This window comes from Salminus brasiliensis, chromosome 1 (assembly GCF_030463535.1).
Source record: "Salminus brasiliensis chromosome 1, fSalBra1.hap2, whole genome shotgun sequence".
In the NCBI taxonomy this organism is placed as follows: Eukaryota; Metazoa; Chordata; class Actinopteri; order Characiformes; family Bryconidae; genus Salminus; species Salminus brasiliensis.
Genome location: NC_132878.1, coordinates 90874515 through 91018693, shown reverse-complemented (window position 1 = coordinate 91018693; position 144179 = coordinate 90874515). Strand labels below are relative to the sequence as shown.

The window sequence follows — 144179 nt, the reverse complement described above, 5'->3', positions numbered from 1 at the left end:
GTCTTTATGGACTGAAAGCATCCTATCACTATATCATATGAGCAGCCTCATAATTAAAAGATAATATTTTCGCTAATCAAATGAAACTCTTCTATATCCATCCAGACAATAAACAATCAAGTATTTGGCATAAAGTACAGGAGAGGCCTACGTAATTTACACACTCACTTAACAAAGCACAACAAGCCCATTGCATTACTACTGCATTCATCCCCTCCCTATAAGCCCATATTATTACTGCTGGACATCAAAATGTATTCCATCTAATTATTATTTTTATTATTTAGGTCAGTCTTCTGTATACGACCAAAATCACTGAACACTCGGAATGTAAGCCTGAAATGCTGCAAACCTATATGTCTACATCTCTACCATTTCCTACAAGACTACTATATACAATATGGAAAATACTCTGAATGAAGAAACACTGTGCTTTTTCTCTCAATGATCTTGATTTGCATGAACCTGAATCTGATCACATGAACTATCAAAGGCTCTCAAAGGAATACTCGAGCGCTTTTCAGTCTAATCTCCATCTGCTGTATCTGTAGCGTAGTACAGGCAAAGGACAGTCCACAGTAAATCAAGCCTATAATCAAATCACCTTCGTCAAGTCCAAGACCATGACTAGTCGAGTCTAAAAGATGCCAAGATCCAATCAGGGCAGTCTAAAGAGGGTTGAGATCAAGTCAGGGTTTCAATAAATACTGAGTCTAAAGGGGTCAAGACCAAGACAAGACCGAGTTTAAAGGGGGTTGAGATCAGGAAATACAGGGTCTAAAGGAGGTCGAGGCCAAGTTAAGACGGGGTATAAATGGGGTCATGACCAAGTCAGGACTAAAGTCTAAAGGGGCTGAGACCAAGTCATAACCAAGTCTAAAGGTGGTCAAGACCAAGCTAAGATAGTTTCTAAATGGGGTTAAGACCAAGTCAAGACTGTCTAAAGGGGGCCATAAACAAGTCAAGGCTGGGTCTAAGGCAAGTCGATACCTTAGTCTTCACTCCCTTTAGACTTGGTTTAAAAGGGGTTGAGACCAGGTCATGACCAAGCCTTAATAGGGTCATGAGCACGTCAAGACAGAGTCTAGACTGAGTCTAAATGGGGCCATGGCCGAGTCCAGGCTGCGTCCAGGCTGCGTCCAGGCTGAGTCTAAATGGGGTCATGACCCGTCAAGACGGGTTAAATGGAGTTGAGACCAAATCAACTCATGAGTGTAAAGAGGGTAAAGACCAAGTTTAGGCAGGTGTTAAAGGTGTGGAGACCATGGCCAGAGTGAGATCCAATCTAGTCTCCTTGGAGACCAAGCCTAACTAAGTATAACTACCAGTCCAAGTGTCTAGGTCTAGGTCAGATTTCCAAGTGTCGTTTAAATGTGAACTCTCATTCTTTTGAGGAGTTATTATTTTACAGTCATCATTTTCATTTTGTTAAACTGTAGAACATGAAATCATACAATTACATAATGTAAAGTTTAGTCATCAAAATCTACTCTTTGCATTAATTGCATGTAATTAAGTGTACATTCTGCATTGGGAGGATCAGGTCTGTATTTTACACTTTTTCTGTCTGTTTCAGTTTAAGGAATCGACATAAAAATGGATTGAAAATCTTTGAGATGATTTATCAAAGGCAATTTCCTATATATCATATTTTACTTATGTGGCTGTTGTCCAGTCTGACAGGCTAACAGATGCAGTGGTTTGGTCCTGAACTGCTTGGGTACGAGTCGGTGCATGTTAGTGTAAAGTTAAAGGTATTTGCTTTTTGGTTATTTTGGTTGGGGACCTAAATTTGGCGAGAACAAGACAAGTCCAGGTATTAATATTAGGCTGAAAGCTGAGTATCCCTTTAAGAAACCAACCTGGTAAATCACCTGGTAAAGGCTGGCGAAGATGAAAAGTGCTAGAGTCTCTTACAGTTAGGAAGAATATTGCTAACGGTTGGTCCGGCAGATTTTCTTTCACTTTTTAACTGAGTCACAAGTGCAACGTTTTTATTTGTTTACTGTTTTGTGTTTTTTTTTGTTTTTATTCTCCTACCTACACCTCAGTGTGTCTTGGCCCCTGATGGGCCACTGTTCTTGGGCAGTTTGGCACCTGGGCAGGGAGCATAGCGCTGACCGCCCTGTGGCTCCCCTTGGTGGCCAAACAGAAATGTGTGTTTGCCGCCACCGTCTCTGTACCGGGGGGCTGCTGGGGGACGTCCCGAAACACGGCCGGGGCTCTCCTGCTGGGACGTCCTGGATGAAGAGGAGGACGAAGAGGATGATGATGAAGAGGATGAGGAAGACGAAGAGGAGGAGGAGGAGAAGAGGAAGGTGCCATTGTTGGCATTCTGGTTGAGGTTGGAGTCGAGGCGACGGTGCTCGTGTCTCTTGCGGTTTGGGGGTCGTCCCACAGAGGCCTGGGCTAAACGCTCTCGCAGGTGCTCCACCTCAGAGGCCAGACGCTCCACAGGGTGCCGCGCGTTGGAAGACATGGGATGCGTGAAAGCCTTCGAGTTGAAACAGATGTGTTAAAAATGAAACACTAATTTCAACATTTTACAAGATTAGTGTAGCATTCTTGTGTTGTACAGGGGGTAAAAATATGGAAAGGAGCACTATGCAAAAGATGGGTTTGGCACCCCAATAGATTTGCTCTCCAAAATAACTTCTACCAAAGTCTCAAATCCTAATTAGCCTGACCTTGTCCCAACAATCAGCAACGATGGGCTCCTCTAGGCAGCTGCCCAAAACCCTGGATATTGAAATAGTTGATTCCCACAAAGCTATATAGAGCAAAGTGTTTTCAGGTAGCCATTTCCTCAGTTTGTAATGTAGTTTAGAAATGACAGTTAATAGTAACAGTGGAGGTCAAGCCCCTGTTTGACTGCAAAATACCTTCAGGAATATTTAGCAGACTCTGGAGCGCGGATGGACCTTCACTGAAAAGTCATAACTGAACTTTTTTGGCCACAACGAGTTTCATGAGAAGAACACTTCTCCAACTGTTAAACCCGGGGCGGGTCAATCATGCTTTGGGCTTGTGTTGCATCCAGTGGCACAGGAACCAATACACTGGTAGAGGGATAATGGATAAAGGATAATGACCCTAAACACACTTTAAAATGTTCAGTGAAGAACCTCAAGAAGCACAAATTCAAAGTTTTTCAATGGCTCTATCAGTTCCCAGACATAATTATCACTGACAATCTATGGATAGACCCTAAAAAGAGCAGCGGTGACCCAGGAATCTGAGAGCAAACAGCAAACAAGAACCGAAAGAGCGTTTACCAGCTTACCAGATAACCGGTGGCCAGTTAGTAAGTACTGACACTGAGGAATGCCCAACATTTTAGTTTGGACCCTTTTTTTCATTACTGTCTTGTTTTAAATAGTAAAAGATGGAAATAAATAAGCAATCTTGCATAAACTATTAAATTCTATAATAATAAATATAATAATACAAATCTTCTTATAAAATAATAGAAATAATAAATAATATAGTAATATTTGATCTTAAACTTTATGACTTTATTAAACTTTTGGAAATCAGGTCATCTTTTACTGACTTGACTATTCACATTGACAGACATATCATATATAAAAACATATATAAAAAGAAGGTGGAGGCCTACCTGCGCATGCAGTGCTCCTCTCAGGTAGCAGTTCCTCCAGATGCGGACACAGGGCCCCAGCAAGAGGGGGATGAGAGGTTGGTGGGGGTCGTGAACGTCTTGGAGGGGATCCGGCTGGCCACAGGTTTTAATGAGGCGCTCCAATGCAGGAAGGCTCTCTGAGGACGGAGCTCGGCGGTGGCTCTTTCTGTACGAGCCCGAACCTCCGCCACTTCTCCACGGCAGCAGGTTGGAGGGGCAGGAGAATGAGCTCCGAGAGAGGAGGAACACGGAGCCTGGAACTCCGTCACTGATCTGAGAGGGACAGAGGGAGAGAGAATGAGCTACAGGCTGCAGGGACACAGAGGCAGCTTGATTTGATGCTCTGTGAACAAGGCAATGAGGTGTTATATTCAGGCTGAGAATTTAATTAGAAGAGGGAATTCAATTTGGCACAGTTGTTTTTTTTAAAGCTGGCCTCGTTTTAAAAGAATACCCTTGTCCCTTTGCTCAACTAGGACAGCCTAAAAAGACAGGGTAGCCTAAATTTAATTAGCATTCACTGACTCAACACAAGCAAGCCTCATTAGCAAGTGATTAATTACCCCTTCATTTTCTGTCCCACTGTAGCTCTTGCTCTGAGGGTGAACCCCAAACAAACACGTCTACACCCACTACTGAACATCCACAGTCAGTTCTTCACTTAACTGTTGTTCACACAGTGCTCTGCTCTGCAAACGGTTTAGGAACCTATAAAATGAAAAAGGCTCCATATCTGGGCAGTAAGTGTTTATTTCCTCAGTAAAACACTGATATTAGAGTAAATATTAATAACATTGCTACAGAAAGTCATGGTTGGTGGTTCTCCGTCACTGTGTTCATCTCTAGAACATCTCCAAAGTTCTCCTCATGAAGTCTAGTGTTATTTAGAGTTCTCCTCATATCAACACCTGGTTTGATGGTAAATCAGGGCTTAATGATGGTAAATCAGGTAAGCTGCTGCTGCTGCTGCTGCTGCTGCTGCTGGAGTTCAACACATCCACACTGTGCTGGCTGGACTGGGAGGCGTCTAGGAGAAACCTGGAGGAACCGAGCTCTGTTCTTCGGACTAGCTCACCGACAAGATCTCACTACTTTCTTCAGAATGAGAAATTCATGCTCCTCTTTGCTGTATTTATGTTTACCTGCATCTGCTCTGATGAGATCTGGATCTTCAACAGTAATAACTCTCTTATTGCTGAGAGACATGGCTTTAAATAAAGTGCTCAGAAGCCTAAAACATCTGCACAACACTGTATATTCACTGTATGGACGAACGTATTGGGACACCTGCTCGGAAATTCCTGTCTCTACTGTCCAGGGAAGACTTTCTAGCAACAAGAGAACAAACAGGATGTTGGATGTCAGAATTACCACTCCATGTCATCCCCAACTCATCCCAAAAGTACTGGATGGAGCACCATCATCATTCCAGGGAACCTAGTTCCACTGCTCCACAGCTCAAAGCTGGGGTGCTTTATACCCCTCTAGTGATTTCCCCCACAACTGGCATTAGGCATGGTGACAAATGGTTCATGTTTATCTGCACCAGAGTGTCCTATTCTATTGGCGGTACTTCTCTACAGTGATAAGCTGCGTGTGTGCATTTACACCAGTAACTAAAAGAAAGCAGCTAAACGCATTCATTAGAAGGGGTGTCCACAACTTTTGGACATGTAGTCCACATACATAAATTTTTTTTTGTTTAACACATATCCTCACCCAGTTGGGCTCCAGGTTGGTGTTGAAGTTGCCGTTGAGGACGGGTGCAGGGGTGCTGGGTTGGCAGACAGGCTGGTTGAAGAGGGCCCGTCTCTGGCTGCTGTACTGCAAGGTCCAGTCCCACACGGGTGGGTAAGGCGGGTCCACTGGCTCCTCGGCCGAGCCTCTAGGTAACTCCCTCAAGCCGTTTACAGGTGTGTAGCTCTGGGGCAGGTTCTACAGAGAGGTAAAATCATCGTACATCTCAACCACTTAAAGGATCAGAGCCAGGAGGAAACATCTGTGAAATCCTTTAAGCCAAAGCGTTTTTACATGATAAATTAAATGGCATACATATATATTAATGTGAAGCAGACAATCAACAAAAATCAACAAAATGCTTCATGTAACATTTCATTTCATGAATCTAATGATAATTTTATAATAAATAATTAATTAAGTTCTATTAATATTTTATATATCATATTATGTGTAATAAAGCATAGTTTGACAGAAATTCTGAGATACGAATATTAATCTGGGAAGGTAGTTTAACAGGAATTTCAGATAGGAATATTGATCTGGGGGAACATATTTTACTAGGATGTTTGGGATATGGATACTGATCTAACAGGAAGATAATTTGATGGGAATTTTGGGATATGAGTTTAGGTCTGACAGGAAGGTATTTGGGTCGACGGTTTGGGATATTAATACTGATATAAGATAAGAATATACTTTGTGAGACATTTTGGGACACAAATATTAAGGATATGAATATTAATTTAATGCTAGATTCTGATTGGACATTTACGATAGGAAAATTACTATATTGATTCCCGAAAGAATTCCCCAAACTAATTATTTTATTTATCGCGGAACACAAATGTAGTTTGTTAGGGAAGGCGGTCCAGCACAGTTTGTGTACAACTACCTACTAAGCCTGAACTGTTGAGTCAGATCAGATGTGATTAAGCTGGTAAATCCAGAAATCCAGCTGTAGAATATTCACAAGTGCTCTGAGGAACCACATTTCCTGTGCTAAGGTGCCCTACAATGGACTACATGACCCAGTTTAGCTCCCCTTTCCAGTCACAGATGAAATTAATCCCCAGACAGGTGAGCGAAGTGATCTTGATAGTCCTTGTGGCCCACGTCCACCTTTTAAGGTCAGTCTGTGTATGTGTGTGAGTGTGTGTGTAAGTGAGTGAGTGTATATGTGTGTACCTGAGAGCGCCGACACCGCTCCCTCTGGCAGTTGGCCAAAAAAGTGCTGAAGAGAGGCAGGTGCAGGCTGTCGTGAAGGACCAGCAGGTAGTCCTCAGTCAGCTGGAAGCGTGCAGGGAACTGAGCACACAGCTGCCATACACAGTCCAGGAAGAGCAGGAAGATAGGGGCCTACCACAGGAAACATCACACACACACACACACACACACACCTTTCAGTTTGAAGCAAATGCAGTTAATACAGCTGTTTTTAAGAAACACATTTTCCAGGACATTTTAAATGACTTCCATTCATGACAGCATAAGAAAGTGAGAGCACAGGGCAATCCAAGAGCAGGAAACACAGACAGATAGACAGACAGACAGGCAGACAGATAGGCAGACAGACAGGCAGGCAGGCAGGCAGGCAGGCAGACAGACAGACAGACAGGCAGGCAGGCAGGCAGGCAGGCAGGCAGACAGACAGACAGACAGGAAGACAGACAGGCAGACAGACAGACAGGCAGACAGACAGGCAGGCAGGCAGACAGACAGGCAGACAGACAGACAGACAGACAGGCAGACAGACAGGCAGACAGACAGACAGGCAGACAGACAGACAGGAAGGCAGACAGGAAGGCAGACAAACAGACAGACAGGAAGGCAGACAGACAGGAAGGCAGACAGACAGACAGACAGGAAGGCAGACAGACAGACAGACAGACAGACAAACAGACAGACAGACAGGCAGACAGACAGACAGGCAGGAAGGCAGGCAGACAGACAGACAGGCAGGCAGGCAGACAGACAGGCACACAGACAGACAGGAAGGCAGACAGGAAGGCAGACAGACAGACAGACAGACAGACAGACAGACAGGAAGGCAGACAAACAGACAGACATACAGGCAGACAGGCAGACAGATAGGCAGACAGATAGACACCTCTTCTTTGTCACTGTCTCGGTGGTAGTTGATGCGGCTGAGAAACCGATGTCCTGCCATGACCCACTCCTTCTGCACCAGGCCCTGAAAGCCGGCCACTGTTCGGCAGTGTGGGTCACACATCACCTGCACAAGGCTGGACACCACGCAGTTCATGTCCCGGTCCTCCGGCTCTGCGGGGACAAAAACCTTGGTCATGACACTGTTCAACACACAGGACATAAATTGCTAATAAGAGTATGAGTGTTGGTACTGGCACATCGGAACAGCATAGTATCCACCTAACAACCACATCACAACCACTTAGCAACACCATAGCAACCACTTATTATACATTTATACTACAGTATATATCATTTCATAATTTCACTCTCTAACAATCTTGTAGGTGAAGAGTTGGTAATCCACATGCTTTATGTTGTTACTTATTATGTAGTGTAATAACAACTGCACAGAGTGACCGACTGAGTGGCAGCCTTAGTGTTCAGTGTGAATGCTGCGAACACAAAAATGAGAAAGAGGTTTAGCAGGAATTCAGAGCTTCCTTTTCCTTTTTTCTATTAGTTTGCTCAAAATTTAATATTTTGGAGAAGAGGCGGTCCTTCATATTACAAACATGGTTCTTTACAGCAATCAACTGCCAAATCACTGCACTTTTGTAGTTACAGCATATTATATTATATGAAATTATATTCAACATTATTACTATTGTATATATTTGAATCATTCAATAACTTTATTATTAATATTACACATTAAATATAATTAAATATAATTAAAAGAATTAAATATAATTAAATTCATTACATACTTGGGCCCCTATCTTACACCCTGCGCAAGGCGTGTCGCGATGCTCATTGCTATCTTACACTCCACCAACAGACGATTTTCATGCCTTGCCCATAGCCCTTTATATTACAAACACGCTTCTTTAATGGCATCGCTCAAACAACCTTTTGTAGAACCTTTATTTTTAAGAGTGTAAAATACAGAAACATCATGTACACCGTGCAGCCCTACTGCTCTGTCAAACTTCTGAAAGCAGGCTTCTGCATACACACACACACACACACACACACACACACACACACACACAGTACCTGTAGAGAAGTACTGCCAGTAAAACAAGACACTCTGGAGCAGATAAACATAAACATGTTGGCACCATGCCTAATATTAGTCAGATGTGGGGCATTGGGCTGTGGAGCAGTGGAACTAACTGCGTTCTCCAGAATGATGGTTGGTGCTCCATCCAATATTTTTGAGATGAGTTTGGGATTTGGGGATGAGGTGGGGTGGTCACTGCAATGCTCCAAAAGTAGAAAGCCTTCTTCCCTGGACAGTAGAGACTCTAGTAGTTGCTCCAACAGAAGTAAGATCACCTCTTTTTAGAACCCCTGATTTCAGAAGAAACCATGAACGAACAGGTGTCCCAATACTTTTGTCCATTCCGTGTATGTTTTAACTATCGACTGTGATTATAGTTGTGTTTCTGTAAAGTGACCTTGGGTCTATTATAGTCATTATGTAACAGCAGAATAATTTAATAATTTCTTCCTGAAGCACTGCGCCCTCTTGTGGCAGCTGTGTGGCAGCATTCTGCTCAGAACACATCTGGTGAACAGGTTTCTCAGTGATGGATGGGTGAGCTGGCTCGCAAACATCTGAGAAAGTCATTGACTCATTGCAGCAGTTATTTACTGGTAGTCAAAGCTCTGAGAATACAGGGAGTTTATTGAGGGGTCAGTGTGAGGCGCGCTGAGAGCAGCAGCTAACGGAACGCTCTGGAGAAAACCAGTGAGAACTGAAAGATGAGTAAAGGTCTCGTCACAGGGGAGCGTTTATTACAGTATAGGAAAAATCCAACCTTACTTGTGAATGTCTTGCAAGACCTCTGACTAATATTAGGGATGGGAAAATGCATTTAGATGAATGCATCTGTAGACGCAGGGGTTTTGGAATGCTACAGTGTGGTCGGGTGATGTAAATTATATAATCAGACGGCCAACAAAGTGGTACAAATATGTAAAATATGGTGATGGATGTGAAAACTCCACCATCCATATATCCATAAATGTAAAGAACAACTGACAGATCCAAAAATGGCAAAAATGGAAATACAAGGTTTTTGAGAGACAGCGACAAAATACTAGAAATTCTAAATTCCAGCCACTTCACTAACACCACCTCCTTGTTTCTACACCCACTGTCCATTATCTGAGCTCCACCTCCCATATAGGAACACTGTGCAGTTGGAGGTATAACCTCAATGGTTGGGATTCCACAGGACTGACCACCACAGTGCAGGTAGTACTTGGGTGGTGGGTCATTTTCAGCACTGCACAGCAGTGACACCGACATGGTGGTGGTGTGTTAGTGTGTGCATCACTGCTGGACTAAGAATAGTCCACCAACCACAAATATCCAGCCATCAGCGACCCATGCTCAGCGTCCTGTGATGAAGGACTAGAGGATGACCAGCACAAACTGTGCAGCAACAGATCAGAGCTTCGGTCTCTGACTTTACCTTTATCTACATGGTGGACTAACTAGATAAGAGTGTCTAATATAGTGGACAGTGAGTGGACAGACATCATAAAAATAGCTTCAGAACCATGCCATAAATATTCATATGAAGCACAGTATCATTTCTAGTTACTCTAAGTGTGCATATGCGAGGGAGGCGCTATCCAATGCTATGCAGCCATGCTGTCTAAAAGCAAGTAAATTAATGGTAGTGACGCACAGGAAGGAAAGCTGTCCAAAACCCAAAATCAAATATACTATATGTCCAAATGTTTTTGGACACCCCTTCTAATGAATGCATTCAGCTACCGTAGGTTGCACCCACTGCGGACACAGATGTGCAAATGCAGTAGCTTGTCTAGTCCCTGTGGAGAAGCACTGCCAATAGAGTATTACTCTCTGGAGCAGATAAATATGAACCCATTGGCACCATGCTGTCTAATGCCAGGCGTGGGCTAGAGGGGTATAAAGCCCCCCAGCATTGAGCTGTGGAGCATTGAGCTGTGGAGCAGTGGAACTGTGTTCTGTGAGGTGGGGAGTTGGGATGAGGTGAGGTGGGGTGGTGATCATCCAACATCCTGACCTGACTAACGCTCTTGTTGCTGAACACAATCAAATCCTCACACCCCCACTGGAATAACATGCACTAAACATAAACAATTATGAAGAAATGTACAGATTATAATTATATATATATATATATATATATATATATATATATATATATATATATATATATATATATATATTTAAACCAGGTAAAAGATTTAAAGACCAACAGGACCCACCTTGCAGCACGACGGTCAGGTGACCTCTTTTGAGCAAGCAGGCCACCTCTGCAGCTTTTCTCAGGCAGCATCTAGACAGAAAAACACAAGCAGAAATGAGCTTAAACCAGAAACTATTCAACATATCACAGGTGCAGATCATCTGAACCCTATCAGTGTACACTGCCTGCCATTTCCTGACACCTCATAATAACTACAGTGCATCAAATACTCACTTCCCCTTCATGCTTTTTTTTTTTGTTCTTCCTTGAACAAAACAAATGAATTCCATGTCATTTAAATACTGTTAGATTGACTTAGCTTACATAGTGAACGAGTGGGCTTGTTTATAGCCGCAGTAAGCAGATTCTAAAACATGATTATTGGGTTTATGGAAAATGCTTATGAGTCATCTGGGCCCTCAATTCATTTAGTGACTTGCGTTAATGAACCGAAGCAAACCAATTCAAGGAAATTACATTTTACATTAGTTTCCTGGTACACTAATTAGCTGTACAGTACAGGGAGGCTAATAGAGAAATGACAAACACTGCATTGAATTTACCATTACACTTTATTTAGTCCTTCTGTTTACACTCACTGTACCTCCCAAAGTAACCACACAGCCATCTAATCAGTGGAGCTACTGTAAGACACTCTCAACTACAATAAATTCAACTGCCACAGGTTCTGCGTTCAGCTTTGAATGTGACGCAACAATCAGCTCATTAAATCTACTGTTTAGTCTTCCCACAACATACAGTGCATCCCTAAAATTCAGAAATTTCCCCTTCAAATCTTTATTGGTCCAGAACTTACAGGTGGGGTTGATTAGGGTTGGACCTAAAGACTGCAGTAGGGTAGATCCTTAGAAAGTAGGGGGTAGACCTCTTAAATCAAATACACCATATGGACAAAAGTATTGGGACACCTGCTCATTCATTGTTTCTCCCGAAATCAAGGGTATTAAAAAAAAGGAGTTCATCCAGGTTTTGTTGGAGTAGCTGTCTCTACTGTCCAGGGAAGAAGGCTTTACAGGATTACGAAGCACTGCTGTGAGAACTGAATTGCATCTAACGATAAGAGTGTCAGTAAGATAGGATGCTGGATGATCACCGCCCCACCTCAACCCCAGCTCCTCAACTCATCCGGAATGTATTTGATGATACACTGGATAAGCAGGTGTCTACAACCTTTGGGAGATACTGTAGCTCTGGGAGTGACCGCTGCAGTAATATCATTGAGTAACAATGACAAAAACAATGCACAACTTTCTACAGTGTATCAAGTCAAGGCTTAGAAGGCATGCCGCAGAAGAACCACTTTTATTTCCACAATGGAGAAAAGAACCTTATAATGGTTGATTTAATGGAATTTCTATGGAATCACTTGAAGAACCTTTATTTTTAGGAGTGCACAGTGTATCCCTTTACCTGGTGTAGTCCAGCCAGTGGGTGCCCTCCAGAGTGGAAAGCCACTTGTCATCTGGCACGGACACGGATGACGAAATGTCTGCAAGACAGCAGGGAAAGTTATTAGCCGAACACTGCACGGACAACTAGGAGGGGTTCTCTACTCTCAGCCTTTACTGGACGCCCACAACAAGACGAGCTGGACCAGGAACATCACAAGGCTACGCAGTAGCATGTGAAGAGGGGCTGTGAGACCACAGCTCCTGCTGGAGGCATGTGAGGGTGACGCAAACACAGCACTTTGAGGAATTTTGTGGGTCAGTGTGGGCTAAACCACTAGCAGAATGTGAGGCTGTAAAACAATAACAACAACAAAAACACATTCTGTGGCCCAGTTTCTGCTCTTATGGACCATCTGGCACTGTGTGAAATTAGAGACCCCTTCATTTCCCTTATTTCCAGCCAAAACGCTCAATAACAGTATCAATTTTTTAGCATCAGGAAAATAAAGATGGAAAACATCTATTTAAGTTACAAAGAAGCCTCAACAACCAAATCTTATATCAGCTGTGAGTCTTCAGAGCTTCTCCTTTTTCCTTTAATTCAGCTCCAGGACAAAGTCCTCTCCTACTCCAGCATCAGAGGAACAGCTCAGATTCAACAGCTAACAGATGCTCAGATCACTCTAGGAGTGCTGTGGGCAGGAGGTGCCATCAACCCACCACTGAGAGAGCAAGGCCAATTGTGCTCTGTTGGTTCGAATAAGGAGAAATCTGCAGATATCTGCTGGGAGATGTTTCCACACCTGCAAAGTTCAGTGTTAGACATCTAACAGCATTTCCTGCCTCTCACCATCCAGATCATTCCTTATGCATTCAATGACATGGAGGTCTGGACTCTGGGGTGGGTAGTTCATTGTTCTGGGGGCAGCAGCAGCAGCTTCAACAGTCAACCGTTTCTTTTTTTTCAGTCCGTTTTGAGTTTTTGATCAGCTAGTAATTATAGTAGTCATATTTTGCAGTGGAAGGATGGACGGAAACAGCTGTGGATCTGAAGCAGGAGCAGAGCTTGACATTCTCCTCAGTCTCAAAAAGGAAGCTTTTAAAATTTAATGGTTTAATGTCCAGTTTTAAAAACTTGAGCATGTGAAGGTAACATCTTATATGAAATCTGCTTAGACATGTCTCCTGGAAAGGGAAAACCTTTGTAACTGTTTGATGCTAAAGAGTCAGCATGCGTGCAGCACGCAGTCCTCTCCAACAGTCACGGAAACGACCATAAAAGGCCATTACACCACCTGCCGTATTAGAGTTTCAATGCGACAGCCAGAACGACACCACAGAGAGTATGCAAGCCTGTAAGCTCGAGAAGGAGTGTTGGCCTCGGCATTACCCTTGTAAGCTTCGGTTAGCTGAATGTAGGCTTTAAGGAACGCTGCCTTTACGAACTAAGCTGATCACACTAGTTCCAAGCATGAACGGCTTTACAATGGAGAGCAAAGGTCAACCATAGCTTTTGTTAGGATGACACTTGGCAGCGTTTCTCAACTCCAGCCCTGCAGTGTCTTGTGTTCCCTGCTCTAAAACACACTGGATTAACATCCCTGGCTAATCATTAGCCACTTGTAGTGCTGAATCAGGTCTGTTAGAGTAAGAACATTTACATTTACAATTACGATATTTAGCAGACTTGCTAAAACAGTGCTTCACTGTTTACTCAAGAATAACCTCAGCTAGTTTATATAGACTAGAATTCAAAGAAGCCTCTAAGCTTAGACTCTACTAAACACAAGTCAATAAAGAGACTCTACTCTATAATGTACTCTACTCTTCACCCAAGTACTCTCAGAAGAGGAGGGTCTTCAGTCTGGGTTTGAAGACAGCAAGCGTTAGACTCTGCTGTTTGGACACCCAAGGGAAGTTCATTCCACCAGGACAGAAAAAAGCCTGGACGCTTGTCTTCCGTAGATTTTAAGGGATGGCGGGTCAAGCAGAGCCTTACTTAAAGCTGGAAGGGCTCTTGGTGCGGATCAGCTTTTGACCATTGCCATCAAGTACGAAGGGGCTGGTCTGTTCTTGGCTTTGTAGGCCAGCGTCAAGGGTTTGAATCTGATGACCTGGGCAGCAGCTACAGGAAGCCAGTGAAGAGAGAACGCAGCAGTGGAGATGAACATGGCTGAACTTAGAAACACTGAAGACGACCCGTGCCGCTGCATTCTGTTGTGTAGATTAGAGGAGTTTGATGGGTCTAATGACAGCAGCAGCTAATATCATTATTCCCTGATAAAGTGTATCATTTTAATGGGCCAATCAGCTTTGACACAGTGGGTAGAAATGATCCAAATGTGCGTAAATAATCATTGTTAGCACAACAGCCAGGTAATGCCTGTTTTTTTATTTAAAATAAATGTAGAATACACTGATTTTGGTGGACAACTGAGTGTCAGTCTTCAAAATATATAGCAAGTGGCAATCACTGGGGCCCAAGCACTCTACTACCATTATGGAGCCAGTAGAGAACAAATAATGAGTAATGTTTTTAGACTGGCCTCACAAACAGATGGGTTCCCACCAGTGGGCCTGGAGTACCGCTGCTCTACAAATGTTAATGTTTTTCTGCATCAACACTCCCACTTCACCTCAGGAATGATTTATTAATCCGCCAATAGATTAAGCACTAGTGGAAGCAGGGAAAACACTACAGTCTGCATGGGCAGGGGAGCCACAGGATCAGGGTTGGGAACAACTGGCCTAACACAAGCAGAATAAACTCCTCAGTACTGACCCCCAAGGCACAGGCTGCGCAGGCGCGTATGTGCGAGCTGCACATCTGCAGGTGAAGGCATCTCCTCCCCGAGATCCACCACTATACACTGCGGCTGCCCGCCGAAAAGAATTAGCTCCAGATTCCTGTAGAGCACAGACAGCAAGGTTAGTTACCGTTTGTACATTCTTACAACCAATGAGGGTATATGAAACTTTAGTGGCTTTATTAGTTCAGCCTGTGTTGCTGTGATTTACATCAGCAATTATTTACAGTAGCAATTATGATCAATAACGGATCATTCAACATCAGAACCTGACCTCAGTAATGCTGAATCTCTGTGCTGAATGCAAACAAACCCTCACAGACAGCAACCGGTGATTTATCAATCAAGACCCAATACTAATCATTGTGGTCACATCTTAAAGGTCTACATACCGAATATCGTCCTTCTCGTGGTAGATGTTGTTCTGGAAGCTGGCCATCCGTAGCAGGTCGCTGCCATGGGGATGCCGCCAAGACCAGCGCTGAACAGAGAGAAGCTCATAAATCACGGTGAAAACGTTCCTCACGTTCACAATAAAAATCCTACAAATGACAACTGTGTGGATGCAGAGCCAGATGTGTGGAATGTTGGAAGCTGTGGACGGTAATAAATGGTGAGTTATTCTAACTCACAGGGATGCGCCCCTCGTTGAAATGGGCGAATGTTTTCTTCAGCTCTGTGTCAAGGACCTTCTGAGGAACCACGTTAAACCTGGAGAGGCTGGGAAGAAGAAAACAGGATCAACTACAATGCAGGTCTGTACTTTTGTGCAAACAGGTTTGTTTGTAGGCTCAGTCAAATTTAACATATGTTGTTGCTGTTACGCAAAACAAAATCTGCTAAATGAGAACTTCAGAGGAGAAGAAAAAAACCTTCTGAACGTTCAATGGAAGTCAATGTAAAAGTTTTTTTGGAGCTTTTCTATTGGTCTATTCATCATGAAATAGCTCCATCATGAAATTTGATGGACAGGTGGATGGGAGGGTGATTGGATGAGTGGCTGCGTGGATGGATGGCTGGGTAGGTGCATGGGTGGAAGGATGGGAGGGTGGAAGGATGGGAGGGTGGTTGGAATTGGACTGGTTGGTGAGTGTATGAGTGGGTGCATGGTGAATGGATGGTGGATGGATGGAAGGGCGAGAGGGTAGTAGAGTGAGAGGGTGGCAGATTGATAGAATGAGACAGTGAGAGGGTCTGAGGGTGGGTGGAACTGGACAGGTTTGTGAGTGTATGAGTGGGTGCATGGTGTATGGATGGTGGATGGATGGGTGGATGGTGGATGGATGTGTAGATAGATGTGTGGATAGTGGATAGATGGGAGGGTGTGGGAGGGATGGAGGGTGGTTGGGTGAAATTGGATGGGTGGGAGGACGGACGACGGATGGGTGGGTGGACGGACGGGAGGGTAGGCCTACGGACGGGAGGGTCAGCTGGTAGGTGGGTGAGCGGACGAGTGGGTGGGTGTACGGACAAGTGAATGGATGGGTGAGAATCACTGATCAATGAAGCAACAATTGTTAATCAAGAATGGAGCAATGCACCAAAAAATGGTTGATTGTAGTAATCCAGCTGAACCACAGCACCTCTAATGAGGCTGATCTTTATCTTTGAGCTTGTGGAGATGATCACACATACCTGGTGGACATTTCAAAGCGGTCATTGACGGAGCTGACCCTCCAGCCGGTGGCGCCAGTTCTCTCCAGCTCCTGCTCCCAGTCTGCTGAACTCTCGAACCAATTCATTCCAGGGTCCCGCCGCCGGTTACTCAGGAACTGCTTCATTTCTAAAGAAGAGACTCCACATGAGACATGAGCATCTAACGTTCGACAAGTTCCTCTCTCTCGTTGCCACTGCAGCCATTTCAACTAGCATAGCATAGTTAATGCTGTGTTTACAGGCTTGTGGCACGAGTTAGGGAGTTGAGGATGAGGTGGGTGGTGGGGGGTGGTGATCATAATTTTTTTAATACCCTTGATTTCAGAAACAACAATAAATAAGCTTGTCTGTAGTGATGCTCAGGGGTATCACAGAACAGTTCTGATTTTCCAAGCCAGATACTAGACATCAGAATAGGTGTCCCAATATTTTTGTCCAGATAGTGTATGATGTATTAAGTTTATATTGACCTTATATTGACTATATCAATATATATATATATTATTTTTTTACATAAGACAAGGCCAGATTTAGGTTTACACTAACTATTATTTGAACTAATAATAATAAAACCAGCAGCCCAGACCTAAAGCCCTTGGACCGGCTCCGAGGTTGTGCTTGGCAGAGCCGTCAAATCAATTTGTTTGCTGTAGTGACGATATGGAGGCAGTGTCCCGGTGCAATGAACATGAACTGACCACACACACAGATCTTGACAGGGTTGAGCAGAGGCCAGGAGGTGGCCCAGGTCAAATTTCTTTCCATTATTCATCTGGCTGACGAGCACTTTTTCCCTCCGAGCCGCTCCGCCTGGTTCGCGTTTCTTCATATGATTTCATTTGAATGTCAAATGCAGCTGACCAGACGATATGGAGGACACCCGGCAGTCAGTGCACACTCACATGCTGTACCTGCTCCTATCACATCCTGTTCTGATTGTTCTTTTATGGGAATACAAGTGTTTTACAACTGAGGAATTCCCCCCCCCCCCCCAAGACACATACATACCCCACCTCTTCAATTAAGAATGATTGTTTAAACTGCAGGCTGCTAACGTGACTAATGCCTTTAGATGACTGTGAGGGTGGACTACGGTAAGCGTGTGTTGAATTTACTTACCAATGCTACCCAAAGCAGCGTTCTGGAAGGACAGGACAGTTCCAGGCTTCAGAGGCTGGTATGTCTTGGCAATGGTGTATGTAATCTGCAGAGGAATCACAGTGAGTAACAGTCACTGTTAAAGAAACAGCTCACTAAAAATGTAAACGATTACCCCCTTCACCCCAAATATAGTTGAACGCTCAGGATTTTAACACTGAGGCTACGATTTGAAAGCTTACACCCCACCAAGTAGCAATGTGCTACCTGCACACCTAAAGCCGGGCTTACACTACATCATTTTTCGCCAGATTTGACAGAGTTGGTGGTGGTTAGCTCCAGCCTACAGATTCTGAGTCAATGACAGGGAGATAAAATTGGGTCTTTAAATGTTTAATGTTAAGTTCCTTTTAAATTAACCCAACTCCCTTCTGTTAAAAGCAGCAACTGACCTCTGAGCATTTTGTGCTCACACTGTGAAGAGCTCTAATGAGATTTTCTACTACTTAACGAGATTTTCTCCCGCCTGAAGAACAATGATCTGGCCATCTCCTTCGAGAACTCACTGGTCAATCTATCTGCAGAAGCACAAAGCCTTGGTGTAATCATGGATGATCAGTTATCGTTCTCAACTCATTGCAAATCTGACCCGACTCCTGCAGCTCCCTATCATATAGCAGATCTGATTTTGTGAACCAGGTTGAAATCCTTGATAAATTAGCTATTAAACACAGTTAAATGGCTAAACTGAAAAACTTTGCACAATCCAAATAATACTGTAATTTTCCGCTGCTGCAGGAGGGGTGGGTCTGTCATAGGACAGTCAGCCTAAGACAGCCCTTGGTTTATCTTATGACGGGTCGGTCAGATATACTGATTGTGGTGTTGTGTGGTGACCCTTGTGGTTGCATTTAATGCAGTAAGAGCTAAATGCTGAGTGGGAGAAGTGTTACTAGTACACAGTGGGTTAGAGACAACTTTAGACCGTTGAAAGCGAGTTCATGAGGACCCTATTTATTGGGACATAAGCTCTCATTATTTGACTAAGAGCTACACTGTTTCTACACACACACACACACACACACACACACACACACACACACACACACACCTCTACAGCCTGGGTGTCAGGAGTGAGCCGATCGAACAGGAAGCAGAGCACCCGCAGGTCTCTGCAGTACAGGATCAGCTCCTCTGGGGTGAACTTCAGAGAGGAGTTGGGGGTCACTAATTTGGTCCGGGATGGTCCCACTGAAACAGAGATTAAACAGGGAATCAAATGTGGTGAAATTGTGGTGAGCCTTTAGACTTAATAATGCACTGAATCCATGTTTATAAAAAAAAATCATGATTTGAATCAAATGAAACTTTCTAATTTTTATTTTTTTTATTTTGCATTAAATCACTTTATTAAGAATCTTAATTACACTAAATAAAACTGGTGAAATAATAAATATAAATAATAAAAATACTAGCAATACTCCACAAAAACACATTTATCACACCTAATTGTGAATTTCCCCACTGCGGGACTAATAAAGGACTATCTTATCTTATCTTATCTTATTATGTGTATACTGGACCCTTAAAGTCCATCCACCTTACCAGCCACGACCTTCTCAATGGATGCCAGCGCCACATCGTGGTCTCCAAGGAGCACCGGATCAGCATTGTCCTAAACCAGGAGGAAAGAGGAAGGAGCTCAGGCCCTGGAACCCACAACTATGCAAAGCAGACGTCAGTGGACAATTCATCTGCAGAGATACTGTCTGAGCCGGATACGAAACCAGACACATGAAACTGGCCTGGCAGCAGAAATATGGATATTGGGAAGCTTGAGCACTATTAGAGAGATAGATGAAGCTTCTCCACCTGGTTAATCTATGGCTGAGCGCCAGCCTCGACCTACTTTGCACGGCGACTTACTGCAGCACCTGCTGGATGTGGACGCAGAAGAAACTTTCTTAAAGTGGTAGTGCAGCAAATCTACACAGGCTCCCCCCGTACTCTAAATATGGTCCACCAGCCAAACAAGGACAATTTTTTTATAAAAAATAAAAAAATATAATAAAATGACTCAATAATGTTGCATTATATAGTCTCACATAGCCACAGTCTCTCATAGACTAGGGTTCCACCGAAATGTGTTTTCTGGGAAGGCCAACAAGGAGACTGATAAACAATACATTAGGCCAAACTATACACAGCTGCTGTTAACTAACTGCTGAGCAACCGTGTGAGAGCGAAGTCCAGCAACTGGTGCTGGAAGTAACAGAAAGGCGCAATGAGAGACTGGTTCTGCTGTCTTTGGACTTGTAGCCGAGGCTATGAAGGACTAGATAAGTTAGGTAACTGGTTAAACACCACAGCACAGACCGTGTTTCAGCTAACTGAGGCTCAAATCCACCCGTTTAGAGGATAATGCCTCATATCTGAGAGCATATCTGAGTCATGTGAATGGTCTTTCAGGCACATCAAGTAGACTTGCCTTTCAGTCGAACTGAGCGCCACTAACATTACAACTACGGTAGGCTTGTTTTTTCTGCCCACCTGTTTTTAAAGCTTGACATCATTAATCATTAATCCCCACAGCACCCCCACCTTGTGGCTCTTTTAAATACACATAGGAAATGAGCTTAATGGACACAGAACAGATTTGACAAATCAGACACGTAATTTGAAATACAGTCAACATTTTTAAATACCGTTAAATTAGTTATACTGCCCGAGCCTATTAGGAAGTAGAAATCGCACCTTGAGCGCCCCCTTGTGGACTCATGTGCACATGCATTTCTTCAATCTGAAGTGATAGAAGCATGTGGACTGACATAGTACACAAATATGACTTAGGTTACCCACAATTATGGAGAGAGGTCTTGCACTGTAGCAGGCACTGTAGCAGGGCTCCAGTCCGAAGTGGGAATGACAGAGACGCAATTCTCCCAATTACGGTCATCAGAGCATCAAAATGGTTGTAAAGCTACTATATAAAGGTAAAACTGCATCAAAATTTGACTCTATAGGGGCTCGCAAAATAAAGGTGTTTGAAGTAACATGTAAAACATGTTTTGGCTACATTTAAGGGTAAAGTAAAAAAAAAAAAAAAATTATATATATATATATATATATATATATATATATATATATATATATATATATATATATATATATATATATATCATGACTTAATATATCTAATAGGACCCCTCACCTACAAGTGCTCAACACTGCTACTAAAAGGGCCAAACTGCCTAGATAGATGGATAGATCGTTAGACAGGCAGATAGACAGAGAGATAGATAAATAGATTTATTGATCCTGAAGGAAATTTACATTTACGGCATTTAGCTGACGCTCTACTCCAGAGCGACTTACAAGGTTACTCATATTACAGATGTGGGCCAATGTAGTGATGGGAGTCTTGCCCAAGGACTCTTATTGGTGTAGCACAGCACAGTCACCCAGACCAGGAATCGAACCCTGGTCTCCCACATGGTGTGGAAGCTTATTGACAGGTAGTGGTGTTACCTGTTACGCCACACCAACCAAATTTAGCAGCCAGTATACTGGACCCTTACGTTTGCAGTTGGGTGCAGCAGAATTCTAAACCTCCAGCTGGGTGTATGTGTGTGTTGTACTTACATCTGGTCGTGGACTGTCCTGCGGTACAAAGGCGACTCTAAAGTGAGTGCAGAACAAAGTTCCGGACAGCCAGCCTCCTCCTTCTTTAGGAGACAGCTTCTTCCTCACCAGGACTGCTCTCTGTAGCACACACTCCCCTGAGAACACACACAGAAAAGCACAGTCGCGTCAAACCAACTGACTTATGAAGAAAACTAAAAAAAGGGCATTTCCTGAAAGAAAACCCATAACTGTGGCACAGCTTAAGTGGTTCCCATTTCTAGGCTGTTGCTAGATGGTTGCTGTGGTATCCGAGGTGGTTTCTATGCTATGGTGTTGCTAGGTGGAACGACAAGGACGACAACGTTAGCCGAGTGTTAGCTTTTAGCCTTGTTAGCCTCGAAAGGCTGAAAGACTGAAAGGCCTTTGCTGGTGGGCGGGGTTAATGTAAAGTTTTGGAGGGGAACTGGCCTGTTTTTCAGCTCTGTTTTTGTTGTGCTGGATGACCAAAATAATCAGAAGATGTAAATGACCATTTGCCCTGGATATACACTCCTTCTACACAAGTTTACAGCTTTACTTTACGTCTAAGTGTTTAAGCAAGCCCAGCATTGGGGTTTACTTACAGCCAGTGCACTAAACGCATAAACAGGGTGTTTACTCTGAGCGTTCCTGTACTGCCTTGAGCTTCCTGTGGGAGTTCGGCACGGGCCCCCCCACCTTTTCATCTCAGAGCCTTTCATCTGCAGCTCATGTGGAGAAGCAGCTGAGGAGACCTGCCCTGCTCTTCACAGCTGTGCGGGATTACAGTAAAGCATGTAAACAGCCTCATGCAGCTCTTACATAGAAGACGATGGGTTTCATTCCCTCTGACTCAGTATTTCTGTGGAAATCAGGGGCTGTTCCTGCCTGGGTGGTGACCCTAATGGAATAGTGCAGTTAAAACAAGCTAAAGTTTCCAATGTTACCAAATTACATCAGGCTAATCGGTGGCTAATAACTCCCAAGCACTGCCAGCCTCCTTGGCATGTCTGGTCAAGCCATTCCTTTTTGAGCAAAGTAACATTTTCCACAAAAAGCTGGAGGAGAAGTTGGAATAATTACTACATAATTATGCATGATTGTGCACACTGCTGCTACTTTCATGTAGTGTAGTATTTCTGTCATTAAAACACTTAAAACTATCTCTTCAGCTGAACCTGAACCTATTAGTTAATCAGCAGAGCTGAGAATGACCCACCTCCCCAATACTACCTGCTCTGTGGTGGTCAGTTTTATGGGGTCCCGAGCATTGAAGATCAGGGTGAAAGGAAGCTAACAGAGTATGCAGAGAAACAGATGGATACAGTCTGGAATTATAGAACTACAGAGTGCTCCCATATGCTAAGTGAAAACCAGATTTGGGCCACTGCAGTGTGAACGTAGCCTAAATGACAGATTACTTGGCAAAAGCTACTTGGAAGCAAGTCTGTCTGTACGTTTCTACCAGCTTTGCTCACTGTTTGGGAATGATTTTTCCATTTTGCCTTACAGATTTTCTCCAGGTCATTCATGTTAGTTGGATTATGCGTGTGGATTTTTTTAAACACTGCCATTGGATTAAGATCTGGACTTTGACTTGGTCTTAGTAGAGGATTCACCTTTTTGTTGTTCAACTGCTCCTGTGTTGCTTTGATCCAGTGCTTTAGATCCTTATCCTGTTAAAAGGTGAAGCTTCTTCCAACCTTCAGTGTTTAGCAGACTGAAGCAGGTTGTCTTGCAGTTTGCTACCACCCTTATTACAGTGATGGAACGGGATTTGCTAAATATGTGGTTCCAAAGAGCTTAATGAACTCCAGTGTGGTACTGGAATCAGAGCCACTGTTCAACAACAAGTCAGCTGGTGAAATTTCCTCCCTCCTAGATCTTCCTCCATCAGCTGTGAGTGGTGTTATTATTAATCACTGGAGGTGTTTAGGAGGAACAGCTCACAGAGAGCAGCTCAGCCACCGAGTGTCTGTCAGACCACGTAAAGTTACAGAGCGGGGTCAGGGCTGAGTGCTGAGCTCAGAGAAGAGTGCAGAAAAGTCTCCAACGCTCTGCTGCCAGTTTGAGTTTGAGTTCCAAACCTCCTCTGCCATCAACATCAACACAAAAATTTTCCAACCTCATGTCACCAAGCACAATGCCAAGCGACGGATGGAGTCACTGGACTCTGGAGCAGTGAAAACGTGTTCTGTGGAGTGACGAATCACGCTTCTCTCTCTGGTAGTCTCACGAACGAGTCTGGGTTTGGCGAATGCCCGGAGAACGTTACCTGCCTGACTGCACTGTGCCACCTGTAGTGTTTGGTGGAAGAGGGATAATGCTATGGGGTTGTTTTTCAGGGCCTGTCCGAGCCCCCTTACTTACAACAGACATTTTGGACAATTGTATGCTTACAACTTTGTGGAATCAGTCTGAGGAAGGCCTTTCTCTGTTCCAGCATGACTGACTGTGCCCCAGTGCACAAAGAAAAGTCCATTAAGACATGGCTGGGTGAGTCTGTGGAAGACTTGACCTGACCTGACTGGTCTGCACAGAGCCCTGACCTCAACCCCATCGAACATCTCTGGAATGAACTACAACAGAGACAGCAAGACAGTCACTCTCATTCAATATCACATAAAAGGGTCTGGTCTGACAAATGCTCTTCTGGATGAATGGGCAAAAATTCTGGCCCAATGGTGGCCCAATACCTACCGTCTTCACACAATTAGGGTCCATGTATAAATCTGCTCCATCAGAGCAATCGCAAGAGTCACAGTGCCTGTAGGCCACTCCTCATATACCCAATAAAGCTGGAGACAAGCTGATTAAACAATTCCCATCCACTAGCTACATCTCCCCAATCACACAATGACCAGTGCTGTGAGGGTGAAGGCCAGCATGTGCTTCCTCTGAGTCACATGAAGCCAGCCAATCACTTCTTTGTAAACTGCCACTAATGCAACATTACTGGACAGATCAACACGCTTGTAGGACACTAAGCACTAACTGCCAGTTCTGTTACAGCAGCTAGCAGACACCGGCATTTAATATCACATTGAGTGTTGAGGAAAGGGGAAGTCTGTCCCCTCCCCTCCCATCTCCGATTTCTAAAAACAGTGTACAGATAAACAACAAGTAAAAGTATGCTGCTGCTTCTACAAGCAGGGAAAGCCCAAACATCATAAAGTTTACTATTCTGTATTGCACAACTAAAAGCTGGAAATCTGAGTGTAATCAAGGACATCGCGGCCAAACAAGAAAATACACAGTTTGTGGATGGAAAGATTCATGTGCCAAATCTGGCCCAAAGTTCAAACGACAGCTTCAAAGGCTTTGTGGGTTATATAGCGATCACATGGTGGTAAGATGTGGCCGTAAGTAAGGCTGTAGTGCTGTTTGTGTGAGACCTCATGACGCTGAATAAAAACAGTAATGAGAGCAAGTCGGGCACAACAATATAATCTATACAGACACAGCTGTAATCACCATTCCATCTCCCAGTAAAGCTGGTCATCAACATCCAGTCAGATGTCCACACTGAATGGGTTTGGTTAGCTTAATTGCACATGTGGTCAGTCCTCAAATATAGGTTCCTTAAAGGGAAATTGCGAAATAAAAAATTGCACAATGCTTTGAAAACTTTAACACTAATTTGGCTAACAGTTCAGGGCTCTAATTATGAATGCTTTCACTTGATTCATTAAGTCAACAAGTGCAAAAAAATTTGAATAGTGAACTCTTTGGACTTGCCTGAATATTTGCATTAATAGCTTATAAAATGTGGTCTGGTTGTTTTCTAACTTTTCATAATAGACAAATTATAGACAAAACAATCTAACTAACTAAGTAATAAGCTAACATACAAACAGTTAAACTGTTCATGTATTATACTGAGCACATGAAGTCAACATTCAGAGTGCAGGCTAGAAAATGCAAGTGAACCCTTTGGAATAATCTGTATTTCTGCACTGATTACTGAGAAATTCTTGTGTGATCATTATCACATTATCATAAGTCAGAGTTATAGAAACATGTCTTTCTTAATGCTTCTGTAGCCTGTTCCAGCTTCATAAATCTCTACAAATCATCTACTGAGGTCTTCTGAAAGACTTTTGCATCCAGTCTTGGTTCACATTAACCATCTGCAGTCTTTCTAGAGAAGAACAGATTTGTCAGGGACCAGGTTTTGTGTGTTTTTATTTAACCGGTAAAGCCATCTTTTGCTAGTTGATGAACCAGAGATTCACTTACTTTTTCTAGCCTGCACTTTGGATGTTCTCAATGTGCTCAATTAAAGACATGAACAGTAAATCTGACTTTGTTTTATTAGTCCAGTCAGATAGTGTTTTACTATAGTTGTAACTTGGACAACAATCAGACATTTTATTAGTAATCAAGGGTTCACTTGGATATGTGAATATTGACATAGCATGCATTTGTTTAATCAGGTGTATATCAATCCACCCTTTTTTTTTCTTCACAATTTGCTGCAGGAAGTGAATCGGACATGGAGGAAAAACACTGTACAGACTATCCACTGTTTGTTATTTATAAACAGTATATAACATAATTACACTATATGTCCAAATGTTTATGGTCACTCCTTCTAATGAATGCATTCAGGCTCACAGCTTGTCTAGTCCCTGTGGAGAAGTCTTGCCAGGTCTACATCCAATACTTGGGATGAGTTGGGGAGTTGGGAATGATGAGGTGGGGTGGTGATCGTCCAACAGCCAACATGATCTCATTAACGCTCTTGTCGCTGAATGCAATTAAATCCCCTTAGCAGTGCTCCTCTAAAACCTAGTAGAAAGCCTTCTTCCCTAGACAGTAGAGACAGTAACTCCAACAAAAGCAGCATGGCCTCTTTTTTTAGTATCTTTGATTTCAGAAGAAACAACAAATGAGCAGGTGTCCCAATACCCTCAAACCATCCAAACAACTGTAATCACCACCCCACCCCCAAATGAAACTGTAATGTTAGTAACTGTTCCTTTAAAACAGATATATGTAAAAGCTCTGATTCTGCTTGGCAGTTCTGGATTGTGCTTCATTTAAAAGGCAGGCTAGGCTAAACTACACTCCTTGTAACTTTAGCCTGAATGGGCGGGGCTAAACTGCAGCAGGCTGAATAGGCAGATACACCACATAAATGTGGTCGCGTTCTGTGACATTATTAAACAATGAATTCCAAACAAGCTCTTTGTAGCACAATTTCCAGATATGGACGTTACGGGCTGGGAAGTGAACATTTCAAAACCAATGTTTTCACACTACATCAAAAGAAGAGTTTTTTGAACCCTTCTAGTTTCATTTTTAAGAATGTACAGATGCCTGAAAAAGTAGCTAACCACCTTCCTTAACCCACAGTGTTCTCTCCAGGTTGATTTCAGGCCTGGGTTTAAGACTAAATTAGCTAACTGCATGGCTAAATGTTTCCCATAATTATACACAACAGTACGTCATGCTGAGTCAGAAACCACACAAGCACGTCAATTATAGATCAGACACAGTTTGATTTGCAGTTTGCTTGATGCTAATAAGTGTGCAACAGTTTTCATAACTTGCTTGCAGCATTATAGCCTCGTAGCCTCACTGCAGAACTAAAGGAACAGACTATACATTACAGTACAGCACAGTTTTAGTTTTAGGCAGCTGATGAAGCTGCTTATCTGGGCAGCAAGGGTTTAATTACTCGGTAAAATATAATTTAATATAATTTCATCAATACTAATAACATTCCTACAGAAATTGTGGTTGATGGTTCTCCATCACTGTGTTCATCATTAGAACATCTCCAAAGTTCTCCTCATGGAGTCTAGTATTATTTAGAGTTCTCCTCATATCAACACCTGGTTTGATGGTAAATCAGGTGAGCTGCTGCTGCTGGAGTTGAACACATCCTTCCTGCTGTGCTGGCTAGACTGGGGGGTGTCCAGGAGAAACCTGGAGCCAAGCTTTGTTCCTCAGACTAGCTCACAAGATCTTACTACTTTCTTCAGCATGAAAAATTCATCAAGTTCTGGGCTGAAAACCTCTACAGAGTGCTGTATTTGACTGACAAGCTTTGGAGGACAATTGCAAAAGTCTTAACATGCTATGTAACTCCCCCACCAAGTCCTGAGTTAAACATTTACACTGACCTTAACCTCATCACCAGATTACGGTTGTAATGCTAACTCCAGCACAAACCTGATCAAACCTGCTCGTTCTATATGAGTATCAGTGGAGGATCTTCAGGGGCCCATCTAAATAAAGCGCCACCCACCTGCAGATAAACCTGATAGTGCTTCCTGTTTTCGAATCATCAAAAGTGTCTTAAAAAAACGTGCATCATCTAGCAAGCCTAGAAGCAGCTTGGGCTTGCATTCTAATTTGCAGTGCTTCCAGAAGCTGTTCAGATATTATCAGAATATTGCCGCCGTGAGCAGAAGCAGAAACAGGACTACGATCTCTCTGGTGGAGGCTCTCTGCCTCTCAAGAGTGCAGGGGCTCAGACATTCCTCAGGCATCCCAGGACGCAGATGCGAGAGCATGCAGAGGAAATGAGGAAGGCCAAGGAGAAACTGACCGCTAAAGCCCTTACTGGGCTCAGATTCTCTCTGAAGGAATGTTCGTGAACACGGCTGTGCTTCGCTGTCTCACAGTTTCCAACCCTGCAGTGACAGTTCAGCACTTCATCAAATCACATGAGCTTTATTTGTATTTCTCTTCTCTTATGTCCTCATTGGGTTCATGTGCACACCCTCAACTTCGGGAAAATATAGGTTCTTAACCAAGGGTTTGGACACCCCTGGTAAAATGACCAAGTTCCTACATAAAAAAAAAAAATCCTCTAGAGCAGGGGTCACTAAAATAGGTGTACCAAGATGCTATCCCATCAGGATGCTATCCCATCAGGATATTAACAGTGCTGCGATTGGCTGCTGAGTGTTTCCTGGGCCGCTAAACCTGTACCGCAAAGCCTAGAAAGATTGGGCCTGTAAAAATAAACACTCGGTCAAAAAAAGTCAGACCGAGTTTTGACCGAGTGTTTATTTTTACAGGCCCAATCTTTCTAGCCTTTGCGGCCCAGGAAACACTCAGCAGCCAATCGCAGCACTGTTAATATCACATGTGACTCTACTCAGATCAAGTACAAGTTAAGAGATAGAATATACAGTAGAATATATAAAATAAGGTGGGCAAAAAACAGGAGGTTTGTCAAATAAGAGAATCTAAAAGCCAATCATGATGATGAGTGATGCACCTCGAGTGAGCGGCACCCATACCATACAGGGAAGAGACAGGAGACAGTGGTTGGAGAGGAAAGCTAGTCAGAGGGAAGTTAACCCTCATGGCGGCTCTAAAAAGATAAAGGTGGGGCGAAAACAGAGCTTTTAATGAAGAATAGACAGACTTGTACATGGGTTTTCTTCACACTGCCAGATCTGAACCAGCATGGCTCATATGTTCTGGGGCCATGGCGACTTTTAGGACCAGTAATGTGAGACGAGGTATTAAGCTCCTAACATAATCTAAATAAAGAGCATTCTGTTTAGATTTACATTTTACTTCAAAATGAGAAACATTTATTTACAGTATTATTTATTTATAATTCATCCAGTTCAGTGAACTAATAATAATACTTTAACTAATAATAGTTAAATTTACTGCACTGTAACTGAATTTGATTTGACATTCAATTGCTGACTAGATAAAATGTCAATAGAACTACTAGGCTACTTCAATATACAGAATTTGACACTGAATCCTAGTTGGACATTATAATATCAAGTAAAATTTTCCTGTATAGCTTTTTACAACTGTTGTTTTCACAAAGCAGCTTTACATAATTAGTAATTAATAAAAGACAGAAAAGAAAGAAATAATGTAAGAAGACATGAAGGATCAAAGACCCCCAGTCAGCAATCCAACGGCGACAGTGATAAGGAGAAACTCCCTCAGAGCTGGAGAAAGAAACCTTGGGAGTAACCAAGACTCACAAGGGGGACCCGACCCGTCCTCCTCTGATCAGAACTATTTAGAAATTATTGATTGAAGTTACCAAACCATCAATGCTGTTAAACTGCTCTGATCATAATCATAATATAATAATCATGGTGTAGTAGAACCTAATATAGTCATGGCAGTGATGGTCAGAGTAAAGATAGTTAATAGTGGTGATATTAATAGTGGCAGATAGTTAAGAGTCCCTTTAGGTCCATTTACCTAATGGGCAGATACACCATGTAAATGCGGGGGTTTTGTAACATCACAAAACAATGAATTCAAAACAGGCACAGTTTCCAAATATGGACTTTACAGGCTGGGAAGTGAGCAACGTTTCAAAACCAATGTTTTCACACTACATCAAAAACAGAGTTTTTTAATCCTTTCTAGCATCATTTTTAAGAATGATCCACAGTGTTCTCTTCAGGTTTATTTCAGGCCTGGGTTTAAGACTAAATTAGCTAACTGCATGGCTAAATGTTTCCCATAATTATACACAACAGTACGTCATGCTGAGTCAGAAACCACACAAGCACGTCAATTATAGATCAGACACAGTTTGATTTGCAGTTTGCTTGATGCTAATAAGTGTGCAACAGCTTTCAAGACTGGCTTGCAGCATTATAGCCTTGTAGCCTCACTACAAAACTAAAGGAACAGACTATACATTACAGAACAGCACAAAAGTTTTAGGCAGCTGATGAAGCTGCTTATCTGGGCAGTAAGGATTTAATTACTCAGTAAAACACTGATATTACACATTGTTGATATGGATATGGTGTTCCGGACCTTGGCTTGAGGAAACTTTGTCTAACTGGACCTTACTGAATTTTATAAAATAAAATACAAATTACAAAAATGTAAAAATACAAAAAATACAGTTACAACTGGCATTTTCATCAATTTAAGAAGTGTATCTAATTATTTGCTGAATTTAACATATTTGAAAGAACTGTAACAAACAGATGACAAATGTGTCAATCTTTTACATATACCATATGTCGTGTTTTCTTGACCACAAATATTTTAAATTAAGCAAACTAATAAGCTAACTAATTTAACTGTGCAATAAAAAGTCCATAAGTCTCTCTCTGTAGTAAATGTGAATTTACAGTATTGAAAAAATATGCCATTTGACCAGGGGGTGCCAATAAGTTGGCACACAACTGTATAGTTATACAACTATATAGTTATATCTTCAACTGTCAACTTTAAAAAGGTTGTTTGTGAAAGTCTGTTTACACCAACTTTGATTGAATGTCTGCACCACATTTTGTGTTTCTGATAAAAGGCTAAAAGCCAAAGCAAGGCCAACCAGAGCGTTTGGGACCATGTGCTATTGTGAAACTAAAGCTAACCCAGCTGATTGGCTAAAAAAATACAAGTACGGTAAACCAAAAGTACATTAACACTATACAAAAAGTCTCAGGAATAATTACGATAATACATAATTAGTTCTTGTTACAGTGCTAGGCTAGGCTAGGCTATGCTATGAGGCTCCTGTGAGCCATCGCAGTGTCATAAACCAGCCACTAAAAAGCATTCTTTTCACAAGCCCATCATAACCGAGAAATCTCTGGGTTTCATTCGGAGGTAAAATAACAGGGTGTTAAACATACTTGTAAAAACTCCGTCTATGTGATTTTACCCACTGTGATTTTATTTACACCTCAACCACTGGATCACACACCCATTAGACACATGCCTGGCGGATCAGCTACGTTAAACAGAAGGCCGCGTTAGCACCTGCCAATAATACAAATATTAGAACTGTGCAAAAACAACAGTGAGGGAGCAAAGATGCTCAGTTCTTCATCACTTTTAGCCCAAAGTCAGGTTCACCATGTAGTAACATGCCTTATCTCCTCTTCTACTAATCAGGTTTGACTTTGGACTTTATCAGCATTATCAAGCTAACTGTGCAACAGCTCCCTGGTCAGTTTCTCTGGTAGTACTCTGTTATGGTTTTATGGGGCAGCCGGAGAGCAATTCTAGCTTTGCTGATGTAAACCACATGTTGTGCATTTCTTTTTTTGCCCACATTTGTTCTCCGCTTGGCCCTAAAAAAAAAAACGGGTAGTGTGCTCTCGCTCTGCGCCGCAGCTGAGGAAGCCAGAGCCAGCTCTTCTGCGGCTGGCCTGTTTACTCAGCTTTTACAGGAGAGCTTCGGATATACTGAATGCATTGCGCTTGACTGTTTTTGAGCAGAGCTCTCAACAGCTATGGCTAGCAAGCTGCAAGCGAGTCCATCAACAACTCCACTGGTTTCAACACAGCAAGGAAGTTAAATCAGAGGGTAGAAACCACAAAAAGGCTAAAAATGGGCCAAGGCAGCAAAACACAGACATCTGCTCAAGCTTTTGGTTGCAAAATGAAAGGTATTATATAATATATATGCTTGTGTTGTCTGTCCAGGTAAGAAGGCCTTCTGCTTGACTTTGGAGGAGCACTGCTGTGAGAATTTGATTGCATTATGGGAATAGAGCGTTTATGAGGTTAGGATATTGGATGATCACCACTCCATCTCATCACAGGATTGGATGGAGCACCAACCAACAGTTCCACTGCTCCACAGCTCAATTCTGGGGGTCTTTATACCCCTCAAACCAATACCTGCTCCAGAGAGGCATATGGGCACTTGCCCTATGGGCAATGCTTCTCTACAGACAAGCTGTGTACATCTTTGCACATCTGTGTCAGAAACGGGTGCAACTAAATGTAGCTGAATGCATTTAGAATTAAAAAGGGGGGGGGGGGGTTCCCTGGTTTGGTCTCTGAAAAAAAAACGTATTGAGTATCATTAAATCCACCTGTCCACTTCTGTCCGAGTCAGTACAATCTGTTAACCTCCAGCAGCCGATTCGGTTTCCAATGTTCTGTGTTACTTGAGATAGGGCCACAGGCTGGTGGAGTTTTACCTGCCGTAGTACCCGACTATAGAGCTGCTTCAGAATGACCACAGGCTGCTGCAACACGAGCCCCATCACTCAGTACTTTCACTGTATGTAGCTACAGTGTGTGCGTCTGAATGGATCAGCACTATGGCACATGATATGTTCATGCTAGGATTTCTAGAGTTCAGGCCAGCATGCCAGGCCTATTACATGCACCTCTGCCTCAGTCTCAGATGTCACATCAAGGCCTTATCTTGCTTGAGATTGCATCGCTCCCCGCAGGTCGCCGTGAGAAATTCAAGGGCAGGACATCCTGAAGATCATCTGGGTAATGTGACAAGTTTGTAGACATCTGCTTGAGGGTATTAACAAGGTGTTTGTTCCCCATTGCTGCAACAACAGCCTCTACTCTAGATGTTGGAACATTGTTGTGAGGATTTGATTGCGTTCAGCCACTAGAACATTGCCAGGAGTTCAGGATTACATATGCCACTCCATCTATTCCACTGGTACTGGATGGAGTTCCATCAATGAACGCAGTTCGACTGCTTCACAGCCCAATGCTAGGGGGACATTACACCCCTCTAGCCTATAGCTAGACTATTCTTCAGCAGCTATATTCGATTGGCCAGTGCTTTCAATAGAGACTTTACAAGCTATGTGCTCCCATTCGAGGAGAACACTAACTGCCAGTCCTGTTATACCAACTAAGAGACGTCCATAAGATGGGATGATGGGACGGAGAGAGAGCGAGGACAATTGCTTTCTGGGATGCTTCATTAGATAAACCTTGATACAGAACCATTGCTTTTACAAAGGAACCCTTAAAGAGACATTAGTGTGTTTAGGACAAAACATTAGACATTAGGATCTTTCAATCATTTCTGTTAGTAAAGCACCATTTAACTACAGGTACAAAAATAAAAACTGAAATGTTTATTATTGGTTGTCATAATTTTTAGCGCCTTATAATCTTTATCAGCCACTAGGTTTTCATATCTGTTGGGCCTTTATTCAGTCTGGAGGACCACCCTAAAGAGACTGTGTAGGACATCCTGAAGATCATCTGGGTAATGTGCTGGAACACATTTGTAGACATCTGCTCAGGGGTATTGACAAGGTTTGTATATCATCAGTGTCAACATATCTCCATCTCCTCTTATCACTATCTTTGGGACTCCGGATTCCAGTTTGCAGCTAACCTCTAAGCAATCTCAGATCACCGCTTTTGCTTCCCTTATAGCCCGGCGTAGAATATTATTACAATGGAAATCTCACAAGCCCTGGCTCACAGACATGATGTTCTTTCTGTTGGAAGTTGGAAAAAAGTAAGTATAATTTGTGTGGATCAACAGACAAATTTACTTTTTTACCTTTATTGAATATTCTGAATCTCAGTCAGACATTCCCACTTACTAATTATTATATGAATCACAAATGACTGCTACATACTAGGGTTCATAAATCTAAGGTAGCTTCGGGATAACAAAAATAACAAAAGTAAATACCATTTCATTTACAAATTGTTGTATAAGTTGGATTTTGGTATTTTCTGCTCTGTATATATAGAAAACAAAGGTTTAAATACTTTTTGTGACTGTATACTCTGTCATCTCTTAAAATGTCACTTCCAGTTGGTGTAACAGGTACAGGAAGAGTGGTGGTGGGAGGGGGGGTGTTCATTGTATACTGTTAAATGTGAAAAGTCAATGTGAAAAAGTTAAAAAAAGAAACCGAGGTGTTTGTCCCCTTTGCTGCAATAAAAGCCTCTACTCTAGAAGTTGGAACATTGTTGTGAGGATTTGATTGTGTTTAGCCACTAAAAGCAACAGAAGGAGTTTAGGACTACAAATGACACTCCATTCATTCCACAGGTACTGGGTGGAGTTCACACCCCTTTTACTATTATTTTATATGTCAAAGCCATGAAAGTCTAAAACTACTGAAAGGCAAATTAACCTTTATGACGCTTGTCAGTGTTTTTCACAATGGGCCTCTAAACTGGCCTCTAAACTGGCCTCTAAACTGGCCTCTAAACTGAGGCTCTAAACTGAGGCTCTAAACTGAGGCTCTAAACTGACGCTCTTGAAAGCACTGACATAATTTCTCTAAATACGAATAGAAAATGATGAACTGTGGGATATTGAGGTTCTTGTGGAGTCTGATTTATTAAAATGTTGCTAGAACAGGATACAGGACTCAGCTATTAATGAGAAATAGGAGTGCAAGGATACACTCTCCCCACGATTCAATACAATACAATACTGTTCACTCTCTAGACGTGAACATTTTCGAAATAATGGCTTAAAATTTCAATAATTCTGAACTTCCCATCTCTAAATTCTCCACAAACACCCCAAAATGCACTGTCCCACTCAGTGGTAAACCCATGGAAACTGAGAGTCACTGTGTGGACTGTATGAGTTTATTTTTGTGTGCGCGAGTGGAGGCGGGGCCTGGGGAGAGAGCGAGGTATTCGCACCTGAAAGCGAAAGCCGGCAGGGAACACACAGAGCCTCCTGCAGAGGTGCTGAGAATAACTGCTGATATGAAACGTTAAAGATTAGCTTGGCAGGGTCGCGGCTCTGACCTGCCAACATTCCACAGTAAAGCTCCTGCTCTGGCGAGGTGCTGACACCGAGATTATGGGCAGCAGGAGGAGGGGTGGGATCTGGGGGTGGGGGAGGGTCTGGACCATGCTAAAGCACACACTGACTGATTGTTCTCAAGCTATTCATTCAAAACTGTCCAGAGCGGGATGTGCTGACAGGGCTTTGCTTTGACTACCTGCATGGCCTAGTTCACCAGAGGAGCAAAATTTAATGCTACACCAGCAGCCTTATCACGTCTATCCAATCAGCAGCTTTGCATACTCTATAGTGGTATATTGTGGTTTTATTATGGGAAAATGATTTTGTTAAAACAGCATTTATAGGACTATATGACACCTACATAAGCCTTACATTTAAAAAGGCTCATTCCAACAAGCACAAGTTGTCATAAAGGCTGCTTTTGTGAAAAAAGCTGATGTTATTAAAACTGATGCTTGTAGGAATAACCCTGTATAAGTGTCTAAGTTGGTTCATGTCAGATTTTATGAAGCATTATGAAAACTCAAATAATTCCTCAATCAGAAACTTGAACTTTTTCAAAAGCATTGCTAACAGCTGGACTGTACAACTGCTGACCAAAATTACAACCCTGTAGGAAATGCTAACCATCCACATTTGCATGCTGTACTGTAGTACACATTTCACTCCTCATATAATGAGCCATCATTCCTGCATGAGGAAAACGTGATGACCAATTTCTTTGGCTTGGTTGTTAGGATCTAATACTACAGTGCACCGGCTGAAGCCTTAACTCAGAGAGGATTGGTTAATTAGCAGTTAGCACAATAGATTGTACTTAGTGCATTAGCTTGTAGTTGCCACATTAGTTTGCAGTTAACTGGTGGTTAGGATATTAGTCTGTGGTTAGTGTATTAATCTGCACTTAGCATGTTGCCTCACATTTATTTGGTGCGGTTTACTGGCCTAGATAAAAACAGTTAATTTCCTGCCATACTGCAGAAGTTGCTTAAAGTTTCTGTGCTGCTGATCAGTCTGAATGAATCAGGCTCAACTCCACAGTGGCAGGTTTTTAACATTATACCTTTAAAAAGTTGAACGCTCTTGTCAGGTCTGTGTCGCCGCACCCACCCCGAGGGCGCACCCGAGCCACGGCCCGCAGGCTCTCCTGAGGACTTTTGTTTTGAAGTTTGCGTTCAGGTCTAGCTTTACGGACTCTGTTCAAGTGTTTCATGTCATGTGTGTTCGGTTCAGTGTCATGATTCTTGTTCACGTGTGTTTGATTCATGTTTTGTTAATGCGTTTCACCTGAGGCTGGGGTATTTAAGGGGACAGCACTAGCCACTCGATGCCGAGAATTAAAGTAAACTGAACTAAACTAAACCAAGTGCTTTGGAGTTCACGTTCACGGTCCAAGAAACCTCGAGGTCAACAGAGAGGCTTCCTCTCTATTCAGGATCACGGTTGTATTACCAGGTCTGTTCTACTATTGCCGTTTGGTTCTGCAACTGGTCCCCCATCTCCTAGCTCAGCTTCCGGAGTTCCACCAGCCTCAGGTGTGTTTTGATTTGTCCCTATGTGTTTGGTTTTGCGTTTGCCCTGTACTGCACCAGCCTTTTGCTACGTTCTCCCCTGTTTTGTTTTCTTATATTCTGTTAATAAATCTGCTTGCATTGGTCCATCTCTGCGAGTGTTCACCCCTCCCTGTCAGACCTAGCCAGTCATGACAGCTCTAATAAACTGATGAAGGAAGAATCAACACATTCAGACAATTCCCTGTACATTATACACCCAGTAAAATATTCTATATTATAGACAAATAAACATATAGTAGGGGTGGACAATGGGTGTTATAGTGATAGTGATTATAGTGATTGCAATAACATGTGTATCCTGAAAATGTCTTTACATATCATAATAAAATGTTTACCATACGGTCCAGACCTGTCTTATAGTATATATAATGTCACTACAGTTATTCTTATAAGAGTATCAACATCTACACAGGCACTACAGAGATAATAAAAACTTTACTTACTATAAGATTTAATTTATTTTGAAATATACATCTGAAAAGAGAAAGAGTTTTGTTGGTATGTCTCAATGTTTGACTCTCATGTTCCCCATGCTTCCTTCATGTAACAGCTGATGTAATCTAACTACCCTGCCTTGTCATTAGAAATGGCTAAAATTTGGTGTGAAAATTGGGCTAAAGGTAGTCCAAGGCTGTCCCACAGAAAATGACCTACAGCAGCTGTACTGTATCTCTCAGTGAAGAATGTTGTCCATTAGGGTCTTACCTGGTAAACAGCACAAGCCAAACATGTCCCTCCCCCGGGCATGAAGACCACTCTGGTTCATTATCCTTTCCTGTACAGGTGAAAACAAAGCAAAAACATAGATGAGCCTAGAATTCATACAGCATTCAATACACACCTGCCAGATTACTGCTTACCAAATGCATGTCAAGCATACTACATACTTGTCTACAGAATAAGTAGCTTAACCTTCACAATACTCAGAAGCTCACAGGGTCTCGCACTCACTGCAGACAGAAGCTCAATATGATAGCCCAGTGCCTAGAGAAGGGCAAAACAACACGCCTCCATTACTTCATGTTTCCATAGCCTTTCAGTTCTGTTTCTGTCTGGGGAGCTCCAGCCAGACTCAAGCTGCTTTTTTCTTTGGCTGACGACCCAAAGTGACGGATTTGCAGAAGCCGAGCTGATGGTGCATGTGGCTCCACTTAGCAGTATATTGCCCCCTTCCTCAATGGCCTCTGAAGGAGTAAAACCACCACAAAGATAAAGCTCTGCAAAAATAGAACAGTTCTTTTTCTCCCCCTTTTTCATACAATCTGCTTTTTAACTTGTCAGGGTCTGTAAACACAGAGACTCAGACAAGGCCTCATCGTCTCATTTACATTTACATTTAAGGCATTTAGCAGACGCTCTTCTCCAGAGTGTTTTGCTATTTGCCCAAGAAAAACCTCAGCTAGTTAGAATAGACTAATAGTTCAAAGATACCTCTAAGCTTTAGACATTACTAAACACAAGTCAATAAGGTGACCATAGTACTCTGCTATTCGCCTAAGTGTTCTCGAAAGAGGTGGGTCTTCAGTCTGCGTTCCTGCGCACCACTTCGGTGCCAGGACAGAAAAAAGCCTGGACGCTTGTCTTCCGCGGGTTTTGAGGGATGGCAGGTCGAGCCGAGCCGTACTTGAAGGTTGCGAGGTGTCCAAACCTCGCAACCTCCAATCCCAACACCTTTAATGAGAGCAGGTTTTCCTCTCGAGCAGCTTTATCTTCACCACATCGATCCGTACTAAGAACCACAGCAAATCTGAGCCTCACAGAGAATGAGGCCGACAGACTGAACTCGTTCCAAGGCACTGCTCCATTCTGCCACTTCCAGAGAACTGGGCAGTTTTAATGGATTTCAAACATTACATGGTGGAGAAGCTAAGCAGGAGACTCCACATAAAAAGGTGTTTCAGAAATAAGTGTTTGTGCTGGGAATTTCAATCAGCCTGGTTAGTAAGAGTACATGGTGATGCCATTTGGGATAAGAAGTGCAACCAATTTTGGAATTGAAGATCAAGCCAAAGATTAGATCTATACCAAGATGCACCATCAGTGGTGGTTCTCTCTTAACACTTAGGATGTTCTCCTAAAGACCTAAAAAACTAAATAAAGATGGATGCTTTAGCCAAGCAGCTTGGCAGGTGTTGAATTTATGCTTAGTGGAGCTCCAAGAATAGCTGTAGTCCAGTGGATCAAGATTGGAACTGATCTGTTCAAATTGTGATGGGTCTGGAAACAGCTATATTAGGCCTTATCCACTTCCGACCCTTTGTTTCTTTTCTGTGCTCTATTTCTGACGCTGTTGAGGCTCAATACACAACAGTGACACAACAGGTCTCAGAACACAATGCAATCTGAATAGCTGCAGTTTGGAGCTGTTTAACAGGAGAATATTAAAACCCAACGTCTGCAGGACCAGTGTTTTCATGGTGTTTGAACAAGTCTGCAAACCTCGAAACAGGGTGATTTCCACCAACCTGGTTAAAAGATCCTATTACATGGATATTTTACATTATTTTAAGTTATACCCTATATGGACAAAATAGGGTATTTATCCTGCTTTCGTTAGCGTCACTGTCTCTACCGTCCAGGAAAAGCTTTCTGTGGATTTGATTCTATTCAGTGACAAGAGCATTAGTAAGGTCAGGATGTTGGATGATCTCACTTAAATCTCTATCTAATCACTGTTCCTGCAGAGCATAAGGAGAAAAAGCAGCCCTCGACGCTTCCACTACTGGTCTGATTCCACTGAAAACACAAAATAATGCTCAAGTGAAGTCAAACTGAGGTGGAATTTGAACAGTCTGTGGGCTGAGTGAGCTTAAATAGTGGAGGAAACATTTAAACTGGTCTTAGGCTGTGTGAGCCCCCCCACTCCACCACCCCAGCTGGCTATAGAAGATGTCTGTCTAGTCTAGGTTGTTGTATTTGCTCAATAAGTGAGGAGCAAGCATGGGAATATAGACAAAACAGCAATCGGTTCTCAGCCAGGAGCTGCCTAGAATCTAAGTTTTGGTTTCATCCAGGAAGTTTCATTGTGGTGCATCACTAGGGTACATCTTAGCACAACAAAAAAATGACTGTAATGCAGAGTAGCATTAAAGTCAAGTAGTCAAATGGTCAGGGAGAGGAAGGTCAGTCAAACTGGACCATAATCAGCATTGAACATCATCAAAGAGTCTGAATAGTGTGTCTGAATGAACTACCAGTCAACTAGTATTTCACAGCAATCAGTAAAATGTCTTAAAATGAAAGAAACATTAGAAAAAATTATCTACTGGACCATCAAACCATCTGTTAGATTAACTGATATGAAGATTCCTTAATTAAAGAACTCACCTACTAACAGATACTAGCTGGACAGCTATAGGTAACACTGCAGGTTATTTGCAGTAATAAAGAATGAAGCTTGATCTGACTTAATAAGTGAGCATTTGAAGTTAAGCAAGCCTGTTAGGTGCCGTTTCTTTCAGGGACTTTACAAAAAAAGTAGTAAAGCAGAAATGAAACCACAACCTGCCTAGGATTAGGTTCCCTTCACACCGCCACACCAGAGTTGACCATTCAAGGCATGAACTCCACAAGACCTCTGAAGGTGCCCTGTGATATCTGGCAACACAACGTTAGCAGCAGATCCTTTAAGTCCTGCAAGTGGTGAGGTGGGCCTCCCTGGATCACATGAAGGAGCTCATGAGTCGGTCACTCAAGTTCACTGGTTGTTCTTTCTTGAAACATTTTTGGGAGGAACTGACCACTGCAAACCAGGAACACCACAAAAAGACCTGATGTTTTGCCCAGTCGTCAAGCCATCACAATTTGGCCCTCGTCAAAGTGGCTCAATTTTTAACTTCACCTCTCAGTGGTGCTAATGTTAGTGTTGATTGACATGAATGGTGTTATACTCAAGGCGCTAAGATCAGGCCCTACCAGGCATCAATGGGTTAAAAAAGGTCTAGGACTAGTTTTAATCCATGTCCAGGAAATAATGGATTGATTTCAGGCCTGAAAATAGTCCAAAAAAGCTCCACAAGCTCATTAGCACAGTTCCCCCACCAGGTTTTACGGTGTGGATGTGACTCAGGGACGTCTCAGACTGTGCTGTGAGCTTCCCTTGCTGTGTATGAAGCTCATGAAGGTGTACTGCAGTTTAGTGAAAAGACCAGCCACAAACCACCCTGAACAAGCAGAACCCAACAATGTGAAATTCTGAACGGAAACATGTTTGAGCAGTTCTTCTCTCCACCAGTTTTGTTGGCATAACTTCAGACAAAAGGAATCTGTGCAGAACAGAGAACAGGCACATCATTCACTGAAAAGCTGTAGAAATCTTTTACAACATATGAAAGCCAGTAGCGGCCTGGGTGAGCGCTGACGCGGACTGTTCTCGGCTGTCAGAAGGGATTTGACGCCACCCTAGCACGGCATCCAGCAAATACACACACGCCGTCGGCATGTAAGCTCATGGTTTTGTACTTCACAGGACTTCTTTATTGCTTTATTTGGAAACACTGATAAGCAAACTTCCAGCTTTTCCCAAAAGAAACCGTTCCCAAAAGAAGGGGCAGGCTGAAAGCGTCGCTGTCTTTGAAGCTCATTCAGTAGTACTGGGGTTTTAGTTAGAGCTGCACAAAAAGGACACAATCACACATTGTGTTACAGTGATGACATACGGTCAATCACAGTTATTTTAATTATAAAAATGAATCAAATGTATGTGCAACCTGACAGATTCTTTGATGTATCTCGATTCTGAATTGCCCACATGCTAAACCAGGCCTCTCAGGGAGTGCTCAATTTGCCCACTGTGTCAGGGACACTAGCCTTCCATCAACATGCATAGATAATTATTCCATCACCACATCACAGCCCTCTGAAACCTTCTTCATTTTTTCATTTAACCATCTTGTTTGGTTGTTTTATATTTTTTCCAACTTCTGTTTTTATTTTATTATTATTTCTATTTGTTTTTATTTATTTATTTTAATATTTCTGTTTTATTTATTAATATCTGTTTCATTTTTTTTCTATTTATTTTTTTAACTGTCTCATTTTTATTTGATCTTTTATTGTCTCTCTTACTAATTAAATTTAAATGTAAAATTACAATGAAATTAGTCATTTATAATTAATTTGTTCATATTTTACTCTCTTAATCTTCCACAATCTTGTTTTTTAATTTGTTCATTTACTGCTGTTGATTAAATATTTCTTCCAATCCCTGTTTATTGTAAATATTTGGATTCACTGAAATGACTCATCATCAATGTATTTCTGAGTGAAACACAGGTTAATTTGACTTTCTAGCTTTTGTGATAGAAGTCTGAGCTTTTCCCAACTCAGGGAAATGATGCTGAGACACCTACTTCCAACAAAGACTGAATCTAGGCTGGGACATCCTTCACTTCTAATGTTAAACTGCTGCACTGTAAGTGGCCTGAATATGAACATTTGTTAAATTATGTAAAACATTTATACTACCAGTGCAGACTCTCACAAAACCTGCCTGATTCTTCTATCCCCAAGTGATTCTAAGTTAAAGGAAAGTCTGACTTGAATATTAGGGGGTAAAACAACATTAAGTACCCTCCACATACCATATGTTAGCACCAGTAATGTGTACAGGCATGTGGTAGATGCTATGGCAGATGGCCATCGTTAGCAGGCTGATATTAGCAGGAAAGAGTGGATTAGATAACTGAAGGTAAAAAATATCTGAGCCTACTTTTAGATTCTTATCTTAACTGAAGAGCTTCAATAAAAACAGCTCATTTGAAAGATTCTTTGAAATATCGTAGTGTTTACATATTTTAATATTGGTACAGAAGGTAAAGTTGTATTGTGCCATCTTTGAGGACATTTTATGCCACATACAGCGCTGTGAAAAAGTATTTGTAGAAATGAGACCTCAGCAAAAACTGTGACCTTGAAGTGTTTGTTGGTTTCTAAGGAAGTGAAGTCTTTTCCTTTACTATTAGCCTGACTCAGCACTTCGTCTGCATAGTACTGGTGGTTGGTGTGGCGCAACAGATAAAACCACTAGCTGCCAGTGAGCTATTACACCATGTTGGAGACCAGGGTTCGATTCCCAGTCTGGGTGCGCTACACCAATGGGCAGGACTCCTAACACTGCATTGGCCCTCCTCTGTAATATGAGTACCCATGTAAGTCGCTCTGGATAAGAACGTCAGCTAAACGCCGTAAATGTAAATGTACTGTCAGCTGTTATCGCTAGAAATGCACTAGTGCTTACAGTGCTGGGAAGAAAGTATTTTCTTAGTTTGCTTTTTTTTTTTTTTTTTTTTTTTTTTTGCATATTTGTCACATTTAATTATTCATCCAGCTAATTTTAATGCAAGATAAAGAAAACTAGTTAACGCAACAGAGCTGTAAGAAAACAGGTATTCTGATATGTTCTGCAATACTGCATCGATTTAGAAAATAACTAAAAAAAACAGTATTGATTATTAATGATTATTTTTTGTTATACTGCTGTCTGGACAAAGCATTCTGGGACGCTTGCACTTCAAGTGCATTGTACTGCTGTGATGAGCCATCTACACTTAGCAAAGCTTACAGAGCACCACACTGCTGGGTCTCTGTCCAGCATACTCCCATACTCCCATGTTAAGTGGAGTAAATACTCAAGACTGATGTGGGTTTTAAGAGGGGTAAATACTGAAGGATGATGTAGGGTTTAAGTGGGGTAAATACTCAAGGCTGATGTAGGGTTTAAGTGGGGTAAATACTCAAGGCTGATGTGGGTTTTAAGAGGGGTAAATACTCAAGGCTGATGTAGGGTTTAGGGGGGTTAACTGGAACCTTTACTGTGCAGACTAAGCGCTCGGTGAGACTAAATAGTGAAGAAGGAGAAGATGGCTACACTTTCCTGGGAGCCAACAAACACTTCGAGGTCACAGTTTCTGCTGAGGTTTCATTTCTACACAAGCTCGATCACATGACCACCAGGGGTATCATTCCATCTCCTTTTCCCCTCCCCCTTTCTTTTCTGTGACACACAGAAGCCTCCTTCCCTCCCTCTCTCTCTCTACCCCTCCCTCGCACACTTTCTCCCTCTCTCTTAGATTCTGGAGTGAGAGGTAGCCAACAATCATTGCTGTTTCCATTGCTCATGGCTTCCCCATTTCTGTGGCCAGAGAATGCAGTCAGTCCACCTCAAGGCACATACCAACAACCACCCCCCACCCACCACCACCACCACAGACACATACACAGACACACACACACACACACACACACACACACACACACACACACACACACACAAACACAAACACACAAACAGGAGAGGCTCAGGGCAGCAGAAGGAGCGGTGGGAACACAGCAGGCCAGCGGCACATAAAGCTCATGTCGTTAACTTTATTGGCTGCTGCCAAAAGGCACAATGCACCTCTGTGTTGTGCATCAATCTGCAGCTAAGTGAGGTAATAAAGGCCCAGCAGAGCACTTCAAGTCTACTGCTTTAAGGAGCCGAGTCGGACTGAAAGGTGCTTTGTCACACGCTCATACCACTGCCTCTGTGCAGCACAGTGATCTGTGAAAACCAGGGTTGGCCACAAACTGTCTGAAGGGCTTCCTCTCAAAAAAACACCACCTTTTTATATGCTTGTGGGACCCAATGATCGGCACATGCTAGGGGTGTAAGAAAATGTCGATTGACAAAAGTATTGGGACACCTGCTCATTCGTTGTTTCTTCCAAAATCAAGTTCATCCAGCTGGAGTGACTGTCTCTATTGCCCAGGGATGGCTTTCTACCAGATTGTGAAGTACTGCTGTAAGAATGTGACCCCCCAACTCGTCCTCATCTCACCTCACCTCATTCATTAGCAGAGGTGTCCACAAACATTTGGACATAATGTATGATGAAGTATCATGAAATTATGTATTGCAATAATGTACAGATTTTTAAAAACACAGTATTGAAAGAGGATGACTGAGCCAAATTATGCTCTCTGGAACTCCAGGCCACGGATGGCTATCATGGCATCAACAGGAATAGAGCTTGCCATCTTCCTGTGATGGTCAACGCTTAGATGGTTACGCCCCAAACACAGCTTTATGAACTTTAATTAAAAAGCCCTCTAGCTTCTGATAATGGCTTTATCTTTCTGACCCATGGCCCACCCTGAACACTGCACTTTGGTCCCCCAAGACAAAACACTTGGGGACCCCTGACTTATATAACAGCATTACAGTTTTACTTAAGATATGATGCTGATGCTGGCGGACTCCGTTTGAAGGGGGAAATTGTGTGCATTCAACCCATTCGTGGCAGGGAACACCCACCCCCGGAGCAGTGGGCAGCCAATTCAGCACCCAGCAGGGAGCATTTGTGGGCCTTGCTCATCTGTAGATCCATGTTGAGGGAGGGGAAAGCACTGTTACACTTCCTGACGGTCCAGAGGATCAAACCAGCAATTTTCTCAATCCCCAAATCCACTTCTCTGACCTACTGGCCACAGCTGCCCTCTTTTCCGAACTCTCCCTTTAAGAGAAGCAACGCAATGAACAATGAGCTTGCTACAGCCTGGTTCCGGGGCGAGAACCCAAGGGAGCCTTGAACATTCACACAACAAAGAATACATGAGGCTTTGATCACTGCACAGAGCTCTATTGTATCTGATCCCCAGAAACCTGGAGGGAAAAGCCTGCGCCATGACTCCCCTGATTAGCTCCTTCCTTTGTCTCCAACACAGCCCTTACGGCATGTTCTGTGATTTTACAACAGCAGAAGGGGGAACCCTCCCGAATTAATTCACCATTAATTAAAAGAAAGCAAGTCGGAGTCGTGCAAGGTCAGAAAATCATGTTATGGATTTTCCCTTCATCATAGCATGGAAATAACACGCTAGAACCAGGCAAGAGTGAATACACAGACAGCTCGTGCTTATTTTGTCGTTTCTCTTGCCCACTCGGCTCACCTAGACACGAGAGGGAAGTCCAGGCTCATAAAAGCCATAAACAGACAATTAGAGGGTGTGTCACCTTAACCTGCGTCACACTCCTAGTGGTTTCTTCAGTGTTACTCCCTTACAGACCACACCACAGCATCTATTGTCCAATGAAGAAGATACCCCATATGGACATAAGTACTGGGACACATCTCTTAATCAGTGAATTTAGGTGTTTCCTTCAATCCCCTTGCCACAGGTGTATACAATCAAGCCCCTAGCCATGCAGTCTGCATTTCTTACACACATTAGTGAAAGAATGTGAGGTTCTGAAGAGCTCACTGAACTCCAGCGTGGTTCTGCATGTATAGGAGACACCGCTGCACCAACAACAACAACAAGTCCAACTGTAAGGTTGTAGGAGGGATAATGATATGAGGTGGTTTGTCAGGGGTTGGCTGAGTCCCCTTACTTCCAGTGATGGGAAATCTTACTGCTTCAACAGACAAAGACATTTTGGACAACTGCATTCCCACTTTGTGGAGACAGTCTGAGGAAGGCCCTTTTCTGTTGCAGCATGACTGACTGTGCCCCAGTGCACAAAGCAAGGTCCATGAAGGCATGGCTGGGTGAGTCTGGTGTGGACAAACTTGACTGGCCAAGCACAGAGCCCTGACCTCAACCCCATCAAACACTTTTGGGATGAACAAGAATATGGATTGCATGCCAGGCCCTCTCATCCACTGTCCGTGTCTGACCTCACAGACACTCTTCTGGATGAATGGGCAAGACTTCATACAGACACACTCAAAAGTCTCGTAGAAAGCCTTCTCAGAAAATTGGAAGGTGCTACAGCTGCAAAGTGGGGATCAACACCATGTTAATACCTATGAATTTAAAACAGGGTGTCAGAAAAGCTCCTGTGGAGGTGTCCAAATACTTTTGTCCATATAGTGTATATCCTTACACTTGAGGTTCTGCTCTCACAGGATCTGATAATTTCCTAAAACCTGAAAGTTTAGGTTTAAACCCAAGCCAGTAGAGAAAGCAGACTGTCTGACCAGACTCCAGCTTGTATGTCCTTAAAGGAAGTTTCTCAGTGACTGGTATTTGAGGTTTGGTCCCAGAGGGAGCTGGTGGATGCCTGTATCATATGTATACCAGCCTGGCCTTTTTTTTTATCAGCCTTGATCTCCAGCCACATGGAAACAAGCTGGGCCACAGTCTGACATTTCCGCCTCAACAGAAGGCATTATTCTTTGGAGGGGTTGACTGGGACAGAGACACAGCCAGGAACATTTTGGACATTTAAAGGACAGAGAAAAAAAGTGTAAATGGGAAATCACAAACAGCGACATAGCCGCCAAGCACTAAACAGAACACCAATTCTGGTGGAGCTTCCCTAAGGAGTGCACTGTCTGGCTGATAAAATCAGCCCATGTTAAGATTCCATTAATCCTTCAGTGTTGAAAATAATCCTGCCAGTAAATCACTGAATGTGCCCTGTCTAAATCGAGGATGAGCTCATTTTTGACTGGTTTAATGTAGGGAAATTAGGACAGCACTCACTCACACAGCGATTCAGGAGTCAGTGTTTCAGTAGTATGAGCATGTTAGGCTACTTGTAGATGCTGTATCTGATAGTGATTTAATGAAAAAACTAATTTTAAAGATTAGAAGTTTTAAAATAAACTAGATTCAATATTAATATTTGAATCAGAACAAGGAAAGATGTAAAGCTGGGCCATGTTTGAAATACTTGTAAAATACTTAATATATGGAAGACGACTGAGGATGTAGAGTTTGTCATATGCACAGTAGAAACAAGCAGTAACACGGTACAAGGAAATTCTTACTGAAAAAAGCTTAGAAATATCAATATATATAATATAATATATATATATACACACACACACACACACACTAAAGAACACTATAGTAAAGCTAAGTAAAAGTAAAACACTAAGTAAAAAAGTTAAGTACAGTACAGTATGGACACATATGGCTGTTGTGCGGGTAGGGTTGTGCGAGTAGAGTTGTGTGAGTAGAGTTGTGCGAGTAGAGTTGTGCGAGTAGAGTTGTGCGAGTAGAGTTGTGCGAGTAGGGTTGCTAGTTGTAAAATACTTGATATATGGAAGATGACTAAGGTTATATGAGGGTCTAAGAATATATATACCATAGTTGTAAAATACTTGATATATGGAAGATGACTGAGCTTGGAATATACGGAAGTCGTAAAATATTGGATGCTGGGTGATCACTACTCCCCCCCCATGGTGCACCAACCATCAATCCAAATAACACAGGCCCTCTACTGCTCCACAGCTCAATGCTGAGGGTGGCTTTATACCCTTCTAGCCCACGCCTGGCATTAGGCAGCATGGTGCCAATAGGTTTATGTTTATCTGCTCCAGAGAGTCCTTTTCTTTTGGCAGTACTTCTCTACAGAGACTAGACAAGCTGAGTGTGTGTGTACATTTGCACATCTCAGTGTCAGCAATGGGTGCAACTCCAAGCAGCTGAATGCATTCATTAGAATGGGTGTCCACAAACATTTGGACATAGTGTATATGTAACACAGTCACTTTAGAAATACTAGCATATTTATTCAGTGATCTGTGATCCACAACTGGAGCTCTAAAAAGAGGTTTGCTTTCTTGTAGGGGTGGAATAAGGATTTTCTTAATTAATATTTAGGTAAGTATTATACAATCTACTAATTGGAGCTAAAAGAACAGCTCTTATAGATCTGACTTTTTATATTAACTTTACATTTTATTCCTCCTAAAATGACACCAAAAGGAACCCCACAGTTCTATAACCAGACAGAAAGACGATCCCTGTTTAAAGGTATACAATCGTACACTGCTATAGATGATATATCACCCAGCCCTGTGTTACATGTTTAACATTTCCTGTTTCAAAAATGTTTAAAAGTCCACTGGATCAGCGCCGCAATTACAATTTAGAACAAATTCAAGGCAAAAAAACAAAATAAATAAATAAAATAACCATCCAGCCTTTTCTTAGTGCAAGTATGTGCTCAGCAGAGGCCCACCCCCCATCCAAAGACTGAGGAAAATACAGGTTACTGGTCTATGCTTCAGATCAGTCCGCTACTCTAATCACATCTTTCTAACTTTACCGTCTTTGCTTTGCTTTCTTTGGAGGAAGTAACCTGAATGAAGTTTCTCTGAAGGCCTCTCAATACCACCCATCCAGCTTCAGGGCTTCCTGTTCTGTTTAACTCCTGCACTGCGCTGCGTGTGCTAACTGATGCTTGTTCTAAAAATGGGCGAGTGGTTGAAGTTCCAGCCTCTGTGTAGAAAAAGAGAGTGTGGTAATGCAGTATTTTCATTTCCCTTCACTGTTAACCCTGAGGCAAATGAAGAAACTCTTAACCCCAACATGCGCCTGGGTGGCCCGGTTCACAGACTCTCCTAATCAAGGCCGAACTGACACACGGATTGCGTTCCTGTGAATTCCTTTCTGTCTTTATATATATATATATATATATATATATATATATATATATATATATATAACTAAACATAAAAACAAGATATTCATGGCTGTGGTGAAATAATGTGAGCCCAGCCTTGCCTGCAGTTGCCATAGCAACAGCCAGATGTTGAGGCCATCATGACTGCTGTGCACGTGAGCAGGGTAGAAGGGTGCACTTTCCCCCTGCGGCAGCTTTAAATAACTGGAGACAGAGGAAAGTGAAGAAGGCGGAAAACAGGCCTTCAGCAGCAGGGGAGACGAACATACACGGCAATATCACGGATATGAACCGATTGGGCAGATACAGATTCAATTCTGGTCCAATATCAATAATTACACTTCGGTACTGACAGCGCAATACTGGGGCAATATCTACCTAATTAATTATTTCATTATTTACCAGGGACAATACACACTAATCAACATTTCAGTTCACACATCAATGTAAATGTGCTAGAGTTAGCTAATAAGCCAATTATCTGTAGTCCCTGTAGTTTTATATATATATAAAGCAGTACCACGAAGAAAAATCCTACGATTATACGATCATAATATATTATAAGTTTATATTAAAAGTTTGGTAATTACTGCTCTCTCTCACTAGTTGGCAAATTACTGCTTGCCCAAATATACATCACAATCCCCTCTGGTAGTTGCTCTTGTTGACCTACTACTACTATCCTTCTGTAGTATGAATATCAATAAAATACTTGGGCTTAATAACAGCATAAACAACAAAATAAATACATTTATAAAATAACAATAATAAGTAATAAGTAATAATATCACTAAAAAGAAAAAAATGATACAATTCTGTCCTGATAACAATGACAAAGCTTTGTCTGATATAATTAAAACAAACTAAACATTTAGGGATGATAAACATCTAGCCCAGGAAAGCTCAGGAAAGACTCTATTGGTCTAACAGCAATCAAATAAAATACTCGACCAATACAATGATAAAATTACCTGCCAATACAACTGATCCGATATTAATAAAGCAAGGCTGGGGCGATACCGATACTACAACACTGGGCCGATACTGACATTAAATGACCTTTCAATACACAATACACCAATACTGAGCAATATAGTACTGGGTCGATACCAGCAACGACTTTCAGGGCTGATACAAATGATAAAATTCATAAATCATAAAACACCGGATCGATACAGACAACAAAAGCTTCAGCCATTGCCAACAATAAAATTCTGGGTGGCGCAACAGTCTAAGCGTTTGATCAATCACTGGGAGAAAGTTTAATCCCCAGTGATGCCACAGCCATCTGTGGGTGGGAGTCCATGGAAGCATACATACAAGGCTTCAGTCCTGCTGGATGTGTGTGGTCTAAGACAGGACAGAATTGGCAGTTAGTATTCTGCTGCAAGTGCACCAAGCTGTCAAACGACGCTGCATTACAGACAGCTCAAAAGGATGTGGCTGACTGGCTTGGCGCATCTCAGAGGAAGCACATGCTACCCTTGAAGTGCTGGAGATGATGGAAGAGTCCTAGCTGGTGGGCTTGAATTGTCTGCAGGTAAAAATAAAATTCTGGGACAGTAATAATGATGCCAAATAGACAAATAACCCCAAAGCAGCATTTCTCACCCTAAACCAAACCAATCACACAATCCCATATTAAAACGTGCCCAGCAGCTCACAGGAACTCTGCTTCTGAGGGCTCCACCTCAGTCCTCTTTTAGCAGCACAGAGCTAAACATGGGGTAGAGGCATAATTATATCTGTATGAAATGGAACCAGGCTGCACTAAAATAAATCTCCTGAAGTAAAGAGGGAAGGAAGTGAAAGAGGCAGAAATCTGAGCTAGGCGTGGTCAATAAGCTCTCGGAGTATGACTGCTAGAGGAAGGCATGTCTAGTTAGAGGAGTGTGAGGAGCAGATGCCACGCTGTTGGTAATGAAGAGAGCTGTATTACATTAATCTACTGTAACGCAGCGCTGAAATCAGGGAGACATACTCAGCTCAGGATCATCAGTAAATACACTGTTTGAATCAGACAAGCTTTCCAACCTAAATACATACAAAATATATCTGACTAAATCTGATCAGTGGAACGAGGACACATGTCCAACATGGCAAACTTAACAGTTCGAGAGGAAAGATTTGCACAATAAACCTGAAATATAGTTTATTTACGTGACATTCAGAGCAAAAAATGAGCTTATACAGAGGTGTATGGACTTCTCTCACTTTCTATTGGGAGGTTTCGCTGCCCCCACCTGCATGTGGAGGCTGTACTTTAGCCTGGCCTGCTCTCACTGAGTCGTTTACATGCTTAGAAACAGTGCAAATATTACTGAGGCCAAGTTACGTTCGTTTGTGCCACACTCTCCTGTGTTTATTCATACATGTACAGTTTCAGCATCGTCAGCACAATGCCACATATCAAAGGTTATATTACCATATAATATAATATAATAAAAAGTATATTATTCATTCAGTTATGTTGACATTGGCTAAATGTCTTTTCACTTGTCAAGGCCTCACAACCAGATGTTCAGTCAAATGATTAAAGTCGTGGCATGGCTGTGGGATAGATAAACGCGGGATAGATAAAGCAGGGTAGCACTGAGCCTTTGAAATGTTTACTAATACATTTACCTTAACTCTATTTCTACTATTTCTGCCAAGAAGAGCCAGACTTCGATCAGAAGCTTGTTGACGGCTACTAAAAGTGTCTGGTCAAGGTGCAACCAAATACTAGGTGTACTATTATATATACAAATACATATATGTTTAATTTTTATTCTGGATGGACAATATGTATTGCTGATTTCAGAAAACCCCCAGAAATTAACCAAACTCAGTGAACCAAATTCATGTTTTTCATGTATTATTAGATGTATGTTGCCCAGTGAAAAAAAACAGTTCAAAACAATAACTAAAAGCTCAGTATTGCCATTCATGTCCACGTAATCCATTTCATGATCTAAATGTACATTTTACACTTGTGTTCTGACATGATTTTACATATATATATGTTCTCTTTTTTTTTTAATGGACAATAGATAGAGCAATTTTGTCATTTTTCATTTTTCTACTTAATGTAAATCAGGTTCTTTACATTGTGTTATTATTTTATGATGAATGGACCAACAGAAAGGCTCCAAAAGTTTTTTAGTAAAATCTTTATACACTGACTTCCATTGAAAGATAAGGTTTTTTCCTTCTCCTGTAAAGTTGACACATTGGAGATACAGGGTTTTTGTGTGAAAGCGGTGATATATTTATATACACATACAAATACGTCAGAACACAAGTCTACAATGTACATATAGATTATATATAAAATATGGATTACAAGCACAACAGTGTTTACAACTGAAATATAAAGCTTAATGATATATATATATATATATATATATATATATATATATAAAATATACATATATATAGAGAGAGAGAGAGATAGGTGTATATTTTATATATATATATATATATAATTAAGCTGTTTATTTCAGTTGTAAACACACTGTTGTGCTTGTAATCCATATTTTATATATAATATATATGTACATTGTAGACTTGTGTTCTGGTGTGTTTGTACATATATATATATATATATTTCACCGCTGTCACACAAAAACCCTGTATCTCCAAAATGTGTCAACAAATGTGTCCAGATAGACAGACAGACAGACAGACAGACAGACAGACAGACAGACAGACAGACAGACAGATAGATATTCTTCGTAGCATCTTCTCCAAAAAAATTAAAAGTGTGTGTGTGTGTGTGTGTGTGTGTGTAAATATATATGTCATTTGACTGTTTCCCAGACTGGACTGTCTGATTACACGTTGGGCCACTAAGAGCTGGTCAGTGCAGTCTGAGCTCTGGTCATTAAAAACTCAGACTAGACAAGACTCCCTCAGCCCAGTCTAGAGGAGCTCTGGCCTCTGGGTCATGGTGCTGTGCTGAACATCTCTCCCACTGGACTCTACTGGGTGAGTAGAGTACCACAAGTACCTTAAACACTGTCAGACAGAGTCCACTGCCAACATCCCACCAGCTCTTCACCTCACACCACCATATGACCCACACTGCTCCCTCACACTAGCTCCAGCTCCAGCTCCAGCTCCAGTGAGCACAGTGAGCAGACAGAGGGGCTTCAGAAACCAGCCTGGACACTGTTCTGTCCACCGTAATTTGACTCAGATCTGAAAATGTTCATATTTCTGTCTTACCTTTATGTCTGGCATCTGCCTCACTTTAAAGGTGGTCTTAGATCCAGTCAGCATCTTGAGCAACAAAGTGTTTCTTATTCAGCCGCAGAAAAACCCCAAAAAACTCACAAACAAATGAAACACAAAGGGTCAGAAAAGCGAGAGAGGGAGCTCTGCCAGCCCCATATCTCCCTCAACCAGCCCCTCAACCAGCCCCTCAAACAGCCCCACCACCAGCTGCAGTCTAAGGCAGAGCCCAGCACAGCCCCAGACTCCCTCTCCGCCTCAGCCGACTGTGGAGCCCCTCAGCGCCGCCACCGCACACGCTCATGTCGCCCTGTGGAAAAACACTCCTCACTCCACCGCTGATTCGCCTGTCGGAGAAAAACGCTGGGCTGGACTCGCCTGAGCCGCACTGAAGGAGCCTGTGGCTCTGAGATGATGGAGGGGGAGGGAAAAAGGAGCCTGCTCGGCTTGTTTATGGTCTCGCCATAGTGGAAACGACACTGGAGCGTTTCACAGCAACACAGAGAGACACAGAGAGAGAGAGAGAGAGAGAGAGAGAGAGAGAGAGGGTAAGAGAGAGAGAGAGAGAGAGAGAGAGAGAGAGAGAGAGAGAGAGGGTAAGAGAGAGAGAGAGAGAGAGAGAGAGAGAGAGAGAGAGAGGGTAAGAGAGAGAGAGAGAGAGAGAGAGAGGGGTAAGAGAGAGAGGGTAAGAGAGAGAGAGAGAGAGAGAGAGGGTAAGAGAGAGAGAGAGAGAGAGAGAGAGAGAGAGAGGGTAAGAGAGAGAGAGAGAGAGAGAGAGAGAGAGAGAGAGAGAGAGAGAGAGAGAGAGGTAAGAGAGAGAGAGAGAGAGAGAGAGAGAGAGACTGTGGTGGCCGTTTCTTAAAGGGCCAGCTCCCCCTGCATATGTGTGTGTATGCATGTGTGTGTGTGGGTGTGTGTGGGGGGATAAAAGGGCATGGCCATGCTTTCCCATAAAAACGTAGGCCTGGTAGCTGTGGAGCAAAGTCCGTCTGAGAGTATGAGACCTTTACTACAGGTGGGCTGGACCCACTGTGGGACTTAACCCATTAATGTCCGCATTATCATGCAGGTTCAGTCCTGCTCCTGGACAGAAAACAAATGGCTATATCTGTGTGCTGTAGTCATTTAGTGGTTGGTGTGGCTCAACAGATAACACCACTACCTGCCAGTGAGCTACCACACCATGTGGGAGACTGGGGTTCGCTTCCCAGTCTGGGTGACTGTGCTGCGCTACACCAATAAGGACTCCTAACACTATATTGGCCTATTACTGTAATATGAGTAACCTTGTAAGACACTCTGGATAAGATGCCATAAATGTAAATGTAGTAAATGAACGATGTCTGAGCACCAGAGGGTTGTGGGGTCGATACCCAGGCTCAGCAAGCTACTAGCGTTAGGCCTTGAGCAAGGCCCTTCACTCACTCCGCTCCCCGGGGAGTCGCAGCAATGGCTGCCCACTGTCTTTGTGTCTTTGTGTGTGTGTGTGTGGTCACTGCTTAATCATATGTGATTGCCATAAATGTGAAATTCTCTTTTAAACCAGGAGATTCATCTTTTTTTATACATTTCTGAGATTGTCGCTGTATTAGACCTGATTTTTCACCAAGAAAATCAATGATCTACTTTTACTGTGAATGAAAGCATGAAATTGGCAAGTAGACGGTTTCCACAGATGATGGTTTATATAAGCAGAGGTGTGTAGAGCAGCTTTCAGCTACAGCAAGTAATGTTAATTCAGTGCAGTGATGACTGCTCAGATCCCTCTAACACTGTAGTGGAACAGCCGAGTCAGGACGGGGGGTCAGTCTTTTTACTAAAGACTTTCATTATTTCTGCTGGTTTTTATTTCTTCAGTTCCCTTTCAGATTACACTGGTAGGTTTATATTTGTTCATATTTTCAGGAAAATATGAGTTTTAGCTTAATTTTATTTCGTTCCAGTATTAATTTGATATTTATGTTCTAATTTTGGGATCATTTAGACAGAAATAGAGATGTGGTCAAAGCAATTCATTCATTAAAAGAGGGGATAAATCCACATTTAAAGGAGTTTAGATTTAAAAGCAGATTATTCTCTCAGATATATATATATATATATACGCTAATCAATGAGTATCATCATCTGAAAATAGTCAGACTGAGTTACCTGAATCTGCAGATTATGACTGGCATAAAGTCCCAACAGCAAAGTGAAAGACTGTGAGAGAGCTGTGATTGACAGTCAAGCTTATTTCACCATAGGGATTTCTGAATGCTCTCAAAGTTCAGATATTAGTGCTGAGCTGTTTAAATTTGCATAATTTTATAATTATTATATTAATTTATTTCTTGGCATTATTTGAGCAGCTGTTTTTAAGCAGTTGTCATGTCTGCAAATAAATGCTCTAAATCTATTTTTATTTGGAATTTAGGGTAAAAGGTAAAGGACATCTTGAACAATATGCACTATATGGACAAAAGTATTGGGACACCTGTCCATTCCCTGTTTCTCCTGAAATCAAGGGTATTAAAAAGAGCTGATCCTGCTTTTGTTGGAGTAACTGTCTCTACTGTCCAGGGAAGAAGGCTTTCTACTTGATTGGGGAGGAGCACTGCTGTGAGGATTTGGTTGCAATCAGCAACAAGAGCGTTAGTGAGGTCAGGATGTTGACTGATCATCAACACCACCTCATCACCAACTACCCATCTTATCATAAAAGTACTGGATGGAGCACCAACCATCATTCCAGAGAACACATATAGTTCCACTGCTCCACAGCTCAATGCTGGGGCAGTGGTGTCTCAGCGGTTAGAGCGCCGGGTTATCGATAACAGGGTTGTGGGTTCGATTGTGGGTTCGATTCCCGGGCAACCTAGTGTGTGAGTGTGTGTTCACTACCACAGATGGGTTAAATGCGGAGGACCCATTTCGCTGTACAGTGCACACTGTACAGTGACAAATACGTGCACCTTTACCTTTACCTTTATACCCCCCTCTAGCCTACGCCTGGCATTAGGCAGCATGGTGCCAATAGGTTCATGTTTATCTGCTCCAGAGAGTCCTATTCTATTACTGCCACTTCTTCTCTACGGGGACGAGACAGGTTGAGTGTGTGTGTGAGTGCATTTCGCACACCTGTGGCAGCAATGGGTGCAACTTAAAGTAGGTGAATGCATTCATTAGAAGGGGTGTCCACAAACATTTGGACATGTAGAGTATCTAGATTTTTTTGCCCTTTATCCTTTATTGTCATTGTGTTTTCTACTATTAATGTAAGAAAATAAATAAATACATATAAAAAAGGTGTTTTTGTAATGTAAAAGTATTCAATTTCAATAACGTTCCGGTACAAGCACAAATCTTCCAGCATAATCTAGTACAGTAACAACGTACTATCAAGCACTTCCCACAGCTGTTCTTAGAGTGTCTGTAAGAGGCAGTGAAGGGTTTTAGGCTTCGATCTTCTTGGATAATTTTTTTATCCATTTTTTTATCCATATTTATGAAAATTAGATAAAATCCTGAGCTAAACTGAGAGGTGTGAACAAGAGTGACGCAGTCCGGCCTTTGTAGTACATCAAACAGAGCGGGATCAAACCCACAAAAGAAATTAGGCACTAAAATGTTAAGGACTAAAAAGGAACTAAGCAAAATATAAATTTTACTTCCTTCCTAATTGAATTATTACTCATTACTTATATAGTAAGAAGATAATTATTACAATATAACCACTAATATAATGATTAAAAAGTAACATTTGAAAACACTAAAAAAGAAAAGAGCTCAATTCCTGCTTAAAGACAGGCAGCAGAGTTAACAGAGCAGTACTGCTGCTGCTGCTGCTACATGAAGGGTCACCAGAACCAAGAGCACACAAGAGACGACTTGAGTATCCACTAGCGTAATTACCTTATCAGTGCTGTATCAATGAAACATATCCCAGCAATCCAGCCAGGCAATATCCACACGGCGAGGAGACCTGGAGTGCTGGAGGGAATTCACAATTCAGACCTGAGCTGATGGGAGCAGTCGGCGTCCACCCTGTGCCCGCTGAACGTCCACTGAAACAGATACCTGCAAAGCCAAAAAAGAAATGAAAACCGATCCCAAACACAACCGAGCTCGTATGACTAATTAATCAGACTCTCGGTCTGAATTTATTATGTCCAGCAGGGCTGACCTGAGGAGGACTGAGCTTCGTACAGAATCTGCAGGACGAATTCACACAGCATGAGTAAAACACTGACGGCAGGGAAGCCGAAAGCTTATCCATAATTGATCAAGCAGGTGAATAAAACTTGTCACAGCAGTTTGAGAAAGGCAGAAAGGCTCAGAGGCACCTGTTTGGGGGCACTGTGGGGGAGGGCCGTGAGCCCCCTGATCCAGAAAGCAGAGGGGGCTGAAAAACATGGTCACACAACAGTAAAGGTGTGGTACAGACAACAGCGGTGCGCTATTCACTATCCCACAAATGCTGAAAATCACTAGAACACACTGGATCACTAGAACTGTTTGTTTGAGGGTGTAAGAAAATATTGATATCAAAGTATCACAATATTGATTTTTAATAATTTATCGATTCTCGATTATTAATTCTCTTGATTATTATCTCTTGATTATTAATCAATGGTACCCATGTAAAGAATGATGGCAGACAGAGATTCATTTTTTGTAGTGTTAAAACCTCACCACTAGCCTTCAGCTCCCTCTGTTCTGATTGGATAAACAGTCAACTTTACTCAGATTTCATGCAAATGTGTTTTTATACTAAGGACAGTTTTCCTACAATTTTTAAAAATGAAAAAGAAATGCAATATATGATCATTCTTACAGTATCGCAATAAATCGCCATACAATGAATTGTAACCCCTGTGTCATGATGGGGCAGTGGTGGCTCAGCGGTTAGAGCACCGGGCTACTGGTGACAGGGTTGTGGGCCCAATACCTGGGCTCGGCAAACTGCCACTATAAGGCCCTTAAGCAAGGCCCTTTACTCCCTGGCTGCCCACCACTCCGGGCACGTATGCTCACCGTCACTGTGTGTATTCACTGCATGGATGAGTTAAAGGTGGAGGCCAAATTCCCTCTGTGTCCAACACTAATGGTGAATATAAGCGTTTTGTCTCGTCAATACACAGCCCTACTGTTATAGGGCTATAACGGCATGAACTCCCACTTCCACCCCAGCAGAATCCAATATCTGTTAGGCTTGAGGATCCAACATCCCAGAGATCGCACCAGAAATCCCCTAGATAGGCAAGAGGATAGCAGCTTTGTCATACTGATGGAAATGTAAACTGTTTAAATGAAAATGTTTAAGTGAAGAGCTAGATTGTGGGGAGAGAAGGGGTAAAAAAGAGTGACACAGAGACAGTGTGTCCTTATTTATTCATATTAATAAACAGTATTTTGATCAATTATTAAGTGAATTGATATTATATACTGGTACAATGCATTGGAAGCTATTGTTTATTAGATAATAGATATTGGTTATTTTTTTAAATGAGAGCAGTTTTAGTTGTAATTAAACAGTAAATGAATAATTTAAGCAATTATTACTAATAAAAATGTGAACATTAATATTTACTAATAAGTAAATACTCAAGAATGAACAGTTTACTTAGTTAAGTTAAAAATACAATACAATAACTTTTACATTTATTTGCAATAGTTTGAACATGTGATAATTTTTCTTTTTGACTTTGTGTAATACTTTTAATAATTTAATTTATTGCTTGTGTCATTATTATTTATCTTTATTATCTTGAATATCATCATCTTTAGTCTTTAGTTATTTTAACCTGCACCAAGAGCCCTTCGAGCTTCAAGTACGGCTCGTCTCGACCCGCCATCCCTTAAAACCCACGGAAGACAAGCGTCCAGGCTTTTTTCTGTCCTGCACCGAAGTGGTGGAACGAACTTCCCCTGGGTGTCCGAACTGCAGAGTCCAACACTCGCTGTCTTCAAACCCAGACTGAAGACCCTCCTCTTCTGAGAGGACTTGGGTGAATATCAGAGTACTATGGTCTCCTTACTGACTTGTGTTTAGTCGAGTCTAAGATTAGGGGTATCTTTGAATTATTAGTCTATTCTAACTAGCTGGGGTTTTTCTTGGGTAAATAGTGAAGCACTTTTGTGAGTCGCTCTGGATAAGAGCGTCTGCTAAATGCCTTAAATGTAGATGTAATGTCATTCCTATAGTGTAACTGTGCATAAACAAATATGCTCCACTGATTGCAATCTTAGAACGCACCAACTGCTGACACAGATGTGCACACACACATCGCTTGTCTAGTCCCTGTAGAGAAGTACTGCCGATAGAAATGGACTCTCAGATGAACATGAACCTATTGGCACCATGCTGCCTAATGCCAGGTGTGGACTCGAGGGGTATAAAGCCCCCCAGCACTGAGCTGTGGAGCAGTGGAGGAACTGTGTTCTCTGGAATGATGGCTGGTGCTCCATCCAATACTTTTGGGATGAGTTGGGAATCAGGTGGGGTGGTGATCATCCAACATCCTGACCCTGGTAACGCTCTTGTCGCTAAATGCAATCAAGTCTTCACAGCAAAGCTCCTCCAAAATCTAGTAGATAGCCTTCTTCCCTGGACAGTAGAGACAGTTACTCCAACAACAGCAGGATAAACTTCTATTTTTAATACCCTTGATTGTGGAAGAAACAATGAATGCCTGGTGACGTGGTATGAGACTGTTCTGTAAGAGTTTCTAATAGAGAGCAGAATTCATGGTTCTAATAATATGGCATGTGTCCAGGCCCTGAAACAGCAACTCATTCCCACACCACAACACTACCACCACCATGTTTGACTGTTGACCTTTTTATCGTGAGCAGATAATTGCTTGTTTCAGTCCTGGATTGGCAGTTTTGCCACTCAGTCCGACTAAAGGGGGCGTGTTCCAGCAGGAGCGTGGTGTCAGGGCCATACCCTCTATTGGCTGCTGTTGACATTTTATATTAAAGCTGTTTCAGGACATGGTGACCTGAAATTCCCCATTCATCTTACTTTAAACTTCGTGGACTGTTTTTCCTTACAAGGGGGCGTGGTCTTCCCTCTAATGGTGTCTATTGGTTGATTTTAACTAAGCAGACCATTATGTATTTTAGACACAGCAGAATAAGGCATGGTCACTATGATCAGAGGATCGCTGATTCGAATCCCGGTCATGCTGCTAGCCGTCGGCAGCGAGGCTGAGAGAGAGCACAACTGGCCTTGCTCCCTCCAGGGTGGGTAGATGGCGCTCTCTCCCCGGTGCTGGCCGTCTGCTAGAGGATGTTGGATGCCTGTTGAGGCGGTTCGGAAAAAAAAGCGTTGGCTGGCTGTGCACCTGTCGGAGGGGGCGTGTGTTGGTCTTCAACCTCACTAGTGTCAGGAGCATTGCATGCGATGGGGGGAGAGTATGTATGGGTTGGGGAAATGGCAATTCAATTTGGGGAGAAAAATGGGTTAAATTTCTGAAATATTGGAAAAAATGAGAGGAATTCAGGATGAGGTAATACATACACATCAAATTCATCCTCTATAACTCACTTCATATATATATATATAGAAAACCTTACTACATAATGTGCATCTGAACATCTATTATAAAAATCAGCAAACTCAAACAATTTCAGTTTAAAAGGAATTCATTGAAATTCATGATTTAATGCTTAAGTTGTAAACAAACTCATGTGGAGTGGTTTGGGGTGAAAAGCTGTGTTCCAGAGAAAAGTCTGTTCACAGTGGCGGGATACATGCTGGGGGTTGTGAGGTAAAACAGCTCCTAAATAAAACATTGCTATATTTGTTAAGATCTTCCACCACCACTGTAAAGAAATCAGAGTTGGTAAGTTTCTCTAGAATTAACCCTTCGACATCAAACCCCCACTGTGAACGACTTACTCAAATCTCAGCCACTGAATTGAGCAGAACGTTTTTAAAAATCTGTGAACCTCACCTTTAAAACACACTATATGGACAAAAGTATTGGGACACCCCTCTTAATCAGTGAAATAAGGTGTTTTATTCAGTGCCAGTGCCACAAATGTATATAAAATCAAGCTCCTAGCCATGCAGACTGCCTTTCTTCCACACGTCAGTGAAAGAACAGGAGGTTCTGAAGAGCTCACTGAACTCCAGCGTGGTTTTGTAATAAAAAAAAGATGTTCCTCCATCAGCTGTGAGTGGTGTTATTATTGAACAGTGGAAGAGTTTAGGAGGAACAGCTCACAGAGAGCAGCTCCGAGTGTCTGTCAGACCACGTAAAGTTACAGAGCGGGGTCAGGGCCGAGTGCTGAGCTCAGAGCAGAGTGCAGAAAAACCTCCAACTGACTCAGTAACTGCAGAGCTCCAGACCTGCTGCTGCTGTTAGAGCTGCAAAGGGGGACCAGCTCCATATTAATGCCTATGGGTTTCAAATAAAATGTCATAAAAGCTCCTGTAGGTGTAATGTGTAGGTGTCTCTATACTTTTGTCTGTATATTACATACAAAGCAATAATAAAACAGGCAGGTTTGTGTTTAAATACAATGAGAATTTTATTCAAACGGTGCAAAAAAAAAAAAAAAAAAAAAAAAAAAAAAAAAAAACTAACATAAAAACCAGATGTTCTTTCTGTCTAGATTGCACTGCCACACAGCCTGGGCTTGCCTCTCGGGTGGGGAAGAAAAAGAAGAAGAAGAAAAAAAAAATAGATAAAACACAAACTGTCCAATTAACCAGAAGTATCGCACAAGTTTGGTTCGAGTGAACTGCATCTGTAATCTGTACATGCAACAGTTTCAGTCTCATGCAAACCAGTAGATGCCGATGACTGCGGTTCGGTTCCGTCACACCCATGAAAATGTACAATATAAAAATAGTCAGTTCGTTACATAATAACAGAGAAAAACCCCAAAAAAACAAAGCCCACCATATCAGACCGGAGGTGTGGCCACACCGCCAGCCTGGAAGTCTTTAAAAATTGTACTCAAAATAGTTCTCTTTTTTATTATTATTATTATTATTATTATTATTTCCAACAAACCTTTTCAGGTCAAAAATAGAAGCCAAACAAACGAAGAGAACAGAAATCAGGGAGGCCCGTCTGCTCGACAACTATGAAAGAACATCCTAGTTTCAGAACTAAACGCTCTGAAAGGAAACTTCTGAAAAATCGTACTATAAATATATATATAATATACTTTTTTTTTCTTTTTCCAAATCATAGCATTTTTGTCGGGTCGTTAAGGAAGAAATTAGTGTGTTCACGAGAAACTAGAAACTGGAGAGGCTCTTGGTGGTCGGCCGCGACCGTCAAAGAAAAACAACAGCAAAATCCAACACGCCTCAATGAATACTGACTGTACTCCAGATCCAGGCGAATGCAAGCGCTATCGCCAGCACTCTCGCCAGCGCTTTCGCAAGAGCACTCACCAGCGCTCTCGCCAGCGCTCTCGCCAGCACTCTCGCAAGAGCTCTCGCAAGAGCTCTCACCAGCGCTCTCGCCAGTACTTTCGCAAGAGCTCTCGCAAGAGCTCTCACCAGTGCTTTCACAAGAGCTCTCGCCAGCACTCTCACCAGTGCTTTCACAAGAGCTCTCGCCAGCACTCTCGCCAGTGCTTTCACAAGAGCTCTCGCCAGCGCTCTCACCAGTGCTTTCGCAAGAGCACTCACCAGCGCTCTCGCCAGCACTCTCGCCAGTGCTTTCACAAGAGCTCTCACCAGCGCTCTCGCCAGTACTTTCGCAAGAGCTCTCGCAAGAGCTCTCACCAGTGCTTTCACAAGAGCTCTCGCCAGCACTCTCGCCAGTGCTTTCACAAGAGCTCTCGCCAGCGCTCTCACCAGTGCTTTCGCAAGAGCACTCACCAGCGCTCTCACCAGCACTCTCGCCAGTGCTTTCACAAGAGCTCTCACCAGCGCTCTCGCCAGTACTTTCGCAAGAGCTCTCGCAAGAGCTCTCACCAGTGCTTTCACAAGAGCTCTCGCCAGCGCTCTCACCAGTGCTTTCACAAGAGCTCTCGCCAGCGCTCTCACCAGTGCTTTCACAAGAGCTCTCGCCAGCGCTTTCGCAAGAGCACTCACAAGAGCTCTCACCAGCGCTCTCGTCAGCGCTCTCGCCAGCACTCTGGCCTCGCCACCTTGTCCGTTTTAGTGTCCCGCAAATGATACATTCTTATCTTTTAAAAACACTGTAAAACAGCTTTTGGTTTACAAAAATAACTCGAACGCATTTATACAACCGTCGTCATTTTTATTAAAAATAAACAACAAAAAAACACGCCTGCAGTCTCGCGCAAGTCCGATACTCGATGCGTCTGAAGAAGCTTTCCATTCCTTAAATAACCGAAGGACCTAAACGTGAGCTACAGTTACATCGTGAGGGGAGGAAGAGGGGAAGCACTCATTCAGAAGTAAGCTGTCATTTCAGTGACTGTGATTTTCTTGCTTGTGGCTTTAAGCTGCAGAAGAATTGTATATCCACACACACACACACACACACACACACACACACACACACACACACACACACACACACACACAGGTCACGCTAATGTTCTGTTTGAGGGTGAACAGCCAGCAGGCCTCCAGCAGATGTCATGGTCTGTGCAAGCTGTGAGACGATCCACCGGTCCGAGCATAAGATAACCTCCAATGTGCCGAAACCAGGAGATACGCCCCAGTCACGACCACACACAGCAGAGGCATCTGTGTGTGTGTGGGGGGGGGGGGGTTGCTGTGAAACGAGACTGGTATCGGGGGTTAAAGTGATGCCTGTTAATGAGCTGAGCTGCTCATTAAGGGGGTGGGATGAACTACTGAAGAATTATACCACTGCGCCATCTGCTGGACATATCAGGGAACTGCATTTACATCAGTTTAGTGAGTAAAGCACTACCTGCCTTTTGGTCTTGTGCTGTCTGATGAAAAAATGAACACATATATACACCTCCAGAAAAAATAAAGAGACCACCCTACATGATTTGACTATTTCTAGGCAGTGTGTTCAGAGAAATTAATACTTGCGTTGTATTTCATAAATCATGGACATTTCCCCTAAATTCCAAATATAAATATTTACTTTTTAGAGCATTTATTTGAAGAAATGACAACTGCTCAAAAACAGCTGCTCAAATAATGTGAATAAATAATTATAATAATTATAATGCAAAGAAGTTATTATTGAACTTATTATTGAACAACTCAGCACTAATATCTGAGCTTGAGATCATTCAGAAATCCCTATGGTGAAATAAGCTTCTCACGCCTCGGCCGGTTCTCCACTAGTCTCCACTAGCCGGTCATAGTCTGCAGATTCAGGTAAGTCGTCTCTGTTTGATGAAATGTCTGAAATAAACGGCTGCCGTTCACGTAGAGATGCACATTTAAGAAGATAAATTAAATGGTCTCTTAATTTTTTCCAGACATATATATATATATAAATCAAGATGTAAAAACAGATGCTAAACTGCTAAACACAGTATGCTGCATAAAGAGGTATGCTAATACTATGTCTCAGTACTTACTGGATACTTAGTAATTACTGCATTACTAGAGTTACTTTCGCGTGAAATGCTAGCACAAAGAAACAACCCAGTCTCAGCAGAGCAGTCCAGAGGGTTTTGACCTGTTGTCCAGCTACACTAAAAATAAGGTTCTTCAAATAAACAGAGGTCTTCAGATCTGGACTTTATTTGTAATCCTTGATAGGTGTGACGCTACATGGCCAATCAGTTAACATTAGCTGTTCCAATAAACCAGCGATTACAAAGTCCAATGCTGGGAACTGGATTCAAGGTCCAGATTTGAAGACGTCTGCCACAAAAGAACCACTTTTGGTTCTGTGAAGAACAATGTTTGCAATAAAGGTCTACCTTTAGTCCTTTAAGACTCACACATCACTTTTACAGTGAAGGCTCTTAATAGAGTGCAAAGCAACTGCCCACTGGTTTCCACCGAGTCTGTTTATTTCCTAAGTACAGTGAAGGTAATGTCTGTAGTAGTCAACCGTACAACAACACAGACGTGGCAGACAAATTAGGCCCGGAAGAACCACAGGAATATTCCGTTAACTGGCTCCCGTACACACCAAATTTCTTACCAACAGACTCAAAGCGAACTATTCAAAGATGTGTAGTCAAGTCACCGAAGCAGCAATTCCCTCCAACAGTACAGCAAGTGCTCACGCAACATGGAAATGACGAAGGCCGTATTTGCTTCCAACACCCAGATTTTCCAGCGTCTGTGTACGTAGTAAAAGCAGTATTCAATGAATGTGGCTTCATGCAGCTTATAAACAAAGACAATCCTATTGTGTGACCTTCATTACCAGTGCATTAACGGTCAAAAAAGAAAAAAAAGAGAAGAAAAAATGGAAAACAACAGACATTTGAGTTCAGTTTAACAATCTGCAGAAGGACTGGACAGAGACTGAAAAAAGGCAACTAGGAAACAGCAAGGTTGAGCGCAACACAGCGGCACCTAAAGCCGAGAAAAGTCCACGAATTTGAGCTAAACTCGGCCGTGGAGTTTCCAACTGTGCCTTCAACTGTGGGACCAAGCCGCTGTCTGACAGCCAGACAGCAGCAGAACAGTCTAGTATCGCCATTATAATCATCGTCATGGTCATTGTCGTCGTCATCATCATCATCACACCAAAAACACAAACATAAGAAAAAGCACGCAAACACACTCAACCTCTGGACATTAGAAAAGTGCTTGACTTTGTGCAGAGAAAAGTCCACTGACCCATCTTTAGTATTTGAAAGGGGGGGGGGCAGCATATCTAAGGTTTACAGGATATATAGTTGCTATATATTGCCGTCAGAGGATTGAAAATAAAATTTTGGATGACCAATCAACAATACTTCAGTTGATTAGTACAAATGGCTGGGTTGAGTAAAAAAAGAGGCTTATTAAAGCAGGCTAAACGTTTTCTGAGAACCAGACTAGTGTCGTCTTCACTTAGCAAATCTCAACAGGAGAAGTTTCCGTTTTCTCACCACAGACAGAAAAAAGAGCTTGGATCAATAACTTTGGGTTCAAATAAAGTTAGTACTGGGATGCAAGAAGTTTGCATAAATTTAATAAGTAGCTTCGTTTACCCCTACACCACGTTTCGTCACATAACCACGCCCCCTCCCCCCCCACACAGCTCCACATTGGGGGCACTTGGTAAGCTGCTCATACGCATTAGCATCTCTTCAACATTAGAAAATGCATTTGCTGTGTCCACTAGCTTTGCTTTTTCACCCGCAAAAAAATCACCACCGCAAAACGTCACGTAAAAGCGATATTAACAAACACGTCCATTACTTGGAGTGACTTGTACTATACAGTAAAACCTTTGGCTGTCAAGGTTTTGCTCCTTAAAGAGTTCAGCTAGACACGGAGCATCTTCTGAAGGTATGAGACGAGCAAAAGAGCACCGAGTCACGGAAAAGAGGGGAAAAAAGGTAAAAAAAATAGGTCCTGACACTGGCCTGATTTGAGTGAGTCAGGACACGGCTTGAGAGAATGGGGTCAGGGCTAAAGCATTGTGTTATTTGGGTATGGAACTCTAAGCCACGACTGTTTGCGCTGGGTAACAGTAGTATGTGCTGACGGGTACGATTTAGCCAACATCGTACGGCAAATACTTTCGTTAACCTCCGTCAAAACCTTACTCGGCCCTCTCCGACATGTCACAAATGAGTCACTGAAACGTCTACATATGTAGCTGTACGAATGTGCATCTGGTTGTGCTTGATGTTAATGTGTGTGAGAGATGTATTTGCATGTGGTGTGTTTACGCAATGCATGGCAGCATATTTGCGCCCCAAAATCATCGCTCCGTACATCAGCCTGTACGAAGACGACGACAACAAAGCACGGAAATCAACAAACAAAGGCGACAGCGCCTGCACCAAGCTCCTGCCTAAAATCCACTGCAAATGTAACAAGGGGTTCGGAATCCCCGATTTACGTCAGCAGCCTTTTTCCGTGCTTAAGAATGGCTGAATAGCGTCCCTCTAGCTGACAAAGGAAGGGCCCCCTCTAATGTCCGAAGCGAGATCCTCCAAGACAGGACCGGAGGTACTAAGGCTCCGATAGAGAAGAGGGCACCACAGAGTCCTTCAAAAGGCCAGTCAAGCAGGACGAACCGTTCCACTTAGAACCTGTGTATGGCCGGCTCCGTTTCCCTCCTCTTCAGCTCCTCCCTGTAGCAGTACGAGCAGTAGTTGCAGGTTTCTGGGTGTCCGTAGTAGTTGCAGCTGGGCGTCCGGCATCGGGTCGACTGCAGGCTACCCAATCCAGCTGCGCTGCCCAGCGAATAATGCCGGACTGGTAGTGGCCCGCTGCGGCTGTCCAAACCAGAGTGCAGGTCCCTAGGGCCATTGGCATAGCCTCCACCTTGTGAGTTGCTCAGAAAATCTGGCGGCTCCTGCTCCTGGGCGTACGAAGTGAAGCAGGGTGTGATGCGGGACGGGCTGACCACAGTGGCAGAGGGGGGAGGAGGGTGATACTGTGGGTGGGGAGGGCCTTGGGCCAGCGGGCAGTGCCGGGGCAGGGTGGCGTAGGATGGCAGGCCAGGGTAGGTGGAGGGCGAGCCGCCTGCCAGCTGCCGTCGGGCATCAATGTACCCATGCATGTGCAGGTGCTGGTTGAGTGGGGCCGGAGACTGGTCTATGAAAGTCGGTCTGGGGATGGGGACCACACCTGAATACATCGCCGGGTTGAATGTAGGTGATTTAAAAGTGGGTGGAGCTCCTTCTGTTGCGTCCTCCTTGCTCTCGAAGCTCCGGTAGCCCAAATCTGACGGCTCTTTCTTGAGCTGTACCCCGTTTGTCACTCCAGACTTGCGCTCAGCCTCCCTCCTCTGCTCCTGCTCTGCCCTGAAACGCTCTTCAGCATCAGCCAGGTACCTCTGGATCATCTCCTCTTGGTATGGCTGGCGGTTACTGGTGGTCAGAAGCCCGGCAAAAATGTACCTCCTCTCGCCCTGCATGGCCGCCCGAAGAATGCTCAGGCTCACCTTCACGTCTGAGCTGTACTTGTACGGGTCGCTCTCGGACGAGCTGCTGTTGCCGTTCTGCCGCTCGCTCCCCGAAGATGGCGAGCCTTTCCCAGAGTCCTCAGAACCAGTCTGGATGGAGGGTGAACCGTCCTTGCTGCCCTTGCGACCCCGCAGAGACCCCTTCTTCTTCTCTGTGCCATCGGCTGTCTTGCCACCGCTGCCTGCCGCTGCCTTACCGGTCATCAAACCCCCCACGTTTTTCTTCAGCTTGCTGCCTAAGCTCTTGCCAAAGCTTCCTAGCTTGTTGGCCACAGAGTCCGCCCGCTTCTTGTCTTTGTCCTTGTCTTTGTCCTTTTTGTCCTTCTTCTCCTTGCCCATCGTCCCAGTTGTTCCGGCGGAGCTGTTGCTGGATGAGCTTGACGAGCTGGAGGATCCGCCACCACATTTCGCCGCTCCGCCGCTGCCTGTGGTGCTGCTGTCCCCATTGCCGTTCGAGCTGCTGCTCACAGACTCCTTGTCCGACTCTCCTGAGTCTGGCGGCGTACGCGCGTCTTCCCCAGCTGAGGCAGTTGGGGACTCGGGTTGGGCGAGTGGCGCCTGCTGTGGGAGGCAAGAGAGGCAATGTATTAGAAGGATTTATAGGACGAATACACTCAGAACGCTATGACTGCTGATACAGTTACTGAATAGGAAGTCTCTGCAGAGACATTCACCAGGGTTACAAATGCAAAGAAAAACCTGATGCTCCTCGTCAGGTGCACTGTGTGATGCAGTACCATGCATAAAATCGCTGTCCTCGATTTTGGATTAAGAGGACAACAGGAAAGAATATAAGGAACTGAGGGTTCTTTACTAGGGCACAGATGGCGGGAGCTTCTCACTGAGAAGGTCAATGCAGGACATAACCAGACTGTGTAAGCAAGAACAGTCTGTCCACAACTGCACAGAGAGGGATATTGTAGTAGAGGCTGCAGTGCATGAACCCCCTTAGTACAAAGATGACTGGACATTTAAGAGGTCAGTTTAAGCGCTGCTCTAAAATAGAGATCTGGTCAGATGATTCTGGTCTGATTCTTCAAGAAATCCTTCATAAGCAGACCAAGGGGCTGTGTTGGGTACAGCAAGAGAACGGTACAGGCCACAGTGCGAAGTACGGTGCGGTACTTAATGCTCCTTTAATTCATCACCCATCTGAATATTAACGTTAACCTCTTTCCTTTTCGCTTTGGGGGCATTTTGGAGATGGTGATGCAAGTCAGATCATTGGATTAGGTTGCATTTTTTATTAGCAGCCTTAGCATTTTTGGGGAGGAACTCCTTTTAACAGGCAAACAAACACATGCAACACCTTTCAAAAGCTCCACAAAGCACTGAAAAGAGGCAGGGTGTGAGGCAGGGTGGGGTAGCAGAATGCTGATTTCAAGTAAACAACCCCTTTCATTTCCACAGTGGAGGCCTTTCATTCCGAAAAACAAGATAAATCACTGACTGCGAAATTCTCTGATTTGTTTGTCTTGCCTTTAGAAGCACTACTTTGTGAGGCATTTAATAGAAACCTCAAAAATTCCACAGAATAAAGCAGTGGTCACATGTTAGTTAAAAAGGCCATGTCTTGGTCATGCATCTTGTTGGCAAAAACATCTAACCATGTTTTTCTTGCAATAAGCTTTCAGTTAAACTGGTCACATTCTTGCTTGGGTAAATTGGGTGAAGAAAGGGCAAAAAGCTCACCTGTACCTCACAAGGTAGAGGAAGCCACGTCACATTCATGTAGGTGTGCAGCAGGTGGAGCTTTGCCTCCAGAGATAAAGTAACACTGGAAGAGAACGATAGAACAGAAGGCTCAGGCTAAGCTTACTACACAGGTCTCTTAGCACAGTCTTTCATGGCTAGTTTTTATGAATTTAGAAATGTAGAGGTGCAGTTCAGTAACTACATAGAAAACAAAGTAATCGAGTTTTTATGCAGTACTTGCAAACATGTTTTGCATTGTTTACATGTAAACAATGCAAAACTACTGAATTATTATACATTAACTACACTGAATACAATGCAAACCTCTAGAGGTTTTATTCAGTGAATACATAGAAAAAGTAATCTTTTGAGTTATTATGCAGTAACAACGTATAAACAATGTAAAATTATGTAGTTATTATGCAGTAACTACATATAAGTGTACATTTTGAATTATTATGCAGTAACAAACAATGCAAAATTAGTTATTATGCAGTAACTACATAAAAAATGTTTTGAGTTATTATGCAGTAACTACATAGAATGTGAAAATTTTCAAGTTATTATGCAGTAACAACATAAAAACAATTATGATTGAGTTATTGTGCAGTAACTATATATAATGATGCATAATAATGGCAGTATTATGCAGCAACAACATAGAAAACTATTTTTTGAGTTACGCAGTTACTTCAATATGATTTAGTAACTACATAGAAAACAATGCAATGGTTTAGTGATTATTCAGGAACTACATATAAAACAAAGTCATCTTTTGAGGTATTACTTAAACAACAGGTAACAACATAAACAATGCAAAATAGTGAGTTATTATTAAGTAACTACATATAAAACAATGCAGTATTATTGAGGTATTATTCATTAACTAAATAGAAAAGAATTTAAAAACATTTAGTTATTATTCAGTAACTACATGAAAAACAAAAAACAATCCAGAATTATGACGGTATCATTCAGTACCTACATGGAAAATAATGCAAACATTATTTAGTTATTATTAAGTAACTACATGGAAAACAATCCAATTTGACTGAGTTATTAGTCAGTAAATACACAGAATACAAAGCAGAACGACTGATTTATTTAAAGAAAGTAAAACCTGACCCAACTACAGGCCTGTAAAGTTTTAATTAACTTGCTTGTGTATAAATTAAGGACTATAAATATACACAAGCATTAGAGCATAATTATAAATCATGTAAATAAATTAAATAAATAAATCAATGTATGTGATACGTGTTATGGAAAATAAGCACAACGAAAAACACATGCAATTTCAACTGTCTGGTTTTGAGACAAATGCATCCAGAACATTCACTTTCATTACTGGTATTTTTATCATAACATTCGTAAAACAATTAATTTAACTGCTGAGGGGAAACGGAAGCTGCTAGACAATAAATACACAGCTCTGGTTTTAGCTCAGTCTATTTGCAGGTTCCCCCGTGTTCTGTTCATAGTAAGCATTTAGAGATAATCTCCACTAACGACTGGACTAGTGTTGCTAATCTAGCGCAACAGCCAATCCCTGCCAGCGACAGCAGGGCCGGGATCCACAAAGCATCTTAAAATAGAGCAGCGCTGATCCAGGACCACATTTCTCCTATTCTTCAGACTTTCACTGCTGTGTGGACAACAGCGGTTGTTAAAGTTACGCTTCTTGTTGGACAGCCTACATTAAAAGCCTTCCCTTACGTCCCACAATCCACAGCAGACTGCTTCAGGATAGCAGTGTTTCATAGTGAGAAAGTACTTTTATATTTCATTGCTTTGGTCATAAATATTATATATATATATACATCTTTAATAAATTGTCACTGTTGTGCAAAAACCTTGTATCTCACAAACTGGCAGCTTTTGGAACATTTCTTTTGGTCCATTAATAATGAAATTCTGACACAATGTAAAGAACAACTGCCAGATTCACATTATGTCAAAAAGTAAAAAATGTTAAAAGGTTTTTTGCACAATAGCAACAATAACAAACATGTCTGAAGGTTAACACTGATGTGAGAACAGTGTGTCTTAGAAAGTTGTTAAACAAAAGCATTAAATTAATTTAAAAAAAGTAGAATTTACACCAGATTATTATTATAATTCAGCCAGTTTTCTATTATGGCTATTACTGTAAGCTCACCCAAATGATTTTTTATTTGGCTAATACTTTATTATGGCTATTACTGTATGCATAAAATATTTTATTATGTAGTATTTTATTATCTGGCTATTTTTTTTTTATGTTTCTCTTTTGATTTTAATGAATTCATAAAGATTTGAAAGCCAAAACTCAATCACCAGTGAGTCAGTTTTCTGAACATAGATTCTACCTAAGCTCTAAAATGAACATAGCATATTCTTAGCAGTTTAGCCAAGAGGGTACATCCATCATTAGCACTGTGTGTGCTAAGAGTCTGCTCAGTTTGTGCTTTAAATTTTGAAGAATTCTGTTTAGTTTGGCTCAGTTCAGCTGAGCTCAGTTTCAGACCCAAAACTTCATTACCTTTTTGGTGAGGTTTAATGTCATATTTGCATCCTTTTACATAGGCTAAGAGAAGCACAAAGGAAGGCCCATAGGCCTTCTATGTAGTTACTGCATAATCTTTTCCTGTGAACTGAAATCTGCCCTGTTGTTCTTTGTGAACACAACCCCAAGTCACATGAAGCCACTGCTGTCATTCCGGATAATGTATTCAGCCCAGCCTGGCATTAGTGCGCTTACTGCTGCTCAAACTCTGACTCATTGGCCTGAGTCATTCCCAGGCTCTCATTTATCAAGCAGGGCAGAATCAGCTCATCTCTGTCGATTTGACTGAATTCATCTAGGATCTAAAAGCCACAACTGATCACCAACATGACCCACAGTGTCAGCTTTTTGAACACAGACCTACCTAAGCTCTAAAATAGACTCTAAGACAAAGTATATTCTCAGCAGTCCTGCCACGACTCTACATCCATCACAAGATTGGGAATACAGCAAGCATGTCTGAATACGCACCTGGCTAGCATCACATTGTCTGCGTCATCTTTACCCCATTCCCAGTCTTTTCCTGGGTCCACAGCGAAGTGCACAGGCAGCATTTTATGATCCGAGTCTGTCAGAGGAATCACCACTGCATGGAAGAAGATTTACAGTGAATATGATGTATTTAATATGTTGTGCAATACAATGTAGCTAACAGGCTGTATTCAATATACTGTAAAATAATAATGTTATGTAGTGAATATACTGTATTTAATATACTGTATAATGTAAAGTAATGTAGCTAATGTAGTGTATTTATTATACTGTATAAGAATGTAGTTATTTTGCTGTAATTATTATACTCTATAATGTAAAGTGGAGAATATACTGTATTTAACATACTGTATAATAATGTAATGTAGTAAATATACTGTATTTAAAATGCTGTATAATAGTAGCTACCAGTGTATTTAAAATACAGTATAATAACGTAATGTAGTAAATATATTGTATTTAATATACTGTATAATGTAATGTAGCAAATGTAGTGTATTTAATATACTGTATAATGTAATAGTTATTTTGGTGTATTTAACATACTGTATAATAATGTAATGTAGTAAATATACTGTATATAAAATACTGCATAATATTGCTAATGTAGAGCATTTAATATACAGTATAATAATATAATGTAGCTAATGTAGTGTATTTAAAATACAGTATGTTAATGTAATGTAGTGAATATACTGTATGTAATATATATAATAATAATATGTATAATAGTGTAATGTAGTTATTTTGCTGTTTTTAATATACTGTATAATGTAAAGTAGCTAATAGTGTATGGATTATTCTGTATAATATGTTAATGTAGTTAATATGCTTTATTTAATATACTGTATAATGTAAAGTAATGTAGAGAATATAGTTTATTTTTATACTGTATAATATAATGTATTTAACATACCGTGTTTAATATGTTGTATGATATAATGTAGGAAATATATTGTATTGACAGTAGTAATGCTTTAACTGTATCTTCTTTCACATCTAATTTCTCTAATCAAGCGATCAATGCCTGGTTGCCTGGCTCAAATTCATTCAAGGACGGATGTAAACGAATGTAAATGAAATACCAGTTGTTTATAGTACTGCTAAAGACTCAATCTCAATACTGGCCTCTGCAGTACTGATATTCCAGTTTACCAATGTTACCAATGATATTCTTAAACATTCCCAGAAAATATTCTTCCAGTGTTCTGCAAATAAAAAGTCATTGATCCAACTAACATTTATACTTTTGATTAAATGAATGCATTTCACGTGTTTACCAGTGTGTTAGTATTAGTACATCATAAGGTGTCTAGACTTTAATCATACTCATACTCCTGAATTAGGTCACTGGGCTGCAACAAGTGCACTGCTATAAATACACCCTGATGAAGTTTCCTGCAGTTCAAAAATAAATAAATAAACAAACCACCTCACAACCTCCCTACCTTGCTCTTTGGAGCTGTCCTTCTGCTCCATTGAAACCAGGGCTGAGAAATGTGCCTGGTCATAGGCTAGGACCAGCGGTGAGCGATGGCACTTGTTAGCCGGTACCTCTAGGGGTAGATAAATCCCACCAAATGGGATTGGGGCAAAAGCTATAAAGGACAAAGAGCAAGGAGCAGCTCAAAGACATGTGCAGACAAGAGATACAATTTAACAACAATAAAAGAAATAAAAATAGTAATTTAATTAATTAAATAAATAAAATTAAACAAATGAATTGGAATTAAATTAATCCAAATGCTAAAACACATACATGACTTTTTAAATGAAAAAATGTATGAAAAGGATCCTATTAAACATACATATGTTTCTAATACTTGTATAAAGGAATAGTTTGGCAAGAAATCAAAGGAACATGATTAATCACTCAGCGCAGATGCAGTCAATGAGCCAAGACGAGTTTTGAATCTGAAGTTTGCTTATTTAGTTTTACACTAAAGCTGCTAAGCTAATGCTGCTAATAAACATAGACTTGGACTGTCATCAATCTGATCTTTGTAAATGCACGGCAAAATCTTGATGTATTTGTTGTCTGTCGAAAAGCTTTGCAAAGACGTTTTTTTAACCAACAGAAAAGTTTATTTCAGTACAACAGCAGGGATGGATCTTATTTAAACACTTAAATTTAGGCTAAAAATGAACTAGGGGGTCATTCGCCCCTCTTTGTAGTACTATTCCCTTTTGGACCAGTTTGAAAGAGGAAAAGCTGCAGGTCAGAATATCCCTACGCAGGTTTTATGGTGTTTGGTAGTAGAGCTAAGGCTTTATTACTGTGAGACCGTTAGCAAGTACTTCCATCTCAAATATGAGCTCTTTAGTCATCTTACGTAGAACGATGCCACACCCTGAGATTCAGGTTACTCGACTAATGACTGTCCTACCATCCGGCTCTCTGGAGAAGTTACATTTTGTGTATTTGTCTGCACCAAACAACAGATCTGGGCGTGTTTTGGTCATGTGTTTACATATATATGAGATTGGTGATAGTTTAGATCCAGTGTTTGTTAGCCACATTAGCTTAGCATCTCCAGTTTTAAACTATGAAAACACAATTTTGATATAAGGCATGTCTTGACTGATTGACTGCATCTGAGGTCAGCAATAAATCATGTTCATGTGATTTCTGGCCGATTCTTTCCTTTAAGATGTGTAGTGAGCTAGACTGCCTAATAAAAAGCAGAGCTCGAATTGAAAGGATGCGTGTGTGTGTGTGTGTGTGTGTGTACGTGCGTGGGTTGCGTACCCTCTCCTCCAGAGTCTCTCAGCATGGTGTCGGCCACCACTACTATAGGTCTGCGGAGAACATGAGCCAGCACGAAGACGTGGAATTCCTCCAAGCTCTCATACACCGGCTCTTCCTGTGACTCCGCCCTGCACAACACAGACACACACACACACACACACACATTTTCAGTGATTCTGGGTTAGCACACTAATAACTGATAATTATGGCACCCGCTGACATTTCCTTCACTTAAGCCTTTGTGGTTGACTTGAAGAGAAGAGAAAGGGATTGGTAAGCGGTTCGGTTGCTTAGGTGAACTAACCCGTTGGTGCCGTTGGTGCTGTAGTGTATCCTGGGCTCACTGGAAGCCAGCTTCAACAGCTCATTCCACTCCTTCTGCCACTCCTCCTCAGTGTACACCAATCCTGACTGTACATACGAATGAGGAAAGGAACGAGAGGACCGCAGGTTAATAGCTGTGTTCCCCATTAGCCTCTGATTAATGACTGCAAGCTTCAAAACAGGAAATTATAGCTATATATAGTAACTGGTCAGCAGATCTTTACAAACTAAACCTATTAAAGAACAGTTATGAAGAGCTCATGGTGCTCCACCAATCACAGAAAGAGACGTTATAATATAAACTACATGGACAAAAGTATTGGGACACTTGCTTGTTTGTTGTTTTTCCCTCTCATCCCTAACCCCCCAAATCATCCCAAAAGTATTGGATGGAGCACCATCCATCATTCCACAAAACACAGCTCCACAGCTCAATGCTGGTGGCTTTATACCCCTCCAGCCCACACCTGGCATTAGGCATGAGGCCAATAGGCTCATGTTTGTTTATCTGCTCCATAGAGTCTTGTTCTATTGGCAATACTTTTCTACAGGGATTAACTTTGGACATATAGTATGTATACATAATTGTAAAGCCCTTGTGTTAATTAACAATGCTGACTACAGAAGGTGAGCCTGCACTGACCTCTTTGTTCTGCATGGTCTGCTGCCACCTCCACCTGCGCTTCAGTGCCTCCCTCTCCTGGCCGTGGTCCATCAACGCGTACAGCGACTTCCTCAGCATCAGGTCACGGTCGTGGAAGCCCCACATACCTAGACAGAGATGAGAGATTGAGGCCCATATTCATCATATTCATATTCAGCTTACATATGTATGTTGGCTAAGTGCTAGTTAACAGCTTAAGTGCTGATGAATTGCAGCTTTTCATAATCACACAAAATAGACCAATGTTTAAAAAATGTGTGACTAATTAAAGTGACAATGGGAATTTGATCAAAGTCCTCTTCATTATTAGACTGAGTAGACTACTTTCCATTTTGGAAAACCAGAAGGATCATCTATGTTCTACGCTTAGATGTAACATACATGCCCAAAGCTCAGTTTTGGTGTCCTTTAGAGATGCAGAAGACAAATGAGCCCTTAAAGATGTTTGTTAAAATGTTCTAGTTGCTGGGACCATGCTGGTTGTCGCCAACACAAGTGCGAACGTTCCCATAAATCAAACAGAGTAAATAAATAAATAAGAAAATATTAATATTGGGGCTGCCCAATACATCGTTTCAGCATCGCCATTGCAGCATGCACATGCACAATCGTCACATCACAGTTAGATAGAAAAGGAAATAAATAATAAAAAAAGGAAATTACATTGTTCTCATTTTCCATGACATAACTAACAGTGGTGGATTCTACCGGCCCAATATCATTCATTTTACTCCAACATTTGATACACAGAGGTCATTATTAATATCACAACACATTGGCTCACTGACTTCTGGAGAAATTTGGGGGGAAATCCTGTATTTTCTAATATTGCAATATATATCAATATCATGAAATAAATATATGAAAATTTAAATATGGATCATTTAACATTACACACAGAATACAACGCAAACAAAAAAACCTGGACAGTTGTTCCCTATATGAAACCTATATATGCTGTCCAGATCCAACAGAGGCCAACACATGCATGTTTTAAATGGATAATGTATCTCTATTTAAAGTCCAATCCACATCCGTCTTCGCCTTATTTTTCCATGAGAGGCCATGAACCAGCATTAATCACTACCTGACAGCAGTGCAGCATGTGTGCAGAATTTAACAGAGCAGTTTAGAGTCAGCAGGGTGGTACAATTTCACAGTAGACAGAAAAACTCTGCAATGTTATAAAATAGTTATTCCTTATAAGCCGTCCACGAGGCAAAATATCTGTCTGGAGTGTGAACCACTGAGGAAATCCCCAAAAATGGCGACTGTGACTGCAGCATTTAAAAGTAGCTAGTAGCCACACGATCGGGGGAAGAAGGAATAGCACTAATTTAATTCTACTGAAATCTTAATGTAGACAAAAGTCAGTCTAGACGGTCACACTACATACACTACTCACTGAAATGGGATTTCGGTAATACTGCATGTTTGGCAGAAGGTCTTTAAGGGTGAGGATATCCTTTGCTCTTCACAAAATTGGATAGACTACTTTCCATTATGGCAAAAACGCCACCACCTCAACCAAGAGAGCATTCATGTATAGCTTAGACCCTGTACACACCTGGACACTTTCTGTGACAAGTATTTGGACTGTATCCTGAGGAGATCATAGCCACATGCATTAACACTGAGAAGTCAAATGCGTCTCTGGTCAGTCCGACTGAAATCCAACTGCTGTGTTGGATGAAATATGCAAATTCGCTGGTTGCTCTCTGTAATTATTACTGGTGTTTGGGTTGTACTGGGAGGGGTTTTGTTGGAAAATGTGTGTTGGAGAGACGGATGTGTTTACACTGCAGTAACACAGGCTGAGAGGCCTCTCGTGCCTTTCAGACCACCTCCTGAAGTGGTTTGAGGGATGCGATTTGTATCTGGTTTAAAGGCGTCTTGGGTGTGTTTACACTTGCATTTTTGTGTGGCTTGACCTTATCCAGATACAATTATGATCCTCTAGATGAACCAGGTGTATGTCCAAAGCTCAGTTTGAGCTATGTTTAGAGATGTAGACAAAGTTTAGAGAACTAGACAAAGACAAACTATTCTTTACATTGTTTTGTTAAGATGGTTAAGTAAGTGCAAAATGAGGGTGACAAAAATACTGAATATTCAGAGTCTGAACAATCGAGATGAAAGATTTTGTCTATTATATCAATATAATTACTTACATATACAGGGTTCATACACCAATTTCAAATTCAAGGACTTTCCAGGACTTTAAGTACCACAAACAAAAATTCCTAGGACCAAAAATTTCCCCGTAATTTGTTTACGGGTATGTTTGATCCATGCTAGTAGATGAACAACTGTCCGGGCTAACAACATAATAATGCACGTTCATGATACCACAGCCAAAACTGTGCATGGTCATTTGAAATACGAGCAGTGATTGGTCATTTTAATGCAAATTTAAAGCGAATGGTCATTAAAACATAAAAAATTACTACAAAAGTAAAAAAAAAAAATTTATTATAAAATGACAACAGAAGCTCATTACTGTACTTTCCATTTAGTACAGTAATGTAGGATTTTAGCATGTTCATTTGTTCATGACTTTCCAGGTTTTCCAGGACCTGTACGAACCCTGGTATATGAATAAATCATGTTCTATGCACGGAAGTCTTTTGTGGGTTTAACGTGCATGTTCTTAGCTCATCTTTGTATGTGTTAGTGGACAGACCTTACACTTACCTAGAGAGGCAGCGTGGAGGAGACAGTTTCCATCCCCACTAGTAGCCAAAGGCAACAGGCTCTGATAGCCAGACCCCAACTTCGTCCACCAGTTCAGCCGGCCTGCACACAAACAATATTTTGGCTCACGCTGTGTTTGACCACCTTTCGATTTTTTACCCAGCTGCTACTGCACAGAAAAAAAAACACCCTCCCCAGATGACACTGACCGGCATGCTCTAGAGCCACCATCATGGACTGCTCAATGAGGTCCCTTTCAATGAAGCTGCGGAAGTCGTCCCGGTAGACTGTGAGGTCGGGCAGCTGGAAGGTGCAGAGGGGCGTGTCCAGGAGTGGCTCAGTGTTGCCGCTGCCGCCTGTGCTGGACACGTGCGAGCGGGCCAGGGACACGATTGTGGAGCTGGCGTGGGAGATCCCCCGCGACAGTCGCTTCTCCGTGGCTGCAAATCAGTACATACGTACATACAATGGGTCATATTTCTCAGTACCAGTTGTGTGCATCTAGAACCACGTCTACCATTCTGGTGTATTAGGGGTACAACCAGCCCCCAGTCAACACCTCGGTCCAGCATGTTCATTTAAGGCTCCACTCTGCCAGGTCTAGGGTCATTGGTGGATTAGGCAACCCTATAAAAGCAGCTGTTAAATACCTCCGTATTGCTGGTCCACGTAGGTGTAGTCTCAATGTCTACCCTAAAATCCAAATACTTCTGTATACGCATTGGCATCAGAAGATTTGTACTTGAAAAAGTATTGAATATAATATTGGAATTGGTCCACAATAGTACCTTTCTAATGTTGTTAGCTGTGTGTTTCTTCCTGTGGGTTAGTCGAGTCAGTGTTTGAGTAGTTTGAGCATGATGGCCTACTAAATTGTTAGTAGTTTGTAAATATCGGATCAATATTGGCCAATGTCTCTACTGTCCAGGGAAGGATTTCTCATAGATTTGGAGCATTGCTGTGAGGAATTGATTGCATTCTCACCACAGCTCAAAACTAGAGAGTTTAAAGTCAAGAGGTTTGTGTTTATCAGCTCCAGAGAGTCCCATTTTATTGGCAGTACTTCTCTACAGGGACTAGACAAGCTCTGTCTCAGCACTTACGGAACCATACATTGAAAAAGCAAGGGAAAAAAATGTATAATCCAATCCATTACCCTAAACTATCACATAAATGCATGGTTCAAGCCATAATAAGCTGGAATTCTAGGCTTCATAACTCAGGATCAGTGTAACTTACAGACAGATGCACTTATTAAAACCATGTTTTTATAGTCTTTACAAGCAAAAAATCCACTTGCAGGCATGTTTTGCAGGCAATTTATGATCAGAACATGGTCGAATTTAGACGAGTATCTAAATTCTGTTAATATTTACAGCTCAAAATATGTAAATAACATGGCACGTGCAATTTTTAGGTGAATAAAGTAAAATTTGCTGTATCGGTATGGGCAGATACTTAAGATGGTATGGTGCCATCCCTAAAACACGTGTACTATGAGTGCTGAGAGTACAGGTGAGTTTTATTCAACATATCACCCACTGCACCGCACAAAATCTAATTATCCAGCAATAAGCACACTTTCAATGCAGGGGAAAAAGTAATATTTAAGTACTAAAATATTCAGTACACTCAGATAAAAGCTTATTATGAGCATATTATGATAGTATTTGTAAGGATAATGATCCATACCATTTTGTCAAACCCAATTTGTGCAGTATATAGGAGTAAGCTGCCCTACTGAACACACACTACAAGTACTGTCCAACTAAACCTTCATGCCAAAGCGTGCCCAAACCACCCCTCTGATATTTACAGAAAGAGAGTTTGAAGCAATGATGAAAAGTCTCAATAGAGAGCTGTTTTACACTGGCAGGCAGCAGGGAGCAGTGTGGCTGTACCTTGCACCACTTCATCCTGCCGGTGCAGGAGTGGCCGGCCCACCCTGGCCATGTCCTTCTCCAGCGTGGTCTGCTCCCTCTCCTCCGGAAATGTGTAGGACAGGCTTCCGGCATGCACCTGCCTCAGCTGCTCGAAATCGCTCAGGGCAGCAGTCAGGTCCCAGTTCTTACCTGAGGAGGAGAGAGAAAAGCCCTGTTCATCTTTAACCGTCAGATAACTAACCCTAGTGTTTAAGAAACTGCAGGACAGGCCTGCGCGAGCGACGGGGGGGAGGGGATGGGTGTTTGAACATTAACCGAATGTCAATACGTCCGGCGCGCTGGTGTCTGATCAAGTAGCGCTCTGTGGTGCGTGCGTGCGCTGCCTGTGCATGCTGCAGGACAATATATTTTTAAACTCATATCCTTATCTGCAAGGAGCGTTGCTAGGCAACATGCGTCGGGTTTGTCCTGGCTTTACCTCACTGCGTACATTCAGCTTGGAGGACTCATCTGCCTGGCTTGTGAACTCGTACATGTAGAGGAATTCACTTGCTAGACACAGGAGATGGACTGCAGCGGAGTTTGCCCCACACTGGTTTACTCAGATCCGCAGAAGCTCAATATGTGAATGTAAAGCTGCAGATGTGAAAAAATTAGGAGACCCTAATATATATATATATATATATATATATATATACACACACATCTATGGTTGTTACTGGTTTGTGTGGCACAAGATAACACCACTGTCAGTGAGCCACCACACCATGTGGGAGACTGGGGTTTCATTCCCGGTCTGGGTGACTGTGCTGCGCTACACCAATAAGAGTCCTTGGGCAAGACTCCTAACACTACATTGGCCCTCCTCTGTAATACGAGTAACCTTGTAAGTCGCTCTGGATAAGAGCGTCAGCTAAATGCCTGTAATTGTAAATTGTAATTGTATACCTCGTGCAGTATATGTATGTATACCTCGTGCAGTCTCTTTCTGATAGAAGATGCCGTACTTAGACATCAAGAGCAATAAGAGATACCTGTAGGTCCCGTGATGGCATTTTAGGATTGTTAGAGGCTTCTTTACACATCCTGTGGTCTGCTCTTGGGCTGAACTTGCTAGGACGGCCTGATCTGGCCATGTTGGCAGTTGTTTTGAAATGTTCTCCGCTTGTAAATGATTTGGCAGACAGTGGGACGGGTGATTTCTAACTGTTCTGAGATGTTTTTAACCCCCTTCCCAGACTTCCCAGACAACCGTCTTTCTGAAGCCTTCAGAGGGCGCGTTTACACCTGTTGTTCACATGCGTTATATATCTGGATAGTATCATCAAAACTGTCCTGTGAACAGGTTGCAGTAATGGTGGGGGTTCCACAGCGCTGTGGAACAACAGACGGACTGTGTAAACCACAAGGGAACAAACTCTGCAATAGGGCTCTCCTCTAATGGGAATTAAGCATGAGCACAAGGGTGCACACACACACGACAGAGAGCGAGAGCAAGGGAGATAGAGAAGGCTAGACCAGCAGTGATCTTTACCCATATTAACGTTCATTTCTGACAGACGTATTTCTACTTGCTTGACGAAATTCGACCACAGAAAACGTTTTCCGCTTATACTTGTATTATATGTGGGCAAGATCAGTCTCTGACCCCCTCCGAATGTAATCAGATCACTGGCTTTTCATGCGGACAAGCAAAATCCGAAAGTGATAAGATCACCCAAAATGCACGTTAACGACAGGTGTAAACAGGCTCAGAGAGCGCCTTGGGCTCCTTCAAGAAGACCGGCTCCTCCAGAATCCTCACTAACCATGTTCTAACTATCTGCAGCTGATGAGCTGCACATGATTCTAATTTCACAAGGAAACCACTCAAGGTCAGGGTCAGGAACCACTGCTTTTGACTGTCTAGCAACAGGAAACCTACTTCCTAGTGTTGCACTAGTCAGAAAGGTCATCAACGTGGCACAGGAGGGGCATGGTTGAGCAGAAGGCCTTTTAAGGTTACCCAGGAAGTAATCAGGCGGTGGGCTTCAACTGTGTGCGTTTTCTGGTGGTCTTTATAAGTGTGTTGTAGTATGCTGTTGGAAATCGGACCAAGAGAGCAGTGTTTAAATGCTTGAAGCAGCTGAAAAGTCGAGCCTGCTTTATTCCAGTGCCATCATCCCCTTCCTATCTAATGAAGAGCAAAGTATGGAACCGGGGTCGGCCTCTCTCTCACCCTCCAGCAGGTCTCTGGCCAGTCCAGGTTCGGCTCCTGTAGAGCGGACAAAGTCGGACAGGACTGCGTCCATATCCAAGGTCATGTGATCATGAAGTAACAGCGCTGCAGGGGGGCATCAGGGCAGCGAAAAACACAGGAGAGCGAGTCTCCCTCAGAACACCACCACTGGTACCACCACACCTGCAAGGGAGAGACAGAGACAGAGACAGAGACAGAGAGAGAGAGAGAGAGAGAGAGAGAGAGAGAGAGAGAGTCAGCCCTCATTGACCCCATTCTCAGGCCTTGGCACAGCATGCCATGTGTGTGCATGACTGGAGCTCCACTGACTCCTTTAGTCACATGTCTCCCCCCATGATCACTATTGTGGTGCTGTAGCTTAGCTCAATAATAAGAGTCTGTACTGTAGAAAAACATTTACAGAGATTTTATTATTAAAGATTACATTTTTTTAATTTATATAATTCTATATAAATATAACAGAACATCTAAATCATAAAGTCCAAGCAAACAAATAAAATGTAAAAGTTATGTTCATGAAGTTAACCTGGAGAAAAATGTAAAGCAATACAACTTTAGAATCATTTTTTTTAAAGATGATCCGATTCAGGGATCAGGATCTGGGCTTTTCCAGGCATATTTTAATGGATCAGGTATTGGTTATGTTAATCCCAATCTAAATCTATTTAACCATAGTGTTCAGAGAGCCATCTGCTGTCCTAAAGGCATCATTCGCAGTTAGCAGCAGTGCGGACGTTCTCAGAAGGTAAATAAAGAAGTTGAGGTTCTGCATTGTGGAGCTATTTCACAGTGGAACCTGAAAACAGACCATAATATCTGACCCTTTATAAAACTCTCACTGAAACGCTCTGTTTTACCAGCGGGAGAACCTGAGAACTTTTCTCTGTTTCTAAACCAGCACTGTAGAAACCCAAATCACACACAGCACATTCACCCACTATAAACCAGTTATTACACACCAGTAGACCAACAACCACAGATATCAGTCCAGAGTGTGTACCACAACACACACACACACACAAGTGATTAGACTGCAGTGTAGTAAAGGAGCTGGGAGCTGATTGGTCAGGGAGGAGTGTCAGACTGAATTATTAGATATTAAACACTATAAAACAGTGATTTTAAGAAAAATCTCTACTAAACTACATCAATCAGTCCAGAACGTCTGATTATAGAAACCGATAATAAAAATAGAGATTTTACTGAACCCATTAATCAGCAGCTCATTTTACCTAAACCGAGGGGCTAGATTATTATTTATACAAACACAAACATCAGATTGGCATTGGCATCGTCCGACAGTCAGCATTAAGGCGATGGATGTCACTAAGAGACTTGGATCAGATCGGGAGACGGGAGGGAAAAAAGGTAATTTTTTCAAATAATGTATCCATTGATTATATTTAACACTGTTACAGTACAAGTGTACAATATCAAATCTCAACATCAAACCATGTACAAACAAAAACTAAACTAAAAACTGACAAAAATGGAGATACATGGTTTTCACTAGACAGCACTGACATGAATTTGATACCATCACACAAATCAATAAACTCTGGCCTTGAGCCTACAACTGCAACACACCCAGGCCAACTTCCACAGTAGAGCACAACCTCTCTTGTATTATTGCATAATTATACAGAGCAAATCACTCTGCCTGTAAACACGTCTGCGGTCCGGTCAGGTAGACAACCTGCATTCGCTCACAGCTCAGCGGCTCATTTTATTTAGCGGTAAAAATAAATGAAACCGAAGAGCGTAACTTCTGTCCTTGTACTGTACAAGTGAGTCAGTATAATGACAAAAAAGGTACTTAAACTTAGTGCTGAACCCAGTGAGGGGAAGTGAAAGCACCAGGTGCTAATGTCAACAACAACAACAACAACAACAACAGGTGTATTGAGCTTGTTGCCCTTGTTGAGTATTTAGAGACACACTTCTCAATATTTTATTATATACACTATGGACAAAAGTATTCAGACACCTACACATTATATCTATGGGAGCTTCTATACAGCATGATATACCATTCCAAACTCAAAGGCATTAATAAATCTGGAGCTGGTCCCCCTTGCTCTGCGCTCTAACAGCAGCAGGTCTGGAGCTCTGCTGCAGTTACTGAGTCAGTTGGAGGCTTTTCTGCACTCTGCTCTGAGCTCAGCACTCGGCCCTGACCCCGCTCTGTAACTTTACGTGGTCTGACAGACACTCGGTGGCTGAGCTGCTCTCTGTGAGCTGTTCCTCCTAAACTCTTCCACTGTTCAATAATAACACCACTCACAGCTGATGGAGGAAGATCTAGGAGGGAGGAAATTTCACCAGCTGACTTCATGGCATCCTATTAGAGAACCACACTGGAGTTCAGTGAGCTCTATAGAACTGCCTATGCTTTCACTAATGTGTGTAAAGGCAGACTGCTTGGCCAGGGGCTTGATTGAATGATTTTATACACCTGTGGCAACAGGACTGAACAAAACGATGGAATACAATGATTAAAAGGTGTCCCGATAATTTTGTCCACATAATGCACTGACAAAATCATGGAAAGATGGTCAGTTTTTACAATATCTTGGTCAAATAACTCTTAAATGACTCTCAGGGTCATTAAAGAGTAACTGATTAACTCTGACATTCCTATGATCCGTGTATTGAACCTTCTCTGAAGCTGGGACTCTTACTGTACTCTCCAAAGGGCTGAGCTCAAAGGGAAGGCCAGGTGAAGAGTCCGGACACGATGGCCCTGGAGCGATGACTGGAACAATGCTAATATCTATAAAAGAGTCCACTCAGCTTGAGCACACACACACACAATCACTGGGCGGCGATGGATGTCACCAGCAACGCAGCTATGGCAACTAAAGATTAAAGGTTCAGCAGAGCAGGTCTATCAGCACTGACAGAGTAGAAGAAGCATCAGCAGGTCAGAAGCCAATGGCAGCGGTACGCAGGCCAGAGATGATGAGGCGGACTGCAGGAAGTCATTAAAACTGCAATCTAGAAGGTCACCAAACATGGAGAGCAGGGTAAACTGAAGGGATGACTGCACCCTTGAAGTGACATCATTCACCACAGAAACCAGTCACGTTCTGCTGAAGCTCATTGATCCTTTCTGATGGCCAGAGGTGGCAAATTCATCTCCTGCATTTTGTTCCAACTGCCTGGGCACTGAAACCAGTAGTAGTTGTTCTGCTGATGCTCTCTGGATAGCCAGAGGTGGCAAACTCTGGTCCAAAAAAAATCTTTTGTTCTTCTGCAGTAATTCTTACAGCACTGAAGCTCACTGGTGCTTTCTAATAACCAGAAGTGGCAAATTCAGGTCCTGGTTTTTGTTCCAGCTGCCTGGGTGGCCCTGCTGCATTTATTAGAACATCACTTAAACCAACAGAAGTTCTGCTGAAGCTCATTGGTCTTTTCTTTGATGGCCCAAATTAAGGTCCACAAAGATCCACCTCAGGATCCACCTCGGGATTTTGCTTCGACTACTTAGACAGCTCTGCTGCAGCAGAGTTTGCCACGTCTGACCATCAGAAAAAGGCCAATGAGCTTCAGCAGAACTTCTACTGGTTTGCAGATGTCACCAAACATGGAAAGCTGGGCAAACTGAAGGAACGACTGCACCCTGGAAGTGACCTCATTCTAACAACACTGAGACCAATAAAGTTCTGCTGAAGCTTAGTGGTGTTTTTTCCTGTTGGTCAGAGGCGACAGCTTTATGGCCTGAAAGTAAAAATCCACCCCAGACTTTTGCTCCAACTACCTGGGCAGCTCTGCTGCAGCGGTTCTAACACCACTGAAACCAACAGCTCTGCTGAAGTTCTGCTGAAGCTCACTGGTCTGTTCCAAACAAAATCCTGGGGTGGATTTCTACTTCCTGGACCTGAACCTGCCACCTTTGTTGACGGCAAGGTATGAGTGTCCAACAGCGTCTTCTCCAGCAGCTTCCGCCTCGTGACTCATACCTTCTCTCCTCCTCTCCTCTCACTGTTTTTTTCCATCATTGTCGCTCACTCTCTCTCTTGTGCTCTCTCCCACTTTCACTCCCTCTCTCCCTCTTTCTTCTAAGACAAAAGGCATGCAGCTAGCCGTGTCGCGAAGAGAAGAAAGGTTCCATAAAGGGCCTTTTCAGCGAGGGAGCGCTTTCAGACGCTGCTTCACTCTCTGGCAGCTACTCCAGTACTGACTTCTGAGAGAACAGAGAGAGACTTGCAGAAAACTGCAACCTCTGCCAATTCAGTGGCATCTCAAGCGTGCGCGCACACACACACACACACACACACACACACACACACACACACACACACAGAGAAACCCTGAGGCTTGGTGTTATACAGTGTTTTATGTAGGGTCAGGGTTATATCCTGCATAAACACTTTTCACATGTAAGCACCTGTATGAAATATGTCCCATAAGGCAAGACAACCATATTTACCATTAGGGTTGGACACAGATGGAATTTGGCCTCTGCCTTTAATCCATCCGTGCAGTAAACACACACACACACACACATGTGCCCAGACCCGGCATTGCTGCAGCACCTGGAGAGCAGAGAGGGTGAAGGGCCTTGCTTAGGGGGCCTAACAGTGGCAGATTGCTGAGCCTGGGTATCGAAGCCACAATCCAGCAAGCGAGATATAGATACACATACACACACACACACACACACACACACACACACACACACACATATATATATACATACACACACACACACACACACACACATATATATATACATACACACACACACACACACACACACACACACGCACACACATATAAACATATATATATACATACACACACACACACACACACACAAACTTCACATCACCAATAGAACAGGTCACTGTGGGGTTTAAAGCCCTCTAGCATTAAGCGTTGGAGCAGGTGAACGGTGTTATCAGGAGTAGGGCTGGGCAATATGACGATATTTTCGTATTGAGATTTTGTTATCAAGATACACAATTTGCTTTTCTAAGCACATCAAGGATACTATTAGTGCTTAATAAACACTCATCAGCTGCAGGTTTCATTACAAACAGTGTGATCGTGAAAAAGTCTTTAAATATCGTGATCTAGCATTTTTATCATATCGCTAACTAGCGCTATCCAATACCGGAGTTGAAGTTCCAGAGCTAATCATTCAACATCAGTATCTCACTAATATTCTTGTGGCTGCAATCAAATCCTCACAGCAATGTTCCAACATCTAGCGTAATGCCTTCTCAGAAGTGTAGGGGCTGTTACAGTATCTCAGAGGCTATCTCAAATGTCTTATTAATTGACCCTTGACTTCAGAAGAAATGCCGGATGAGTCTGGTCAAATACAAAGAAAAGTGTACTAGCATATATAGTGGCATGCAAAGGTTTGAGCACCCCCGGTCACAATTTCTGTCACGATCTGCCCTTTCCAAAGGGCAAAAAGCTTAGGATGACAAATGTCTTCAATGTGTTAATAAGATTGCTTTTTTACTTCCTTCTTGTCCCCCTGTAACAGGATTCCTGTGCCACTGGCTGCAACACAAACCCAAGGCATGATCAATCCACACCCATGCTAAACAGTTGGAGAGGCGTTCTTTTCATTATATTCTGCATGTTTGCATGCCACTGTTTGCAAGTATTTAGTATATAGATAATATGAATAGTCTGATGCCAACCCTGAACTTTATCGAATTCTTAACCATCATAACCCCAAACAAAGGTTTTTGCCATATAATTTAGATAAATAAATAAATAAATAAATAAATATGCACCCGCATACTCTTTAGTAGTCAGTAAGGGTCACTCTGTCTGTGGTGTTTCCTGGAAAAAAGGACACAATCTAATGCATCCCATTATTCTGCGTTCCTCAATCAATACTCCAGCACAGATTTTAAAGGGGCAGGCCAGGCCAGGGCAGGGCAGCCAAGCAGCCGACTGGGGTAGAGTGACAAGCCGGTCTGCTGGGTGGAACAGGGTTGATGATTAAGCATGGGTGTTGGCCCAGTCAAGCAAGAATGTTCAAAGAAACACATAAAAGGCCTCTGGTTTTATCAAGCGTCTCGCAGTAAACGAGCTGATCTAGGATCAGCCACAGAAGCTTCCATTCGCCAAACTAAATGAAAGTAAACCTACATTAGCTTTGGGTCTTTGGGTTGCTTTGTTGCTTTTCTTTCCCCCTACTGTGCTGAACTCATACCGTGGTTTGACCCGAACCGTGAGTTTTGTGTAATGATACTATTAGCATTATTAGCATCACCACCACCCACTCATTGGTGCCCACGTCCACATATTTGGTCAAGCTGCTTCTTTAAGCTATAAAAGGTTTAAGAAGCAGGGCCAGGGCAGCTCCGTCTCCAGGCACAAGCCTGACTCTGAGAAAGCGCAGGTGCTATAAAGCTAAGCTTCGCAGGTGTGTTTTGGCTACGTTGCCGCGTGTCTCCATCACACCATGGTTTTATCCGCCAAGGCTGATTGCAACACTTAACAACATCTCGTAAAGACGCTTTAACGAGGCAGATTAGTGTGTTAAAACGCTGCCTTCTAAAAAAAGACCACGAGGCAAATAACGGCTCACCCACAGACAGAGGAAAAGGCAGGAAGACGCCGCAGCCAGGGGTTTGTTATTTAGGTCTGTGTATCTGCCTATCTTTTGTACGGCGTTCGTTTTGATGGGCTGGAACCGAACCGGAGAGGTGTTTGGTGGGGTTCAGGCTGAGCTACATCACTGCTGAAGCTGCTGAAAAGCAGCACTGGATCCAAAACAGAGGAACACAAGCAGAGATTTCTGCACTGGCTAGGCAAGCTTTTGTCTGGTTACATAATGTGTGTTGCTGCCAACACGTGGGTGCTTTGAGATGCTGGGATCACTGCGACACACACATACACACACAGACACACATGCATGCACACACACAGAAAAAAGGTCAATGAGGTCATATCCACTGCATGTGATACTAACCCACAGGAATCATACAGTAAACAGCATGGCACAGTTAATAACAGGGACGCCGATACCTGATCCTCAAGTGACCGCCGATACTGACCATCTCCATCTCTAACCTGGAGACTTTGTATAGACTTTGTCAGCTTAAAACAATGGCATTTACTGGCTCCTGAGTGGCGCAGCAGTCTAAGCATTGGTCTCATCATCAGGAGATACAGTACATGTCCAAATGTTTGTGGACACCCCTTCTAATGAATGCATCCAACTACTTTAAGTTGCACCCGTGGCTTGTCTAGTCCCTGTAGAGAAGTATAGCAATAGAGTAGGACTCTCTGGAGTACATACACATGAACCTATTGGCACCATGCTGCCTAATGCCAGGCGTGGGCTATAGAGGGGTATAAAGCCCCCCAGCATTGAGCTGTGGAGCAGTGGAAGAAATGTGTTCTCTGATATAATGGATGGTGCCCCATTCAGTACGTTTGGGATGAAATGGGGTGATGGTTACCATCCAACATCCTGTTCTCAATAACGCTCTGGTCACTGAATACAATCAATTCCTCACAGCAATGCCCCTCCTAAACCCAGTAGAAAGCCTTCTTCCCTGGGCAGTAGAGACAGTTACTCCAACAAAGCAGGATAACCTCTATATTACCCTTGGTTTTAGAAGAAACAATGGATGAGCAGTATCCCAATACTTTTGTCCATATAGTGTACTTCTATTTATACACACACTAAGCTTCAGTTAGTGGCTTCGAACTTAAAATGAATGCCTGATACTGAGTACTGACACCAATATCAACAATATCAAGTAAAAAATCCAGTATTTGTGGGCAAAATTAAAACTATAATATAAACAAAATCACTCAAAGCAGCCGTTATTAAAGAATCACAGTGGTGGAGAATGGAGCCAGATGTCTGAAAGGATGTCTCACTGCCTCTGAAAGCTACATCACACACAGATATTACACTAAATGATCACTGATATACACTGCCAATGGACTAAGGCGCTGACACTATGACCCACGGATTGTTGGTTTGAATCCCAGGTCATGCTGCGTGCCATCAGCAACCAGAGCCTTAGAGAGCACAATTGGCCAGGTTGCCCAGGGACGTTGCACTGGCAGCTGGTTGCACATGTGTGGGAGGAGGCGTGTGTCCATCTTCACCCTCCTAGTGTTGGAAGCATTACATGTGATAGGAGAGGGTACTAACGAGTGGGTTGAGTAATTGGCTAACAATCTAAAATTGGGCAGGAAAATTGGGTAAAAAAAAAAAAGGATTAGCAAGTGATGCCTGGTCCGGTCAGCTCTCCCTATTTAATCCTCACTTCTCCTTTAACGCTCAGAAAAACAGATTCAGCAGTGATGCAAGCAGGTTGAGGGTCATCTAGGGGTCGATGATGGGCACTGGGCACAGATACAGGTAAGAGCAGGACTTTAGCTCTTTAGGCAGTGCAGGAGCATGCTGACCTATCACACTCCTAAACAAACACACACACACACACTCTCGCATGCACACACACACACACATCACACCAGGGTAATGAGTCAGGGAAAAACAGCAGCAGCCAGCAGCCAGGTGACCGCACCCAGCATCTGACACGGTCCCAATGACAAAGTGCAATGAGCATTAAACGACAGCGTAGACTGAAGAACAGCACGAAGTACAGCCGAAAAACTACCACAACATCTCTCCCTGTATCATCCAATGCCTTTCATATCCAACCTGAATAAAATGAATCAGAATTGGAGACCCTAATAAAGATCTGCTTCCTTACGGGGGCGTATTTGAGTGAAACGTGGCATCAGTGAGGGTGTCTGAGCTAGAAGAGTGTCTCAATGACTGGTGGAGGTGGTGGAAGTGGGAAGTGATTCACAAAAACGTTGGTTAATGGAAATTCTGACACTTTGACCTACAACTGAATTCTGACTAATATACGTGACCAAAGACATAATTTGATTTCAGGTCGTCTAGGCTAATCCTGTTAGCTCCACCTCTGACCTGACATACAGAGAAGAGCACAAAGTATAGAAACTTTTCTTAAAACATTTCTTAAAAAATGAGTTTTCTCTAATGAAGTGAATCTGGCTCCTCAGGGCCTCCAGTGTAAATGTACAAAGCATGTCTTATTTGGAATCTCTCCCAAAGTCTGATCAATGTGTACTGGATTTCACCAGAATTGCTCTCTTCTCTATGTGGAATGGGCGGTCCTAAAAGTGTGTCAGGTTTACAGGTTTAAGCATAACTCTGTTACTGTAACACAGAGAACATGTGCACCAGTGCTGTTGTGAGTGAACAGCTAGACTTCTTCCATCCCTATCTAAAAGTAAAGGTTACACATTGTCATATAGTAGTAATGGTTAAGCTGCTAAAGCTGAACTGAAAAACACAGCAGTATAATATAATAATTATTAGAAGTATAATAATATCTCTACTAAACTAAACGAATCAGTCCAGAACATCTCATCATTACTAACAACATCCCTACTAACCATATTACCCTCTGAAATGTATTACTGATCAGACTTGTGAGAGCGAGTGTAGCGAGATCTCACTCTACGGACAGGTCTATGGGAACAGACGGCACGTGCCTTAGAACTGTGCTAATGAGCCCAGCTGGTACCAGCCGCCAGGCCCGAGCAGCAGGGGGAGATGGCTCACAGTCACTCACACAAACACACACACACATACACACACACACATACACACACACACACAAGGACTTGTCGACTCATGCTGGAGTTGACGACTCGTTGCGCACAGTCATATTCACCAGGAGCAGCATCTGTCACACGGACCCTCGGCGCGGCCTGCGGGAATAAGCCGAGCCTGAGAAAGAAAGCCAGCCCAAAGCCTCCAGAACACGTGACCCGCCACCTCTCAGTGCCAAGCTGAGGCTTCAGACCCCCTCAGGCTGCCACCAGAGGCACATCAGGTCTGACCGGGAATGGCTGTGAGCAGTCAGATCGCTTGAAGGGACGAGCATGAGCCCTGACAAGGCACCCGGAAAAAAATAAATAAATAAAAAAACACTTACAGAATGTTTTTTTGGAAGCGCCACCTCAGGGTTCGCGGTGCAGGTCATTTGCATACTGAATCCACCACAAAGCTTCAGAAGATAGAGGAGCAGCTGACACCACAGACATGTCAGACGCAGAACTTGCACAACTGGTGACTGACTAAATACTTTTTTCCCCCCACTGTGTGTGTATGTATGCATATATATATACACACACACACACACACACACACACACACACAGCACCTACATGAAATGAATGTATATAATAATAACTCTCTTCAAAATAACGGAAAACAAGTTGGATTTAATAAAGAATAATAGATTCCTTATTCAGTCAGTCTGTTCATTGGATATATGACTAGTACATATTGGTTGAAGCACATTTTCTCTAAAACAAATACGACTATTCAAAATCATCATTTTTTATATTTTGAAAACCTGGCACAGGGTGTATCTGAAGCAATTTTTGTTCCATTAATAGGCAGAACTGAACAACTTCAGGGTATAAAGACGAGGGTTTCAGCTTTCATTTGACACCTCCCTTTTGCGTGCGTCTAACAAAATAGGAAAGTAATGGATAATCTCTGTAAAGTAATCTCTGAACGTAGGAAACCATTTCTGTAGGCGGTGCCGTGGAGGTAAAGAGGCTAATGAACAAGTGTAGGCCTGCACAATATTAATAGAAATGCAATGTGTGACAATGCTCTTACTGACAAAGAAGTGAAATGATATTAGAAGCAAGCAATTCTGCTTAAAACAGAGATCAGTGTGTTTCAGACCGGAGGTGCAGCAAGTACAGACATTATAAACGCAGTATATGATTTCTCTTCTATGTAACTTTACCATTAATGACTTTTCATAGCTGTAACCTTTTATATTATTTTGTCATTTGACCTTACTGTGCTTCTTAATTGTACAGTTCCATATTATATTTTGTTTATTTTTATATATTTTCACTTACTTTTACAGTTCATATTATTGTCTTTTATTTTTGTTCATTTTCACTTTACAGCTTCTTTAAACTATGGTTACCAGTTTCTAATAGGTATAATATTTATTTTGGGTGCACTGTTTACCCCTTTTTCTTTTTTATAGATTTTTTTTCTAGAATTTGTTTGTACAGGTTTCTTTTTCTCTTACAATTAGGTACTGCCAAATAACCCACCTGTTCGTAAACCCCCCCACCCCCCCAGCACTAGCATTAGGGTAAGGCCTCCTAGTCTCCGCTGATGCATGCAAAGCCAGCCACTGGTTTTTCCAATTTCCTTCTTTTTTTTAACTGCCTGGAGTAAAGCGTCAGGTACCCAGCTATGCAGCTAACAGATGCCTGTGTTGGCCAACATCGCTTACAAGCAATAAGTGGAGAGAACTCCATCTACCCATCTGGAGACTGCACAGCCGAATTGTGCTCTTTCAGACTCTGGCTGCTGATGGCAAAGCAGCATCGCTCAGGATTCAAAGCTGTGGCCCTAGTGGAAGTGCATTTAGACTGCTAAGCCACTCCGTGCTCCCCTTTTTCTTTTAGAAGCACTTTACGGTGCACATACGTAGGAAAGGTTTTACATGAATCAAGATTATTAGCATTATTATTATTATTATTATTATTATTAATTAAACCCACAACACGTTGTCCTGTGCTGGTCAACATCACTTACAAGCCATTGGGGAAGAGAGCTCCATCTAACCACCCGGAGAAACAGCCAACTGTGCTCTTTTGGACTCCTGCTGCTGATGGCAAAGCGGCATGGCTCAGGATTTGATCTTGTAACCCCTACGGGCTACGGGCCACAGTGGTAGCGCAATAGACCACTCAGGGCTACGACTCAGAGGCTGCCCTTTTCTTTTAAAAGCACTTTGATGCATATATGTATAAAGGTTTTAAATACATAAAGATTATTATTATTATATCAATATATTAATGTCAGTAAAACCCACAACACGTTTTCTTCTTCTCAGCCTTAACGAATCTCAATGGTGCAGAAATCGCCATAAACATTAGGTGGACCTGAAAGGCTAAAGAAATCACAGAAGAACAAAGTGAGCTATGGCCCTTTAATGACGGCTCTGTTTGTTTGCTGAAGCTGTGGAAGTATTTGCTGGAAGTGTCCAACTCCTGCTGTCTGCTGTTCACTCAGTCTGCACGCAACACCGGCCCTGAGGGGGTGTAGCTCGGCCCGCCTCTACAGAACCCAGTTGTGCTCCGAGATGTAAAGGGCCAGAGGTAAGCACTCACGTGGACACAAGCACAGGGTTCTAAACTGGGCCAAGTGCTAATACTGGCTCCTGCAGGAGAAAAGAACCAATTCCTCCAGGGCCTGGACCTGACGGAGCACAGCAGTGAGTCAGCCATGGCCCTTCCAGTCTCTGTCACCAATCCCTCCAGATCCTTCTGCTCGCCGCCTCCTCTTAAAGGAGCACGGTGCGATAGGATAGGTAGATAGGGTAGGTGAGTCAGTGGGTAAATTGGTTGGTAGCTTAGCACATAGGTATAGAAATGGGTGGGTCATTGGGTGGGTAGCTTGGCAAATAGGTAGATGGGTGGGTCAGTAGGTGGGTAGTTTGCGGTAGGTGGATGGGTCAGCAGGTAGATGGGTGGGGTCAGCGGGTAGGTGGCTGGGTAGCTTGGCAGCTTGGTAGGTACGTGAATGGGTGGGTAGCATGGTGGATAGGTAGGTGGTGGGTCAGCAGGTAGGTGGCTGAGTAGCTTGGTAGGTACACTGATGGGTGGGTCAGTAAGTAGGAAGGCGGTGGGTGGCTTGGTATGTACATAAATGGGTGGGTCAGTAGGTAGGTAGCTTGGCGGATAGGTACATGGTTCAGTCAGCAGGTCGACGGGTGGGTAGCTTGGCAGATAGGTAGATGGGTGAGTCAGTGGGTAAATCAGTTGGTAGCTTAGCACATAGGTACATAAATAGTGGGTGGGTCATTAGGTGGGTAGCTTGGCGGATAGGTAGATGGGTGGGTCAGCAGGTGGTGGGTAGCTTGGTAGGTACATAAATGGGTGGGTCAGTAGATGGGTAGTTTGCGGTAGGTGGGTGGGTCAGCAGGTAGATGGGTGGGTAGCTTGGCAGATAGGTAGGTGGGTAGCTTGGTGAGTACGTAGATGGGTGGGTCACTTGGCAGATAGGTAGATGGGTGGGGTCAGCGGGTAGGTGGCTGGGTAGCTTGGCAGCTTGGTAGGTACGTAGATGGGTGGGTCAGCAGGTAGATGGGTGGGTAGCATGGTGGATAGGTAGGTGGGTGTGTAAGCAGGTAGGTGGCTGGGTAGGTTGGCAGCTTGGTAGGTACGTAGATGGGTGGGTCAGCAGGTAGATGGGTGGGTAGCATGGTGGATAGGTAGGTGGGTGTGTAAGCAGGTAGGTGGCTGGTACACTGACGGGTGGGTCAGCAAGTAGGTAGGTGGTAGGTGGCTTGGTGTGTACATAAATGGGTGGGTCAGTAGGTAGATAGCTTGGCGGATAGGTAGATGGGTGGGTAGCTTGGCGGATAAGTAGATGGGTGGGTAGCTTGGTGGATAAGTAGAGGGGTGGGTAGCTTGGCGGATAGGTAGATGGGTAGGTCTGCAGATAGACGGGTGGGTAGCTTGGCAGATGGGTAGATAGGTGGGTAGCTTGAAAGATAGGCAGATGGGTGGGTCAGTAGGTAGGTTGGTTGGAAGCTTATTAGTATTATTATTAGTAACAATAATAATAATAATAATTATTATTATTATTATTATTATTATTATTATTATACTTTTTTTGCTTCAAACATATACTATCTAGTAAAACAGCATGGATAGACCCTTTTTAAACACTACCCACCTTCAAACTTGTCCACATTGTTTAGTAATCCCACATACTGTGAGGAAAAAGTGGTTCTGGTTACTCAAAGCAGCCCAAACTCTTACCTCTGAGAAGTCCTGTTGAATTTTTATAGACTAAATTACATCTACACTACATCAATTCATTTGTGTCAAACTAATATTTTGAGCATTTCTGGGTGCTTATTTGAAATAGATGAGATTGGTGACAGTCTATAAAACAGGCTGTTCCAGCCCTGGAATCACAAATCAGCAGCAAAGCAGCAACGAGCAAATAAGAATAACAGTATAATCATAATGAGGATCTTTGTCCAGATCATGCCACCTATTTTGAAAGCTTCTGGCTGTTCTAGAACTGAAAATAATTGCCCCCCTGTCTGTCCAGCCACTCCAGCACTAGCTGCAGTATGATTTCTACCGGGCATGATGATTATCGTACTGTTTTGTGAGGTCTTGTTTGAAAGCCTCAGTAGCAAATCCAAACCTGATGACTAAAGAACTCCTTAAAGCGAGGCCTAATGTATCTGTGAGGGATCTGATGTGCGTTTACACATGGGCTGGAGCCCAGTCGTAAGATCATAACAGAACGTTCTAGCTCTTTGAGGGAACGGGCAAAAGAACATTCGGCAGGCGAGTCAAATAAAGGTGTGACGAGCCTCGCAAGCCGCCTTAACTGCTGGGCACTGGAGTAATCAGTTTAGTCATCAGACGGATAGGATTATTACATAACCTCCCTGCTCCAGGCTCGCAGGAGAATTGGCTGTGGCTGCTGGAGATGTGGAGAGAAGTGCAGCTCTTAACCCAATTTAAAACTACTGCACTGTTGCAGCAACAGCGCTCAGCTCATCGTCAGCATGCACCCGATTCAGTCTTATTAAAACTTTTATTATTTATTTGACTGGAACACCACAAATAAAGACAGTTGGAGACGTAACAGACGTGTTCTATACTCTCTCTCTCTCTTACTGACGGCACTGCAATTTGGTTGTAGTCTTTTCTCTGCACTACCCCACTGCTGCCATATCCATACAGTTTGTATTTGTGTGTATATAATTTCCTAATTATTCATTATTAGGACCCTCAATGTTTCTGTATATGTCTGAATATTTCATTCTGCATATATGGTATATTTTTGTTATATGTAACATATGTCTGTATAATTTGTATTTCCTGACATTTAGCATGTTTCTGTACATTGTGTATATATGCAATTCTGCTTACATGGTATATTTTGGGTATATTTAGTATAGTTTTGTATATTTTGTATATGTATCTGTATTGTATATATTTGGTATATGTAGCATATGTCTATATTTGGTATTTTTTATATTTGGTATATGTCAGTTTATTTAGTACTGTACATTTAGCATAGTTCCATATATTACATTCTTGCCATATTTGGCATATTTCTGTATATATTGTCTATATGTAGTTCTGCTTACATGGTAAGCATTACATTTTTGGAATATTTAGCATATTTATGTCCTATTTAGTGATGTATATTTAGTGATTTGCAGTATATGTAGCATATTTCTGTATATGTAATACATTTAGTGCTGTATTTTTTTACATTTGTTTGGCATATTTTGCATATTCATGTATATTTAGTATAGTTAGCTCTGTATATTTAGTATGTTTTGGTATATTTAGTATGTTTTGGCATATTTAGTATGTTTTGGTATGTTTAGTATAGTTAGCTCTGTATATTTAGTATGTTTTGGCATATTTAGTATGTTTTGGTATGTTTAGTATAGTTAGCTCTGTATATTTAGTATGTTTTGGCATATTTAGTATGTTTTGGTATGTTTAGTATAGTTAGCTCTGTATATTTAGTATGTTTTGGTATATTTAGTATGTTTTGGTATGTTTAGTATGTTTTGGTATGTTTAGTATGTTTTGGTATGTTTAGTATAGTTAGCTCTGTATATTTAGTATGTTTTGGTATGTTTTTAGTATAGTTAGCTCTGTATATTTAGTATGTTTTGGTATATTTAGTATGTTTTGGTATATTTAGTATGTTTCGGTATATTTAGTATAGTTAGCTCTGTATATTTAGTATGTTTAGTATATTTTGGTATGTTTTTAGTATAGTTAGCTCTGTATATTTAGTATGTTTTGGTATGTTTAGTATGTTTTGGTATGTTTAGTATAGTTAGCTCTGTATATTTAGTATGTTTTGGTATATTCAGTATGTTTTGGTATGTTTAGTATGTTTTGGTATGTTTAGTATAGTTAGCTCTGTATATTTAGTATGTTTTGGTATATTCAGTATGTTTTGGTATGTTTAGTATGTTTTGGTATGTTTAGTATAGTTAGCTCTGTATATTTAGTATGTTTTGGTATATTCAGTATGTTTTGGTATGTTTAGTATGTTTTGGTATGTTTAGTATAGTTAGCTCTGTATATTTAGTATGTTTTGGTATATTTAGTATGTTTTGGTATGTTTTTAGTATAGTTAGCTCTGTATATTTAGTATGTTTTGGTATGTTTAGTATGTTCTGGTATATTTAGTATAGTTTGCTCTGTATATTTAGTATATTTTTGTATGTTTAGTATGTTTTGGTATATTTAGAATATTTCTGTACATTTAGTTCTGTATATTAGTGCTATCCTGCTGTACAATAATTACTCTCACCAGGCGCATTTCAACGTGTGAATGTCCCGACCGGTTTCACAAACGACAAATAAATCTTGATATGAGATGCACCAACATGGAATTTCTAAATGTACCAAAGCACAAATGCTTTACAGAGACACATGTCTGCACATCGTAATGTGCAATTACTCTTCATTTGGTACCGTTTAACATAGTGTTGGTGTCAAGACAAAACTCTTGTATCCACAAAATGTCAAGGATGAAAAAACCTTAACCCTTAACTTTAAATGTATATCAACAAAAAAGATGACATTTTGGAGCATTTCTATTGGTCCTTTTATCCAACAAAAAGAACAAACTGCCAGATAAACACTGTCAAAAAGTGAAATACGACTAAAAAATAATAAATAGAAAAAATAAAACAGAAAAAATGTATGTGTTGTAGGACATAAAACCTTATTCCACAGTATGTTAAATTCAGCAAATAAACAGAAATTGTGCTCTAAAATGTGAAGTGTATGCAAGTTCTCACTTTCCCAACTTTATTAAAGCCAGCTGCCATCTGATTAGGAAAATATCACAACACTAAATGTCATCATTATACCCAACATCACACACTGGTATCTGATCAACTACAGCATCACGGTTCTGTGGAAAAAGGTGTTCCTTATCGCACACACTAAAGAAAGAGCTTGAAGTGCGAAACATCGAAGAGTCCATTCTTCATTAAAAAGTCGTTACACTCTAGGTGGCTAACAGATTGCTCCTTCAGGCCAAGGCCGCTGCGGTTTAGTTTTATTTGCAGTCAAGTAAATGTGTTTAAGCAGTTCATTCAACAGATTAGTTTCTCCAATTAGAGCTCCCTTGCGAGTTTCGATCGATGCGTTCATTTGTTTGGCCGTTCCCCATGTCTTACTGCAGCAGAACAGTAAAATCCCTTCTGAATGACAGGAGGAACTGAGGTCAGTTTTTAAGATTCCTCTTGTTTTTATTAAATGGAACCGCAGGGGATTCCCCACCATATGTTCCCCCTTTTTATTCCCCCACATCTGAATGACTCAGTGGGACCATGACGATTAAACATGCAGCTTGGGGGCACGCTCAGGACAGAGACACAGGCAGCGGGTGGCTTAAAGCTGAGGATCTGAACCTGCTGGTCCACATTTTTGCTTTGTTGTAGCTTTCACTACACCTGAGCCAGGTATTCACCGTCCAGCAGCCTCGCCAGGGCATGCTGGGAGCTAGAAACACTTTCAAGGTGACTAGTGAGCATTATACTTTTATAACGTTTCCTCTGATGAACTTAAAATTTAGGACATACACACAGTCATATCAGAATATTATGACCACCCCTGATTTGGAACCCATCGACCCATTCCCATACAGGAGCACCGTGTAGTTCATTACTCCAGACTGTATCCATCTGCTTCTCTGCGCACTCCGTTAGCCTCCCTTCACCCTGTTCTGTTCTTCAATGCTCAGGACCCCACAGGACTGACCACCACAGAGCAGACTGTAGGATTTGGGGGTGGGTCGTTCTCAGCACTGCGGAGACACTGCAGCTGGTTGAGCTGGTGGTATGAGGTGATCAGACACAGCAGTGCTGCTGGAGTGTTTTAACACCGTGTCTGTCCACTCACTGTCCACTCTCTATTAGACACTCCTACCTAGTTGGTCCATCCTGTAGATAAAGGTAAAGTCAGAGACAGAAGCTCTGACCTGTTGCTGCACAGTTTGTTGGTGTTGGTCATCCTCTAGTCAGTGCTCAAAGGATGCTGCCCACAGGACGCTGCTGTTGGCTGGATATTTCTGGTTGATGGACTACTCTCAGTCCAGCAGTGACACTGAGGTGTTTAAGAACTCCAGCAGCACTGCTGTGTCTGATCCACTCGTACCAGCAGCACAACACACTCTACTAACACACCACCACCATGTCAGTCAGTGTCACTGCAGTGCTGAGAATGACCCACCACCCAAATACTACCTGCTATCTACTACAGAACAGGGTGAAAGGAGGCTGCAGAGAAACAGATGGACTACAGTCTATAATTGCTCCTGTATGGGAGGTAATGGGTCGAGCTTATTCCAAACCAGGGGTGGTGATAATATTCTGATACGACTGTGGAAACATTTTCATGATCATCATCAAAATATCATGTTTTTAAAAACACACACCTTGTCTAGTCTCTATGGGAAAGTACTGCCAATAGAATAGGACACTCTGGAGCAGATAAACGTAAATCTATTGGCACTATGCTGCCTAGCTGCCTAATATGCCAGGTGTGGACTAGAGGGGTACAAAGCCCCCCAGCATTGAGCTATAAAGCAGTTGGGACTGTGTTCTTTGGAATGGTGAATGGTGCACCATGGAGCACCATTAAGTTGAGGAGTTGGGAATGATGAGGTGGGGTGGTGATAATTCAACATCCCGACCTCACGAACGCTCGTGTTGCTGAATGCAATCAAATCATCACAGCAGTGCTCCTCCAAAATCTAGTAGAAAGCCTTCTTCTCTGGACAACAGAGACAGTTACTCCAATACAAGCAAGATAAACTCATTTGTAATACCCTTTATTTCAGAAGGAACAGTGAACAAGCAGGTGTCCCAATACTTTTGCCCATTAAGCACAGGAACACAGAATGTTAAACCCGGACTGGTAGAGATTTGGGAAGGTTTGCAGCTCTTACACACTTAAAGAGCCTCGAGAGGTCACAGCCTAACCATCTCAAACATTTCGCTTCCAGACCACAGCATGCCTGCCGGTGACCCAAACACACACACACCCACACACACACATACACATCCCAGTGTGTGACCCAGCACATCCCAGTCATCCCACAAAAATCCTGCCGTCTCCACTCTGGGCTGCAAGCACAGTCCATTTTTCAGAGTGCAGAAATCCCACAAAGCTGCAGGCTGGTCACAGCACTGATGTCAGAAGGAGGAGGAATGCATAATACGTGTATTGTTATCTCGAGGACAGGGCTGTTTATCAAGCTCTGGACTTGCATTCTCGGAGTGCACTGGACCAGCTCGTGGTCAGCAGCACAAAGTGCACTCAGACGGGTGTAGGAACAGAATCGAAAAGGGCACAAAACAAACCTACAGCCAAAATGTAGAGCCACAGAAATCTCGCGCTGAAGCGAAGGCACAAGCTATCATTATCTTTCATTCTGAGCCAGAGAGTATCAGCAGACTCACTAAATCACATCCATCATCGTACAGAACAGTGTTTAATCTGCTTGCTCGGGCCTCAAATGCCGGCTTTTAAATTATAAGCTGAAGCCACATTATGGAGCATTTGTACCATAAAGCTGGACAAGTGCATTTCCTGAAGGAAGCACGGAAAAGCTGCACGGCTTGAGTGGTTTCCACTTTCAGACAGTTGCTGGTATGTTGTTGCTATGCTATTCCAGATGGTTTCTACAGTGTTGTTAGACAATTGCTATGGCTTTACTGAGTGGTTGCTAGGTGGTCGCTAAGATGTTGCCAAGTGGTTGCTACGGTTGCTCTAGGTGGTTGCCTAGGTGGTACCTCAAATGAATGCAATGGTGTTGCCAAGTGGTTGCTATGGTTACTCTAGGTGGTACCTCAAATGACTGCAATAGTGTTGCCAAGTGGTTGCTATGGTTACTCTAGGTGGTTGCCTAGGTGGTACCTCAAATGACTGCAATGGTGTTGCCAAGTGGTTGCTATGGTTACTCTAGGTGGTTGCCTAGGTGGTATCTCAAATGACTGCAACGGTGTTGCCAAGTGGTTGCTATGGTTACTCTAGGTGTGTTGCCTAGGGGGTACCTCAAATGACTGCAATGGTGTTGCCAAGTGGTTGCCATGGTTACTTTAGGTGGTTGCCTAGGTGGTACCTCTAATGACTGCAACAGTGTTGCCAAGTGGTTGCTATGGTTACTCTAGGTGGTTGCCTAGGTGGTACCTCAAATGACTGCAATGGTGTTGCCAAGTGGTTGCTATGGTTACTACAGGTGGTTGCCTAAGTGGTACCTCAAATGACTGCAATGGTGTTGCCACATGCTTTCTTTGCAATCGTAGCTGCAGGCGTACCCATAAGAGCAGCTTCCAGATCATGTTGACGCTCCACTGACTGTAGTGAGGAAACTACAAGGAGCTGAACGAGAGCTAAACTTCCCAGAACTGCGTAACGCTGCGTAACCAGTCATACTAGTGTAAAATCCCGCAATATCACTCTACTGCCTCAGTCCACATGCTTCTCTCAGTTTCAGCAACTGTTCCGCATGTCCTGGCTTGTCAACAAATGCATGTGTAAAGCTGTCCCTGATGGGCTCTCAAAGCCTGATTTTCATTTAGTGCGGTGGTGTAAAAGTGAATCACACTCCCCAACTGTAGGGGGAACCCAGGAGTACAAAATACCAACTCCTGTGGCTCAGAAGTTCTAATGCTCTACCCCTACGAACCAGGGGTCCCAAGTTTGAACCCTGTGCCATGCTGCTTTGCCAATCAGTGGTCGGAGTCCAAAAGAGCACATCTGGCCGTGCTTTCTTCAGGTGGGTAGATCACTCTTCAGCGATGTTGGCCGGCACAGGCGCCGGTTGTTAGCTGGTGCGGTGGAGCCGGGGCGGGGACCCAGTGCTTTCTCTTAGTGTCTAGGCGTCAGTAAGAAAAGAGGCGTAGGCTGGCTTTGCATGTATCTGAAGACACGTGTGTTAAGTCCTTACTCTCCTACTGTTGTGAGCATTGCTAGCATAGCAGCTAGGAATGGGTGGGTTAATAATGGGCAGTACCAAACTAGGAGAAAAACGCCGCTACTGGGCGACTGAGGCAACCCATGATGACAACGCCATCTTTCCATGGCATATTCTCATCACTCCACTGACAGAGACGCTGCCCACCACATCCCTTACACTCAAGACCAGAGCCAGCTTTAAATATTCAGCTCTATTCAGAGTCCACAGAACATCCAGTGCCTACTTTAAAAAGGGCGGCACAGCTAACAATGACTGAAAGTGAATGAGGGGCAGTTAGCGCTGCTATTAATAACAAATGAAACCCAGTGGGTACCACTTGGCGTTATTTAAATGAACCGCCTGTGAAGTTCTCCTTTCAGCAAAGCACTAGAACCCAGAACACCACATTCAAGCTGTTATCAGCAGAGGGCCGAGTCCAGAAAAGCCTCATCAACAGCCAAAAATAGGTCCATATAATCAAAGCCAAAAATAGCAGTGCGCAAAACAAAGTCTAAAAAGGGAGAGAAGTGAAAAGACAAACAGATGAGAATGAGACAACTTGGCAAATTTGTCTGCTCTGAATACCACACAGTCACGCCAGTGGCCAGAAGCTGACTGGGAATTCAGACGGGAAAGCTCACACTGAACTCAGTCAATAGGATATATTGGACTACACAGCATTAGGTCACATTCATTACTAAAGGCCTCAAACTGGGAACTGTTGTGGGCTGTCCCGTGAAGCCTGCAATTAGAGCCATTACTGAGGCTTGGTGATATGCGGGTATCCGTAATACAGATGTAGGGTTAGGTTAGAGAGGGGAGAGGGTGGCAAGACGGTTACATCCATTATTAGGATGTTAAAACAAACAAAAAATAATTTCACAGGCCCTGTTCACACCTGGCATTAACCTGGCATGCGTCCTGGGTGATCCGATCCTAAGTGGCCAGCACAAGGAACAGGTGTGAACGGGGTAGAGTGCGACTCAAGGATGCACTGTAATCTGATCACTCAAACCGCATTGGGAGGTGGTCAGAGGTGCACACATGATGACCACATCATTTTTTTTTTGTAGTATGAACTATAAGAATAGCCTCAATGCGTCCAAATAGGAAAACCCCGCCTGCCTCAACCCTGTCACTGCCCCGGCTAGAAAACACGTAATAACCGCAATACCACACTGTCCACTTAGCTAAGCACACTACGGTAACAGAACTGGTGCACAAGTAAAACTAGGCGGCTCATCTCGATTAATTCATTACTAATGAGCCCCATGCCCCTCCTCCAGCGGAAATGCTGTGAGAAATCCGATCACCGGCGGTTACAGGAGACGCATTTAAAATGGCAGGTGTGAACGGCTATGCGTTTTGGCCATCATTTGTGATCCGAATGCCTGAGACGCATGTTAAGGCCAGGTCTGAAACGGGCCACAGATGCACCGAGAGTGGTACGCTTAGCTCATGTAGTTAAGATCTGTGTTTGTCAACCCTGGTCCTGGAGGCACCTTGCCTTGCACATGTTTGTGGACTCCCTGCTTAAACGTACCCCCTGTAACTCCCAAAGGGCTGCTTAACGAGCTGGCGAGTTAAATCAGGTGTGAGGGAGCAGAGATGGCACTAAAATGCACAGAGCAGGGTGCCTCCAGGACCGGGGTTGATGGTAGGTAGTAGACAGTAGCTGCATTTCTTGGCCACTACATCACAGAAGGCTGTTCCAAAGTGAAGGACCCTTCGTATACAGCCCAGCAAAGCCAGTCTACATTCGGAGCAATTTGAAGGACGCAAATGATGTATCCCTCCTGGCCTTCAAATCACTCCGAATGTAGACTGGCTTTGCTGGGCTGTTCTAAAGTGAAGGACCCTCTGTATCCAGCCCAGCAAAGCCAGTCTACATTCGGAGCGATTTGAAGGACGCAAATGACGTATCCCTCCTGGCCCTCTGCTGGAAGAGGCAGCTGCAAGAGGCAGGCCCTTTCCAGTGACCGGTTAGCGGTTAGACTCTTCCATCTGTGTGATCAATAGGCTGCTAAGAAAAAGTTTTAACAGGACGGTCTTACTAAGGACCCGCCCTACCTCGGCTGCATCCTAGGCTTTGGAACGCAGCTTATATACTGCTACTGTAGATGTCTGTACGCAAGTCTGCTCATTTTGAACATTCCCAGAACATTCAGACAAGAAATGGTTTAATAGGACAGTCTAGGACTCAGAGTTTTGCATATGAATGAGACCCTTCTCCTAAAGCTATTCACAGGCCTTGTCCAGTCTAGTAAAGGATGAGATATGGGAATACTGCCCCATGGAACTCCACAGGCTCGAAGTGCAGAGCGGAGCTGTAAATAATCAAAGTAAGAGGAAGCAGGAAGGTTAAAAAGCGCCTGAAGCTTCTGAAATGACAGCAAATGGCTTTGCATTTTTAATTTAATCAGGGTACAATGATGTCCACATTAATAACGGGGCACAATGACCTGTGAGCTTGAGAAACTGTGCATCTCTCACCTTCACCATCACAAAAACAATGGAAATGTTTGTACATTTAAATATCCATTAAACTAATCTTGAAATGAGTCAGCAATACAGAGAAATGCAGATCCTCCAAACCAAAGATGCTGTTGTGTTGTGCATCCGGAGAACATCCTAAATACACAAAACAAGAACATCTTGGGACAGACCCAAAAAAAACCAACAACCCCATCTCGACTGCTCCTTGAAGTATCTCAGTCAACTGACTGGTCTCCGACTGACGATTCGACTCATCAACTTTTTGGGGGCTTCCCCAATTTGTGGTGATATATATATATAGTAGTATTTTTACTGTAGGAGGTAATGAGGTATGTTCATGTTTATTTGACTTTTTCTTTACTAGATTTACATTAAAATAATGCCATACAAATAATACAAAACAACAGTAAAATAATGAAAATACACAGATTAGCCATAACATTAGCACCACTGACAGGTGAAGTGAAAAACATTGATCATCTACAGTGGCTTCATCTGTCAAGGCAGCAAAGGAAAAGGCAGTTCTCGAGGAAAAATGATTAAAAATGATAAGTATAAGAATCTGAATATCTCTAACAAGAACCAAATTGTGATGGCTGGACGACCGGATCAGAACATCAGGCAGGTCTTGTGGGGTCAGTACCAACCAAAGGTGATCCAAGAAAGGACAACCGGTGAACTGGCGACAGGGTCAAGATGTGACTGATGTGACCCATGGAGAACTCACCTCACAACTTAAAGGACTTAAAGGATCTGCTGCTGAAGTCAGAGATGGTGCCAGAGACCACAGGACACCTTCAGAGGTCTTGTATCCAGAATTAGAGTAAAATAAGTGACACTGGACACTGGTCAGTGTCTGGTAGATAAGCCTTGCAAAAGAAGAACTGCATTATGTGTCTTACGCGACCTTGCATGTCCTGCGATGTGATATTGTGCATGTGCTGAATCTGTATACTGTGCAGTCGTACCTAAAACACACAAAAATGCTTTCCAAAGGTTTGGGTGCCCCTGGCCATACAATATTTAGTTGATCTTTGAAAGTAAAGGAAAGATACCGCCGCTGGAAATGCACTCCTCATTAGCATATTCATTATATGCAAATGTTAATGAATGAATATATCCTACATAAAGAAAGAAAATAGCTGTGGAATGAGGAAACATAGCAGGAAGCATACTTTAGCAGCTTGAGAACTGCCAGCTGATTCTCTTCCAACCTTGTGATAACACTCAACAAACATGGGCTCCTCTAATCAGCTGACGGAGCTCATCAGAAAATGGAGCTACAGTACAGAGGAAAACCCATAAGGCCTTAAGGCCTCAAATTTCTACTGCCCAAAATGCCAGTAAGAAATGGCAGCTAAGGGAACTGTGGAAGTCGAGGCAAGATCTGAAAGACCGAGAACCCTCTGACGGAACCGCTTGCCGTATGCTGGCCAAAAAAAAGCAAAGCACACCCTTGTATGACAGCTAACACATCTGCAGGAAGCTGCCTTGCTTGGACAAACATGATTTGCATGGTTGTCATCAACCTGACTTCTGACTTCATTCCTAAAGTCAAATTCTGACATCTGCAAAATGACTAAGCCCAGAGGCATTCTGGAGGTGAGTGCTCTGAGCCACAATTACCAAAGGTATGTTTGGAGGAAAGAAATATGGACAAAAAACATCAGATGAAAAGAAGTCCTTGCCAACTGTTATGGGTCTGTGATTCTTTGAGGTTGTGTGGCAGCCAGTGGCTCAAGAAACAGGAAACATTGGATAGATAAAGATCTACTCCAGGAAATATCAGCAAATTCTAGAAGAAATCGCGACACAGAAAAATAAGTTAATAAAAGGCTGACCTCTACAACAGAACACTGTTCTAAAAATAGCTGCTATCTGCTACTTTAGAAAACACAAGCTGAAGCAGACATCTGATTTGATCATGAACTGAAATCTGAGGGCAGATCACATGCTGTGCACGCAGGACTGGAGAACACAAAACTAGAAGCATTCTGCAAGGAAACGGACTAGTATGCTGTGACTGTATGCCAAGCACTGGATTAAGCCCAATTTGGACTGGATTCGTTTTACATGGGGAGGTGGAGAAAGGTATTTTCACTACAGGATGTCTGCAAAAAGTGTGACTGATTTGCACATGATAAGAAATCTTGGCATAAATAAAAAGCACCAGAATGTTTAATTATCTTACCCAAGTTAAACTAATCCCGTCCATATAGGGCTTCAGTAGGGCATCCAAACTATTTCTTTTTCCAATCTTTTAAGCTCAGATAAAACAACTGTGTACAGTATAAAATAAGTGCATAGTCATGCTATACATTTTCTAAGTGGTTTGCTGCAGGGTTAGCATTTACTAGTGTTGCTCCGATACTGCTACTGTATCACTATCGCTAGCACTGCTACTGGCACTTACACACAGTACCAGTATCGGTAATAGAGAGCACAGATACCACAAAGCTTACTGACGTTCTACTTTTTTTTATTTATTTAAATGTATTATTATTATTATATAAATATTATATATAATATAATATTTAAATCAAAAGTTTAAACAACCAATAAAAGCCAGTCATAAATAGTTATTACCATTAAAACAGACATTTAATGGAACTTTTACAGCCCTTTAAAAAAGATGCTGAAACTCAACTTTTGGTTTCAGAACAAAAAAAATAAATCAGATAGAAATATAAAGACTAACACACACTGACGTTTAGTAGCTTTTTACACAGAGACTTGAACCTGCATGTGAAATTGCTGAATAAGCACTGCTTGTTTCTAAACTGCCTTTTTTACTGGTCTGAAATGTGAATTTTAAACACTGATGAAAAAGCTGTTGGGTCGAGCTTAGCAAGATTACGCCTCTCTACTTGCATATGTTACAATATCCTCAACCAGTTAATGCTGTTTTTTCAAGCTTATTAGATCGTATTGGGGTAGGATATAAAAATACAACCTAGAAAAAGTGGAACACTTAAACTAATATGAATATCAGGACTTTTAGCCATCTACTGAGCATTTCAGACAGAGCTGGTATCAGCAGATACTTGAAAATATGGTAACGGTAAGTATTACCATTCGGCTAATATTGACTTCTATGACTATAAGAAAACAGTGGACAGCAGGGAAAAAACACTTAAAACACACAGGAAATGGGTCCTTTTGACTCCCAATTTAAAAATGACCACACCATCATTTAAGCATGGATTACTGTCATCCCAGTCTGGGCACCGGTATCAAAGTCAAACATCTGATATGTGAACTGTATTTCTGAGGCTGGTTATTCTGCAGATTGTTCAGTTGTGAAACTTGAGCAACAGCCACTCAGGGGGCCGCTGTGCTGCTATTCCCCAGACATAGCGACAGTTTTTGTTTTCATTTGCCTGGGCAAACAATGTGCCATGGTTTGTACAGCGCAGGGGAGTTGTGCCAACCCAAACTAGGCACAATGTGGGTGAGAAGTCAAACGGTACAGGACAAATGAAAAGCCAATCTGGGCTTTCCCCCTCAGTACTGTAAACCGGCCTCTCAGTGACTCAGTCACGTCTTTGTCTCAGTGACTTGACTCAGAGCTTCTTTTTTGGGGGCAAATTCAGTCACTTCTACTGAGTGGAAAGGATCCAGCATTGTTGGGTCTGAATCACTTAACAGGCTTGTAAACTTGGAGCGTTTACCTGACAGACATTCTCAAAGTTAAATGATTACTAGAGAGATCAGTAAATTTAATCCAGTATAGATTATTAAATATGTGTGACAGTAGTCACAGTGGAGTGATCTGTATCCAGTATGAATCTTCAGTGTATGTAGTTTTTACAGTCTGAGAGTAATCACAGTGGAGTGATCTGTATCCAGTATGAATCTTCAGTGTATGCAGTTTTTACAGTCTGAGAGTAATCACAGTGGAGTGATCTGTATCCAGTATGAATCTTCAGTGTATGCAGTTTTTACAGTCTGAGAGTAATCACTGTGGAGAGATCTCTAACCAGTATGAATCTTCAGTGTATGCAGTTTTTACACTCTGAGAGTAATCACTGTGGAGAGATCTCTAACCAGTATGAATCTTCAGTGTATGCAGTTTTTACAGTCTGAGAGTAATCACTGTGGAGAGATCTCTAACCAGTATGAATCTTCAGTGTATGCAGTTTTTACACTCTGAGAGTAATCACTGTGGAGAGATCTCTAACCAGTATGAATCTTCAGTGTATGTAGTTTTTACAGTCTGAGAGTAATCACTAAAAAGTGATCTGTATCCAGTATGAATCTTCAGTGTATGCAGTTTTACAGTCTGAGAGTAATCACTGTGGAGAGATCTCTAACCAGTATGAATCTTCAGTGTATGCAGTTTTTACAGTCTGAGAGTAATCACTAAAAAGTGATCTGTATCCAGTATGAATCTTCAGTGTATGCAGTTTTACAGTCTGAGAGTAATCACTATGGAGAGATCTCTAACCAGTATGAATCTTCAGCGTATGCAGTTTTTACAGTCTCACACAGTGGAGTGATCTGTATCCAGTATGAATCTTCAGTGTATGTAGTTTTTACAGTCTGAGAGTAATCACTAAAAAGTGATCTGTATCCAGTATGAATCTTCAGTGTATGCAGTTTTACAGTCTGAGAGTAATCACTATGGAGAGATCTCTAACCAGTATGAATCTTCAGTGTATGTAGTTTTTACAGTCTGAGAGTAATCACTAAAAAGTGATCTGTATCCAGTATGAATCTTCAGTGTATGCAGTTTTACAGTCTGAGAGTAATCACTATGGAGAGATCTCTAACCAGTATGAATCTTCAGTGTATGCAGTTTTACAGTCTGAGAGTAATCACTATGGAGAGATCTCTAACCAGTATGAATCTTCAGCGTATGCAGTTTTTACAGTCTCATACAGTGGAGTGATCTGTATCCAGTATGAATCTTCAGTCATGGTAAAGTTAGACTGCATGAGGTCATGTGACTAATACTGTTGTTTGGTGACTATTCATGGTTAGCAACATTAGCATTGTTGAGTGAATGTTGCTTTAAAGCCATGGTCCAGGAATGCATTTGCAAAACACTAACTGGTGGGCTATAAGCACCAGCTACTTCTGACCTACATTAGCCACTTAGCCAGTTTGTCAAGTGAATGCCGCTGCTGTTCAGTCACTATTCACTTTCATTTACTGTTAGCAACATAAGCATTATAGCATTATTATTAGCATTATAAAGCCATGGTCCAGGCATGCAGTTTGAGTGTGTACAGTAATGACTAACTGATTGGCTATAGGCTTCTATTACTGGTGAGCTACACTGCTATCCTCCTAGTCAGCTTGCATGAATGAATACTGCTGTTGCTTGGCTCTGCAATGTCTGGATTTGAGATCTTTGTAGATGTTCTCCTGGGTCTTCTTAGGACTGCTCTGGACTGGACTACAGCTGCCTGACGCATCAGAGTGCATGTCCTTTCCGGAGCCCTGCCCGTTTTAACTGCAATTCACATTAAAGAGTGTTTGAGGGAGTGGCTGGATGATATGCCACACTTAATGAGCTTTCGTTGCTCCTCTTGTCGTCCTCCCCTCAGGCAAAACAAGTCTGGAGTAATTGCAACATAAGCGTGGTAAACATGAGCCAACCCAACCGGCTGACATTTATACGTGAGCGATCTACACGCCACCCCATCACCCCCACCCATCACCCCCACCCCGCCCGTCACCGAAGGCCACATCCTAACAAAGCTTTCAGCTGAAGAGACCAGAAGCAGACACAACAAACCTGCTGTTAAAGGAGCAGCTCAGACACACATACTAATAATGCTAACAATGAGCGGAAGCTAGCAGCCAGCAGCTGGCATGAGCTCATGTGACTAGTGCTGCTGTTTGGTGACTGTTCACTTTCATTCACTGTTAGCAACATTAGCATTACTGACCGAACCGCTGCTTTAAAGTGATGGTCCAGACATGCAGTTAGCGCAATGCTAACTGGTGGGCAATAGGCTCCCATTAGTTGTTATCTACATTAGCCTTCTAGCCAGTTTGTTGATGCCTGGTGACTATTCACTTTCATTCACTGTTAGCAACATTAGCATTACTGACCGAACCGCTGCTTTAAAGTGATGGTCTAGACATGAAGTTAGCGCAATGCTAACTGGTGGGCAATAGGCTCCCATTAGTTGTTATCTACATTAGCCTTCTACCCAGTTTGTTGGTGCCTGGTGACTATTCACTTTCATTCACTGTTAGCAACATTAGCATTACTGACCGAACCGCTGCTTTAAAGTGATGGTCCAGACATGCAGTTAGCGCAATGCTAACTGGTGGGCAATAGGCTTTTATTAGTCGTTACCTACATTAGCCTCCTAGTCGGTTTGCATGATTTCAGAAGAATAAAGCTGTTGTTTGGTGACTATTCCCTTTCATTCACTGTTAGCAACATTAGCATTACTGACCGAACCACTGCTTTAAAGTGATGGTCCAGACATGCAGTTAGCGCAATGCTAACTGGTGGGAAATTAACCCCCATTAGTTGTTATCTACATTAGCCTCCTAGTCGGTTTGTTGGTGCCTGATGATCATTCACTGTTAGCAACATTAGCATTACTGACCGAACCACTGCTTTAAAGTGATGGTCCAGACATGAAGTTAGCGCAATGCTAACTGGTGGGCAATAGGCTCCCATTAGTTGTTATCTACATTAGCCTTCTACCCAGTTTGTTGGTGCCTGGTGACTATTCACTTTCATTCACTGTTAGCAACATTAGCATTACTGACCGAACCGCTGCTTTAAAGTGATGGTCCAGACATGCAGTTAGCGCAATGCTAACTGGTGGGCAATAGGCTTTTATTAGTCGTTACCTACATTAGCCTCCTAGTCGGTTTGCATGATTTCAGAAGAATAAAGCTGTTGTTTGGTGACTATTCCCTTTCATTCACTGTTAGCAACATTAGCATTGCTGACTCCTGGATTGTTGCTTTAAAGCGATGACCTAAGCTTGGAAAACAGGCTCCTATTACCTGTTAGCTACATTAGCCTCATAGCTCCAGACCTCAGGCACCCAACATGTCCTGGCTAATCAATTTGGAGCAGGGGGAGGGAGGGGTAGGGGGCCCCATGACATTTTAAGACAAATACCCTCCTGTGTAAAAGCGTTAAGTTAAGGAATGCGAGAGCTGGAGGCCGGTCATCTCGCACGCTGTGGCGAGAGAATGAGCGGTAGCGATAGCCTAAGGGAGCTATCGCGCTCATGTGAATCCCCACGTGCCGGGCAGTCAGTACAGCAGGCCGCTTTACGTCAATCCCTGTGATGTCATCCCAGGCAAGAGGAGCTCTTCGGCTCCCGGGGAATTGGATTACTCCGTGTGTGTGAGTGTGTGTGTGGACCTGAGCTGAGGCGATAAGGAAAGGGCCCTGTGATCGACACGCTTTCACATTGGGCACTGGGCCCAGTAGTATAGCTAGCCTCGAAGGCCTGCGTTGCACTGTCTGCTGGAAGGGTGTAATGATTCGTTCAATGCCTCAATTACATGGTCTGGCAATTCAACTTTATTGGCCCTTTGGTGGCCCTTACAGCGACGCCACAACTGCTCCTGGATCACACATTAATCAATGTTAATAAGGCAGCATCGAAAGCTTCTAATTCATTATATTCATCATAAGAACAAGGCCGTAAACTGCTCCTTCCACAAGCACCCCTAAACCCCAGAAGCACAGTGTGGGCACGAGAAGCATCCTTTGATAGCAAGGGTTTCCTTCCTACACACCTCCCATGAAAATCATGTGGTCTCTCTGATGCTGTACATCTTTTTAAACCCCTTCCCAGACTGATCTGCATCTACAACCTTCTGTCTGAAGGCCTCAGAGGGCTCTTTGGAAGACAGCTGATAGATAGAGGCCAATGTCAGGGCATTTATCTGAAGCTAAGGTCCAGAGAGTCCGAGACAGGACCATGCAGACAGATAGAGAGTTTCTGGAACTCTCCATCGTAACGAAACCAGCCACGGGCGCTCGGGCTCGGGCAGTCGTCATCTGACTGGCCACCGTCCAGCAGTGAGTGGAGTGGTGGACGTAGCTCTATTAGCCACTGTCTGGATGTGCAGACATGCTGAGACTAGGCATTGATCACCAACCCCCACCCGGTTTGTCAGCAGCTTGAATGCTGTAGCCAGAGAGGGATCAGTTATGTAGGCTGGGCTGACAAACGCAGCCAAGCTTACGCAGCACATGGTAACATTAAATTATTAGATGACCTCCTTGCGACCTGAAACGAATCTGTAGACTTGCCACAGCCCTGAGCTGACTGCGGGACTGATTAAAGGCATAGTCTGGCCAAAAATCAAATCAACTGGATTTATCACTTAGCCTAGCTGCTGAATTGGCTAAGACGGTTCGGAGTTCGGAGTCGGACGTGTTTTTCTTTAGTTTAGATCGGGAGATTCTAGGCTAGCACTGCTAATAAACACTGGGCTTAGACTGTCACCAATCTTATCTTTGAGAATACATGCTCAAAAACAGCTCGCAACTCACTCAAATTGAGTCTAGGGACATTTCCTCCCTCTGTTTATCAAAATAAAGTGATGACCTTGCTAGCCCTGTATGGGGTGACAGTAGCTAAGAAGCAAACACAGAGGTTTGATCCCAAATTACACACTATTCCCTATGTAGTGCACTATGCAAGCCACAAAACTACTAATTCTATATCTAAACAGAGCACTACATCTGTAACTGAACAGTATTTACATTATATTCATGTGTGGAAATCTGAAATGTAGTGATATCTGCGCGCAGATGCTGTAGTTTTATGACTTAGGTAGTTCACCATATAGGGAGTAAGAAGGTATTTGAGATTCAGCCAGAAACACGCATGTGGTATCAGCTTTTCATAAAGCTCGGTTTTCCCCGTCCATGCAAAGTTATCAAAAATCATCAGTATTTAACGATCCCACACCAAGGGATCACAACTGCATTTTTAATATATAACAAAGCTTATTACAATCCTGTTATGTAGCAATTGCATTATAGCAATATATAATATATACGTACGAATGCATATTACAGAGATAGACCCCTTCAATGTCTCTAAAATAATAATAATAATAATAATACTAACAACAGTACAAAAATAAGCATCTTAACCCCTGGTGCTATTAAGTTTATTATTCAGTTATTAATTATTAATGCAGAAACTCATGAATTATTTGGTTAGGCACATCTTGTGGAGTCCCACCAGGTTCTATTTTAAGGCCCATGAAACTTGATGTTAATCATGACAGTAAAGCAGTTGGGAAGGTGAAGATGTGTGGGTTTGATACAGGGTCTGACAGGAAGTTAAAAAGGATTCTGACCTAAAACCAACGTTTAACATGTCAGCAGTGCTCCATAACGTCCCAGATCTAACACTGTAGCCCCGAGCAGAAATGCTAGTCATGACCCAGCACTTCAATATGATACAATATTTATATCATATTTATTTTTCATTATTTCATATATTTTTACTGCAGCAGAGTATTCCCTTTGTATTCTCCTCTATCATAGCTCTCTTACTACAAGGCACGCTCACAAGGATGAAGAAATCTCAAGTGCTAGCAAAGCTGCTAACGTACAGGCTAATAAAGACAGATTTTGGACTCAGCCTGCTAGCAGTATCAACCGCCCAATGTACAACACATTAGTCAGACATGCGAGACATTCAATGCTCCCAACTTCCTTGACATGCAAAACCTTAACAGGGGAAGGTAAAACCTACCTTAACTTTCAATGGAAGTCAATGTAAAGAGGTTTTATTCCATGGCATTTTGGAGCATTTCTATTGGTCCGTTTATCTTGGAAATTTGACACAATGTAAAAAAACAACAACTGTCAGATTCACATTATGTTCAAAAGTGAAAACGGAGATCCGAGATGTGCGGCTATAGCGGCGATAAGCTCTTGTGAACTGGAAAGTATGAAAAAAATTAAGATCTGGGATGGCACGTTTCTCGTCTACATCCTAACGTTGGCTATCTGGCCTTTTTTTGGTTGAGCTAGCTAACACAGACCACTGTAAGAGGTAAAAAAAAAACGATGTTTACAACTAGGGCTGGGTGATATGGCTAAAAATACTAGATCACGATATTTAAATAGATTTTGTAGATACACAATATTGAGCACGACACATGTAATCATCGACTAAATACATCAGTAGCAGCAGATTCATAAAAACTACTATTCAGATACTCGCCTGTACTGAGTACAGTGATTTTTATTCAACATCTGCTGAACTAATTACACTAATTACACGGTTGGTAATGAAGCTTGCAGCTGATCAGTGTTTTTAATACTAAGCACATCCTTAATATGCTTAGAAAAGCATATCGTGTTCTGATGGATGCTTGGTGGGGCGAACGCTCCCGGGGAGAGTGAGGCCACTGGGTGGTTAGGTACTTGACCTGTCCTCCAGAGGGAACACACATGAGACAGCAGGTGCGGTGCAATGGAGACCATTTATTGGGCTGGGGAGCGCCCACACTCCACTCATCACAATCCAAGACAACAGCAGTGGGCAGAACGTACAGGCTACAACCTAGAGCTAATAGAGCTGTGCAATGACAACAGAGCCCCTTCAACAAAACATCTACACAAAGACTGATGTAGAAGGTGGTGGAGAAAGTGAGCAGCTGTTCCTAGAAATCTGTACACAAGACGTCTTCGGCTCCAGCTACACCCAGCTAATCAACATCCCCTGCGATCGCAGTGCTACTACAGGCCATGCACGCAGCGTAGTGTCATTTGTTTTCATTTTGACAGCTAAGCCACATGCGAATGGTTATGGCATTATTTCCCCCCCGTGGGCAGGACCACAAGCGCTGCAAATACACGCTTTCCACCAGCACACATGTATACACCCGCATTGAAACTGAAATGGATGGGTGGAGATGCTGTCAAGCAAGGAATGTAAATAAACAAGCACGATGTGAAAAGGCCACAGAGACACGGGTTCGCTTTAAAACGAAGAGACTGCTGCAGAAAGCAGTTTAAGTACACCATACTGTCCAAAAGTTTGTGGACATCGCTTTTTTTCTTTTTTGGATGAGTTGATATTTTGTAATTGTGGTTGGCTGCTCTTGCCTACCCACTGGATCCCGTCCCGCTGCATAACCCCACCATAAAACCTTGCTGCGCTTCTCCAAACCTCTTGCGGTTTCCCCAGCTTTCTTCTCTTTCCATGTATGGCGATGCCCAGCTCCAACTGTTCCATCCTTGTACCGCCTGACCTGGCTCACCAATACCCTGCTGCCCTGATCTGGGGCCTTGCAGTGATCCATCCGCACCTTACTGCATGACTATACTTAAAGACACCCCCTCCCCCCAACACACACCCAGTTTGGGCTGTGGAGCAATAGAACTTGCATTTTCTGAAGCAATGGATCCATCCAGTAATTCTGGGATTAGTGGAGTGTTGTTTATGATCCAGAACTAATCATCCAGCATCAGCACCTGACTTCACTAATGCTCCTCTGGCTCAATGCTATCATACTTAAGGGCAAGCCCTTCCCAGAAGAATAGAGGATGATAGATGATACTGTAGGAGGTTATGAAAACACTTGCTCCCAGAAGAACTGCATTCTCAGGAGCGATGGAGCTCTTTGGGATGAGCCAGAGTGGCGTTTATAATCCAGAACGTCAACACCAGACATCATAAATGCTCCTTTGGCTGAATGCAATCAAACCTTGGTGTAAGACTGTCCCAGAAGAATAGAGGATGATGCTGCAGGATGTTATGAAAAACAATTAGTCTCAGAAGAACTGCATTCTCTGGAGCGATGGAGCTCTCAGGGATGAGCCAGAGTGGTGTGACCTTACCTTACTAAGGCTAGGCGAGACTGTATGCAATCAAATTCTCACAGCAATGTGCTATTTATTCAATCAACCGCCCAATGTACAACACATTAGTCAGACATGCGAGACATTCAATGCTCCCAACTTCCTTGACATGCAAAACCTTAACAGGGGAAGGTAAAACCTACCTTAACTTTCAATGGAAGTCAATGTAAAGAGGTTTTATTCCATGGCATTTTGGAGCATTTCTACTGGTCCGTTTATCTTGGAAATTTGACACAATGTAAAAAAACAACAACTGTCAGATTCACATTATGTCAAAAAGTGAAAACGGAGATCCGAGATGTGCGGCTATAGCGGCGATAAGCTCTTGTGAACTGGAAAGTATGAAAAAAATTCTAGTAAGGATTTCCGAGTTAGGGAATACCAAATCCCCTCTTAAGATCTGGGATGGCACGTTTCTCGTCTACATCCTGCATGTTTGTGAAATGAGCACATCTTATCTGTGTCTTTGCTATCTGCTTTAACCCACTGGCCTGGGGCTGGGGGTGTTAGAGTGGAAGGGGCTAGAGGATTGGAGAGCTCATCTACTATTAATCGTGTGCTCCGTTTCGCTGGGTAGATAATTCCGATGGGAATATGCTGGCTCCGACTAGGCCCTGGCTCTGTAAGCGATATGGGGTCCCTGCCCCGCCCGGCCACTTACCCGACAGCTGTTGGCGAAGTGCTGCTGGAGATGGAGTGTGTTAAATTTTTATACCCCCTCTGCTGCACGAGCAACAGCTAACAGGGTTCAGCCAGCCATGCTGAATCAGCTCAGCTAGTAGACGCAAGAGAGCTGGAGCCATTCACAAGAAAAAGCCCATCAAGCTGACGTGTCTTTTACATTTTATTGATTGGCGCGCTCGTGTTCCCTCTCACATTTGGGCTGGAGCAGAGTGACAAAGTGCTGAAGTAAACCAGGCTGGTGAAAAACAGGCTGACTTACCGTAGAAGCTACAATCAGTCACGCAGGAGTACTTTTATCATCCCGGTTCTCAGAGCTTAAAGAGACAAGCTACACTAACTGATGCAGCGCTGGAATAGCAGCTGATCTACAAGGGATGTGCTGATACTACTTTCCCACCTGATTTTCAAGTAGGCCTAAACAGCTGTGGTCAGATGTTTACATACACTCTTAATGGACATGAAGGTCTCAACAACATTTGAACTTCAACAAACTACTTGAACTGTTATTTTCTGTGGCACAATGAGATACAATGCATCTTTAACCCATTAAACAGACGGTGTGTTTATAAAGTGTTATTACATACTTCTATTACCAGAGAATAGCCCCACCAGTTTGTACAGAAGTACCTGTTGTTACTGAGGAATTACACATGAGTGTATAATAAGCCTTGGAGTGTTAATGGGTTAATAAAAAATAAAAAAATAGAATAGCACATTAAAAATGAGCCAAAACAGGGTCAAAATATACATACACCCACTCAGATTATTAATTCAGTGGGGCTATTCAAATACTAATTTTAAGCTGCCCAGTCTAATGCCTCTCAACCTCCTGTTAGTGATCATGATGGACTACGGCTGGTAGCTTCTCTTCTTTTAAACATGTTTGAAAAAACAGCATATATATATATTTTCATTCATAACCATGCCATCACCATCATGATAAATGAAACTACAAATACAGTACTTATCTGAGTGGATTATGGGTATTGTTAATAATTCTGGAAAAACTTAACTGTAGAGATTTTTAAAAAATTGTATTGTGATAAATTTTGTTATTGTGGTACACAATATCCTTTAATTGTGGATACGGTCAGTGCTTAAAGAGAAATGATTGTATTGAGAAGAGAAAAGAGTGTATTTAGTCTTATTTAGTTGAATGGAGTGAAGCATATTTTGAGTAACAATCATGGTAGTCAGTATGGGAGAGTATTTGGACAGCAGTTTTTTAAAAGTGTACGCTGTTGGTGCATTTTGTCTACATGACAAAATATTGCAATAAATATTGTATATCGTAAAAAAAATATTTCAATATCGTGTTATAAATTTCTTCCATGTCGCCCAGCTCCATCTCCAAGTCATTTATTTTCACTAACACTACATAAAATAAAAACGTCATTTTTAGTACAGAAGATATTGATATCATGTCTTCAGTGCATCTCTTCATGTATTGTTTCCTCTATTGCTAAATGTTATCAATCTTGGCTCGCCGATAGTAACATGACTGACGAGTACAGCTAAAGAAACTAGGCAGCAGCTAAACGACAGGTCACACATCTTCACTGTGTCGTCTAGAAATGTATCTCATTGATCCACTTACAAGGGCAGCAGTGATTCTGCTGACTAACTGAGTCCAGTCTGGGAGGAGGAGGAGCAGCAGCAGCAGAGTGTCGCCAGCTAAACAACCCTGCCTGGGGCACTGAGGGTGGGGTTTAAGTGCCTTACCTTATCATCCAGCCTGAGCAGGAGTCCACAGTACTCACTATATGTCCAAATGTTTGTGGACACCCCCTCTAATCAATGCATTCATTCAGCTTCTTTAAGCTGCACCCCCCTCGCCATACACAGATGTGCAAATGCACACACAGCTTGTCTAGTGCCTGTGGAGAAGTACTGCTAATAGCGTAGCGCAGATAAACATGACCCTATTGGCACCATGCTGCCTAATGCCAGGCGAGCGCTACAGGGGCATAACACCCCCTGGCATTGAGCAGTGGAGCAGTAGAGCTAGCGATGTTCTCTGGAATAATGGATGGTGGGATGAGTTGGGGAGTTGTAGATTATAAGGTGGGGTGATCATCATCCAACCAACATCCTGACCTCACTAGCGCTCTTGTCGCTGAATGCACTCAAATCCTCACAGCATGCACCCCCAAAATCTAGCAGAAAGCCTTCTTCTCTGGACAGTAGAGATTCTTATTTTTAATATGCTTGATTTCAGAAGAAACAATGAACGAAGGAGCAGGTGTCCCAATACTTTAGTCCATATAATGTATATAGTGTTACTAAACATATAAAAATAGTAGGTCTCCCCTCTGCGATACTGCATTTTAACAACACTACCCAGCACCTACATCACGACTGACGGGCTGCAGAGCTCTTACTTGAGTCTGCTTCATGCTGAAGGTGATCCTGAAGACACGCTCTGCTCGGTTTTCTTCAGATGTGCATTTCTCTGCCACGCTCTTTCCTATACAATACTGCTCAGAACACTAACAGCCAAAAGCAGAGCTATTTCTGAACAGGCCTTTAACCTTTATGACACAAACCTCTCTCTCTCTCTGTGTGTGTGTGTGTGTGTGTACAAGCCAGAACAAAGCTACAGGAGCCTCACTGTCATTATCAATAATGTGCCTTTTCCCCTCCCTACAAAAAAAAAAGAAAGCAGAATGAGGCCTACAGGCCCAAAAACTACAGACTTTGTTTGCCTGCCCTACTTTCATGTTTGGGGTTGGCTGCCTACTCTGGACAACAAGCTGACAAAAGAGCTTGTAAATAAAGGGCTGAATAATTCAGGGCCTAGTGTAACCCTATGCGCTCATTGTGAGGGTGCTGGCCATGGCAGGCCAAGCGGCCCAAGCCTTCGCTTTGCAGCAAACGCGGTAATGGGAGTATCACGCACTCTTCCCGTCCCTTCAGCTCCGAGCGACTCAGACAAACAATACTGGATAAATACTAAAGCACAAACAAGGAGAAAGAATGAAGCTGAGCATCTGATCATCAACGGGAAACAGAAATCATAACACATTTTCCTTCTGGATTGTGGCGCATTTCTGAGTAAAACGTCGGGAAAATGTCGGAAGGATTCTTAACTTTAGTTGATGGTGATGAGGTGATGATATTATATATAAAAGAGCTTATGAAGACTTTTGCCCTTTAAATGATATTGTGAATCATTCGTAATGAGACTAGGATGTTCACGGTGTACGAAATTAGCGATATATCAATTCTTAAAAACACAGTATTGATTAGTTAACAGTTTGCATGTAAACATTGGTGGGAGACAGAGGTTCATTTAGTGTTGCGTTGAAACACCGACCAGTAGGTGGCAGTGCTGTACTCATCGTCAGATTACTTATATTTTATATATATATATATATATATATATATATATATATATATATATATATATATCACGGTGTGTTTTTATACTAGGACAGTTTTCTAACATTTTATTAAGAACTAGCCCTGCTTACGATGGGATCAATAAATACAATAAAGACATTTTAACAATATGCAATATTTGTCACAATACATGTAACCACAGACTAAAACATCAGTAGTGATAGATTCTTAAAAGCTGCTATTTAGGTACTCTCTCGTACTGAATTGTGATTTTTACTCAACTTGATCTAATTACACTGTTTCTAATGAAACCTGCAGCTGATCAGTGTTGATTAAACACTTACAATATCGATATGCTTAGAAAAGTGCATTGTGTGTCACAATAACAAACTTCATCAAATATCAGCATGTTGACCAACCCTACTTACAGTACAGCAATACACGAATCGTAACCCCTGCGTTCATAACGTATCACCAGGTTCTTGGCAATACACAGCCCTACTGGACATGAACTAACAAAAAAAATAATAATCATCAAGAGACATTTAAGAAGTCTGGGTAAAAATCTGTGATCCAATTTTGAAAGAAGATTATGGAGAAACCAGACATGTTTTTTAAAGTGGAGTTTCTAACGTCCTGTAAATTCCATCTCTACCCTGTTCACATGTCTACGACAAGTCTTCGCAACCCTCCAGCACCCCGTCACCTCCTTTTCAGCCCTGCCATCTATCATTCCTGGTTCCACAGATCAGCGAGGGGACTGGCGTCCTAACACATAGCAGAAGCCACCCGAAATCCCTCCGAGTTCTCTCCCCTCTCTTTTAGTCTTCCCCAAAAATGGTCCACACTAGCCAATTAGGTTTTAAATTGAGCTTATGACAAGGACAAACTAACAACTAACAAGACAGGACAAAAAATAAGTCTTTTAGGTTGAGCTGGACCTAGTGGGTTACAAAACACAGGTATTAAATGCATCTCCTGTAGATCACTGAAGTCGTAAAATCAAGCCCAAATTAGAGGCTTCAGCTCTGAGCTAAACTTATGACCGGCAGAAATGATAAGGATTTTCCAAAATCATCAAACAAACATATTCCAAACACGATACGCCTTGTTCTGTGTATGTCGTTCTCCCAAAACACCACTGGACCCTCTGTACGAGGAGGTTTTTAAGGAGTTCAAATATGACTATGTTCCTATTAGCTGAAATGACACTGCATGACAGTAAGTCAAAGTTTAGTCAGTACTAAACTTTTGCACCATTATACAACACCACCACCACCACCACCTACTCAAACTGTACTCTACTGCTGCCAGAGCCACTGAACTAACCTCATTTGACAAAGTTTGCTGGTTCGTTTGGGGTACTTTGGTGATGTCAGTCTTTTAATGGGGGCTCGGTGTGCAGCAGCGTTAGCTCACATTAGCAACACACTCATGTTTCAACCAACACTTGGGGAAAATAAAGGGTACACAGGACAAAACATGTCCTGCAATTTGCAGAAATCCTACTCACAACTCGGGCATGACATGACTGACTTCATCAGTGGTCCATGGTCCAGGCTTGGGTGTCTGCTAAAATAAAACCTGACTAGGAGATTGATGCTAAATTGGGTTCACAGCATGTAGTGGATCTCGTCAGTACTTCAACATGGGTCAGGATTTCATTAAACAGCAATCAATCCATCCATCCATCCTCCAATCTACTTTTTCTATCTGGTCAGAGTCATGGTGGGTACGGAGCCTACCTGTAATCATTGGACAAATGCAGGAATACCCCCTGAATATTCCCCATAAATTAATGTATTCATTGCTTTAGATAGTATTGTTTATATGTAGCAGTAATGATCGTGATGGTCTGTACCAAGCATAAAAACATTCTGACGTACTGTGCTCACACCCCTCTACCTGCATGGAGTTAGCAGACCATATAACTGAATGCAAATATGCTGAAACCATAGCTGTCAATTTGATACACATCAATTTGGATTATTTAAAACTACAACAATACATGACATACAATCATTGTCATTGTAAAAAATAAAGAAAAGTAATTCTGGAATTTGGTCAATTCATCAATTTTCACAATATTAAGAACAACTGCCAGGTTCAGACCATTTCAAAAAGTGAATAAGCTCACAAATGAACATACAAGGTTTTAGCTCTATGTTTCTAATTTTATGGCAGCATTAGGCTTTCACTTATAACGACATTAAAAAAAGTTCATAATGGTGAAACCAGCATGTGTTCCTGACTCTCTAATACCAAAGCCTAGACTTTCACTTGGTCACGTTAACAGCCCTTCTGCTTGTGCAAATCTACTGTTGGCTGTTTCAAGCGACTGTATTTGGTGTGGTCGGTCATTTTTAACTCATTACACTGGAAATTACCACCCCCACCCACCCACTCAACCACCCACTCACCCACCCACCCTCCTTCCTGTGTTATCAAAAATCTGAAGGTTCTGAATCATAGCTGGAAACTCCAGCATCAAACCTCTCTTAAAACTTCATAGGACCTCCCCTTACGCTAACGGTCGAGAAACCTGGACCGGTGGCGGTTACTCAAACGCATCTGTGGTGGTTTAATCCATTCTGGCTACAACCTGCAAGTTAGCTTGAGCCTTTCAGGCCACTTTCGCTGACAACTCTTGACATCCAACTCTCCTCTACACCAAGCTCTAGCTAATGGGACTGGGTTATAATTAGTCAGGAGGTAAAATACACTGCACTGTCTCTCTAAACCAAGCTAACACCAAAGCCAAGACATCCATGTCTCATCTAATGAAGATGAAGCTGAAGCTTTGGGTACAGGCGAGTGGGTTATGGAAGCCGGTATTCACTAAATTAGTCCATCGAGTCCAGAGGAGCTCAGTCGTCTATTAGACTAGGTCTTATATAACAGTGTCTAACAGCACGGGACACACTTTTCACACTTCAATTACACTAGAAGAAAGTCTTAACTGCCTTAACCAGAGCTGAATGAGTTGAATTGAGTCTCAGGTGTTCCTATAGTGGAGATGTTTACGTTCTCCTCAGGGCCTTGGACATGGTCCCATCCTTTGGGTTTGGTCCATGGACGGAGAAGCAGGGCAGATAGCCACCCCTGCGACCCCTATAATAAACAGTATGTTCATTTATTATGTGAACATATGCAATAATGATCCTTACGCACTTTTTGACTCCTAAAAAAACAGTCAAACAGCAATTTCTTAAGCAAAGTTAAATCACACAACACACAGAGAAATGTCTATTAGGCTGGCAAGCCCTTACATAACATTATCTAAAAGCATGGGACACGCATCTCACACTTTCTCTCAATGGCCGGAGACATGGTCCTATCTAAGAGAGCCGATGGGCTCCTCAAACTGGAGGACAATGGCTTGGCCCGGGGAAAGAGAGGCAGGGCACCTAATGATTACATGTGGGGAGTGACGGATCATTTCCGACCCCACAATAAAGCATAGTATGTAAATATTATAAGAAATAATGGTGTCTATGGGTCTAAAGTCCTGCACTTGGACTCCTAAGACAGCTCAATAGCAGTGACAGACTATTAGGAAATATAATGGAAATGTCTGTTAGGCTGGCAAGCCCTTACATAACATTATCTAAAAGCACGGGACACGCGTCTCACACTTTCTCTCAATGGCCGGAGACATGGTCTGAGCCGATGGGCTCCTCAAACTGGAGGACAACGGCTTGGCCCGGGGAAAGAGAGGCAGGGCACCTAATGATTACATGTGGGGAGTGACGGATCATTTCCGACCCCACAATAAAGCATAGTATGTAAATATTATAAGAAATAATGGTGTCTATGGGTCTAAAGTCCTGCACTTGGACTCCTAAGACAGCTCAATAGCAGTGACAGACTATTAGGAAATATAATGGAAATGTCTGTTAGGCTGGCAAGCCCTTACATAACATTATCTAAAAGCACGGGACACGCGTCTCACACTTTCTCTCAATGGCCGGAGACATGGTCTGAGCCGATGGGCTCCTCAAACTGGAGGACAACGGCTTGGCCCGGGGAAAGAGAGGCAGGGCACCTAATGATTACATGTGGGGAGTGACGGATCATTTCCGAGCCCACAATAAAGCATAGTATTTATATATCATACGATATTATAAGGACTAATGCTGTCTAATGGTGGGTTTGCTGAGTGGACAAGTCCTAATACAGCTCAATCGCAGTCTCAGGACAGTCTATTAGGAAATATAATGGAAATGTCTGTTAGGCTGGCAAGCCCTTACATAACACTGTCTGACAGCACGGGACACTTCAACTAGATGAGCAGAAGGTCCCAAGCTGAGTCTTAGGTGTTCATATCATGGAGATTTGGACCTTTCACCTCTCATGGCCTCAATCACAGCCCCATCCAGGAGAGCAGGTGGGTTCCTTTACCTGGAGGACATGGGGATGGTCCAGGGCACACAGCAAGCTAGCACCAACTGCAGCAGTGTGCACACCTAGCTAGCAAACTGCACGTGGGTAGTTTGTGATGGGGTATGATATGAATGCTATAATACCGGTTATAACGGTTTATAAGGGTTTGCTGAGTGAACAACTCTCCTCCAGCTACTTTTGGACTTTTTTAATAGACTTTTTAGAAATAATTAATAGACATAAAGCATGAAATAGAGAGGGGGGAGCATGTAAAGGGGGTTAACCACAGCAGCAGTCTGTAGTTATCCTGGACCAGCCAGGAGGAGAAGTTAACTAGTGGCCGCTAGCCGCCGGACTGCCCTAGCTATTGAATGACTTTTCAGCCAGTCTTTATAGCTATTTGGAATAACTCCCTTTTCTGAAGCTTAATAACAGGTTTATTAACTTTATAAGCATCAAGGACCACCGCAGCAGAGCCACCAGCTGCCCGGTGTGTTTCGTAATACAGCCCGTTTTCGGCTCTATCATGGCTAACGCTGGCTAACCGACCGTTAGCGGGAGTAGTGGCCGTTGTCTGCCTACCTTCAGCTCGAGCTTGAGCGGCCTCGAAGCTCCAGTTTCTCCCTCACCGACCCATCCCAGCAGACCTCCACAGCCGGCTCGCACCGCACACTCCGCACGGCTTTAATCCAGAAGTTGCGCTTGTTTTCGGCGCCTATACGGACTTAACGATAAAGTACATTCTTACTCCCACAACAACAACAATGTCAACCGAGGCGCAACTAAACCCGCCCACCTGAGCTTGGAGAACCCCCCCGGCCAATCAAAGCGCGGCGTTCCGCTGGAGTGGCGTAGCGGCGAGCCAATGGGCGTGCGGATTCGCTGAGCGTTATGACTCAAAGGGACAGAGCTCGCTGTTCGCCACGGCGGTTGGTTGTCCGTGTTTCAGGTGGGCGGGCCGACACCCCCGGAGCCAATGAATGACTCGAAGCTTTGTGATTGACAGTAAATGCGTGTTTTTTTTTTCTTTATTTTTTTTTTTTCGGAGACCGACTCCGTCATGACATCATCGCGATGATGCTGGAAAAATGTGGGCGATTCTGATGCGTGTCATTATTAAAAAAAAAACCACGCTGTCATCGTTAGTCAGAGTCTTAAAAAAAAGAAGAAGGCTGAAATAAGAATTTCCTCGATGACTCAAAATCCTTAAATTATCCCTTTTCAATTTGATGTCATTTATTATTAATTCAGTTAATTCGTTAATTATGTATTAATGAATTAAAAAATTAAAAACACTATTTAAAATGTCATCAGGTGCAGAACATCCGCTGCAGATGATTCTGGAGGAGCCTGTCTTATCTAAACCTCAGTGAGCAGTAAAAAAAAAAGGTCACCATGGCCATTTCCAAAGAGCTCTCTGGGGCCTTCAGAAAGAAGGCTGTAGATGCAGATGAGTCTGAAAGGGGGTTGTAAAAAATCTCAGAACAATGCCAAGATGGCCTGGTCTGGCCTCCCTAGCAAGTTCAGCCCAAGAGAAGATCACAAGATGTGTAGAGAAGCCGCAGACAATCCTAAAATGTCATCAGGGGACCTACAGGCAGTTTATTAGGAGGTGTGCAAGGAGGAAACCCTTATTATAATAAATAAATAAATAAACAAACAAATAAACATTTGGACAGATGACTGAACTGAAGACATGTGTGGCCTCATGCCAGCTATGAAGCATGGAGGTGGAAAAGCGTCCTGCTCTCCATCATAGACTCCACAATGAATTCTTTATTGTATCAGAGGGTCCTTCAAGGAAATTGAGGTTGCTTGAGGGGGCTTTTTGCTGAATTTGATGAGAAAGTATTCTGTTAAAAAAAAGAGCAATAGAAGGTGGGCTCCGATTGGCTCAGCCGTCTAATGTGCTACCACTAGGGCCCAGGGGTCACAAGTTCAAAACCCAAGCCATGCCATTTTGCCATCAGAGGCCGGAGTCTGATAGAGCACAACCGGCCCTCTTGTCGCTCTTATTTACACTTCTAGGTCATTTAGCAGACTGTAGTCCATCTGCTTCTCTGCATACTTTGTTAGCCTCCTTTCTTCAGTGGTCAGGACCCCACAGGACTGACCACCACAATGCAGGTAGTATTTGGGTGGTGGGTCATTCTCAGCACTGCAGAGACACTGCAGTTGGTTGAGCTGGTGGTAGGAGTGTCTAATAGGGAGCGGACAGTGAGTGGACAGACAGAGTTCTGGAGTAAACAGTCCATCAGCAGAGCTGCTGATGGACTGTTTACTCCAGAACTCTGTGTCTGTCCACTCTCACCTAGTTGGTCCACCTTGTAGATAAAGGTAAAGTCAGAGACAGACGCTCTGTTGGCTGGATATTTCTGGTTGGTGGACTACTCTCAGTCCAGCAGTGACGCTGAGGTGTTTAAGAACTCCAGCAGCACTGCTGTCTGATCCACTTGTACCAGCAGCATAACACTCACTGCAGTGCTGAGAATCACCCACCACCCAAATACTACCTGCTCTGTGGTGGTTGGGTGGGGTTCTGGCCACTGAAGAACAGAACAGGGTGAAAGGAGGCTAATGAAGTGTGTAGAGTAACAGATGGATTCAGTCTGGAGTTATAGACCTGCACAGTGCTCCTGTATAGGAATGGGAGCTGACTCAATGGGCTGGGTTCCTTCCAAACCACAGGCAGTCAGAATATTCAGATGTGACAAATCACTCCCTGGACATTTTAAAACTTGTGCTTACCCAACTTTTAACATGGGACACCACTTAAGAGTGAGAACATGGTAGGGTTCACTTTTACGGCTTAACCTGTTCATAACACTACATACAGTTTACTATACACCACCCCCGGGGGTGCGAGTGAACGGTCAGTTCTTAAAAGGTTAAAACGTAAAAGCAAGAAAATTGGCAATCACAAGAATCTGAGCTACCAAACGCCGATTGCTCAACAACTGGAGGTTATAGCGTCGCCAAAACATCAGGCTGGTCTTGTGAGGCGTTCCTAGGATGCAGCAAATGCTCAAAGACAGGACAACCAGTGAACTGGTCACAGGGTCATGGGCACGATCCATAGAGGTCCCACCTCACAGCTTACAGGACTCAAAGAAACTGCTGCTAACATAGATCTCTTGTGGTGTTACACAGGGGTACCTACTTAGTATTCGGCAGGTGTTAATGTTACAGCTGATCAGTGTTTAATGAACAGAAGTGAGAAACACACTTAGCCCCAAACTAAATTTATTGGAAGTGTACAAATGAGCATCATTAAAACGAATGACTGTTACAGGTGCTATGACAATGTGAGCCTTTATTGGGTTACAGGACCAGTTTCTTCAATTTTGTACAAAACAATTAAGTAAAACCAAGAAACCAATACTATACAGATGACGTAACTTCAATATTACAAATGCTGCCGCAGCGCTGGCCATCTATCGTTACAAAGAAAGCCACGTAGAGCAGCTGGTGACACTCGAGACTGAAAACAGAAAATAACAGAAAGCACTAAAATCTAAAAACAACCCATTCGAGAAACGCATGCCGCCCCACTGCCTTCGGATTACACAGCTCTGTAAACGGCAAAGTAGCGGATGCTGGAGATGAGGAAATCAGCGCCGCCTTCTGTCTGGACTTCTGCTGCGTCTCCTTCCACCCCTGTGAGCAAAGAAGGGAACACACATTTGATCACCATATGCATCAGATTTCCTGCACGAAATTATAAAGTTAAGCAAATGACCACTCAGGGTGTAAAGCTACATATAAATCACACTAAGCTACAGACGCTAAATGAAGATTAAGAAACATATCATGGAAACATTTAACAAGTGCATGCTCCATCTGGAAACCTTAAGCTGTAAGCCATTAGCAAGGTTGAATATGCATGCTATTTTGGAAACTGTAGTGCCTTCGATCGGATCCAGGCATATTTTAATGAATATTTTAATCTTAATCTAGTTCAGAGTCCTTGCCTTAACTAAAGTGTTCAGAGAATCATCCGTTTGCCTGAAGGTATTATAGACATTATAGCCCAGCCGCCGGCAGCAGCAGTGTGGACGTTCTCAGAAGGTAAATAAAGAGGAACATCAAACAGACCATAATATCTGAAGCTTTATAAAACTATCACTGAAACACTTGTTTTACCGGCGGGAGAACCGCTTGCCTTTCTCTGGAGAGCTCATTCAGAACAGAGTGGAGGCTAACACTAATGCTAACACACAAACACACATGCTATAGAAACCCCAATCACACACAGCACATTCACCCACTATACACCAGTCATTTCACACTAGTAGACCACAAACCACAGAGACCAGTTCAGAGTGTGTACCACTACACACAAACAGTAAAGGAGCTGGGAGCCGATTGGTCAGGGGGGAGTCAGACTGGATTATAAGATATTAAAACACACCAAGTCATGAAGAAAAATCTCAACTAAACTAAATCAGTCCAAAATGTCTCATTATAGAAACTGCTACTAAAATAGATTCTACTGTATTTATACAAACACAAAGATCAGATCAGTACTGGCTGACACGCTGCATTAAGAGAGTCGATTGGTTGGCAAAATAACCTGATTGGGACATCCCTAATCACGGATATCACTACCGTAACAGTAATACCTTTCTTCTGTTTGCAGGGACTGGAAATAAGCTTTTTCCCCCTTTAATATTCACTGATAAAAAATAAATGAACACTGTTAGACAGTTGTCTGTGTTTAAAATAACTAAAAACACCTAGGGTAGTCTGATGCGCTTGGGGATTTTCTTGATTTTTAAATTTGTACTGAACTGTGAGGTCCAAACCGTGCCATGTGAACCAAGCAGTGAATTATGTGCATCGTTCCTCCACTCAACATTACTCATGTTAGTTATTTGAGCTATTCCTCTGAGAGCACATTCCTCTCCACTGGTCAATACTTGAAATCAATATATACCAAAGGATGGTCAAGCATCCACATAGACATGCAAATCCAATTTGATGATCAAAACCCTTTAGATCAATAAACAATCAGTCAAACAAAGCAGTCTCTCATCCATTAAAATTAAACTGTCAGCCTACATAAATAAATAAAAGCATCAGCTGTTATTCAGTCCAGTTTATTATGACACTCACCTCCTCTTGCTCTTCGGTGGCCCCCTAACAAAGCACCAATCAACACTGATTGGCTGACCCATAAGATCTTGACCGTTCAGCCCCTCCATGGCAGCCTGTGCCTCTTTGTACGTTTCATATTCCACCAGTGCGTAGCCCTGTGAGGAAAAACAAGCTCAAAATGAAGCTAGGTAATACAGCCACTTTATTCTGATAAACTGTGTTACAAGGCACCTTAAGCACATTTATGTCCAGCCTTTGAGGCCCATAACCTTGCTTATTTTTCTCTGAGGTCCATTTATGATGTGTGCGGTTTCATAATTCGGTTTATGCCTTAGAATAAAACAGGCTGTTAGTGACCGTGCTTTTAAGACTGATATGCAAATGACCTCTGTTCTGGTTGAATGCCCTGTATTGTGCTTCATTCAAAGAGCATCCCAGGCTAAAACACTCCTTATGTCTTTAGAATATAGTGAAAGCGGGAGGCTAAGCTGACGTGTGGGCAGATTAACATAAAAGCATTTTAACATCAAGAAAAACAGCAAATTCAAGGTGGAACTTCTTATTTTTCTGATGTAGACTGTATTGACTGGGAGTGTACTGAACAGAATTCAGTTTCTTAGGATATGGGTGTGTTAACTAAAAATTAAGAGACATACACACATGTATAAAAAATGGATTCTATAAAAGGTTAAAATGACTGATTTCCATTAGGTCCAATAAAACATGAAACACTTCGAGGCAAAAACAGAAACTGATGTGTGTTGGAAAAGACAAACGTAGCCAGCTAGTATAGTAGGCAACACTGCCTTCCCTTAAGGGAGACTAGGGTTCAATTCCCCATGCTGGACCAATAAGAGTCCTCACTCTACATTCTCCTACTTGAGTAACATGATTCCAATGAGTGTGACTCTGGATAAGAGAGTTAACCAGTAAATGGAAATGGGGAAATTGAGTAGAACAGCCAATGAACCCTTTCAACAGCTGAAGTTAAGACAGACAGCTCTAGCAAATGTTATCCCTTGTAAAACACTGCCACCAAGTGGACATCTAGAAATTGAGCCACAGGATGGAGAAGGCAAAAGCAGCTCTGGTGTGTGATTTTTGGGTATATCAAGAAATTTAAATTGACCATCATGTCATGTACACTTGATTAATATTAATACAGTATTGGACTAAAATCAATTAAAAAGAAAACGGTTTAAGACAGTTAAAATAAAAAGTACTATAAATGAAAATATGATTAATCCATAACGAAAATCATCAGCAGAAAACAATTGTTCAAAAAAGATCCACCTTGCATGCAGCTTTCTTTTTTATGTTTAAAAGAGACATTACCATTTAAGCTATGTATAAAGCTTTTGTTTAACCTGAAAATATGCTGTTTTCATTCCTCTTCACCCCTTAAGACAACGTCGAAGAAGAAAATACTGAAATACTGTGACACCGTAAACATTTTAAGGCTGTTATCATACCGTAAGAATTAACAGAAAGGCTTGGCAAGCATGTGGACAAGACATTTGTTCAATTCTGCAATAGAATGCAACTACAGTCTTGAGGGGGTGGGGGTGAATAGTACTTTATACTAGGAATGCACTGATTCCATATTAGGATCGGATATCTGTCCCGATATTAACACAATTAGCGGTTCAAGTCAATCCTGATGACTTAAGTCTCTCCCACACGGTGAGGTATGTTTATTAATTTATCAATGGTATCAGACTGGTATTGGCCGATATGAAAAGTTAATGTATTGGAACTAAATGGGCAGGATCTGTGCATCCCTACTTTATACATTATTTTAACATTACAGTTGAATCCTTGAACAACTTTGAGGATATGATGAGCATCACCAGAAGTTACACTAGCTTGCACTAAATATTACATTAAAAGTTTTTTTTTAATTTCAACAGTTCAATTATTGTGAGACTGAGTACATTAACTGTATAAAACCAGTGCATTGCGTTTTTATAATTGTCTGCAAACCTCAGTATCAACACTGATCACCCACTGCTGCACTGGGCCCAACTTGGACCTATAGAAAAGCTCCAAAAGATATTTAAAATTTAATATTTCACACTGACTTCCTGTCTTTGTGAGTGACAATATTTAAGTGCCTTGTGTTAAGAACATTACCCACCCTTTGCAGTCCTTAAATATAAATTGGATGAATGAACTAATGTGAAATGCAGCAGACTTGCCTTGAGGTAACCCGTTCTTCTGTCCAAGTTAAGATGCAGGTTCTTGATCTCCCCAAATTCTGAAAATTTGTCATGGATGTCTTCTTCTGTTGCCTCCTCATGAACTCCAGTCACAAAGAGGATCCATCCCTCAACAGCTGGAAACACAGTGTGACCAATAAATTTAGTGAGGATTTCCTCAATTCCTCAATTAAGTAGAAAAAAAAAATGATGATCCAATCAAATAGTCACAATAGCTGGTCAATCACATTAGTATTAGTATCACATTATTATTTTAGATACTATAGATTACATTAAGGACTAAATGCTGGTCAGAATGCTGGATGGTCACCCCCAATTCATTCCCAACTCATCCCAAAAGTATTGAATGGCGCATCATCCATCATTCCAGATAACAGTTCCAATGCTCCATGGCTCAATGCTGGGGGGCTTTGTACCCCTCTAGTCCTCACCTTAGCATTAGGCATGGTGCCAGATGCCAACGAGTCCCATTTCTTTTATTGGCAGTACTTCTCTACAGGCACTAGAGAAGCTGTGTGTACATCTGTTCTAGGAATAGGTGCAACTTAAAGTAGCTGAATGCACTTATTACAAGGGGTGCCCACAAAGATTGACATGTTTGTTAATACAATTTCGGTTTGATGTAGCTGAGATTGGTTGAGTACGGTTCTACTATGTAAAAAACTCAGAACGAACACTGAAAACTCACATCTTTGAGGGCCTGGCTCATCACCATCCTGTTCCACTGTATCATAGTCTTCTCTCACTCTGGATCTCGCTCCTTCCTCTGGAGAGGGAAAAAACCCCAAAACAACTTAATTACAGACTGCAGTCAAAAGAAATGTAGTAATGTCAGAACCATAAGAAGAAAGTGCTCTCTGTGCACAAAATTATGGAACTTACCAGATCCAAAACCACGACCCTTCCTCTTCTTTGCTTTTTCCTTTAGCTTATGAATGCTCTCTGCAAAAAAATAAAAACACCACACAATGATGAAACCTGTTTTAATGAAAAATCTAATATTTTGAGATCTCTGCTGGAAAATCCAGCTTAAGGCCAGGTTTTGCTGGTAGCTGGTTTCAAATTGTGTAAGCTGGTTAAAAAGCAAGTCATCCAGATAAAAACATACCCTGTACTGGTTAGAAAGCTGGTTAAACACCCCCTGACAAGCTATGCGCCATGTGTGCTCCATTAGATTTTAGTCACGCCTGTCCATACTGGTTGTCCAGTTGGGTCGTACCAGTTGTTTAGATTGGTCATGCTGATCATGCTTATACACCTTTACTCTGAAACAGCACTCTCACCATCATGTTTAACCTTCTAAATAAATAAAAAAAAAATTCATCTTCTAAATTAATACATGTTTATTTCATTAAAACAATTGGCTTTAACTTGCTTTTCCTGTTTGTATGTCTTTGTAATTTTATTTGTACCACCATTTCTTGCTTTTACTGTTGGTCATTGTATCCTCCGATATTAGGATCGCATATCTGTCCCAATATTAAATTTAGCTGGAACGGGTATCGGATAATTAGGCCGATCCATGGAACCCATCCTTTCATTTATTTGTGCGAGATGGCACAATTTTTTACATGTAAATAACATTCTCAGGTTTAGCCAGATTTTATTTTGAATTACTGTTTACACTACATTATTATATAAAAAAAAGATTGCTTACTGTTTGACAAACTGAAGCTACTTATTTTGCACTTTTTTATTTTCTATGTTCTGACTGACAATTTGTTTTAATATATTTTACAAAGAACTTAAAACATTTCACTCCTTTTTCGCATATAAGCACTTATTGTTTTGGTGACAAATAGCAATACAACACATTTATGCGTGTTATTTATTGCTGCCACAGCTGCCACCTACCAGTCCGGCCAGCGGGACCCCCCACGGCAGACCGGCGGCTCTCCCGCCTGCCGCTGCTGCTGCCTGTTTGGTGGCCGTGTTGAAACCTAGATGGACTCGTAACTATCTGCCACTATCATCATCATCATCATCATCATCACCACTATTAACTATCTGTTGTATCTGCTTTGGTCATTTTTATCATTAACGTTTAAATAGTCTGACCAGAGGAGGACGGGTCGGGTCCCCCTTATGAGTCTTGGTTCCTCCCAAGGTTTCTTCCTCCAGCTCTGAGGGAGTTTTTCCTTGTTCACGGGGGGTCTTTGACCCTTCATGTTATTTCTTCTTCTTTGTCTGTCCTTTATTAATTACTAATTATGTAAAGCTGCTTTGTGACGACAAAAGTTGTAAAAAAAAAAAGCTATACAAATTAATCTGACTTGACTTATTTAGATATTTTGTTTTAGTAATAGTTAGCTAGTAAAGTAATATTTAGTCAACCCTGACACCTTAAGTCTCTCCCACATGGTGAGGAATACGGCTTATTAATTCTACAATGGTATCGGGTATCGATCGACATGCAAAGTTATCGATATATCGGTATCGGAACCGGAAAAGAGCCGGATCGGTGCAGCCCTACTTATCCAGCGCTCCTTTCCACCTTAAATAGTGCGGCGGTTACAGCACCATTTAAGGTGGAATTAAACACTGTAGTAAACAGATGGGCTTTACTTCCACAAGCAGACTTTATACAGGGCTTTTGGGCTCAGGAATACCCTCAGGGAAAATAAACGAGGCTAAATATTAAGTTAGGTACGGGGCGTTTTTGGGGGGAGCGCCAAACACTGGCGTAAACAGAGCTAGCCTGTTTAGCTATGCTAGCTAGCCTGTTTCTCTTTAAAAGCCTTAACGCTTTAATTACCCAGCCGAAGCGTGCAGACCAAGCTCACACACTTCTCCTACAGTGCGTTTAAAGAAGTTATATAGCTAGCATATAATAATTAAAGCTGAACCCTGCGTCTGTGTGCCCGGCTTTAGCATCGTGCTAGCGGGAGTGCTTGAATTAGCACTAGCACCAGCTAGCCGAGCCAGGCGGACCAGGCCTCACACGAGCTGCACGGCTCAATCTGGACAGAATAACGGAAACAACCAGCCCAGACTTCTTCAGCACACTGCACACACTTGAACCCGCCCCAGAAAAGCACATGAAACCCGTACCGTCGCCGTCTTCATCCATAGGAAAGTCCTCGCCTCCCGCTTCGTGAAGATCCAGCACGTCCGCCATGATTGCCTGTCCGTGTGGGTAGACCGGCGCATGCGCACCACGCTCTTCCCTCTACGTATATGTGACGAAATGAGCGCGCGACGGCGGAGAGACGTGCACGAACAGCGCCACCTACCGAGCTTTTCAGTGCGTCTGTCTCCGAAGGGTGAAGGGTGGCGTGGATGGTGGCTGATTAACATGCTAATTGCTGACTGGCTGAGGTGTGGTGGCGATCACCCAACATCCTGACCTCACTTGTCGCTGAATGCAATCAGATACTCACGGCAATGTTCCTCCAAAACCTGGAAAGCCTTCTTCCCTGGACAGTGGAGACAGTCACTCCAACAAAAGCAGGAGAAACTCTTTTTAATACCCTTGATTTCAGAAGAAATAAAGAATGAGCAGGTGTCCAAATACTTTTGTCCATGTAGAAAAGGGTCTCCTGGCTATTTTCCTGGCTACACACACATACACACACACACACACACACACACACACACACACATATATATATATATATATATATATATATATATATATATATATATATATATATTAGGCTACCGAAAATAGCCAGGAGACCCTTATCTACATGGACAAAAGTATTTGGACACCTGCTCATTCTTTATTTCCTTTGAAACATACATCTGATATATATATATATATATAGTTATAGTTATATAATATAAATTATGCTTCTTTTTTTAATAATTCTATTATTCTATTTAATAATATAATCTAAATGCTGATTAAAATTTTAAATCAAATGTCAATTTAGTTAATTATGCTACAGTAATTGTGATTATGCTAATTACATGAGTGTACATATTTCCATATATCATTGCTGACTCTTTTACTTTTATTTATTTCTATTTTATTTATTTATGTTTATTTTATTTATATTTTATACATAATGTGAATCTGGCAGCTGTTCTTTACAGTTTCCTTAAACTTCATGATGAGATGGGCCAATAGACATGCTCCAGAATGTAAAATCCTTTACATTGACTTCCATTAAAACTTAAGAAGGTTGTTTTCCTTGTGAAGGTTCGACAGGGTGGGTCATTTATATGGATACACCGAAATAAAATGGGAATGGTTGGTGATATTAACTTCCTGTTTGTGGCACATTAGTATATGGGAGGGGGAAAACTTTAAACTTAACATCAAACTTATCGAGAATCTCACAAGAAAAACAATGGTGTGCTTGGTTTTAACTGTAACTTTATTCTTTCATGAGTTATTTACAAGTTTCTGACCACTTATAAATGTGTTCAAAGTGCCGCCCATTGTGTTGGATTGTCAATGCAACCCTCTTCTCCCACTCTTCACACACTGATAGCAACAATATCTTACATATATCACATATATCACAGCATAGGCAATTGCCTTCAGATGACCCCAAAGATAAAAGTCTAAGGGGGTCAGATCGGGAGACCTTGGGACATTCAACTGGCCCACGATGACCAATCCACTTTCCAGGAAACTGTTCATCTAGGAATGCTCGGACCTGACACCCATAATGTGGTGGTGCACCATCTTGCTGGAAAAACTCAGGGAATGTGCCAGCTTTAGTGCATAAAGAGGGAAACACCTTATCATCATGTAGCAATTTTGTCTATGCTGTGAAGATACGAGATGTGCAGCACCTGAAACTTTGAGTACTGGAAGCCTGTGCTAGTATTTCTTCTGCGGTGTTGCTATCAGTGTGTGAAGAGTGGGAGAAGAACACAATGGGCAGGACTTTGAACACATTTTATAAGTGGTCAGAAACTTGTAAATAACTCATGAAAGAATAAAGTTACACACCATTGTTTTCCTTGTGAAATTCTCAATAAGTTTGATATGTCACATGACCCTCTTCCCATTGAAAAAACTAAAGTTGGATCCAAAATGGCCGACTTTAAAATGGTCACCATGGTCACCACCCATCTTGAAAAGTCCCATATACTAATGTGCCACAAACAGGAAGTTAATATCACCAACCATTCCCATTTTATTTAGTTGTATCCAATTTAAATGGCCCACCCTGTATTTTGGACATACACGGTCACTCTTAATTCCCAACAGCTATAATATATGATATACAATCATTTTAAATTCAGTGTAAATATATACTGCTTGAGTTTGTGAAGCATTCATATGTAACTCATGGATGAAGGGATGGCAACCAGGCGTCATGGCGACAGGTCTATGTAGTGTTGGTGGAGGCTGCCTGGTGAGGTACGTTGTTAAGAAATGGGATCTTTCTATGATCTGTCTGTGTGTACAGTTGTGTCCGTATCTATATGAGGAACCCAATAAATATGGGACATGTTCTCACCAGGGGTCTCAGTATGAGTCCCCTCATCCTGAAATGATGATCTCTGCCAAAGGCAAATTTAACCATGTAGAGTTACCCTTGCTTCAGCATTCAGTTCACTGTTCTGCTGAACTCTCTCTCGCTCTCTCTCTCTCTCTCTCTCTCTCTCTCTCTCTCTCTCTCTCTCTCTCTCTCTCACACACACACACACACACACACACACTGTGTTGCTAAGCAAGTTTTTTTTTTTTGGGGGGGGGGGGGGGGGATTTTGGCCCAATTATCTCCTCAATGTTAGTTTCAATACTTTGGCTCACGCTGGGAACTGAAGTGCTCAAATCGCTCAGAAGAAGGGTGGTCATTTTAGAAAATGCGCTGCCTCCCATAGGGCCAATTGACTTAGCCATTGAACTGGGATCGGCTATGATGACGCCACTGGAAGGGGCACAAGTGCTGTTTTTAACGGTGCATTCGGTCCATTCTGCTGGCCTCTATGGGGGTTCATACATCAAAAAGACAGAAAGAAAAAGAAAAAAAAAAAAAACAAGGCTGCCCAGGCCTCTGATATCTTTGCAGCACGGTATCATAATATGTGCAGTGCGGCAGCCGTCACAACCACAGGGCTTTTTACAACATTTTGGGAAACATAGTCCAGGAACAGCGACTGTAACCTTGAATACGGCGCCACACAGGTTACCTGCTAACGTTACAGCAGCACTTTAGTACAGTTTTTCAACCTAACCTCTATCTGCCCTGTTGTTAGCGTATAGAAAACGTCCACAGACAAGACAGCCATATACACCATTCGTGACACAGATGGAATGAAGCCTTTAACCTATCCATACAGTGAATACACACACACACACACACACACACACACACACAATGAGTATGAACACACATGCCCGGAGCAGTGGACAGCCCTAACTAGACAAGACAAGACACAAATGGATGAAGCCTTTAATCCATTCTCCAGTGAACACACACACACACACACACACACACACACACACACACACAATGAGTATGAACACACATGCCCGGAGCAGTGGGCAGCCCTAACTAGACAAGACAAGACACAAATGGATGAAGCCTTTAACCTATCCATACAGTGAACACACACACACACACACACTGGTGATCACACACACAGTGACAGTGAGCACATGTGCCTGGAGCGGTGGGCGGCCTTCATTGTGGTGCCCGGGGAACAGAGAGAGTGAAGAGGCTTACACAAGAGCCCAACAGTGGCAGCTTGCCGAGCCCGGGTATCGAACCCACAACCCTGTCATCAATAGCCTGGAGCTCCAACCATAAGACAATAATATCCGTCTGTCTTCTACCCCTCCATCCCTCTGTGTCTCAAAACACACTTATGTTTATAATTTATTTCCAAATTTTCCCCAATTTAGAAGGCCAATTTCTCAACCCCACCCATGTAAACCCCTACTATCACTAGCAATGTCCCCAACACTACTACCATGTCTCCTCTGACACACGCCTCATTTCCAGCTGCAGTTCAGCATCACTGTATCAGCAATCACAGATGAAGCCTGCAGCCTCTAATGAGCAAACATTTGACTGTAGCTTGGTGCTAAATGGCTTATAAACAGCTTCATGCGTCCTACAGTTACAGCAGACGCGATTCGGTTGAGAGATGCTGAAGTATTCCTGTAGAAATCACCAGAAATAGAGGTAGAATCTATCAGATCAGCGAGAGCGTGGTGGCTTGTGAGGCTCAGGAGGTTAAAATCCTGTATATTCTGAAGGGAAGAAACAAGATACAGATCAGTCCAGAGTCAGGAGCCTTTTATCAAACTGAAAGTGGACTTCAGCAAAATTTGGCAGCATGGACCAACAGCGAAGCCTGCAGATAAACCCAATCAGTGGCTGATAAAATGGCAGTGTTGTTGGCAAAGCTAGACTTTGACCTGCTGAACATTAAACCAACAGGTAACTGCTGAGGAGTCACTGTGCCACAGGTTCCAACAGCACACAGAAATTCACTGAGGTTCAAATAATAATAATAATAATAATATTAATAATAATATTAATAATAATAATAATAGTATAGAGGGACAATCCTTCTCACTAACAGATTAGCTTTATGAAGTAATGCAGTAACCTGATAGATCTGACAGTGTTGGGCTCGTATGTCAACCTGACAGGATTCTACAGAAGAGCAACATGATCGTGATGTCATTAGTTACAGTGTTAAAACAGGGTACTATACAGGTACATTTCAGTTCCCCAAACTACAAACAATGTAAATGTGCCCTCAGAGGTACAACACTGGTCTAAAGGTTTTACTGTGTACCAGTTTAGCACACTAATGAACTTAAAAGTAACTAATACTGGTACTAATATTGAATATATTAAGCCATAAATCACAAATAAAATAATATTAATAATTTTTTGGAACAAAAAACAAAACAAAATTGATAAAAATGGATTGTTATGATAAATGGACCAATATAAATGGTTTTAATAAAATATAAAAACCACAATCACAAATATATAATATAATTTTATTTACATTTACTTTAATGTTAAATCACAAATAAAATAATAATTATTATTTTAATCAGATATTGGAACAGACCTTTCCTAAAACTGTGCATGTGGTTGTTATAGTAAGCCTAAAACAGGCTTTACAAACAGGCCTGGAAAGTTTTGTATTAGTTGTAACCAACTGCAACTGCAATTCAATTCAATTCAATTTTATTACAGACAATGATACAATCATTACTATTACTTAACAAAAGACACATATATATATATATATGAAATGATGTAAATATTATATACTGTACATTTACCCTAGGAATCCTGTTGCTACATTGCTTATATATTGCCATTCAAAAAGCTCTGTCTCACACGTTTAGGTTTGAAAAGGGAAATGCATCAGGGTTACAATGTTTCCAGGCTTATGCTGTGTTCCATTTACCTCAGAAGTCCAGTTAAATATTATATACTATACATTTAATCTAATATAAATGGATACACTGATACTATCCAAAATAATTTGTTTATCACTAATTTATTTGCTGCAAAAATGATCTTAAATCTAAAATGTAGTCAATATATCTAATATTTCTATTGGCATTTTCAAGCTGTTATAATATAATTTTACACACAAGCAAAATGTCAGTATGTCTAGACAAAAAGAATAATATTCTTACAGCAGTCTAATATTAGACCCACTGACTGGATATTAGGTGATTTCAATCATAAAACATATATATTGATACAGTGTAAAGGTAATCATTTTGCCTCTATGGAATAATGAATAAGTACTCAGTGTTGCTGATAGTGACAAAGATTATCACTGAACTTTGATTTGAAAACTTCAGTGTCAGGATTAGCCTCAAGGTTCACCTCATCAACACAGACCACCCTTTGACCGGTGCTGTTGACAATGTCCCAGCTACTATAAAAGGCCTCGGCTCCTGAGACAACGTACCATCAGGTCCTACATACCCAAGAGTGAAGGTAAGACTTCTTTTCCATTCGTGTGTCACACTTTTCCAAACGTACAGGGAGTTAAACAGAGTGACAATGTAGGAGAACTGCGTTTACTGGGTTTACCCAAGGCTCTCCTCGAATGTTTATCTGCACGGCCCTTTAAAAAGCAGGGTTCTACAAGAGGCCTTTAGTAAAGGCAATGGTTATATGCAGAATAATATATATAGAATAATTTCTATAATTTCTAACTGTTATATAAATATTTAAATAACCCTTTAAACATGGTTCTAACATAAATGGTTCTTCTATTACAATTAATTTGACAATTTATGGAAATATTTACTAAGAGTGTGGTTATATAGAATCATAACATCTCAAAGAGTTATGATGGTTCTCTCAATAGTCTTGTAGAAAAGGGTTCTTGCAAGCCATTCATGTAGTACTAATTGGTATACTGCTAAAAAGGCCACAGACATTATCCTGTCTTATCCAGTGCTTATTTAGGTCCATTTTTCTCTGCTGTTTGTTTATTTTGTTGTTTATGTTTGTTGTCTCTTGTATGATTTAATTGTCACTTTATATTATTTTAGTATTTTCCAACATATTGTTCAACTTGCAATGAAAATGAATGTAAAAAGAATCTTTGGTGCTTAGACTTCTTAAAAAAAGCTCTGTATAGCACCCAAAAAGGGTTACACTGTTGTTACAATTCACAGAATCTGGTACTATATAGAACCATCTTCAATTATGTAGAAAATAAAAATGATATCAATCAATTTTAAAAAATGCCTTTTTTTAAAAGACAAAACAAAATTGTTATTATAAATGGACCAATAGAAATGGTCTACAATTACTTTTGAAAATAATATATAAATACCACAAT

At 42.2% G+C, this 144179-nt stretch overlaps 3 protein-coding genes across 4 annotated transcripts in view; all 3 read right to left on the bottom strand.

The window, feature by feature from the left end:
• mtmr11 (myotubularin related protein 11) overlaps positions 1-53566 on the bottom strand; it is a 55906-nt gene extending 2340 nt beyond the window's left edge. The window contains exons 1-17 of the mRNA XM_072692380.1: positions 53046-53566; positions 37142-37211; positions 21398-21534; positions 19361-19430; positions 18867-19006; positions 17777-17861; positions 16637-16784; positions 15634-15721; positions 15394-15482; positions 14977-15101; positions 12214-12292; positions 10802-10872; positions 7488-7660; positions 6566-6736; positions 5360-5575; positions 3620-3913; positions 1-2494 (exon numbers count right to left, since the gene is read on the bottom strand). The exon at positions 1-2494 is cut by the window's left edge and continues 2340 nt beyond it. Of these exons, the coding sequence (XP_072548481.1) occupies positions 2048-2494; positions 3620-3913; positions 5360-5575; positions 6566-6736; positions 7488-7660; positions 10802-10872; positions 12214-12292; positions 14977-15101; positions 15394-15482; positions 15634-15721; positions 16637-16784; positions 17777-17861; positions 18867-19006; positions 19361-19430; positions 21398-21534; positions 37142-37211; positions 53046-53099 (2457 nt within the window). The 5' untranslated portion in view covers positions 53100-53566 and the 3' untranslated portion in view covers positions 1-2047. The remainder of the gene's footprint in view (positions 2495-3619; positions 3914-5359; positions 5576-6565; positions 6737-7487; positions 7661-10801; positions 10873-12213; positions 12293-14976; positions 15102-15393; positions 15483-15633; positions 15722-16636; positions 16785-17776; positions 17862-18866; positions 19007-19360; positions 19431-21397; positions 21535-37141; positions 37212-53045) is intronic.
• A 9678-nt stretch (positions 53567-63244) lies between these two features.
• On the bottom strand, positions 63245-127898 carry otud7b (OTU deubiquitinase 7B). Of its 2 annotated transcripts, none has more exons than XM_072692378.1 (12): positions 127699-127898; positions 83312-83494; positions 81112-81282; positions 79420-79650; positions 79211-79312; positions 76496-76623; positions 75833-75939; positions 75529-75656; positions 74228-74377; positions 72759-72873; positions 69740-69824; positions 63245-68608 (listed from the first exon to the last, which is right to left on the bottom strand). In XM_072692378.1, exons 2-12 carry the CDS (start codon positions 83394-83396, stop codon positions 67163-67165), a joined length of 2748 nt encoding a protein of 915 aa, XP_072548479.1. In that variant the 5' UTR covers positions 83397-83494; positions 127699-127898; the 3' UTR covers positions 63245-67162. The 2 variants fall into 2 exon arrangements, with proteins under 2 accessions (XP_072548479.1, XP_072548480.1); XM_072692379.1 differs by having other exon boundaries at positions 69746-69824.
• Positions 127899-130342: 2444 nt separating this feature from the next.
• On the bottom strand, positions 130343-137565 carry rbm8a (RNA binding motif protein 8A). The gene is made up of 6 exons (XM_072692385.1): positions 137484-137565; positions 135315-135374; positions 135121-135198; positions 134412-134548; positions 132232-132368; positions 130343-130773 (listed from the first exon to the last, which is right to left on the bottom strand). Exons 1-6 carry the CDS (start codon positions 137548-137550, stop codon positions 130728-130730), a joined length of 525 nt encoding a protein of 174 aa, XP_072548486.1. The 5' UTR covers positions 137551-137565; the 3' UTR covers positions 130343-130727.
• Positions 137566-144179: the final 6614 nt, after the last annotated feature.

What these genes read in the sequence shown, in the direction of transcription:
- otud7b (XM_072692378.1), bottom strand. Translation starts at nt 83,396, where the DNA reads ATGACCTTGGATATGGACGCAGTCCTGTCCGACTTTGTCCGCTCTACA. An exon ending in GGCCAGAGACCTGCTGGAGG is followed by an intron (nt 81,283 to 83,311) that starts GTGAGAGAGAGG and finishes TCTCCTCCTCAG; the next exon opens with GTAAGAACTGGGACCTGACT. An exon ending in CTCTACCTTGTGAGGTACAG is followed by an intron (nt 68,609 to 69,739) that starts GTGAGCTTTTTG and finishes TGCCTCCCACAG; the next exon opens with CAGGCGCCACTCGCCCAACC.
- rbm8a (XM_072692385.1), bottom strand. Translation starts at nt 137,550, where the DNA reads ATGGCGGACGTGCTGGATCTTCACGAAGCGGGAGGCGAGGACTTTCCT. An exon ending in GGGTCGTGGTTTTGGATCTG is followed by an intron (nt 135,199 to 135,314) that starts GTAAGTTCCATA and finishes TTCCCTCTCCAG; the next exon opens with AGGAAGGAGCGAGATCCAGA. An exon ending in CCACCGAAGAGCAAGAGGAG is followed by an intron (nt 130,774 to 132,231) that starts GTGAGTGTCATA and finishes CTTTGCTCACAG; the next exon opens with GGGTGGAAGGAGACGCAGCA.